This window comes from Mytilus galloprovincialis, chromosome 1 (genome assembly GCF_965363235.1).
Source record: "Mytilus galloprovincialis chromosome 1, xbMytGall1.hap1.1, whole genome shotgun sequence".
Taxonomy (NCBI): Eukaryota; Metazoa; Mollusca; class Bivalvia; order Mytilida; family Mytilidae; genus Mytilus; species Mytilus galloprovincialis.
The window spans coordinates 102,126,031-102,265,893 of NC_134838.1; the positions used below are offsets into that span (position 1 = coordinate 102,126,031).

The following is a 139,863-nucleotide window of genomic DNA, read 5'->3' on the forward strand; positions in this document are numbered from 1 at the left end:
TCGTTCAAGGTTTTTACGAATGATCGTAATTGATTTTACTATAAAAAGATGACTTAATTTAAAAACAACACTTTCAAATCATTTTTAGTGTTCTCTGGAATTCGCAAGGTAAAACGTACTCACTTGTATGACAGTCACATCAAATTTAATTGTATTGAGAACGATGTGTGAACAAAACAAACAGACATAATAGGAAACAAATGTCAAAAATAGGGGTACAGCAGTCAACATTATGTTTTAATCTTAATCACTATAAAATTAAACAAATATGTAACAAAGAAGCACAAAATGGCATATAGACCAAACATTTGCAATATTAAACACAAAAATATACAAATTTACCATAGAACAATAACACAATGACCTGATGTATAAGTACAGAGCCACGTCATATGTATAAAAAAAACTAGAGGTTCTAAAGAGCCTGTGTCGCTCACCTTTGTCTATGTACGGGGCGGCGAATGGGACTCTTGTGGTTTTGTACAAAATTCAATTCTGTCATAACAAAATCATTTTTGTCTTACAAAACTATTTGATACAGACTTGTTTTATGAGAACTTCAATTTTGTGATGACAAAATTCATTTTTGTGATGACAAAATTCATTTTTGTGATGACAAAATTCATTTTTGTAGATAAAATTCGTTTTTGTAGACAAAATTCGTTTTTGTCATGACAAAAGTCAATTTTGTCAAAAAGGTATGCAAATATAAACTTATTTGCATACAAAATTGACTTTTGTTAGTTGATATGGACATTAAAACACAAAAGTCAATTGTGTGAGACAAAATTTGTTTAGTTTGGATTCTGTGAACTAATTTGCATACAAAATCGATTTTGTGAGACAAAATTGACTTTTGCGAGACAAAAAGTCAATTTGGTCTCACAAAATCGATTTTGTATGCAATTCAATTTTTGTCAATTTTGTCTCACAAAAGTCAATTTTGTCTCACAAATGTCTCACAATTTGGTCTCACAAAATTGATTTTGTTTGCAATTCAATTTTTGTCAATTTTGTCTCACAAAAGTCAATTTTGTCTCACAAAAGTCAATTTTGTCTCACAAAAGTCAATTTTGTCTCACAAAAGTCAATTTTGTCTCACAAATGTCAATTTTGTCTCACAAAAGTCAATTTTGTCTCACAAAAGTCAATTTTGTATGCATATTAGTTCACAGAATCCAAACTAAACAAATTTGCATACAAAATTGACTTTTGTGAGACATAATTGACTTTTGTGAGACAAAACTCAATTTTGTGAGCGAAATTCAATTTTGTCAATTTTGTCTCACAAAAGTCAATTTTGTCTCACAAATGTCAATTTTTCTCACAAAAGTAAATTTTGTGTCATAAAAGTCAATATTGTGTCACAAAAGTCGATTTTGTATGCAAATTAGTTCACAGAATCCAAGCTAAACAAATTTGCATACAAAAGTGACTTTTGTCGCCCAATTTTCAAATTAGATAACAAAAGTAAAGTCTGTGTTACAAAAATGAATTTTGTCATGACAAAAGTAACTTTTGTCCACTGAAAGATAATTTTGTATGACAAAATTTTAAATTTGTAGTTTGCTACAAGTTTTGTTAAACTGAACTCATTTTTGTTGAACAAAACTCATTTTTGTTGAACAAAACTCACTTTTGTCCGTACAAAATTGAATTTCGAGTACGAAATCATAAGAGTCCTATTCGGCGCCCCGTACTATGTGCATATTAAACAAAGGACACAGATGGATTCATGACAAAATTGTGTTTTGGTGATGGTGATGTGTTTGTAGATCTTACTTTTACTGAACATTCTTACTACTTACAATTTTCTCTATCTATATAGACTTGACCCTTTAGATACAGTGGAAAATATTTTGTAAAAAATTACAAAAATTTACCAAATAAATGAAAATTGTTAAAAATTGACTGTAAAGGGCTATAACTCCTTAAGTGGTCAACTGACCATTGTGGTCATTTGACTTATTTGTAGATCTTACTTTGCTGAACATTATTGCTGTTTACATGTTGTCTCTATCTATAATAGTATTCAAGTTAATAACCAAAAACCGAAAATTTCTTTAAAAATTCCCAATTAGTGGACAGCAACCCAACAACCAGTTGTCATTTGAAAATTTCACAGCAGATAGATATTGATTTGACAAACAAATTAACCTTGTCAGATTTGCTCTAAATGCTACGGATGTCAAGTTGGTTCAATATTCAACATTCAACATTCAACATTCATTTTTTTTCATTTTTTTTTTCTTGTATCCATTTTCAACATTCAACATTCGATTTCAATATTCAACATTCGATTTCAACATTCAACAATCGATTTAACTATTCAACATTCAACTTTCGATTTTTTTTAATTTTTTTTTCTTGTATTTATTTTCAACATCCAACATTCGATTTCAACATTCAACATTCGTTTTCAATATTCAACATTCATTTTCAACATTCAACATTCGTTTTCAACATTTGATTTTCAACTTTCAACATTCGTTTTCAACATTCAACCTTCGTTTTCAACATTCAACATTCGTTTTCAACATTCAATATTCGTTTTAAACATTCGATTTTCAACTTTCAAAATTAGTTTTCAACAATATTCAACATTCGTTTTCAATATTCAATATTCGTTTTCAACATTCAACATTCGTTTTCCACATTCGATTTTCAACTTTTAACATTCGTTTTCAACATTCGATTTTCAACATTCCACTACACGAAATCCCGGATTTGAAGAGGTATGCAAATGTTATGTAAATGTATTCAGAGACCGGCATTTACATATGTTTACAAACCGCTGCATTTAGTTTATCTTGTCTTTACATGTAGTAAATATCAACATTTCTTGTGCTATACCCTCCTATGGGCGGTTATGAGAGACCGCGGTTTATAAAATATATTAACACCTAATGAAACCATTTTAAAGTTTAGAATTTGCATATATTTATAACCATCTCAAAACTTTCGCAAACTTATGTATTTGTATACCTCTGCAAATGGAAATCTTTGTCATGTATTTTTCTATGATGTAAATTTATCCGCAAATGTGTTTCTTTGTCTAGGTAGCAAAGCATCATCATTCAAATAATTTTATAGGGGTTATAAAGTGTAAGGTGCATCTACATTTGCCTGGTATGTAAACCAATTGAAAACGAGAACTTTATAGAGGGGTGTAAAGCATCATTTCCTTTAATCTGCAGAGACCTGTCAAATGTATTGTAAAGGAATATTTTTGTTAGTCTTTCTAGTCGGCTGAAATGTATGTCAAATCAGAACATATCAAAAGCCTTTGAGCATATTCCTAAATGTATGGTAAATACATAGATTTGCAGACAATTTGTTTAATTAAGAAATGTGGCCAAATGATAATATCAATGACATGTGTAAATATATTGGGCATATGTAACTTTGAATACATATGCAAAGAAATGATAAAGAAAGATATTTCAGACAGCTAGAAATGTATGTGTAAATATATTGGGCATATGAAACTTTGAATATGTATGCAAAGATATTATAAAGAAAGATATTTAAGACAGCTAGAAATGTATGGTAAATAGTTATATTTGCTTTTAGTTTGCTGATATATTTGAAAGGTGCAGATTATATGGACAAATATTGCCATAGCTTTCCTAAGCTATGATATGACAAATATAGCTGCTTTGGGATTGGTTTTGGCATATTGGTAATATCATTTATTATACATAAAATTATATTTTAATAATTTCGTTTTAATAAAAAAAAAAAAAATCGGGTCTACAAAATCGGTTCTTGATCTCTTGATGTACTGCGTGAAATTCTTTATCCATCAAAATCTTCTACTCTCGAGAAGTTATGATGGTTCATTCGCATAGCATAACACGATCGTTTCCTTTGAGTATCTCTTTGAAACTTCTGGAATTGCACGAGTCATAATTCACTCTGTTTATAAAACATAGAATTTACTTTTTTTAAAAGAGACATATACACTACAATATGTATTATATGTTACTGCAGAGACATATATACTATATATATATATATATGTCTCTTGTTACTGGTAGAAATAATACACATATACAAATTAAGCCAAAACAATACTAGATAGTAACAAATTTAAAATCGGTAGCATTCGGAAGGTTATCGAGCGATTTATCAAGTTTTTATAAAAAGTCCAAGTTTCTGAAATAGTCTAGAGATATTCCTTCATCTGTAGTAAAGTTGCCACATAATATTTGACACAAAACACATCTCGAGAGAATGCTTTTTTAAAAAAAAAGAATCGGCTAGTTTGCACACATAACTATATAAACGTTAAATCTATTGACGAATATTTTCCTTATCCGTTAACTCCTGTCACGAGATGTTGAACTCCGTGTGCTTCATGAAGCGTCCTCTGCAAAAACTTTCTTGTTAAAGTTAAAAATTACAAAGAACCAGTGAGTCACGTGTCATAATTGACACACAATTTACCAATGAAATCAAACAAAATCGATAGATAATATCATTCCATCAACGAGGTGTCGCCCTTCCTCCGATCAACGGGGTTTATCAGCAGTTAAGTGTGACAATTATCACCTTTTACAGAAAGATCTGGTCCGAAAAGATCAATAGAAGACAACCGCTAGTATCAATATCCATCAATATAATAAGGCACAAATAATTATCATTTCTTTATGATTTATAAATTGTCTTAAAACAATGCTCCCGTTATCATTTGATTGGGTTGTTTTAAATACGTAAAACTTAAAACAAGTTATCGAACTATCAGTCATTCGAAATCTCATTTACTGCCTATTTTATCCTAAGATTTTAGAGCGTTCATATGTACTTTGACAGGAATCGGTTTTTTTTTATACGCCCGTTTATGGGACGTATTATGGTATACCGTTGTCCGTCTGTCCGTCCGTCCGTCACTATAACTCAAAAACGCTAGACCCAATTCGCATGAAACTTTGGTGAATTGTTAATATCTATTGACGTGAGCTCCCTTTCGTTTTTTATAAATTTTAGATTTTAAGTTTCCGAGTTTTGGGGTTTTATTTGTGAAAAAAGGGGGGATTTTCCAGTGTTCGGACAATAACTCAAGAACACTTTCACCAATTTGCACGAAACTTTGGTGAATTTTTTATATCTATTGACATGAGCTCCCTTTCGATTTTTATAAATTTTAGATTTTATGACCCAATTCGCATGAAACTTTGGTGAATTGTTAATATCTTTTGATATGAGCTCCCTTTCGTTTTTTATAAATTTTAGATTTAAAGTTTCCGAGTTATGGGGTTTTATTTATGTAAAAAGGGGTGATTTTCCAGTTTTCGGACAATAACTCAAAAATGCTTTCAGCAGTTTTTATAAAACTTTGGTGAATTGTTTATATCTATTGACGTAAGCTCCCTTTTTAATTTTATAAATTTTAGATGTTAAGTTTCAGAGTTACTTGATTTTATTCATAAAAAAGGGAGGACTTTCGAGTTTTCGGACAATGCTTTGAGCAGTTATCATAAAACTTTGGTGACTGGTTTATATCTATTAAGATAACCTCCCTTTAGTTTTTCATGATTTTCTGATATGACATTGAGAAGTTATTGAACTTTATTCTTTGAAAAGGTGACGGGCGTATCATGCGCTCATGGCGCACCTGTTTATATTTTCTATCATGATCAAATAAGTTTTTTTTTGTTTTTTGTTGTTGCAATAATTGCATTTAACATAGTCTTTGCACACATTTCAATTGAAATAACATTGAAACAAGATAGAAGCTGTTAATATCAATTCCTTTGGTCCCTGGCGGATAAAAGTATTCGTCCCATTGGCTATCATACGACATCTTTTATTTTACATACAACTCCTCCGTTCACGATGTTGTAATACCTATGCAGGTTGAACTTCAATTTAAAGGTTTATCTATTGAAGTTTTAGTTCTTTGGGTACCAAACGTGACCTTTTTAAATAAATTAATTTGTAATTAATTAATTATGCAAAGTGCAAATCTGGCAGAATCTATCAATGCAAATGCCCATATATTCAAATAACTGTTCAAAATGTGAGGTTAGTTTATAAATTAATAGTCATTGTAAAAAATGCTTCAAAAATAAAAAAAATCACAGGTGGCTCAAATGTAAAAAGAAATGTTAAAACGAATTGCTTTTGGCAAGAGACGCACACTCATTTCATGATTGTATCTACTAATCAATGCACATAAGTTATGGACTAGTATATGCACCCGTATAGACTAGCATTGGGGGTCGCAGGTCATAGTCCAGTTACTAGCAACAGTGATTTTTTTTTATTGATTTTTTTGGGGGTTGGGGGTTGGGGGGGTATGTGAAATACTGCTTTCATATGATGCATCTACTTGTTATCTTTCGTAAACTTAGTAGGTTCTTGTTTGTTAGGACAACAGTTTTGCGCTGGAAAAAAAACTGCAGTTTCTATTTTGATTTACTAAGATAAAGATTGGGGTGCTCCTGACCACTCTTACAATTTTCTGTAAAGTTTTCAGTTTCGTGTTCCCCTCGAAGTGGGCAATTTTTCTTCATAATCCAAAACTATGTACTTGTATTTCAAGATAACACGACACCGAATGGCATATCTCCCGATTTAAATAAAAATTTTCACACTTGTTCTTTGAATCGAGTTACATTGGAATATGTATTAAAAAAAATGGCGGTCACCATTTTTGTTTTTTCGTAAATTTGATTAGAAAACGCAATTTTTACGACCAATTTACACAGGGAAAATGCCTTGTTTTAACTTTTTTTTTTTTTTTTAAAGATTTTTCAATAGACGGCTTTGTTCTTATATACGGAGAAAACTAAAAAGTAACATAATATCCCGGATTAATGCCTCTAAGATGCATGCTTTTTGTATTAGTTGTTATTAGCTTTCAACTAGCTGTCAGTAACTGCGAGTACTCTGTACTTAAAGTCTTTTGGTTGTTGGGATGTATAAGTACCCTTCCACGTCCACTCTGTTTTTTTAAGATGTATTCTATTTGTATCTGATGAGTTAAGCCTTTTTAAACTGATTTCTACAGATTATTCTCATGTTGTACTGTTACACCACTGTCCCAAGTTAAACTGGTCCGCAATTCCATCTTAAGCTTCGCACCGTTAGTGTAGCGATAAGGGAACACATTAGGGGTCCAGTTTATGTCCCGGGTTAGAGGGAGATCGGGTTGGCGCCTTCAAACGAGTTTAACCTGACCACATTCTATATGTTCCTGTCCCGAGTCAAGTAGTCTGTAATTTAGTTTGTTGCTATGTAACATATTTGTTTTTCGTTCATTATTTTGTACATAAATTAGGTCGTTTGTTTTCTCGTTTGAAGTGTTTTACATATGTCATTTCGGGGCCTTTTATAGCTGACTATGCGGTATGGCTTTGATCATTGTTGAAGGCAGTACAGTGACCTATAGATGTAAATGTCAGTGTCATTTGGTCTCTTGTGGATAGTTGTATCATCGGCAATCATACCACATACTCTTATTTTTGTTTATATATATAGAAACACATATGTCATCATCCTTGCAAACTGTATGCAAAATTTCACTCAAATACACCAAGTTCAACATTCTGTCGTTCGTGAAAAATTATTAAAGAAAAAATGATCCCGAGAATATATATGCACCTCAATATAGGTAAAAAAAATATATCGGCGCAATATATTTAAAAATGCCAAATTTAGCAACCTATCATAAAAAAAAGAAAACATTGACAAGATGCGAATCGTTAGTGTATGTACTAACACCAGGTAAATCATTTAAAAGTTTAAGCTTAAAAACTGTACATAATCCTACGAAATCAGCCGTATAATCTTATACTAGTATACCAAGTGCGGGACTGTCGAAAGGACACTGGTAAAACAATATGATCCCAGTATTTAGCCATGGGCACACAATTTATATTAGCATATATAATGATGTTTTATTTTATAAATTATTATAAATCATTTGGTGACAAAATATCTTTTTGTATAAGCAGTTCATAGTGGATGGTAATTGGGAGATAACAAATATAGCAAACTTACATGTACGTCATTTAATTTTGACTTTGATGAAAAGTTGTTTAATTGGCAATCATATCACATCTCCTTAAGTCATAATGGTTTGAGTTTTTTTCAAGACTAACAAATACGTACTAGGAGAATAAACTATGTTGCTGTTATAGCTTAAATCTTACTATTGTTGTGAACATGTGATGTTATAATTTGATAGATTTAATACTTGGTATACTAAATATACTTATTTCGGGGCCTTTTATAGCTGACTATGCGGTATGGGCTTTGCTCATCGTTGAAGGCCGTACGGTGACCTATAGTTGTTAATTTCTGTGTCATTTTGGTCTCTTGTGGAGAGTTGTCTCATTGGTAATCATACCATATCTTCTTTTTTATATAATTATTAACTTTCATATTCAAGAAACCAACAAATCTTTACTAAAACTACCGTAAGAGATTAGCAGTAGAAAAATACTTGTCCATTCTGCATTAGTCACGTGTTATCTATATGTCTTTGGTTTTGATTGTCGTTAATTGGCCGGTTGATGTGTTTATCCCACATTTCCATTTTTGCAAATAAATAAATAGCAACCCTTTTAATTTACATAAACACTTGTATACTTGTTAGAAAAACTCCTTATAAGACTGTGAATACTCTCGTACTTTTCCCGACGCCCATGTGACCAATATGCCCCCTACAAAAAGGCACCTTTGCTAATCGCATGTGAGTCGTTTTGTCTCCCCACTTTGTGAAAAGGTGCGTTTTTTACCAGCTGTACCAGGCCTGTATATCATATCTAATTCAAAACACCAAAAACACACCAATCTCCTAAGACCAAAGTGCAAATTAATATGAATCTAAATTAAAAATGATTTTAAGATTAGTCCCCCGCGTGACGCGTTGATGTGGACATTGAAATATCGGGCGTCCGTTCTTCCGTCCGGTCTTGTTAGCTCTCTAACGTGTACAATTCTTGCCAGATTTTTATAAAACTTATATATCAGGTATATATCAGCCTTGTTGCTGACAAGTTTCAAAAATCAGTGCCGACTAACTGCTTATTGCATTGAGTAAAAACAAAAAGCGACTCAAAGACAAACACCAGTTTACAAGTATACGACATAAACATGAGGATGTCAGAATGTGACAGTAAACCGGATTTATTTTACATTTATTGATGACTTGCTATTTTTATTACCGGATTTCCAGTCCCGTTATAATAATTGATTTATTGTTGTACTGCGGACGAGCAGGCGGACTGCTCCAGTCGTTTCCGTGCGATGACTTATGAACCTTTCATCCAAAGGTTTTCAAATTTTAATATGTTGTAACTGGTGAGAAAATGGAGGTAGAGTTCGATATTGACGATTAACTTTACATCATTCAGCAACAACATTATTTTGATTTGAAATGAAATGCTATTGCTAAGAAATATTTTAAAAATTTTGAGCCTTCGATTAGAACAAATACATGTACTGGGATTTTTTTTTTATATCATTATACCTTTAAATAGGATAAAGTCAAGATCGGGAAACCAAAGGGCACCAAGATATTTTATTAAAATTTTGAATTGATTGAATACTACCATATATATCTTCAGAATAAAACTGATACAGGAACAGGAAGGTTATTGAAATTGATGTAGTTTTTTTTTTCATTAATGCTGGTCATTTTTATTTTTGTTAAAACACGAAATACAGAGATTATACCTGATTCAAAAATTAAACTACCTGCTTTGTATCGAATCTATCATCGAATCTATTATATCTGCTACATGTATGAGAAGCGGGGAAACGAGAATGTTGTTTTTTTTTATTATATATATTATACAAAAGATAATTGTTTAAAAACAGTTTCACTGTATATAATTTCAACATATTTTTAGATACAATGTTACAGTAACTGTCTTTATTTCTCTTTTAATTTTCTAGCATATAAACTTTAAATTATCTGCGTTTTTCAAAGCATGGAAGTATTATATTGACAGGAACTACAACGATTTATTAACACTTATTTATAACCCGGGGAGCTCTGTAGAAAAGATATGGAAACTGACTAATTAGTATGTTATCGTTAATAGCCCTTTGTGACCATGTGCGATGCCGCCGTCCTAAACTGACCAGACATACTTCTTATCATCACGTGGTTTTTATTGCGAAAGGTTATCTCTAATACCTGTCGGAAAACCCCTTTGTTTATTTCAATCTCGTCTGTGGTCTTTCAGAATTATTCAATTTTTCAAAACAAATCGACTGATGTACAAAACAAGAAAATCGGACGAGAACTTTGAATATTACAACGTTTTGAAGTGGTGAGTGACAATATTTCATTAGTTTGTGGGTTAAGTTTAAATCGTAATTAAGGTGTGTTCCGGTTACCGCCGGTTAAAAATAAATATATTTGATAAAAATAAATACTGTGAAGTTTCGAGTAGTCTATATAGTTAAGGTACTGGATAATCCTGGAAAGTAGAAATTTCCAGTTTAAAATACGAAAATTAATCGAACAAGTACCAACATCAACAAAATACAGCAGAAGAAAACAGAGATCTCACTTCGTTGTGTAGCTATTTATATAATGTTGGTTAATATCTTTTTAATTGTGAATATAAAAACTTCATGTCTACCCGCAATTGAAAGACCTTTCCGATCATATAAAGCCATGGTCAGTATTTTATCATTTGAACATGTACGACTATGCCAATATATATACTAGCCAAGATTTAAAAAAAGTCTTATGACCCGAGTATTGTTTTCTCACAAGGACAAATCTTAAAGTTATCAACTTCTACTGTAAATCTTATACTTTATATATGCACTTAAAAAACAAGGTTTAATGTCTATATCAAAAACGTAAACTGAAACTGTTTTACAGTGCACTTAACATATACATGTCCATGAAATCAGAATTCAGTAATGTATATTTGGCAGTCAGGATATTTCATATATAATTATATACGTAAAGCCTTATTTAACATGGTGTTATACCAACCCTGGATTTGGAGTTAGTCTTATAATTGCTCTATAATCAAATTGTCTTTTTTTAAATCTTGATTAAATCGGCTCAATTTTCAATATGTACAGTCCCGAATATGAATGAAATACATGCCACTGGACGTAAGACAAACAACTTTCAATCACAACTTATGATGTGCTTTTTCTACCCTTCAACCCTTTAAAACAAATCCAATATAGTCTTTTTTGTCAACAGATATGGTAAATAATGGACCCAGACTATAACTGTCGTTTATGTGGAAGTACAGAAAAGAGAACTGCTCACCACCTACCATACGAAAAATCAAAATATGCAAGAGACATTAAACTCTCACTAAACATTGACATTCAAAATGATCAAAGTGATTTTCCAAAATTTGCAATCCAACACATTGTATGTGATAAAATTTTATTTTGCACTCTTTGCTTTTACATTCGATAAGATGTGACGAATCATCCGATTTACACGAACAATATATCTCACTTTCAAAATGTGAGGAAAAAAAAATCATCGCGTATATTATCTGTCTCAAACTCATCCATTGTCAAAGTGTTTGTTTGGAATTAATGATTGTATGTCTCGTTCACATTCATTCATACACGTGTGTATAAACTGTTTCCTTAGGATTTATGACAACATCCGCTTTCTTCGTGTATTTCCGTACCCCGGAAACAACCGACACATGACTTTATCGCAATGTGCCACACGCTGGTGTATTAATATAGTGCCATGTTTCAAGTTAATTGACATGTCATTAAATTGGGCGCGGCATCGCAGATGAACCGTTTGAAGTCGGGTCGTAGTAGTTCCTGTCAATATAATACTTCCATGTTCAAAGTATTAACACGTTTTCACGAATACAAACTGCATGTTTAATGATGTCTTTATCTTGCAACTCTTGACTTGCGTAATTGGTATAATCTGTTTACAACGTCTGGATTTTATTATACACAATTAGCGTTTCATTGTATTTGATCAATTTTGGTAATAAACACATTTTGGTAATTAACACATTTTAAAGTACCCTGTAGTGTTAAAAGATGAACCATTTCACAGTCAGGAAAATCCCTTCATTTACTTACAAGTGACACATTTACCACCTATTAAGGGATAGTTAATTCATGCTCTTTCTTCGCAGTATAGCCAGTCGAGGTCGTTAAAAACTCCCATCCTCGTCATCTCTTTCTTCATTGTATCATGGAAGTAATATTTAAAATATTACTTCCATGATTGTATTATTAGACATTTTCAATTGTAAACATAAACATTCTGACAACATTCTGATAAAATACATGTATGTGCATACTCGTGTATTTTCAATTTATAGGATCATGCAAAACACACGCCTTGGCTCAAGTTATATTGAAATAATTATGAACATTTTAAAGCAGTGTTTTGTTATGCAAGCAAGATCTTAAAAAAAAATAAAAAATCCCATTACTGATAAAAGAAAATTCCATGGTTCTGGAGTAAAGCTTTGGAGATTTCCTTATTTATTCAAATAGAAAAAAATATCATCGGTCCGACATATATAAAGCACCTTGCCATTTTTTAATATCATTAATTATATCTTTAAGCAGTTCTGTTTTGAATCGGGAAGAACAATATCTTAGACTACTTCAATTCAAATATTCGCTCGGTGTGACTCTCTGAAACCATCAATACGTGAACTTTTCTGCAAAAAGTACAATACAATATATGGATTTATTTTTTCCGTAAATGCGAAATTATCGACACATCTTACAGCATTTACTAGGGTCTGGATGGAGTCTTTCATATCTGTATTCTATGATAATTTAGATCATATTTCTCTATTTCTTTTAAATTTTATGCCCATTGTCATGATTATTTTCTATTCTGTATATATGTAAGCCTCAAATCTATGTCCTTTTTAATATTGCATCATAGACGTTCCAAATCTATGTCCTTTCTTGTCTCAAATCTATGTCCTGTATTGTCTCACATCTATGTCTTTTATTTACTCAAATCTATGGCCATTTTTGGCTCAAATCTATGTTCTTTCATCGACATAAAACATAACAAAACGTCATCAAGTAAACAATGAAAAGTTAACAATTACAGGTGTAAGTACGGCCTTCAACACGGAGCATTAACTCACACCGAACAAACATTGTACAAGTGGTTTATATGACAAAAGCAAGGTTAACATTTTATCTATTAATACACATGGTTTAAAATTGCTTTATGTTTTGTCTTTAAAACTGGAGGAAAATCTGTTATGAATAGCGGACTGATGGAATATTTTCAAAAACGTCAACTAGAGATTTATCCTCTTGAAATGTTTTCTGACAATTATCAGGATATCTTTACTCCTACTATTGTGGAATATTTACAACTCAAAACAAATCAAGCCGTGAACAAAGGGACTGCAGTGTTTACATCTGGTTTCTGGAGAGAAGGAATATGCCAAAACATAAAGAATGATTCTTCTCGGGGAATTATTTCGTTATTAAAGACATTATTACAAGTTTTACATTTGAAGACCAAACAATTGAAATATGTTCTTTTGTGATTCACAAATATTTCAATTAAAAATATAAAGAACGTTTTATTTTTAGCAATTTAGAATGATTTTTTGATACTAGAATTCAAGGAAAAACATAGATAAAGTGGTACAAATGTCAATGAAACAGCGATATGAACAAATTCAAAGACAAAACGAAGTAAGTTGAAGTTGCAAACAAATATTCATTCTTTACTGTCTTTTTTAGTAAAATAAATATGGTTTTGTGGTTTCATTCTTAAAGACGGCATACAATAATAACACACGCATGTAAAGATTTTAACCACACACATGAAAAAAACCTTAATAAAACAAAAAGCATATATATTAAGACCGTACTTTAAACAATATTATAAATACCAGCTAAATAATTTCGCCGGATTTTCTTAAACGTTTACTATACTTCAGCTCTTGCACATACATGGAGAACACATACCAACTTAATATTATTGGAAATTACTTAATAAAATAAAAAACCTATAAGGCTGAACTTATTAGACGGGCATACATTTGCGCATGGCGAAACAAATTGGAAAAAAAAATAAAACATACACAGATTTGAGATCTTATCTTTTTATAACGGACACAGATTTGCGATTGACGTCGCGATTGAAAATCGGACACAGATTTGAGGCCGAATCATTTTTTACGGACATAGATTAGCGATTGACGTCACGATGGGGCATAGATTTGAAAAACGGACACAGATTTGAGGTCGTACACAGATCTGAGGTTTACATATATTAGACCCTTTTTATCTATTTTTTTGGGAGTAAATTGTTTTCTTTTTTTCTTCTTTTAGCTCTAATCATGACCCTCATTTACGTTTGTTGTGCATGCGAGATATAAACTGCAGTCTCGCAAAGCTATACTTGTGTGAAGACAACTTAACAGTATCAATGTTTCATATACTAACTATGAAGTAAATAACATGCATTTCTTTACGTACATAAATACATCCGACAAATGTTTGCAAAAATAAGCAAATATTTGTCAGCATTTACTTTGGTTGTAAATGTTTTATAAACCGCGGTCTCTCAAAACTTTGCATACGTCTATAAAGATATGTTGCAAATATTAATATTTATCAAAATAACTATGATAGTGGAAAGTATTAGTAAATAAAATACATGTCTTTACATACATAAACTATATCGACAAATGTTTGCAAATATAACACAAACATTTGACAGCATTTACTTTGGCTGTAAATGTTTTATAAACCTCGGTCTCTCAAAACTTTGCATACGTCTGTAAAGATATGTTGCAAATATCGATATTTATCAAAATATTTATGATAATGGAAAGTATAAGTAAATAAAATGCACTCCTTTACATACATAAACGATATCGACAAACGTTTTCAAATATAACACAAACAGTTGATAGCATTTACATTGGTTGTAAATGTTTTATAAACCGCGGTCTCTCAAAACTTTGCATACGTCTGTAAAGATATGTTGCAAATATCGATATTTATCAAAATAACTATAATACTGGAAAGTATTAGTAAATAAAATACATTTCTTTACATGCATGAACGATATCGAAAAACGTTTGCAAATATAACATAAACATTTTACAGCATTTACATTGGTTGTAAATGTTTTATAAACCGCGGTCTCTCAAAACTGCCCACACCTCTGTAAAACATTTATGTAAATTTTAAACTTTGCATACATCTCCTATCCTGGAAAGTGCATGCAAAGATAAGGCCTATCTTTACATATCTTTAGAATATGAATAAAGATATGGAAATAAAATAATTATCTTTAGCATATCTTTGAGAATGTCCAAAATAATGCCAAAGAAATAATACATTTACATATACATTAGTAGGTCCGCAAATATATCTGGCAGAAAAGTAGTTACATTTGTCAAACATTTACATGATTGTCCAAATTGTTGTTAATCTGCCTTTTCGTGATTTTTTTTTACCGCTAAAAATCTTATCTGGAGATAGTCCTTTTATTTCTTCCGCATCATTGACGATCATTCCATTTCTGCTTTTCGAAATTGACAATTTTCATATTTCTAAAACTTACTCAATTTGTATCAAAATTAGGATCATTTAACATCAGATGCTTAATTTGTATTGATGAATGGACGTGTATTTTTTCTCTCTCGGAAAGTCCATATTCTTTATACATCAACTGTCATTGTTTTCATTGAAAAAAAATCATTGACTCTTAGGTTTGGAATAACATTATATATCATTTAACATACACCAGTCACCCCTTTCATTTTTGTTTGTGTGTTTCACATATGTAACATTTATTATGTAAGAGAATGCTTGTAATTAAGTATAAAGAAAGGGATTATCATTATTCTACATGTTGTAAAGTGCTCAGGGCTCAAAAGATCTCTTGATTGGTGGGTATTTAATTATGAAGTTCATTGTCAGTGCAATGTTGGAAATAATGCATGCCTCAATGATAAGGCATTTCATTTATAGTTTGTTTTAGTGATGTAAGCATTTTTGTTTATAATTTTGGAAAGTATAACAGATTATGTTTTATACATCAAATGACACAACATAGCAATGAAATGATAAAAATGTTTTATGGTTGTGGATATTAAGCCTTACATCAAAAACTACTTTAGTATTCCAGGAAATGATTAAATATAATCCCTATAAAAGCTTGAAATTCCTTACCTTTTTTCAGAATATTGGATATTTCTATTCTCACCTACCGCGGATGCAATAATCTGAGTTTGTGAAGAAAAAGTGTTAAAGATTAAGGTTTAAAAAAAATTTAAAACGTTATTTCTTTTTATTTGCATGGCTTTGATAATGCTATTTTTGATATTTTTTTTGTAATTCGAAGTTATTATTCTCTCATGATAAAATAGTACAGAAGACACCACATATAAAACTAACGACTAAGCAACACGAACCATACCAACAACTGGGGTGACCTCAGCCAACTTCATCTTATATTAACCAATTTGTGTGTTTCAAAATTTAACCTTTAGTCAGATTATATAACAATTTGTTTCAAACTGAAACATTTGATTTTGGGCATTAGTATCTCCTGATAGTTTATAGAAGCTCTTTGTTTTGAACAGTAAGTATGTCTAAACAATAGGCTAATCCCTTACTAAGAACATGAATCCATCTTTCTTCACAATTAAGAAACGCAAAATCGTACAATTTCAATGATCGTGGGCACTTTTTCTAACAACAACGTTTTCAATTTAAAAAATGTTTCTTTATATTCCCTTTCATCTTTTATCATTAAGGGGGCTCGCGATATAAATTTTTTTTTTAAATATAGGATTTCGCCATTTTTTTCTATAAATAAACTTTATCCTATACTTAATACAAAATAGAATATAAATAAGGGGTCACCGTTCATTTAAGCTCAGAATCTGCCTGCGAAAGTAGCATGCATTTTGTTAAGGTACTTTTTTCTGTTGAACTAATACGAGAAAAAAGGTAATATCGAAGTAGAAAAAAAAACCAAAAAGCAGAAATCGCTTAAATTTTACAATACATGTAGTTAAGTTCAAGTACAGCTTATTTGAAGAAAATAAATAATAAATATAGGTCACCGATGAGTTGAAAAAAGCTATTTCAATTTTAATTAACCAAAGGGAGATCATTTTGAGCTTTTTCAATGATATAAACATTTTCAAAGTTATCTGATTTTTGTATCATATCATAAGGTTACAACCAATATAGTAATGAAGAAAATTTGTAATGAAAAAAAATATGTTTAAATTTTTGCTGAATATTTTGTACCCTCATATGATTCTACACTTCATATAGTTATTATAAAAGAGTTCGCTTCCAGATATAATGCATGGAAAGCGATGTTCGATGAAAATGAGAAGGAAAACTATTTATGATTGGAGGAGAATGGGTAAGTACTTTCTTATCAAATGAATTAAGCCTATGAGCTCTTTGAAATAAATCCTCAGAATATAGCAAAGTCTCTCGACCAATGAAACTGTAGGATTTAGCTCTTCTTTATTGTGAAAATCGAATGTAAATCATGTTCTTAAAAATGAATTATCATACTGTTTATGCCTACTTACAGATCAAAACAAGAGTTTTATAAATGCGTTTCAAATGCCCCGAAACACATGTATCTGCTTAAAATCAATCGTGAATGAAACAAACTATCAGTTGAATTTTAAAACAAACAAAATCTTAACAAATTGAAGTTTATTGGTGCAGTAAAATCACTACCGTTAATGATATTATGATATTTGTTAAAACTAACAGTCAATTTATAATTATGACCATATTAATGATAATTCATGTCAAATCAGAAGTACTGACTACTGGGCTGATGATACCCTTGGAGAATTAAAACTCCTCCGGCAAATACGCTTTGTAATACCAAAACTCAGAATACTGGATTCGCTTTTGGTAAAAACAGTCACTTCCAATATTCTTATCAATTAAAGAAAACTGCAAGAACTTAATTAAATTTTTTAAATATTTAAAAAGTTTTTTATCTGAACCTTTAGTTTTAATAGTAGGATCGCCATTTACCCTTCAACCTTAAAAAGCTACAGAAGCTGTCATACTGTCAGAACAGCCAAACACTCCATACCAGCAACAACATCGCAGTTGGAACAATATAAAAGCGAAAGACGCAAATCCAAATCGGTAACATACGTACATTATTCCGCAGTATCTAAAAAAGTATAGCAAAACCCTAAAATTAATTATTAATCGTTTAGATTTTGTTAATTTCCTCAAATAATGAAGTAGGTTTTTTTTTATCTAAAAAGAGGGACTACAATATTGTCTTTAATATAAAGATTAGTGATTGTTGCAGTTCAGTGTTTCTGTTGTTCCGGTGTTTTCCTCTTATAGTTGATGTGTTTCCCTCTTTTTAAGTTTGTAACCCGGATTTTTTTCTCATTATCGATCTATAACTTTTGAACAACGGTAAACTTCTGTAGTCTTTATTTAATTGTAACTCAAATTCATAATTTATCGATAATAACTGTATTTAGACAAACAGATAATGTCTCGCTAAAATAAAAACATAATTAACATTCCCACTTACATCTAGGAAACTTATAACACTATTGTTAGTATATTGTTAACAGCAGATAGTGCAATTTGTTGTTGAATAAAAAAAGAGGAAACTTATACAATGCATGCCCTTTACATCGCACTGTTCATTGTGGCATATGATGTCTTAACACAATTTTCATTGTTTCCAAAAATATGATCAGATATGAGAAAGGCCTCACATCACCAAAACTAATCTACCAACCCAGGATAAAAGGGGTATGCGGTCATATGTTCCCGTTCGAACATTGGTCGATAAAAAGGGGATTTCTAGCACATGCAATCTTTTGCCAAATCCAACGCCTCAAAATGTCAGTCTTATAACCGTCAATATTGACAATTGCATACAAGGAGCATGATGTGTTATGATGATGTAATAAGAAGGCATAATACAGCCTACCTTGACATGCTGATTCATATGAGCACAAGGATTTAAGGGGAATATGCAAAACGGCAACTTTGACATTTTTGAAATCTAGTCACTTTCACAGTTTGAATAAAGATCAATGAAAATGTGATATTCCATGTAAACAAATATAGGGTTAGGCATCGGTTGTAAGTATTTATACACTTCGGGAAACGGCGTGTCTGGATAAGTAAGCCCTCCGTCCTGCGGCCATCGGTGTTTCTTAACCAGACATATCTTTCTCTCAGTGTATAACTATTACTTAATCATGAAGACGGGGATTATCATTATCTTGCATATACGAATTACATAACTAGTATTCGTGTATATGTCGTCAATCCATTAACGACTTGCATACTTAATTCTCATCAAACAAATGTTACTGAGAAAACATACATGTAAACAATATACCATGTTTAAGACTGCATTTGAGAATTACATATATAAGATCTAACCAGGTTACCTAAAACGACCTTTTCTTAGACATTCTTGATAAATTTACACATTTTTTTTTCTTATACGGTGATATGGTTTAAAGAAAATAGCTGTATAAACTTATAAATATTAACATTTTCATGCCAAATAGGGAGAATCTATTTTTTTCTAGCTATATTGATGTAGCTACATGACATAAAATACGATATGCGCCACCGATTTCCATCGATTCACAGAGAAGAACACTCTTTCACTTCTTGACAAATTGCCTATGTCCCAGATTAGAATGGGAATTCTTGACAACCACATCTTAATTTACAAAGGATATGTTGATAATTATCAGATTTATTTTTCAAAAAAGAAACGAATAACATATGACACAATACCTTAGAAGACTTGAACATTTCTGAATACCAAAATTTTCAGGAAATAAGCCTTAAGTTACTGTAATATTCAATTTGTAATCCATATTGAAGAAAAGACAGTTCGCTTTTGTCAAATATTTGCCGAAACGTAATCTAAAATTTCTCTATGAATTTTACAAATTAGATTCATAACCATAGGATGTGTAGTTAACATGTAGATTTTTTATAATAACTAGTAAAATTTTGTTTCATTTCCTCTAATCAGTTTACGTCCAAAATTTATCATACTTATCTTTATTTGTAGTGATAAAGAAAATATTCCTAGCTCACCATATACAATATAGTTGGGTGTTGATTGCATCAAATTCAATTTAATTTTACAAAATCGAAACTGTATAATTTCAAAAAAACATCATCAATTTTCTCACACATTGATATTTATGATAATAACATATCTATGCAGTTTCTTTTGTAAATACCAAGCCTAAGTAATTTTTGAAATTCTGGAATTGTACAAGCGTCGTTGTGTTCAATTTAAATTATCTAAATTTCTATATTGTTATTGCTAATTTAGAATAGGTTGCTATTATTCATTGTACATTATAATCACACTGATGAAGTCCATCTGTTCTCCGAAATATTTGTAGATAATTACATTTAATGTTCCCGTGTTTTTAATATTGGTGTTGATTTGTATACTTCTTGTGCATTTCTATATATTTTTTGTGTACATGTATCGTTACTCGTAACGATCCAGCGCCTTCGTGAGAAAGATCATTGACTAATATCTAGACATTATATATATGTGTATATATATACAAACATTTGTAATGAAGAAATTGAATATAATTGACACTTTAACATTTGGTGCGTCTAAAGCGCTTTATCGATTAATATTTATCAGGAATGATCAAACCCGAACATTTGAAAGTCTATGATGATTCAATATCTGAAAATCCCAGGAGTTTGTGCCTATTATTTCAGACAAGCAATTAAGGAATTTACGCTCTGAGATGTGTACCGTTCTTAAATGAAAAAGAAGATTATAACCAGTTTAGCATTTTAAACTCTCACTTACCTCGCCTTTAAAGTTAATATCAGTTCCTTGGAGGAGAGACGTCCTGACCTCTTCTAAATTGCCCCGACTAGCGGCATCCAGAAGTGCCTGATGGTAAATATATTTAGCATGAAATTATCCGAATATCAAATTCAAATCACTGAAATTATATTTAAGTTTAAACCGTAAACCATACATTTTGTTTTTCAGAGGTTATATGTCTATACTGTACGAAATTGATTATGTTCTTTGTACTGCTGGATTGCTTACTACTTCTTTAAGATTCTTATAGTAGTCGACACACTGGTCTTAGTGAACATTACCTTTTTATGTCTTGAGCGGCCCCTTAGACCATCTGCTGATTTGGGCTTCACCTTCAAAATTTGCCTACCTACGCCAATGCTCCCCTGAATTTTAACCGAAATTTGGATTTATCGATCACAACCCTTGATCAGAAACATTCAGTTCATTTAAGTGGAAAAGAAAATCGGCAGTAAAGGATCATTTAGAACGTCGTCCTTTTTCTAAACAAGAAAGTTAATCGGAAGGTACCAATACCTTGTTGATAGTATTCCGTAGCAACTTCAAAAATGATAGACGATGGTCATGAAGTTTGGATTCTTCGTACTGACGTGTTTTATCATCTTAAAAACGTGTTATTATATTCTTATATTTCTTTTGAATTCAACTTCAAGTCTGTTTTAGTGGTGTCAATTTGCAATGCCTCGGTTCTTATACAGCCCGTCATTGTGATAATTTTGTATTCTTGTCTTTCATGTTTGCTTATGTGCTTTGTGTATATTCATCTAAATAACGTGGTAGAGTATTCTTTTACTTTATTCATCTGTACTGTTTAGGCTGTTTTGGTGGTATCCAGTTGAAGTGACTTTTTGTTGTGGTATTGTTCTATGATAATTTTTGCATTTTTGTCTTTCAATTTTGCTTATATACTTTGTCTATATACCTTATTTTGTTTATTTATTAAGTATCACGTGAATCTTTACTTATACATCCCGTCATTATGCTATTGTTCTATGAAAATTTCTCTGTTCTTGTCTTTCATTTTTGCATATATGCATTTTTGAGTTTCTTTCTGACTTGTGACGTGGCTCTGTACTTATACATCCCGTCATTATGTTATGGTGCATGGTGAATATTTTTTTTTGTATTATAGTGATTGAGATCATAACACAATAATGACTGGTGTTCCCCTATTTGTGACATTTTTACCTTTTATATCTGTTTGCTTTGTTCTCACAGCCTTGTCAATTTAATTTAATTTTAGGTGACTGTCATACAAGTGAGACGTTTAGCTAAATATAAAACCTGGGTGATATTCAACATTTTCTACATCATAAAATGTCTGCTCCAAATCAGGAATATGACAGATTTTGTCAATTCATTTGATGTGTTTGAGCTTTTGACTTTGCCATTTGAACTTTCCGTTGTTAATATTCCTCGGGGTTCAGTATTTTTGTGATTTTTTATTTTTGTAATCAAGTTATCAATTCAATACAGTATACTTGGTTTGTGTTTTCTAGAAGGTCAAATTAATTTATCAACGACAGCGACACTCTGCTTTGTGTCTTTTTTGTTGTCATGCTGCTACTACCAGTCTGTGCTTTTGTTATATGTTTTTCTGCTTTGCGTCGATCTGATGAGTTAATCCCTTTCAACTAATTTTTATAGTTTATAAAAAAGAAGATGTGGTATGATTGCCAATGAGACAACTATCCACAAAAGACCAAAATAACACAGACATTTACAACTATAGGTCACCGTACGGCCTTCAACAATGAGCAAAGCCCATACCGCATAGTCAGCTATAAAAGGCCCCGATAAGACAATGTAAAACATTTCAAACGAGAAAACTAACGGCCTTATTTATGTAAAAAAAAATGAACGAAAAACAAATATGTAACACATACACAAACGACAACCACTGAATAACAGGCTCCTGACTTGGGACAAGCACATACATAAATAATGTGGCGGGGTTAAACATGTTTGCGGGATCCCAACCCTCCCCCTAACCTGGGACAGTGGTATAACAGTACAACATAAGAACGAACTATAAAAACCAGTTGAAAAAGGCTTAACTCATCAGATGGACAAAAATACAAGTGTTCTTTTGTTGTGCTGTAACATAATTGACCTAGGTTAGGAGAAGGGTTGACCGCTGACAACTCCACCATATTCTTTCAGTGCCTGTTCCAAGTCAGGAGACTAGTTTAGCGGTTGTCTTCTGTCAATATCTGCCATATTTGTTTCTTGTATATTGTTGGTTATATAAAAAAAAAATACTGCATGAACTCAGATGGCAAAAATCAAACGACAAAATACATCAAAAACGAATGGACAAGAACTGTCATATTCCTGACTTGGTACAGGCATTTTCAAATGTAGAAAATGGTTGATTAAACCTGGTTTTATAGCGCTAAATCTCTCACTTTGTTGACAGTCTCATAAAATTCCGTTATATTTGCAATGATGCGTAAACTAAACAGACATAATAAATAAAATAGTCAAAATATGGGTACTAAGCCGTTGGTTCCTTCAATTTAATAGGTTAATATTTTTCAAGTCGATGCCTTTTATAGACGACTATTTGGTATGGGTTTAATTCATTGTTTAAGGCCGTACGGTTGTCTATATTTGCTTACATCCACTTCATTTGAACTTTGGTGGATAGTTGTCTAATTAGTTATCATACCACATCTCCTTATTTATAAACTCTAAGGCAATGAACTCGATTAAATGTTGGGTATTGTCTTAACGTTAGCAGGTGTAACAAAAACGCCGAACTCCAGGCATATTCACACAGGAGAAGTTCATAAAATAGACAAAATCAAACTATATAGTGGCATGTTAATGTGTTAGGCATAGCATATCCCATTAACATGCCAATGGTGGTCGCTATTCTATGTACATATTGGTATTTCATTTTGGTGAGTATCCCAAACAGACATAATATAATAATGTGACAACCGTCGCAATGCAGCAGTCAAAGACTGTAAAAATGCATCCAAGTAATATATCACAACTGACTTACAATTCAAATGAACTTCAAAATAACCCTAAAATAGACGCCAGCAAAAAGGTGTAGTAGATAGTAAAATTTATTTTCAACAATGAAACAAAGAAAGTTTAAGTCGTTGATAGTAGATTTCGTATATAGTATATGAACGTTCGCAATAAAGTAAAAATGAAGTAAATATAAATACAGTGGTTAAAAAAAGAGAAATAACACTGTAAAAATCAATTATGTCATAATCGCCCCTCTTTACCCAGCTGCACCAGGAGTTAAAAAGTGATGAATAGATAATTTCAAATATCAAGTCATGTAAAAAGTCATACGACCAAATTCAGGTAGCACAATACAAAGATGTTTTTACTTCCAATCTTCAACCTTTAAAATGTGGTTACTTTCTTAAGACTGCATATAAATTAATAAAAAAAGTATATGTAGATAGATAAAAGATTAATCTTTTAAATGATTGCACAATTTTTGTTATGCAATCATTATGTAATCAATTATTATGCAATTAATGGCAAAGTCTTGGTTAGTTCACTTGAATGAATTTAGCTCTATCATATCTATAACTATACAGGAAATTTTAACGAATTCTTTATCAACACAGCAGGAGCTACAAAAGTGTGTCTCAAAATATCGCTACTGTATTCCATTCTCTCATCAATCTATAATTAGTGTAAATATTTTACCACATAAAAGTAGATAATGTTTGATTAGGTGTAAAATTTGATCTATAGATTCTATCCGAAATCTGAGACAACCTTTTGTAGATAATGGCTCTAGGAGCAACATATAATAAAATCAACCCTCTCGGGGTATTCATGAAGACGCTAATTTCAATTGAAAGTGGAAAATTCTTATAAAATTTTGTAGACACAGTTAACATTATAATTGATTACATAATTATTGTATAATATTAACATTAATTTGAAAGAGTAGTCTGTTAGCTATCCATGAATACCATTTTTATAAATTTTCAAACATCATAAAGAAAATTAAAGCATTTTAGAACTGGGGAATTGGAGGTATGAAATCGTTGTATTGTGCTACCTTAAAGAAACATAATAGCACGAGGGAAAATAAAGGGGAAAGCATAAAGTAAAATAAAAAGATGTATAACATCAGCACCTATAATCAATAGTTTTTTTTAATTTTTCTGAAGTAGACACTAAAAATTTATTGATTAGGTCTTTGTTCATTCCGATGAACGTTTTGCGAAAAAGGCATCAGGTGTTCTTTGACAAAATGTAACTGTAATGTATATAAATATAACTAAGAATTTCTTCTGATTTAGATATATTAGAGCTGTTTCAAGCTTGCAAATAGTGTTCATACTTGCTTCAACAAAGGATGTTTATACAACTCCTTGCTCTAACTATTCAGTTTTCGATTTCTGCGGACAAGTTAAGCTGCGCTCTGCGGATTTTTAATTTTTTTTAATTCTGTATGAAATAACTAGTCATCGATGGTAGTTTAATATTCAAGGTCAAAATAAAACAATCCTTACGAGTTTCCCTCGGTTTAAGTTTATGATCCAGATTTGTTTTTTTCTATCGATTTATGAGTTTTGAACATCGGTATACTACTGTTGCCTTTATTTTTTTACACTGATACAAAACAGTGCACTTCGGCAAAGTTTTAAAAAAATTACAGGATTTTAATAAAATAAAATTAAATTAAATTCATCTTTCACAATAATAAAAACATTCGGGAATTTTTTTTTAAGCTTGCGAGTTATTATAAATTTTAAAAACCCACTCACCTAAATTTCATTTAAATTTCTCTTTCATTTACACCGTTTAAATTACATAGTATAGTGAAAATATCTATTGTCAGTGTATACAATTTCACTACTTTTTTTAACAAAGGAACTTCCCTAACAGATATTTGTTTATTTTTGCACTATTTGTAAACGAAAAACAAATTTTGGAGCATAAAAAAAAATTTTCATTTTTTATAATCTTTAGCTATCCTATCACGTTTAAAACTTCCCAAGTGCACTCTTTGTGAATCTCTTCAGATGAACCATACTTAATTTACAATGTGTGATGGTTTTTGCAACGTTACACAAAGCAAAATTTAAAAACTTACCATCTAATTATATTGTTTTCTCATCTAGACATTATATATCTATGTATATGTCAAATGTAGTTGTCTAACTTCGGTTTGATAATGTACACATAACATTCACCCTTTTTGATAATCGTGAGACAAATCTTTTACATAATATGGAGGTAGTATAATGCATGATTTATGATTGGCTAAGACGGATAATAAGTTATTTTGACAAGAATTCAAACTCATAGATCGAAAATTAACTGACAACGCGCTCGATAAAAAAGTCAAACAGACATATAATTGTACACAAAACAAAACATAGACAAATAAAGACTAAGCAACACTCTTGGCATGAAAGCTGTTTGTGAGAAGCAACCCTTTATCAAGGAAATCATGATAGGAATTTGAGACTGATCTTTGTTAGTCTTATGTGTTTTTTCGATTTATGAGTTTGAATGTCCCTTTGGTATCTTTCGTCCCTCTTTCGTATCAATTGGGAGATATATGCTCAGTATGCAGGTGCTGCTGGAATGTTGCTACATATGTTTTGAAAGTTCACAATTGGGAAGCTGAAATTATCTGTTTTGTATTAAAGTTTGTTTTCAACCGACCCTCATTGTCAATTTCTACATTTAAGTCAAGATGTGAGACAGACTTATCTGTATCTGTTGTATCTTTTATCTCTAGTTCAATTGGATAGATGAGTTGAAAATACTGATCTTACCAACCACAGATCCAATAGTCAACAAATACAAATATAAATAAGCATTACCGAATCCTACAATTGGATTGGTCGAGAGCATTTTGATATATCAAAAAGGCAAGTTTAAAAAAGACAAATGGCTGTGTGCAATTTATTTATTAATCATTAGAGAGAAAATACTACCCCAGCCACATTGTACTGGAAATTTAAAATGTAACAAAGACACTGAAGAATTTGTTATCTGTTCTATATTATTTGGTATCGATTCAATGAGTCAAAAACACGCACGAACAAACGTAAAAACACAAACTCTCTCTATCTCAAAAAAGATTTTGTTCGACATTATTTAAGTATGTTATTTGACAATGGAACAAATAGCACGGATGGGCATACAAATCGTACACACATGCGACATTATGAGTATTTGTCACTTTTGTAAATCTTTCTAATGAATAACAAGGGCTGTGAGGCATAACAAGTGTGTAGTCTTCGTTTTTCATAACATAGTAAAAAAATAAAATCACGACAATACTGAACTCCGAGGAAAATTGACAACGGAAAATCCCCAACCAAATGGCAAAATCAAAGGTCAAACACATCAAGCGAACAGATAACAACTGTCATATTCCGGATTTGGTAATCCTTATTTATTCGACAGCGGAATACAATTCCATTATATAATTATTGACAACGATGTGTGAACAAAAGAGACATAATAGGTAAAAATATCAAAAATAGGGGTACAGCGGTCAACATATAATCTTAATCCCTATAAAAACAATCAAATATGTTTAACCCGGCCGCATTTTTGCGCCTGTCGCAAGTCAGGAGACTGATCTTTGTTAGTTTTATGTTGTTTTTTTTTAATTTTAGTTCATTGAGGTGTTTTGAAGTTAAGTATGACGTCTACTTTTTTAACTAGTACACATTTTTGTTAAGGGATTAGCTAAGGACCACTAGGGATGCGGGATTTTCTCGCTGCGCTGAAGACCTATTGGTGGCCTTCGGTCGGGTGTTAGGACTGACATTTTGGCAATATTTTACTTAAGTAAGTTTATTTAGTTATATAAGATAAGGGATATATAACTGATACCAGCAGAACTGTTTATAAAGTAAACAAACTTTACTGACTAATATGTCGGAATTATAGTTTTATACTTGGGCTTTCCAATAGCCATTGACAGAACTTTCCGGTGTTAGGAACTTATGATTACAAAAACAATTGAACTTTATAGTTGAAGGAATGTAATCCCTCCCCACCTAGGTGTTGCTGACTTATATATGCAGTGACAGAATACATTAATTCATGGAACTTTTGTTTATAGAAGACCAAATATTGTTCCGGTGAAGCTGTATATTCTGCAAAATAACCGATTACATTTCTTTTGTCATTTAAGTTGATATAAATTTAGTGACCAGTTTTCAGTTTCTCAGTTTATTGTAGATGCATTTACAAGTTTTGTTTTATATGTTAAACACGTGTACCACTGATTGAAATATAATTACAATTTGTCTGACTTGAATACAGTTTTGAATGATTTATGAATCCGAATCCAAAGTATTGAAGGACAATTTTGCGTGTAATAACGGGTTGTTGTCACTTTGACATATTCCACTTTTCCATCTTCAATTTATGTCACAGAGAAGCACAAAAGCACATAAACAAAGTATATAAGAAAAATTAAAAGACGAGGATATTTTTTTTACCATAAAACATAACTTTCTTTTCTTAATGATATCTAATAAGTCGTTTCTATTTATGTTGCATTTTTTTAAATAGTTGGACAAGATAACGGTTAAAAATAAAACGTGACAATATTGTTATACTCAGAGCTTACTCGAAAGACTCATTTAAATTAGAAATACAGCTGAATCAGTAAAGGTCTTTAAAGGAGTAGGTTCAGTAAGACCCCTTTTTGGCCCCAAAATATAGCAGTTTTACAAAATTGTGAAAATGTAATAATTTAGCTATTTATTGGAATGCTTCTGCTACACAAATATGGGCTGTTTTTTGACAATACAATGCACATATATCGGGTACTCACGTCATTTAGTCATGCTAACTTACTGAAATCTTCATAATTTTAGCATTTAAGTTAAATTTTCGACTGTTTCCGGCTTAGATGAAAGTGGTCGCATTCGTGTTCATTCATAATATTGAAATGTAAGTTGTATTAGATGATAATACATAACATATATAAAGGTTGAGGATGAACACTGGTGCGGCCACTTTCATTCTTGACAAAAACCATCTGAAAAGTTGCGATTTTTTGCATACTTGAGGTATTTTTCATATTTAAGCTTGAATTGGAGCGTTTTTAATGACTTAATCAGTTTAAATCTTTCACATAAACTAGTTGAATCAATTGAAATAGACAATCAAGTGTTTAAAAAGTGTCAAAAATATTTCGTTAGATGAACATGAAATTTGAGGCCAAAATCGGACCTTACCGGACCTACTCCTTTGAAATCATACAAGTTATTACATATTCTAAGATTGTCTTGCTTGTGCTCTTCGATGTATTAAAACCATTTAAGTAAATAAGCATGTTTTATCTTTTAATGTCATTTATTTGCATCATTTAACTTTTGTTTCAAATGTATGTGTACTTATAGTCAAAATAAAGAAATTTAGAAATTAATACACTAGCGAAAACAAATCACGACCAAGAACTATAATGGGGAGTTTGGGAAGGGGGTGATAATAAATCGAAACGAAAAATCCCAACAAGTTTGATAAATAAACAGAAACGAATTGAAAACATAAATCATTAAACATAGATCTAAGCAGGTGTGGTATGAGTTCAATAAAACTCTCCATCCAAGTCACAATTTGTAAAAGTAAACCAAAAAGTGTAAAATCATTCAAAAGGAAAACCAACGATTTAATCTATATTAAACAAAAACTCTTATAAACCACATCAACAAACGACAACTACTAAACATCAGATTTCTGACTAAGGACAGTTGCAAACTATTGCAGCGGGTTTACACGTTTAAATGGTACCAAACTCACCCTTATATGAAACAAAAGTGTAACATAACCACATAGACAGACTATAAAATATCAATTGCAATGGCTTAACTTTATCAAAAGACAACTATATTAACACAAGTGGACATACATTGAACGAAGAAATTTAATCTATGATACAATGTGAATACAAAATCAATGAAATAAGGGATGAATAATTAAAGTACCTTATATATCGCTGTGAAATGTGAAACAATTACAGAAAAAAAAACAAACAAAAGCTTGCACAAATCTGCCATTACAATAAAATAATATACAGGTAAATGAATGTTGTTGTTAGGTATACATGTACTGTTCACACGGAGAAAGGAAATATTTTTACAAAATAAATCGCTGTTTGTCTATCATCTCACTTATTTTTCAGGTGCTTCACCGCCATGCCAACTTCACGAAAATTCAAATCAAAACATAATTTAAATGAGCCTCTAACCTTTGTTTTCTGATTCTTATACTTTACATACTGAAATTACATTGTACCTGTTTCTAGAAGAATTCTCAAATATCTAATAGATCTAAATATAAATGCATCAACTATTTGGTTTATTCAAATATTTCGGATAAATCATGCAAGATATACATCATTTAAAGAGGAGTTTCTAGCAGGAAGTTTTTCTTTCACTTTGAACAATTTCGTTTAAATTCTATAACAGATTATGATAAAAATCGTAACGACAGGAAGTTTTTTATGTCTTTGGTTTACATTAAAATTATAATAAGGAAACTTTATAAACCAACAAAGAGCAGTAATATCTTAATAGCATAGACATGGATGTGATTTGATATTTCTCCAATCAAAACCGCTGAATTTTCAAATTGCTTGCCTAGCATTTTAAATATTTCAAATAGAACTGTCGAAAGTGGAGATTATAATTTTGCAATAATCTGCAATAAGTTGTGTTCTCTCTATGTGGCGCCAGCGTCAACGCAAACAAGCGTCTTTTTCTTCACGCAAAAAACTAAAAGAAAAAGTTAAAATAAAGAAGGATGTTCAGGTTACTAGTTATCATGCCTAATTATAATACATGTACGTGTATAAGCTTTACATAACGAGTAAGTGAAAACGTTCAAATATACATCTATTCAGTTCTTCGGCAACCACATACTGCAAGTGCATGGGTAAAAAGTGATGAGAGTAAAAGTAAACAAAAGTCGAAATCATTTGCGCGGTGTGGTTGCCGAAGTGTTAACGTGAAGTCTTGTGCTCAAGGAAGGTGTTTGACGAAGACATCTAGTCGAGACATCTACGGTAAACTCATCTTTTAAAAGAAACTTTATAGACCAACGGGAGCAGTAATATCTTTAGCATATATTGGAAATTGGACATATATGTGATTTGATATATCTGCACTCGAGACAGCTGAAATATTTAAATATTAGAAATTTACCTGGCAACAGCAATTTGATAATATTTGCTTTATATGCCTTTAGCCATTTAACATGTAAAGGCAGTAGTGTAATAAAGGAAATATTCTTACATGAAATCACATTATATTTAGATACAGCAAGAGTCGAATATTATTCCAATTGTTAATTTGATATTTTTAATGAGAATTAATAGCAAAAAAACTGAACCATGCCATATCTCGCATCTCTTTTTTTAATATTTAAGTGTTTGGAATGACTATACATTTTTACTTTTCTTATCGTACTGTGAACAACAAAACTATTTAGGTTGTATTAAATATTTCCGTTCTCCATTAAAATAATCCAAGACCTTACAACAACATAATTTGCATTTACCTATGTACATTATTCTATTTGGTGGCATTTTGTTTTAGGTTATGGTTGTTTTTCAGAAACTGTTTTACATCTTGCCCCTTATTTGATTGATTTTGTAGTTACATGTGTCATAGATCAAATTTATTCGTACAGTGTGTATATGCTTGTGTTAATATGTCTTTTAATTGAGTAAAGCCATTTTCACTTAATATTTTAAAGGGTGTCTTATTATGTTGTGATCATATACTTTTGTTTCAGATAAGGGTGAAGGTTGGTACCTATTAAAACGTTTGAACCCGCTGCATTTGTTTGAACCTGTCTAATTCATAATCCTTTTGCTCAGTAGTTGTCGTTTGTTGATGTGGTTCATAAGTCTTTCTCGTTTCCCGTTTTGATTACTAGTATAGATTAGATCGTTGGTTTTCCCGTTTGAACGGTTTTACACTTGTCATTTTGGGGCCCTCTATAGCTTTTGCTTAAAAAGAAAGGTGCTGTAAAATATATATTCAAGGGGAGTAAATATAGTTTCAGGGAAGACACATATGTTCTCTTTCAGAATTGTCGGTAACTTATGGCTTGCATCTAGCATCAAGCACAAGACATCGTTCAAGGTTTTTACGAATGATCGTAATTTATTTTACTATAAAAAGATGACTTAATTTGAAAACAACACTTTCAAATCATTTTTAGTGTTCTCTGGAATTCGCAAGGTAAAACGTACTCACTTGTATGACAGTCACATCAAATTTAATTGTATTGAGAACGATGTGTGAACAAAACAAAGACATAATAGGAAACAAATGTCAAAAATAGGGGTACAGCAGTCAACATTATGTTTTAATCTTAATCACTATAAAATTAAACAAATATGTAACAAAGAAGCACAAAATGGCATATAGACCAAACATTTGCAATATTAAACACAAAAATACACAAATTTACCATAGAACAATAACACAATGACCTGATGTATAAGTACAGAGCCACGTCATATGTATAAAAAAAACTAGAGGTTCTAAAGAGCCTGTGTCGCTCACCTTGGTCTATGTACGGGGCGGCGAATGGAACTCTTGTGTCAGATACAGATGATCCACCATAAATAGCGTACCCCGAATAGACAACGTTGAAAACGTATGAAAATCGTCCAGTGGACAAACTTGCAAGACATTTCATTTCTTTGAAAACGAAGTCGTTTTGACTACGCAAATTATTAAAAACTATGTAGCTGTTTTGCAAAGTTAAAGCACAATTACGAAAAAGCACTATGTAGTATGCAACTAATCTAATTTTTCAATGAATAGCGTCGCAAATGCCAATTTATTTGTAAAAAGCGGCAAAATCCGACAATGGACATCTTGCAAGACATTTGCCAGAAGCCGTTGCATTTTTATATGAATTGTGAGTGCTGCAAAAAATCGATTCTGATATGGTCTATGTATGTACTTTTGTGAGCATAACTTACACAAACGAAATATCATATAATCTTATATTTTAAAACCTATAATTTTTGATAACTTAACATTTTCCAAAATCTGACCATAATGTCCACTATTTGTTTTTACCAAAAAATAGCGTTGATCGTTACAGGAACACATATTAAGTAATATTGTAATACTTTATATATAAAGCATATCATTCATTCGAATTTTCGTGGATATAACACTTAGTCTTTTGTAGACGAAACGCGCGTCTGACGTATATACTAAATTTAGTCCTGGTATCTATGATTTTATTATTTTCAGTAGAAAAAAATCCAGGGTGTTGTTGTGCTTAGTTTTTTTCTTCTAAAGTAGGTCTCAAGTTGAGGTCGGATACTTAACCCAACCCTTACCGGATAGCTAATAAAAACAATTCTGCGGCAATACTTTTATCTGCACTAGGGGAAAACGTAAGCTAGAGATATAGGGCCTACTTGAACAAAAGTACAAGTTTTGGTATAGCTAGAATTACTTTTTTAAGCTAATAAATAATTTCCTTGCCCACCATACTTTGAAGACAAAAAATAAAACCTTTGGTCTAATATAATTAAGCGAAATCCACTAGTTTCGAGGTAGAATGTTTTGTAAAATCAGTTTTGTGTGGCAAAAAAAAGTTAAAGGTTGCACTTTGTAAATACAGCTGTTTCTCAAAACACGCCTCTTTTGGGGAGTAATTGAATATTCATAGAAAATAAATTTTGTTTACATACTGGTTCCCAGTTATGCTCTCTGTGTTCCATATCGCAGAGACTGAACTTGGGAATGTTACCAGTAAATAAACACGTGCATATTGTTTACATTGAAATCTGTGGTAACCTTTCATTCGAGGTAGGGGTAGTTAAGAAAATTAGTGTAAGTTTAAACTCTGAGAAGTTGAAGGCATATAAACGTTGAAAATATGCCGCACAGCCCTATATTTTGACCTTTGAAAAAAATTGTGGTGCATATGAACTTTCAATTCTAGGATAAGATTTTTTTCAAAACTTCATAGTAAAAGTGGTACAGTTTTAGCCGTAAAAGGAGTTCCTATGGGAAATTGCATTGTCAATATTTACAGAAATGCAACCTATATAGGGTGAAAAAGGGGAACATTCAGAATTTAACCAAATTTGCTTAATTTCACAGATTTTAAAGAAATTAACTCAAATAAAAAGTTTTATAAATATTTAATGAAGATTGATAGAATCCTGGGCCTTAAATATGATTACTCAGCATAAATTAACAGTTTACAGTATGCATAGTTTACTTAAAGTCCTGGATACAAAATTAAATCATAATATTTGCATATTTGTAAGTTAAATTGTTAAGAAGTGCCTATATTTACTCTTCGCAGTCATTGAAACTCATAGATCCTTCCGGAATATTATTTATTGGGTATTCGAGTCCTTTCGATAACCCAAAAGTAAGCCGCTACACCTAAATCTGCTTTTTTGTCACCACGGCATAATAAATACAAGCTAGAAAAACAAAAATTTCTCAAGAAAACTTACAATAGTGTGTTCTATCCTGAATATGTACTAAATATTCAAAATTGCTAGAAACAGCAGAATGATTTAGGAAATTTGAGGCCCCAGGGGCAAAAAACATAGAAAATTGCCTACCCCCTGGGTCATAAAACAAATAATTTAACTTGTAAATGCTATGATTTTATGATTTTAAAGTTCTTGATATAGAAAACAATAACTATGCTTAGAAGTTATGCAAAAATCAGATGTTAGCAGTCATCTCTACAACATTTTAAGTGAATTTATATCTCAGACTGGTATCTGCATACATACAACTATTGCAAATATGGCTTTGTTTGAACACTTCTAGTATATATAGTAGCTAAATTGTGTCATATATATGGTTACAGATGATACTGTTGTGACAAGAATTCTAAATTGACCATTTGAGGCAGAAAATGTGTTCTTTAATTGACAAATAGGCATACAGTAAGATGTGGACTGGAGATAGAGGCTGGATTGGATACTTTATATAATCTTGAATGTTGTAATGCTTGACTGCTAAACATTACATTTATGATATTCTGATATGCTTTCAATATGTTATCAAAACAGTTTTTAACAGGTTCTAGGCATTTTTTATCAGAAAATATGCAAATAGGGTAAGCTAGCAATAATTAAAGTCTTGTTTTCAAATTCTTTAAAAAATTGAACAGGGGAGGGGGTATAAAATGTATAGTAAAGAAAAAATTAGAGCATACACAGTGATTTCTTTAAGACTTTAATTCTGATAAATTGAGTATTGATGTGAGAAAAACTGATTTTAGAGAGTTTTCTATTTGAATAAATGTCTGTATATAGGGTGAAAAAGGGGAACATTCAGAATTTAACCAAATTTGCTTAATTTCACAGATTTTAAAGAAATTAACTCAAATAAAAAGTTTTATAAATATTTAATGAAGATTGATAGAATCCTGGGCCTTAAATATGATTACTCAGCATAAATTAACAGTTTACAGTATGCATACTTTACTTAAAGTCCTGGATACAAAATTAAATCATAATATTTGCATATTTGTAAGTTAAATTGTTAAGAAGTGCCTATATTTACTCTTCGCAGTCATTGAAACTCATAGATCCTTCCGGAATATTATTTATTGGGTATTCGAGTCCTTTCGATAACCCAAAAGTAAGCCGCAACACCTAAATCTGCTTTTTTGTCACCACGGCATAATAAATACAAGCTAGAAAAACAAAAATATCTCAAGAAAACTTACAATAGTGTGTTCTATCCTGAATATGTACTAAATATTCAAAATTGCTAGAAACAGCAGAATGATTTAGGAAATTTGAGGCCCCAGGGGCAAAAAACATAGAAAATTGCCTACCCCCTGGGTCATAAAACAAATAATTTAACTTGTAAATGCTATGATTTTATGATTTTAAAGTTCTTGATATAGAAAACAATAACTATGCTTAGAAGTTATGCAAAAATCAGATGTTAGCAGTCATCTCTACAACATTTTAAGTGAATTTATATCTCAGACTAGTATCTGCATACATACAACTATTGCAAATATGGCTTTGTTTGAACACTTCTAGTATATATAGTAGCTAAATTGTGTCATATATATGGTTACAGATGATACTGTTGTGACAAGAATTCTAAATTGACCATTTGAGGCAGAAAATGTGTTCTTTAATTGACAAATAGGCATACAGTAAGATGTGGACTGGAGATAGAGGCTGGATTGGATACTTTATATAATCTTGAATGTTGTAATGCTTGACTGCTAAACATTACATTTATGATATTCTGATATGCTTTCAATATGTTATCAAAACAGTTTTTAACAGGTTCTAGGCATTTTTTATCAGAAAATATGCAAATAGGGTAAGCTAGCAATAATTAAAGTCTTGTTTTCAAATTCTTTAAAAAATTGAAACAGGGGAGGGGGTATAAAATGTATAGTAAAGAAACAATTAGAGCATACACAGTGATTTCTTTAAGACTTTAATTCTGATAAATGAGTATGATGGTGACGTTCCCTTGTCACCATCTTATGGTGTTTATATATCTCAACTTGTACGATTCGCTCGTGTATGTAACAATGTATTAGATTTTAGCGAGAGAAATTTATGTATTACTGAAAAATTATTACACCAGGGTTTTCGATATCACAAACTGGTCAAAACATTTACTAAATTTTATCACCGGTATAAGGAAATAATTCGTAAATATAACTCAACATGCAGACATCTTATACGTTCAGGTATTTCACATCCAAAATTTTATGGAAATATTCTTTATAAAGCAGAAAAATGTCAGTATTCTCCTCAGAAACTAACAAAACCTTTAAATAGACTTATTAAAAGGGGATATAGTTACGATACTGTTGTCAGGTCATTAAAGATTGCATATTTTGGCTTTAACATTGATTCACTGATAGGGTCTTTGCATCGGAACTAAACACATTTATTTCTAAAAAAAACAGTTGTTGGCATGACACGGGTTATGTTCTTCTCATATATTTTATGATAGTATGATACTAAACCCCTAACGGGAGGGATTGTACCTGATATTCATATGATGAAGACATAATCTTTCAATCAGTTTAATTGAGGTCTGGAGCTGGCATGTCAGTTAACTGCTAGTAGTCTGTTGTTATTTATGTATTATTGTCATTTTGTTTATTTTCTTTTGTTACATCTTTTGACATCAGACCCGGACTTCTCTTGAACTGAATTTTAATGTGCGTATTGTTATTCTTTTACTTTTCTACATTGGCTAGAGGTATAGGGGGAGGGTTGAGATTTCATAAACATGTTTAACCCCGCCGCAATTTTGCGCCTGTCCCAAGTCAGGAGCCTCTGGCCTTTGTTAGTCTTGTATGATTTTAAATTTTAGTTTCTTGTGTATAATTCGGAGTTTAGTATGACGTCCATTATCACTGTACTATTATGCATATTTTAGGGGCCAGCTGAAGGACACCTACGGGTGCGGGAATTCTCGCTACATTGAAGACCCATTGGTTGCCTTCGGCTGTTGTTTGCTCTATGGTCGGGTGGTTGTCGCTTTGACATATTCACCATTTCCTTTCTCAATTTTATTGATGTGAGAAAAACTGATTTTAGAGAATTTTCTATTTGAATAAATGTCTGTATAGGTTGCACTTTGTAAATACAGCTGTTTCTCAAAACATGTCTCTTTTGGGGAGTAATTGAATATTCATAGAAAATAAATTTTGTTTACATACTGGTTCCCAGTTATGCTCTCTGTGTTCCATATCGCAGAGACAGAACTTGGGAATGTTACCAGTATGGGAGCTACCATTTGATTTTTATGGGGGGGCTAGGATGAAAAGTTTTGTCCTGCATTTTTTTTTAGCTGTAATCTCTGTCCTGCCTTTTTATTTTTCAGTCTGTTCGGTCCTGCATATTTTTTTTTAGTTTATCCTGACTTTTTTTTTACCTAAATTGTCGTCCTGACTTTTTTTTTTTGCAAGTGTCTCATCCTGCCTTTTTTTTTACTCAAAACTCCTGTCCTGCCTATTTTTTTCAAATTTCATCCTAGCCCCCCCCATAAAAATCAAATGGTAGATCCCTAAATAAACACGTGCATATTGTTTACATTGAAATCTGTGGTAACCTTTCATTCGAGGTAGGGGTAGTTAAGAAAATTAGTGTAAGTTTAAACTCTGAGAAGTTCAAGGCATATAAACGTTGAAAATATGCCGCACAGCCCTATATTTTGACCTTTGAAAAAAATTGTGGTGCATATGAACTTTCAATTCTAGGATAAGATTTTTTTCAAAACTTCATAGTAAAAGTGGTACAGTTTTAGCCGTAAAAGGAGTTCCTATGGGAAATTGCATTGTCAATATTTACAGAAATGCAACCTATATAGGGTGAAAAAGGGGAACATTCAGAATTTAACCAAATTTGCTTAATTTCACAGATTTTAAAGAAATTAACTCAAATAAAAAGTTTTATAAATATTTAATGAAGATTGATAGAATCCTGGGCCTTAAATATGATTACTCAGCATAAATTAACAGTTTACAGTATGCATAGTTTACTTAAAGTCCTGGATACAAAATTAAATCATAATATTTGCATATTTGTAAGTTAAATTGTTAAGAAGTGCCTATATTTACTCTTCGCAGTCATTGAAACTCATAGATCCTTCCGGAATATTATTTATTGGGTATTCGAGTCCTTTCGATAACCCAAAAGTAAGCCGCAACACCTAAATCTGCTTTTTTGTCACCACGGCATAATAAATACAAGCTAGAAAAACAAAAATATCTCAAGAAAACTTACAATAGTGTGTTCTATCCTGAATATGTACTAAATATTCAAAATTGCTAGAAACAGCAGAATGATTTAGGAAATTTGAGGCCCCAGGGGCAAAAAACATAGAAAATTGCCTACCCCTGGGTCATAAAACAAATAATTTAACTTGTAAATGCTATGATTTTATGATTTTAAAGTTCTTGATATAGAAAACAATAACTATGCTTAGAAGTTATGCAAAAATCAGATGTTAGCAGTCATCTCTACAACATTTTAAGTGAATTTATATCTCAGACTGGTATCTGCATACATACAACTATTGCAAATATGGCTTTGTTTGAACACTTCTAGTATATATAGTAGCTAAATTGTGTCATATATATGGTTACAGATGATACTGTTGTGACAAGAATTCTAAATTGACCATTTGAGGCAGAAAATGTGTTCTTTAATTGACAAATAGGCATACAGTAAGATGTGGACTGGAGATAGAGGCTGGATTGGATACTTTATATAATCTTGAATGTTGTAATGCTTGACTGCTAAACATTACATTTATGATATTCTGATATGCTTTCAATATGTTATCAAAACAGTTTTTAACAGGTTCTAGGCATTTTTTATCAGAAAATATGCAAATAGGGTAAGCTAGCAATAATTAAAGTCTTGTTTTCAAATTCTTTAAAAAATTGAACAGGGGAGGGGGTATAAAATGTATAGTAAAGAAAAAATTAGAGCATACACAGTGATTTCTTTAAGACTTTAATTCTGATAAATGAGTATTGATGTGAGAAAAACTGATTTTAGAGAGTTTTCTATTTGAATAAATGTCTGTATATAGGGTGAAAAAGGGGAACATTCAGAATTTAACCAAATTTGCTTAATTTCACAGATTTTAAAGAAATTAACTCAAATAAAAAGTTTTATAAATATTTAATGAAGATTGATAGAATCCTGGGCCTTAAATATGATTACTCAGCATAAATTAACAGTTTACAGTATGCATAGTTTACTTAAAGTCCTGGATACAAAATTAAATCATAATATTTGCATATTTGTAAGTTAAATTGTTAAGAAGTGCCTATATTTACTCTTCGCAGTCATTGAAACTCATAGATCCTTCCGGAATATTATTTATTGGGTATTCGAGTCCTTTCGATAACCCAAAAGTAAGCCGCAACACCTAAATCTGCTTTTTTGTCACCACGGCATAATAAATACAAGCTAGAAAAACAAAAATTTCTCAAGAAAACTTACAATAGTGTGTTCTATCCTGAATATGTACTAAATATTCAAAATTGCTAGAAACAGCAGAATGATTTAGGAAATTTGAGGCCCCAGGGGCAAAAAACATAGAAAATTGCCTACCCCCTGGGTCATAAAACAAATAATTTAACTTGTAAATGCTATGATTTTATGATTTTAAAGTTCTTGATATAGAAAACAATAACTATGCTTAGAAGTTATGCAAAAATCAGATGTTAGCAGTCATCTCTACAACATTTTAAGTGAATTTATATCTCAGACTGGTATCTGCATACATACAACTATTGCAAATATGGCTTTGTTTGAACACTTCTAGTATATATAGTAGCTAAATTGTGTCATATATATGGTTACAGATGATACTGTTGTGACAAGAATTCTAAATTGACCATTTGAGGCAGAAAATGTGTTCTTTAATTGACAAATAGGCATACAGTAAGATGTGGACTGGAGATAGAGGCTGGATTGGATACTTTATATAATCTTGAATGTTGTAATGCTTGACTGCTAAACATTACATTTATGATATTCTGATATGCTTTCAATATGTTATCAAAACAGTTTTTAACAGGTTCTAGGCATTTTTTATCAGAAAATATGCAAATAGGGTAAGCTAGCAATAATTAAAGTCTTGTTTTCAAATTCTTTAAAAAATTGAAACAGGGGAGGGGGTATAAAATGTATAGTAAAGAAAAAATTAGAGCATACACAGTGATTTCTTTAAGACTTTAATTCTGATAAATGAGTATTGATGTGAGAAAAACTGATTTTAGAGAGTTTTCTATTTGAATAAATGTCTGTATATAGGGTGAAAAAGGGGAACATTCAGAATTTAACCAAATTTGCTTAATTTCACAGATTTTAAAGAAATTAACTCAAATAAAAAGTTTTATAAATATTTAATGAAGATTGATAGAATCCTGGGCCTTAAATATGATTACTCAGCATAAATTAACAGTTTACAGTATGCATAGTTTACTTAAAGTCCTGGATACAAAATTAAATCATAATATTTGCATATTTGTAAGTTAAATTGTTAAGAAGTGCCTATATTTACTCTTCGCAGTCATTGAAACTCATAGATCCTTCCGGAATATTATTTATTGGGTATTCGAGTCCTTTCGATAACCCAAAAGTAAGCCGCAACACCTAAATCTGCTTTTTTGTCACCACAGCATAATAAATACAAGCTAGAAAAACAAAAATTTCTCAAGAAAACTTACAATAGTGTGTTCTATCCTGAATATGTACTAAATATTCAAAATTGCTAGAAACAGCAGAATGATTTAGGAAATTTGAGGCCCCAGGGGCAAAAAACATAGAAAATTGCCTACCCCCTGGGTCATAAAACAAATAATTTAACTTGTAAATGCTATGATTTTATGATTTTAAAGTTCTTGATATAGAAAACAATAACTATGCTTAGAAGTTATGCAAAAATCAGATGTTAGCAGTCATCTCTACAACATTTTAAGTGAATTTATATCTCAGACTGGTATCTGCATACATACAACTATTGCAAATATGGCTTTGTTTGAACACTTCTAGTATATATAGTAGCTAAATTGTGTCATATATATGGTTACAGATGATACTGTTGTGACAAGAATTCTAAATTGACCATTTGAGGCAGAAAATGTGTTCTTTAATTGACAAATAGGCATACAGTAAGATGTGGACTGGAGATAGAGGCTGGATTGGATACTTTATATAATCTTGAATGTTGTAATGCTTGACTGCTAAACATTACATTTATGATATTCTGATATGCTTTCAATATGTTATCAAAACAGTTTTTAACAGGTTCTAGGCATTTTTTATCAGAAAATATGCAAATAGGGTAAGCTAGCAATAATTAAAGTCTTGTTTTCAAATTCTTTAAAAAATTGAACAGGGGAGGGGGTATAAAATGTATAGTAAAGAAAAAATTAGAGCATACACAGTGATTTCTTTAAGACTTTAATTCTGATAAATGAGTATTGATGTGAGAAAAACTGATTTTAGAGAGTTTTCTATTTGAATAAATGTCTGTATATAGGGTGAAAAAGGGGAACATTCAGAATTTAACCAAATTTGCTTAATTTCACAGATTTTAAAGAAATTAACTCAAATAAAAAGTTTTATAAATATTTAATGAAGATTGATAGAATCCTGGGCCTTAAATATGATTACTCAGCATAAATTAACAGTTTACAGTATGCATAGTTTACTTAAAGTCCTGGATACAAAATTAAATCATAATATTTGCATATTTGTAAGTTAAATTGTTAAGAAGTGCCTATATTTACTCTTCGCAGTCATTGAAACTCATAGATCCTTCCGGAATATTATTTATTGGGTATTCGAGTCCTTTCGATAACCCAAAAGTAAGCCGCAACACCTAAATCTGCTTTTTTGTCACCACGGCATAATAAATACAAGCTAGAAAAACAAAAATTTCTCAAGAAAACTTACAATAGTGTGTTCTATCCTGAATATGTACTAAATATTCAAAATTGCTAGAAACAGCAGAATGATTTAGGAAATTTGAGGCCCCAGGGGCAAAAAACATAGAAAATTGCCTACCCCCTGGGTCATAAAACAAATAATTTAACTTGTAAATGCTATGATTTTATGATTTTAAAGTTCTTGATATAGAAAACAATAACTATGCTTAGAAGTTATGCAAAAATCAGATGTTAGCAGTCATCTCTACAACATTTTAAGTGAATTTATATCTCAGACTGGTATCTGCATACATACAACTATTGCAAATATGGCTTTGTTTGAACACTTCTAGTATATATAGTAGCTAAATTGTGTCATATATATGGTTACAGATGATACTGTTGTGACAAGAATTCTAAATTGACCATTTGAGGCAGAAAATGTGTTCTTTAATTGACAAATAGGCATACAGTAAGATGTGGACTGGAGATAGAGGCTGGATTGGATACTTTATATAATCTTGAATGTTGTAATGCTTGACTGCTAAACATTACATTTATGATATTCTGATATGCTTTCAATATGTTATCAAAACAGTTTTTAACAGGTTCTAGGCATTTTTTATCAGAAAATATGCAAATAGGGTAAGCTAGCAATAATTAAAGTCTTGTTTTCAAATTCTTTAAAAAATTGAAACAGGGGAGGGGGTATAAAATGTATAGTAAAGAAAAAATTAGAGCATACACAGTGATTTCTTTAAGACTTTAATTCTGATAAATGAGTATTGATGTGAGAAAAACTGATTTTAGAGAGTTTTCTATTTGAATAAATGTCTGTATATAGGGTGAAAAAGGGGAACATTCAGAATTTAACCAAATTTGCTTAATTTCACAGATTTTAAAGAAATTAACTCAAATAAAAAGTTTTATAAATATTTAATGAAGATTGATAGAATCCTGGGCCTTAAATATGATTACTCAGCATAAATTAACAGTTTACAGTATGCATAGTTTACTTAAAGTCCTGGTTACAAAATTAAATCATAATATTTGCATATTTGTAAGTTAAATTGTTAAGAAGTGCCTATATTTACTCTTCGCAGTCATTGAAACTCATAGATCCTTCCGGAATATTATTTATTGGGTATTCGAGTCCTTTCGATAACCCAAAAGTAAGCCGCAACACCTAAATCTGCTTTTTTGTCACCACGGCATAATAAATACAAGCTAGAAAAACAAAAATATCTCAAGAAAACTTACAATAGTGTGTTCTATCCTGAATATGTACTAAATATTCAAAATTGCTAGAAACAGCAGAATGATTTAGGAAATTTGAGGCCCCAGGGGCAAAAAACATAGAAAATTGCCTACCCCCTGGGTCATAAAACAAATAATTTAACTTGTAAATGCTATGATTTTATGATTTTAAAGTTCTTGATATAGAAAACAATAACTATGCTTAGAAGTTATGCAAAAATCAGATGTTAGCAGTCATCTCTACAACATTTTAAGTGAATTTATATCTCAGACTGGTATCTGCATACATACAACTATTGCAAATATGGCTTTGTTTGAACACTTCTAGTATATATAGTAGCTAAATTGTGTCATATATATGGTTACAGATTATACTGTTGTGACAAGAATTCTAAATTGACCATTTGAGGCAGAAAATGTGTTCTTTAATTGACAAATAGGCATACAGTAAGATGTGGACTGGAGATAGAGGCTGGATTGGATACTTTATATAATCTTGAATGTTGTAATGCTTGACTGCTAAACATTACATTTATGATATTCTGATATGCTTTCAATATGTTATCAAAACAGTTTTTAACAGGTTCTAGGCATTTTTTATCAGAAAATATGCAAATAGGGTAAGCTAGCAATAATTAAAGTCTTGTTTTCAAATTCTTTAAAAAATTGAAACAGGGGAGGGGGTATAAAATGTATAGTAAAGAAAAAATTAGAGCATACACAGTGATTTCTTTAAGACTTTAATTCTGATAAATGAGTATTGATCTGAGAAAAACTGATTTTAGAGAGTTTTCTATTTGAATAAATGTCTGTATATAGGGTGAAAAAGGGGAACATTCAGAATTTAACCAAATTTGCTTAATTTCACAGATTTTAAAGAAATTAACTCAAATAAAAAGTTTTATAAATATTTAATGAAGATTGATAGAATCCTGGGCCTTAAATATGATTACTCAGCATAAATTAACAGTTTACAGTATGCATAGTTTACTTAAAGTCCTGGATACAAAATTAAATCATAATATTTGCATATTTGTAAGTTAAATTGTTAAGAAGTGCCTATATTTACTCTTCGCAGTCATTGAAACTCATAGATCCTTCCGGAATATTATTTATTGGGTATTCGAGTCCTTTCGATAACCCAAAAGTAAGCCGCAACACCTAAATCTGCTTTTTTGTCACCACGGCATAATAAATACAAGCTAGAAAAACAAAAATATCTCAAGAAAACTTACAATAGTGTGTTCTATCCTGAATATGTACTAAATATTCAAAATTGCTAGAAACAGCAGAATGATTTAGGAAATTTGAGGCCCCAGGGGCAAAAAACATAGAAAATTGCCTACCCCCTGGGTCATAAAACAAATAATTTAACTTGTAAATGCTATGATTTTATGATTTTAAAGTTCTTGATATAGAAAACAATAACTATGCTTAGAAGTTATGCAAAAATCAGATGTTAGCAGTCATCTCTACAACATTTTAAGTGAATTTATATCTCAGACTGGTATCTGCATACATACAACTATTGCAAATATGGCTTTGTTTGAACACTTCTAGTATATATAGTAGCTAAATTGTGTCATATATATGGTTACAGATTATACTGTTGTGACAAGAATTCTAAATTGACCATTTGAGGCAGAAAATGTGTTCTTTAATTGACAAATAGGCATACAGTAAGATGTGGACTGGAGATAGAGGCTGGATTGGATACTTTATATAATCTTGAATGTTGTAATGCTTGACTGCTAAACATTACATTTATGATATTCTGATATGCTTTCAATATGTTATCAAAACAGTTTTTAACAGGTTCTAGGCATTTTTTATCAGAAAATATGCAAATAGGGTAAGCTAGCAATAATTAAAGTCTTGTTTTCAAATTCTTTAAAAAAATTTAACAGGGGAGGGGGTATAAAATGTATAGTAAAGAAACAATTAGAGCATACACAGTGATTTCTTTAAGACTTTAATTCTGATAAATGAGTATTGATGTGAGAAAAACTGATTTTAGAGAGTTTTCTATTTGAATAAATGTCTGTATATAGGGTGAAAAAGGGGAACATTCAGAATTTAACCAAATTTGCTTAATTTCACAGATTTTAAAGAAATTAACTCAAATAAAAAGTTTTATAAATATTTAATGAAGATTGATAGAATCCTGGGCCTTAAATATGATTACTCAGCATAAATTAACAGTTTACAGTATGCATAGTTTACTTAAAGTCCTGGATACAAAATTAAATCATAATATTTGCATATTTGTAAGTTAAATTGTTAAGAAGTGCCTATATTTACTCTTCGCAGTCATTGAAACTCATAGATCCTTCCGGAATATTATTTATTGGGTATTCGAGTCCTTTCGATAACCCAAAAGTAAGCCGCAACACCTAAATCTGCTTTTTTGTCACCACGGCATAATAAATACAAGCTAGAAAAACAAAAATATCTCAAGAAAACTTACAATAGTGTGTTCTATCCTGAATATGTACTAAATATTCAAAATTGCTAGAAACAGCAGAATGATTTAGGAAATTTGAGGCCCCAGGGGCAAAAAACATAGAAAATTGCCTACCCCCTGGGTCATAAAACAAATAATTTAACTTGTAAATGCTATGATTTTATGATTTTAAAGTTCTTGATATAGAAAACAATAACTATGCTTAGAAGTTATGCAAAAATCAGATGTTAGCAGTCATCTCTACAACATTTTAAGTGAATTTATATCTCAGACTGGTATCTGCATACATACAACTATTGCAAATATGGCTTTGTTTGAACACTTCTAGTATATATAGTAGCTAAATTGTGTCATATATATGGTTACAGATTATACTGTTGTGACAAGAATTCTAAATTGACCATTTGAGGCAGAAAATGTGTTCTTTAATTGACAAATAGGCATACAGTAAGATGTGGACTGGAGATAGAGGCTGGATTGGATACTTTATATAATCTTGAATGTTGTAATGCTTGACTGCTAAACATTACATTTATGATATTCTGATATGCTTTCAATATGTTATCAAAACAGTTTTTAACAGGTTCTAGGCATTTTTTATCAGAAAATATGCAAATAGGGTAAGCTAGCAATAATTAAAGTCTTGTTTTCAAATTCTTTAAAAAAATTTAACAGGGGAGGGGGTATAAAATGTATAGTAAAGAAACAATTAGAGCATACACAGTGATTTCTTTAAGACTTTAATTCTGATAAATGAGTATTGATGTGAGAAAAACTGATTTTAGAGAATTTTCTATTTGAATAAATGTCTGTATAGGTTGCACTTTGTAAATACAGCTGTTTCTCAAAACATGTCTCTTTTGGGGAGTAATTGAATATTCATAGAAAATAAATTTTGTTTACATACTGGTTCCCAGTTATGCTCTCTGTGTTCCATATCGCAGAGACAGAACTTGGGAATGTTACCAGTAAATAAACACGTGCATATTGTTTACATTGAAATCTGTGGTAACCTTTCATTCGAGGTAGGGGTAGTTAAGAAAATTAGTGTAAGTTTAAACTCTGAGAAGTTCAAGGCATATAAACGTTGAAAATATGCCGCACAGCCCTATATTTTGACCTTTGAAAAAAATTGTGGTGCATATGAACTTTCAATTCTAGGATAAGATTTTTTTCAAAACTTCATAGTAAATGTAACAATTTATTCTTTATCAAAGATATAAACAATGTAACTTGAAAGTCTTTGATTACTTTATCACCGTAGTTCAAAACAAATGTTGAAAGTTAAAATCGAGCGTTGAATGTTGAAAACAAATTATTAAAGTCTAAAATCCAATGTTGAAAACGAATATTGAATATTGAGAACAAATTTTGAATGTTCAAAACGAATGTTGAAAGTTGAAAACCAATGTTGAATATTAAAAACCAATGTTGAATATTGAAAACGAAAGTTAAATGTTGAAAATCGAATGTTCAAAACAGATGTTAGATGATGAAAACGAATGTTGAATGTTGAAAACGAATGTTGAATGTTGAAAAGGAATGTTAAATATTGAAATCGAATGTTGAAAACGAATGTTGAATGTTGAAAACGAATGTTGAAAATTGAAAATCGAATGTAGAAAACGAGCTTTGAATGTTGAAAACGAATGTTGAATGTTGAAAACGAATGTTAAAAGTTGAAAATCGAATGTTGAAAACGAATGCTGAATGTTGAAAACGAATGTTGAATGTTGAAAACGAATGTTGAATTTTGAAAATCGAATGTTGAAAACGAATGTTGAAAACAAATGTTGAAAGTTGAAAACGAATGTTGAATGTTGAAAACGAATGTTGAAATTTGTAAAATCGAATGTTGAAAACGAATGTTGAATTTTGAAAACGTGTTGAATGTTGAAAACGAATGTTGAAAATTGAAAATCGAATGTTGACTACGAAAGTTGAATGTTGAAAACGAATGTTTAATGTTGAAAACGAATGTTGAATGTTGAAAACAAATGTTGAAAATTGAAAATTGAATGTTGAAAACGAATGTTCAAAACAGATGTTGGATGATGAAAACGAATGTTGAATGTTGAAAACGAATGTTGAATGTTGAAAATGAATGTTGAATATTGAAATCGAATGTTGAAAACGAATGTTGAAGGTGGCAAACGAATGTTGAATGTTGAAAACGAATGTTGAATGTTGAAAACGAATGTTGAAAATTGAAAATCGAATGTAGAAAACGAGCTTTGAATGTTGAAAACGAATGTTGATTGTTGAAAACGAATGTTGAAAGTTGAAAATCGAATGTTGAAAACGAATGCTAAATGTTGAAAACGAATGTTGAATGTTGAAAATCGAATGTTGAAAACGAATGTTGAAAACGAATGTTGAAAACAAATGTTGAAAGTTGAAAACGAATGTTGAATGTTGAAAACGAATGTTGAAAGTTGAAAAATTGAATGTTGAAAACGAATGTTCAATGTTCAAAACGAATGTTGAAAGTTGAAAACCAATGTTGAATATTGAAAACGAATGTTGAAAACGAATGTTGAATTTTGAAAATCGAATGTTGAAAACGAATGTTGAAAACGAATGTTAAAAACAAATGTTGAAAGTTGAAAACGAATGTTGAATGTTGAAAACGAATGTTGAAAGTTGAAAAATCGAATGTTGAAAACGAATGTTGAATGTTGAAAACGAATGTTGAATGTTAAAAACGTGTTGAATATTGAAAACGAATGTTGAAAATTGAAAATCGAATGTTGAAAACGAAAGTTGAATGTTGAAAACGAATGTTTAATGTTGAAAACGAATGTTGAATGTTGAAAACAAATGTTGAAAATTGAAAATCGAATGTTGAAAACGAATGTTGAATGTTGAAAACGAATGTTGAAAACGAATGTTGAAAATTGAAAACCGAATGTTGAAAACGAGTGTTGAATGTTTGAAACGAATGTTGAAAACGAGTGTTGAATGTTTGAAACGAATGTTGAAAACGAATGTAGAATGTTGAAAACGAATGTTGAATGTTGAAAACGAATGTTGAAAATTGAAAACCGAATGTTGAAAACGAATGTTGAATGTTGAAAACGAATGTTGAATGTTGAAAACGAATGTTGAATGTTGAAAACGAATGTTTAAAGTTGAAAATCGAATGTTGAAAACGTATGTTGAATGTTGAAAACGAATGTTGAAAGTTGAAAATCGAATGTTGAAAACGAATGTTGAATGTTGAAAACGTGTTGAATGTTGAAAACGAATATTGAAAACGAATGTTGAAAGTTGAAAATCGAATGTTGAAAACGAATGTTAAATGTTGAAAACGAATGTTGAATGTTGAAAACGAATGTTGAAAGTTGAAAATCGAATGTTAAGAACGAATGTTGAATGTTGAAATCGAATGTTGAATGCTGATAATGGATACAAGAAAAAAAATTTAAAAAATTGAATGTTGAATGTTGAATATTGAAATCAAAGGTTAAATGTTGAAATCGAATGCTGAATGTTGAAAATGGATACAAAAAAAAAAAAATTAAAAAAAAATGAATGTTGAATGTTGAATATTGAAATCGAATGTTGAATATTAAAATCGAATGTTAAATGTTGAAAATTGACACAAGAAAAAAAAAAATAAATAAAGAAAAAAAAAATTGAATGTTGAATATTGAACCAACTTGACATCCGTCCAAATGCTTTGGTTTCAGAGTTATAAGCCAAAATCTACATTTTACCCCTATGTTCTATTTTTAGCTATGGTGGCCATCTTGATTGGTTGGCTGGGTCACCGCACACATTTTTTAAACAAGATACCCTAATAATGATTGTGGATAAATTTGGTTAAATTTGACCCAGTAGTTTCAGAGGAGAAGATTTTTGTACAAAATTACAAAAGTTTACGAAAAATTGTTAAAAAATTACTATAAAGGGCAATAACTCCTTAAGGGGTCAACTGACTATTTTGGTCATGTTGACTTATTTGTAGATCTTACTTTGCTGAACATTATTGCTGTTTACAGTTTATCTCTTTCTATAATAATATTCAAGATAATAACCAAAAACGGCAAAATTTCCTTAAAATTACCAATTCAGGGGCAGCAACCAAACAACTGGTTGTCTGATTCATCTGAAAATTTCAGGGCAGATAGATCGTTATCTGATAAGCAATTTTACCATGTCAAATTTGGTCTAAATGCTTTGGTTTCAGAGTTATAAGCCAAAATCTACATTTTACCCCTATGTTCTATTTTTATCCATGGCGGCCATCTTGGTTGGTTGGCAATGTCACCGGACACATGTTGTAAACCAGATACGCCAATGATGATTGTGGCCAAGTTTGGTTAAATTTGGCCCAGTAGTTTCAGAGGAGAAGATTTTTGTAAATGTTAACGACGACGACTACGGACGACGAAGGCCGGACTCCGGGCGCCAAGTGATGAGAAAAGCTCACTTGGCCCTAAAAAACGAAAAAGGCATATAGACAAAGCACATCAGCTAAATGAAAGACTGGAATACCAGAACTATCAAATCATAATATAGACGATGACTGTTCTCTCATTAAATAATTAAAATTTCATAACTTTGTCGGATGCATTTAAACAATGAAACTTGAGTCTTCCTCATATCTTCACTTACATCTTGAAATTGACAATCACGATCGGTTGAAAACAAAACTTTACGACAAAAGATATGATTTCAGCTTCCCAATTGTGAAATTATCATTTCTACGAAGTGACAGTCCAGCAGCACCTGTTCCCGGGATTGTATTTTTGATCATGACTTCTTTAATATAGGGTTGCTGCTAACAAAGGAATCTATCAAACCAAGAGTTCCAAAAGGTAAAGTTGAAATCATCCCTTTGTAAAATTGGCGGACGCCATCACAAGTTGGTTCACTGTTATGGAATATCCATTTTACAGATGATATCGGATATGTTCCTCATTTTGTAGCTTCATTCTCGTTCCCTTTGCCCGAATGTAAATTAATGAATTAGACTTGTTACCTTGTTTTTACTAACATCACCAAAACGGCGGGTGCACATGTGGAGCAGAATCTGTTACCCTTTGCAGTCCATTACATTTTCTTTTGTGAATTTACTACCGACAGATAAATTAAATCTGTTTTGAGAATAAGAATCAAACTGCAATTTGGTTAAATATTTATTGTCATTGGTATTATGAAAGGATAAAGCCATTAGGACACACGAATACTGACCTCTTTTGATGAAATGTAAACAGTTTTCCCGTTTATGTTATACATTAAAGCATACACAACATCATTTTCGCTGGATTGAATATGAACAAAGAAAGATAGTCATCCAGCAAGTGAACTAAGGAAATTATTCTTTTAGTGTTATATTACAAAAAAGACAAGTGCATGATTTTTTAAAGATGTCGATTCCTGTATAAACATTAACTGTTGTAACCATTGTAAAAAGTTAAATTTCCAGTTTCTAGACTAAAATATTAAAGATGTAGTACATTAGAAAACGTGATGATTTCTTGTCACTTATAATTGAAAAATGTATCATATATTAGTAAAAATTGTAGTCTTGTTATTAAGGCATTTAGTTCTTGCCATTTTTTCACAAACCCTTTATTAATTTTATATATTTGTAATAATATGTGTCAATAAATTATGGCTTAGTAACACATTATTTGACATGACGGCAACATTTTAATCAGTTAAATCTAAATTCTTCACTTGTTGAAACTCAGCAGCCGATGATGTTGATATTTTATCTTCTCTTCAATTTCATCAAACGTGGGCCGATCTTGTGGCCTATAAAACATATGAAGATTGCATTTACAATTCAGCTTGGAAGAAGTTAAAGAACGCATATAACTTTGGCACAAAATTTTGAAGTAAAATGTTTAATATAGTAATTTAATTAAATGGCTTTTAAGGGTGGGGGGAATGTTTTCCACTCCTTCAACATTGTACACACTGAAATGTCTTGCATGCTTTCCTAATTATAATACTATTATGCTGAAATTCATTATAATAAACTTTAATGATTAACTACGGTTATTACATAGATTTGTTTTATTTTGATATGAGCGTCACTGATGAGTCTTGTGTAGACGAAACGCGCGTCCGGCGAAATAAATTAAAATCCTGGTACCTTTGATAACTATTAACGTTTTCAATGATCAATGAAAATAAGGTCACATTAAGATGAAACCTGATAAAACAGACATATGCACATTAAGATAATTCCATACATGAACTATAATAGTTTACCTATTGATTATCATGTCCGAGGAACGTACCAAACAACACAATATAACTCGATCATGAAGTAGAGGTCAATGTCCAAAATACATTGTTAAATGCACGTGCACATTATATTATCATTTCATACACCAAATTTAGTTGAAATTGCCTATAGTATTTGACAAATAGATGACGACAACTGAACCAATAATGAAAGCGAATTCAAAGGAAATGATGAACCGTTCTAGACGAAAGTGTATACTTTATCACCATTGCATACACCAAATGCAGATGATTTATTGCTTATGGTATCTGAGGAAAGGAACTAACCACACAAAGTTCCTACCTGCCAGAAAGACATGTAGAACTAACAATCATTCCATATACCAAATACAGTTAAGTATTCCTTAAGCGGACTTGTATATATATTTGTTTGGGACCAGCTGAAGTACGCCTCCGGGTGCGGGAATTTCTCGCTGCATTGAAGACCTGTTGGTAACCTTCTGCTGTTGTCTGCTCTATGGTCGGATTGTTGTCTCTTTGACACATTCTCCATTTCCATTCTCAATTTTATTGATAAGTTAACATTGATCAGTAACATGTGAGAAGTTTGGCTAGCTATAAAACCAGATGTTATACACCATTTTCTAAATAGGAAAATATCTGTACCAAGTCACTAATATAACAGTTATTATCCAGTCGATTGATGTGTTTGATCCTGAGCTTTTGATTTTGCCTTTTGATTTTTGAATTTTCCTTTGAATTTTCGTATTTTAGTTATTTCACTTTTTTATGTCAAGGTCAAGTGTAGTCTGTCTACAGGACATTAATATCAGTTAAGAAAATCAACGGATAAAAATGTCAAACTGTTTTTAAGCAGTAGTTTGATCATGAAAATGAGTCATGGGCAACGGACAAATGCCAGACTGAAACTCAATAAGATATGACAAATGACAGAAGGAAACTCCGTAGGAAATGACAAATGCCAGACAGAAAATACGGTCTAAAAATAAAGCTTTTTACACAAAGATTTTAACGCTAATTAGCTTCCTATGTCTCACAGCCGAAACAATTCAACAAACAATCTCTTTATCTAGTAAACTAATTTTATTGACTTTTAAAACAGCAAATAAGAAGATTTCATATGATTGCTCATGAGGCAACTCTACAACAGACACCAAATGACGTTGTGGTTAACAAACAATAGGTAGAAACATTATTCTTTTATAGAACTTTACGTACTTTGATTTACGTTCGTTGAGTTACGTTCCTTTGATATCAGTCTGATATGAATTATGTAAACCCCATATATTATTTTGTATCACTTTTGTCATTCTTATTATCGCCATACGGCCCCAGAGAATATTACATAGGTCACCATACGTCCTTCAATAGTTAGCAACTTGAACACACCCGCTAAATCGCGGGCATTCAGAGCAAAGTATGTAAACTTTTAAAGGATGAATGTTTGTTAAAATTATTATGACTTGAGAGTCCCCCTTTTTTTTCTATTTATTTCAATTATTTCGATTTTTTCTGTATACTATGAAGTTCTATGAACCGACATATAGGATATTCACAATAAAATATATGACCGCCTTTGATAGTACACTTGAAATCGATATTAAATAGCAAATACACTTTCAGATTCTTTATACATATGTAGTACATGTATATAATATTCATAGTATACAGAAAAAGTGAAAATACTTGTCCTGTCCCTAAGTACCTTGAAAATCTATGTCTAATTTTAAACAATCCTAAACGAAAGTCTTGTCTCTGACTTCAAAGTCCGTCCGATTCAACGGAAACAATATCCGGACGCCATTTTTTTCGTTTTGCTCCAAAAATAACCCAAACGCAATAATCATAAGCAAGGATGACAAATGCCACTATACATGGTACTTATAGAACACAAAGTCATGATGATTAATATATAGTCGGGTGAAGAGAAGCGACACATAAAATGAGGTCTTCTCATTTAATAGTATAGGTAGATAGAAACCCATGCTGCATAGATAGATAGAAACCCATGATGAAAAGTAAGCTATAAAAGGCCCCGAAATAATAACGAGAATATTTACGGGCTTGTTTATGTACAAAAACAATAAACAAATCAAAGCGCTGTAAGCGCTGAAGGCAGTTAACCAAAAACCCAAAACCAAGGCAAACGTAATTATGAAAACTGTGGCAATGTTGCTTCAACATTAAACATTCATATATAGTACATTTATGTTTATCTAATGAAATAAATTATTATGGCAAATAATTTATATGTTATCATGGTTTCAAAAGCAATGCATATATATCAATGTATATTTTTTATGGTACAAATTTGCAATGATTGCAGTTGTTCTACTTGGTAGTTAACGTTGGTTTTAGTTGACTGCTAGTAGTACACGTTGACTTGGTACGAACATGTAATAGTATGAATGGACTGGTTTCCCTGGAAAGAAAACTGATTTTGTGTTCCATAGTACAAAAGCTATGAGACACGAATCAGACAAATGTTCACTACTACAGGGATTAAAGGTGAGGTCTGACTGACCTGCCGAAAGTAAATGTAAATGATTTGTTATTTTGTCCTATACATGAATATATATGGTTAAGGTGTGGGGATCTCGATGGTTTTCAAGTTCTCAAATAGGAAGGGGTAGGGTGACCCTAGGGACTTCCCCTACATTTCATTTGATTTGTAATATTGTCCCATACATGAATGTATATCACACCTGGTAAACCATCTAATCTCAACCAAATGGTTGAGACGGAAAAAAGTATTCTGGCACTTCCTGTTGAGCTTTTCTGGTTCAAAATATTCAAAATAAACACAGGGTATGTCCACTTTTCGTCAATTTACTGAAAATCAATGATTTTTTTGTAAATAAGAAAATGTCATGCCATAGATAAATAATAAATGTAACTAATATGTCTCTCCTTGGTTCAAAATATCTGATATTGAAGTCACAATAACTTTTCTCCTACGGATTATCATGTTTACTTTCTTTGAATCCGATAGAACTGCTATAATATTTTAAAAGTAACATACATTTAGACACTTGTCAAAAACAAGACGATCAAAGAAGCAAGATTATTTAATTTCACTTTCAGATATATTGATGATGTTTTTTCCATTAACAATCCGAACTTTTCTGATTGGGTTCCATAAATATATCCCCCAGAACTAGAAAATAAAAGAAACAACAGACACGGCTTCCTTTGTCTCATTTTTTGAGACGATTTCAATTTCGAAATTATCAATTTCCCCCACCTTAGTAGCAATATACTAACTTCACCTGCATATGGGATATACATTTCCCAGCTTATTCGATATTCAAGAGCTAGCAGCTCCTATACAGACTTTATAAAACGTCAGTAGTGTCTGAGCAGAAAGTAGATGAACCAGGAGAATGCCAAAGAACGTTTCGTCCTTTTTCTAAAAAAAAGTTCATCGGAAGGTACAAAGACCTTATTGATTAATATTCTTTATCAACTTCACAAATAAATGTCTTCGAGTTTATTAAAAGTTCGGAAAGATTTTAAATTGTCTAGATAGCAAACCATGATCGCACACACATCATCTAAGTAAAATTATTCCCCCTTTTTTGTCCTTTTTATTTTTCGTTATTTTTAATTTTTAATTTAATTTTTTGTTTGTTTTCTAAATATTCATTTATTTTTCTTTATTTTTTTCTTCTGTATTATTATTATTTTCTTTTTTCTTCAATTTCCGTCTTTTGGTCCATATTTATACATATATATACTAAATAGATATACCATTCTATACATGCATGCTAATACATATATTTTTGTATTATATTGCTATAAATGTAAAATGGAGAAGACTTCATAAGTCTGTTTGACTTGTGTCGTATCCAATTTGTATTTGAACAAATAAAATATGTTTAAATTCTACATTTGAAAATGCCTGTACCAAGTCACGATGACAGTTTTTATCCATTTGTTTGATGTGTTTTATCATGTGATTTTGCCATTTGATTAGGGACTTTCCGTTTTGAATTTTCCTCAGAGTGCAGTATTTTTGCACTAATAATATGTGATGGCCTTGGTGTATAAATTTTGCGTACTGACGTTGTTTATCATCTTAGCAACGTGTTATATTGTTCTTTCATTTGTCTTAGTTCTAATTTTACTTTTACTGTTTGGTCTGTTTTCTCCATTTGACGTGGCGCGGTACTTAAACATCCCGTCAATGTGTTTATATTATCTTTCATTTGTGCTCGTGTGTGTTTGTATGTTCGATTTTTTGTGTTTCTCTGGTCCATATGACGAAAAATCTGTACTTTTGAAGATCCCCGCCAATGTGTTATTGTTCTAGTATATGTCATTATGTTATTGTTCTATTATATTTCATGATTTTATTGTTCTATTAAATGTCATTATGTTATTGTTCTATTAAATGTCATTATGTTATTATTCTGTTATAAAGTTAAAATATTCTGAACGACAATTTTTTTTTTACTCGTGTAGGGGTATTACCACATGTGGATTCTTCTAAATTCTAAAGAACTTCTGGATAATTTTAAATCTCGATCTGTTTCTAAATTAGATCTAATATACTTTTGATTATTTAACCTGTATACAACCATTACCCATATGAGATTATTTTTTTGGGGGAAAAAATTGAACGGCAAAATTACTTCATATTTCTACATGTGACGTTTACATTTTATAACGTCAAACACGCGAAGCAATGCATGTGTTTTTAAAATTTGATAGATGTTTTTTGTGCTTTTTCGTTAAATATTTGTTTGTTTTGAGATTGTTACACAGTGATGACTGCTGTACCCATAATTTGACTATTTACCTATTATGTCTGTTTTGTTCACGCATCGTTGTAAATATAATGTAATTTGATGCGACTGTCATACAAGTGAGAGGATTAGCATTATAAAACAAGGATCAAGCCACCATTTTCTACATTTGAAAATGCCTGTACCAAGTCACGATGACAGTTTTTATCCATTTGTTTGATGTGTTTTATCATGTGATTTTGCCATTTGATTTGGGACTTTCCGTTTTGAATTTTCCTCAGAGTGCAGTATTTTTGTGATTTTACTTTTTTTAATACATGTTACTCAGTAATGCAAAAATAACTCCTTGTACTAATAAACATCCTGATAAAGTAAACATGTTCATTATAGTTTGCTCTGTGAAATTGGCCTAAATATGAACGACAGTACAGTCCTGAAAATGGTATATCACATTTTACACATGATATTAACGCTGGAAAAAGACCCATTGGAATGCATCACCATGCGACAACTAATTTAATTTACTGACTGTATTTAATTTTGATATCGTCCATTGAACATTATCAACATTTAATGTCAGGATTGTCTACAATGTGGAATTGATATAATACAGATACTGTTCCCAGATGGACTTCAATCTTAATTATTTATTTTCAATATTGAAAATAAGTTGATTAATCCTTTGGAAAAGTTGTTTCAAATATAATGAATCCTCAGTCCCCTTTAAAAAATGCTACATTTTTTTCTTCTTTTTTAGAACAGCGAACAAAGGGATATTCCTCATTTGAGGGGGTGGTGTTCCGTATAACACATGACGTTTATGCGTGAAAGTCCTCCATTGGAATGTATCACCATTGGGACAACTAATTTGTTTCTGCATTGTAATTCAATTTTAATTAGATCTCCTACCATAGCACATTATCAACATTTGATGTCGGGTCTGTCTACAATTCGGAATCGACATAATACAGATATACTGGTCTCAGATGGACTTAATTATCTTAATAATTTATTGTCAATATTGAAAATAATCCTTTTGAAAAGTTGTTTCGAACATAATGAATCCCTGTTCCAATCCCCCTAAAAGTTTAAAAGGCTACATTTTCTTGTTTCCTTTTTTAGAACAGCAGAAAAGGATATTCCTCATTGGTGTGTGAGGAGGGGGAATTTTAAACCTGTTGTTTAAATTAGTTGTAAATCCGGCCATTATTTTTTTCATCTGAATTGTTGAATTGTTGCATACTTTTCATGTAGGTACTATTTACAACTAACAAGGGTTTTCCTCATTTTTAAAGGCTGAATTTGCTTTGTCATTTGATCTTCTGTGGATAGTTGTCTGATTAGTAATCATACCAAATATTCTGATTTTTATATTTATTGCAGACCAGAAAAAATTGTACAAAGACAAAGTAACATATACTGCAAACTTCTAACAACCTACTACAGCTGATTTATCATACAACTGTTGAGCAGAACTATTTATATTTGATCTCATTCGTGTCCTTTATACCACAACCAAAAGATCTAATGCAAATAATTATGATGTCTTGAAAGGTTTTTCAATAAATTTTATCAATATAAACATGTTGGGCTCTTTTACAGCCAACTATACCGTATGGGTTTTTCTCATTTTTTAAGGCCTAATGGTTGCCTGAACTTTGGCGAATATTTTATTATATGAATAAATCCCTCGTCAAAATTACATGTACAACAATCAGACACCAACCCAAAGCCAAATGAAATTGAAAGACGTTTAGAGGTCAATGTGCAGTCGAAAAATAGACAAAATTACGAAAAAAGAGCGAATTATTGAAAATAATTGTCAAATAAGAGAAGTCAATATTTTTGGGCATTGATTTGAAAAAAATCAAACAGCTGTCCATTAGCAAGATTAGATGGCAATTTAACTGGTCGTAGATTTGGAATCTTATTTTATTTGGATATTAGTGAGCGGACGACAATCTGAGTCTTATATATACAAGTCTATATAAACAAATCTAAAAGGGTACACCATCACCATAAAATAACAATCAAATGAACAAATGTTAAATATTTCGGATAATAGATATCCTTCGTCAGTATGAGCAGGATGTAAAATGAATCAGATCAATATATTGTGATTATTAAACTATAGTAATCTTGAATCTATACAATAGAAAAAAGTGAAACAGTTTCTCATTAACATTATATATATAGGGACGCTAGTACAATGCTAGTTCCAAAAAACGACTCAAAGACTCACAGACATGCCTAAAATAAAAATAGATAATTAGAGATATAAACTGGCAAAATGACATCAGTTAAATTGTTACAACAACTGCGCGTAAATACATTCCCAATAAACAGCACTGATCGATTTAAGCTGGTAAAATATGTCAAAAAGAGGCTGCGTATATATCATCCCAGATAAATAGCAGTTTGATAATGATAAGAAAAAACAATAAATGTTAAATAATTAAACGTGGATACATCCACATCAAATGAAAAGAACCCTGGTATTTAAACTAGTAAAATTCAATAAATTCCTTAAAACTCTAACAGCCAAGTAAGGAAGCCGGAGCTACTGGAAATAAGTCATGTCAGGAAAATGAGTGATGGTAGGGAAAATGAGTTACTTTCGGCCCTTGACAACAAACGCATGAATGGAAATCGAAGTGATTACACCTGCAAACCCTACAATCATAAGTCGTCATTTGACATCACCTGGGCACCCCCAATTTCATCTCAAAAACCTTACAATCACAATCATAGAGCACAACGAGGGTTGGTCAAGGGTCGAAAGACTTGCTTGGGAAAGACTTTGGATAAAAAAGCTAAGGACAGTTTCCCCAGAGGGCACAAATGAAAAAACTTAGAATGAGTCATCCAATTTCCTGACATCACTTGTTTCCAGTAACTACGGCTTCCTTACTTGACTCTTACAGTTTGAAGGAATTTTTGGAAAGGATGTTTAAATGCGCAGCCTGTTTTAATTACTCTACCGTTTTCAAATTAGAAATATTATACCAGCTAAAATTGGTCAGTGCTATTTATTGGGAATGTATTTCTACGCAAATGTTCATACATCTGCACTGGTCTGCCTACTGATGACGCAGTCCTGAGTGTAAATGTAATTCAGTATTGTAAAAAAAAATGGACCAAATTCATGAGGCATATCTGCCCTAATTGATTTCTAAAATTATATGTCATTGTTCATCATCTATCATTCATTTGTCATTTTGTGTGAATTACCAGTGAATATGAATTCAACACTTTCATGCCACTACAAAGCTAGCTTAAAACCTTACTGGCATCACTTATATTTGTTTTCATATTACAAAATGTTCTTGGAACAAGAACATATTTGCCATTTTTTTTTATTTTGAATTCTATAACTTTTTAGATAGATAGAGCATATTAGGACCATTAAATATCTTCTAATCAGATAAACAAATTTGACATTTGAACGAAATCTTTTCCTGATGGTACTGGGAAGATCCACCACTAAGTAACATAGATATAACCGTACAAACGGTACATGCATACATGTTCTCGATTACCATATCCCATATAATAAATCACATCATCAAGAAATGAACCTTATATGTTCCTCTCCTAGCTACAAATGTATCCAAAATCAAAGGTGTAGAACATATTTAATCATAAAACAAAGTATTAAATAAATAATACTGCTAATGTTTGGCCTCAGGTTAGCTGTCATTGTGCAACAGTTTAATATATGGACACCTATGTCAGCAAATACTGTCAAACATCCAAACATACTAACCACACTGATCTGTGTTCACACTTGTAGAAATTGAAATCAAAATAACAGTTGCAAATAAATTGACTTATTTTCATACTAGTCATTTATGAACAAAATTAGCATTTTTAAAGAATTGAAGATGATTGCTTCATATACCTCCCCCTGTATCATGAAAATACTTGGGAATTATACTGGAAGTTACTTACTTATATTGCCAGCACTCCAACATAATTTCATAAACTTGTTCATCACACAATACTGGTTTGGATAACCTCTTCCCATCTTCCAGAAATTCGCTGACTTCGTTATATCTCACTTTCTGCAAAAAAATAAACCCTTAAGAACTAATAAAGAATTTAAAATGTGTTTCCCGCTATTAAAAGTAGTGTAACCTTTATTTAAGTCAGGGGCAACACATCAGTTCAATTCGTATTTTAACATCTTTGACGACGCATTCGGTCTCACTTCTCGTGCGATTCCTCTAAATTTTTGTTTGTAACCTTGATTTGTGTCTTTGCAAATAAACTCATCATAGATACCAGGACTTAATTTAGTATATACGCCGACGCGCGTTTCGTCTTCAAAAGACTCATCAGTGACGCTCGAATCGATAAACGAGTTTTGCAGGTGGGTCCTGAGGAGCGATTCGGACAAAATATTACATTTTCTTCATTTTTGTTTATGTTTGTATTTAAATTTTACTTTAATAAGTTATATTTTATCAAGGTGTTTGCTAAATACGGTATGTACTGTGAACTACAAAATTATTTTTGTTCTGATCTTTTATTCATCTAGCTATCAACTACAAAAAAAAACAATTTTGTTGAAGTCTTTGTCAAATTTACTATCGGCTACCACACAATTTTTGTTTGCCTCTTTGTTAAAACTATTTGTATATTTGTAAAAATTTGATGTATGTCTTCACAAGTTTTACCGCTGGATCCCAAAAACTGTCACTTTGTCTTTATATGCATGTTCAGGTTGCTCAACCAATGTTGTCAATAAAACGGAATTATAAACAAGTGCCAAACAAATGGGAAGTTTATATAGCTTTAAATCCAGGTTTAAACCACCATTTTCTTCTGAAAATATCTGTATATAGTTAGGAATCTGACAAAACTACTGGCTCTTATGTTTTTCTATTTAGACTGCCGCTTGTGAGTACATACTGATACAATCCAGAACATAATCTTAAAAGTAGTTCAACAATACATGTAATTGTTAGATCCAGCTTTTTGTTTTCAACTAAAAAAACTCGCCTGAACATAAAATAGTCAAGTCCGGCTTTCTCTTTCGATCAAACTATTGCCCAATTTTTGGATTTTGTCATCGGGGGCAAAAAAGCAAATACATCCTTTTGAAAGATCAATTTATCATCTTTCTTTGTATATTTTTTGCGGAATTTATGATTATGCACAAAACCGATCATCACGTATTTTTACCTACCACAATCAACTGTTTTGTGAAAATTTACGTATAATTTAAAAGTTTACAAATATTTCGAAGCTCCATACCATAATTTAAGTTAAACAGATATATGAGATGCATAACATTCAAATTTATGCGTATTCATTAAACTTTTTAATCCCATAGAACCAGGTATAAACAAATCAAATTAAGTCAGAGATCGCCTCAGAGTATTTGTTTTATTCATTCAAATATGACGTCATTTTTCATTTTTGATGTTCAAAAAAGGAAAAAGGAGCACGTGTAAGACATGTGATATGTTAATCACGACTCCTGATTTCACCAGTAACTTAACAGGAAAAACGTATTATACTAAATCTTTCGAACCTCTGGACTGTTCCACGGACAATGTAGTGTATGGAATCGAATGTACTTTATGTGGACTACTTTATGTTGGTGAAACTCGACAAACTTTACGTAAAAGGATGAATCAAAACCGGTCTGATAATAAAGATCCGCAATTCAGGGTTCTTTATAACCACTTTAATCAACCGGACCATGATCCTTCGTTATCTATGAAAGTACGCATCATCGAGAAAATTTATCACCACACAAATAGTCCAGTACTTAGTACTCCTTTCCGAAAAGATAGAGAAAATTTCTGGATAAGGGAACTAGGTACTGCAATGCCATATGGTTGCAATGATAATGTCAAAGGAGTAGGAAATTTGTCAAGTCCAGCCTGCAGTGATGTTAATGTAATGAGTTTGTTTAATACTACCTTACGAAACCAACGTAGTCATGGACAAAAACGTTACCATCGGCCTAATGTAAAAAAGTCTTCCAAATCGAGATCGGCCTCTGGAAGCTTTGATGACCTTCTTTCTCATCTGCATCATCCGTTAGGGTTACATTACATTAGAACTATTCTTTTTTCACTGCCGGTTAATTTTCTAAAATGTTTGAGAGATTATGCACTTGACAAAGGAGGTACTAATACATTTTCTCCAATATACACACTTGTCAGTATAATTTGTGATGTAGCTCTTTTCCGTCTCTTTAAACCAGTAAGATCGGAACCTTTACATGAGGAAAAGAGGAAATTCCTTCCTGTTCACTTTAACAATAGAGGAATTGATGCAATCAACATCAGCAACGTTCTACATCACAAGGAGGTAACATCTAAAATTCCTATTTATTTTCAAAATCAGTCTGTTCCTATTGTATCCTACAGTTACACCAAAACCATTGCACCCAAAATATTTAACTATAAACAAGCATTACAGGACCTTGATTTAGAAGAATACCTAAATAAACCTCTGACATGTGACTGTTCCAACTCGCCTTACAATTACAGCCCCTCTGGCCATGTTATTACTGGGGATCTAAACATAATTCAACATGAAAATCTCCGAAAGGTGATTTATCGTGGTCCTAAGTTTAGAGAACCCCAACACATCAATTGGAACCATAACTTCAAAATAATTATGGATTCCATTGAGAACTACGCCAGAGCATGGGCTAAGCGAGAAGAAGTGCAACTGGACACTTTGTCAGAATGGGTCAAAACAATCAGGTCTCTGATAAAACGTCGCATTCATAAGTTGAAAAACTGTGTGAATGATCGACCTAAGTCCATTTTCAGTGACAAAGAGGCTGTGAAATGTCTATCATCTCTTCAAGATAAGTATGTTGTTGTTCCTGCGGACAAAGCTTCAAATAATATTGTCTTTGTATGTAAATCGTATTACTACGAGTGTCTTATAAAAGAATTAGGAATAAATGAACACTCAGGTAATCCCACATACAAAAACATATCATTTGACAAGGATGAGATTTTGGCGAATCATAAGTCCTTCATGGCTTCTATGAACATTGCATTGAACAACAAATAGGAGGACTTACCTTGTTTGTATTGGATACCTAAACTTCACAAAATTCCGTACAAACAACGGTACATTGCCGGCTCATCTGCTTGTTCTACTAAAGAATTGTCCATTAGATTGACTAAAATTCTGTCCGCAGTTAAAGAGGGTCTTCAGATATACTGTGAAACTGTTTACTCACGTAGTGGTATTAACCATATGTGGATTCTGAAAAAAACTCTAAAGAACTTCTGGATAATTTTAAATCTCGGTCTTTTTCTGAAATTAGTTCTATTAAAACTTTTGATTTTTCAACCTTGTATACAACCATTCCCCATGTGAAATTGAAAACCCGTCTAAAAGAAATAATTCACAATGCTTTTCATCATAAAAATGGTAGCATACGCTATAAATTTATCACTTTGGGATACCATAAGGCATATTTTGTTAATAAGGAACAAAAGGGTAAAACATACTACACAGAGGAACAAGTGATCAGTATGCTGGAGTTTCTTATTGACAACATATTTGTTGAATTTGGAGGTAGACTTTTTCAACAAATTGTCGGCATTCCTATGGGAACGAACTGTGCGCCTCTCCTTGCCGACCTCTTCTTATTTTCATATGAATCGGAGTTCCTTCAGACACTTGTCAAAAACAAGAAGATCAAAGAAGCCAGGTTATTTAATTTCACTTTCAGATATATTGATGATGTTCTTTCCATTAACAATCCGAACTTTTCTGATTGGATTCCATTAATATACCCACCAGAACTAGAAATTAAAGAGACCACAGACACGGCTTCCTCTGCCTCATTTTTAGACTTATGCCTCGAATTTGACATACACAGTCATCTCAGTACCAGAATCTATGACAAACGAGACGATTTTAATTTTGAAATTATCAATTTCCCCCACCTTAGTAGTAATATACCAACTTCACCTGCATATGGAATATACATTTCCCAACTTATTAGGTATTCAAGAGCTTGCAGCTCCTATTCAGACTTTGTAAAACGTCACCAGTGTCTGAGCAGAAAATTGATGAACCAGGGGTATGTCAAAGAACGTCTCGTCCTTTTTCTAAAAAAGTTCATCGGAAGATACCCAGAACTTGTTGATAAATATTCCGTATCAACTTCACAAATAATACAAGATGGTCTTGAAGTATAGATTTTGCGTACTGACGTTTGTTATCATCTTAATTACGTATTATAGTATTCTTTTATATGTCTTTTTTAGATATTCATTTGAAGTGACTCTGTGGTTACGTAAAACCACATACTTTGAACGGCAAAATTATTTCATTTATTGATATTACTTTTACTTAAGGATCTTGACATACTATGAATGACTAAACTATTTTATTCAATAAGACTACTTTTTCTGTTTAGTCTGTTTTTTATGATATACATTTGACGTGAAACTGTACTTATGTATCCCGTCATACTTTGAACCACAGCATTATTTTATTTATTATTATTACTTTTACTGTTAAATCTGGTTTTTGTTATATCTACTTTAGGTGAGTCTGCATTTATGTATGCCGTCATACGACAAAATTATTTTTATGTCTACCTGTGCGAATTTCAAACGCGCAATTTTACACCAGTAATGAAAACCTTCTATCATTAATGGGTAGACTTTACATAGATAAATTCAGCCGTATTTGACGTGAAACTGTACTTATGTGTCCCGTCATACTTTGAACCACACCATTATTTTATTTATTATTTTTACTGTAAGTCTGTTTTTTGTTATATCTACTTTACGTGAGTCTGCATTTATGTATGCCGTCATACGACAAAATTATTTTTATGTCTACCTGTGCGAATTTCAAACGCGCAATTTTACACCAGTAATGAAAACCTTCTTTCATTTATGTGTAGACTTTACATAGATAAATTCAGCCGTATAAGAAAAGCAAAATGAGAATGTTAAATTTGATGTATGCCTTTTTGTGCTACTTTGTTACATTTGTTGTTTATGTAGTGATATTAAGATGATTACACAATATTGACTGTTGTACCCCTATTTTTGACATTTTTACTCTTTGAGTATGTTTGTTTTGTTCATGCATCGTTGACAATGTAATGGAGTTTGATGCGACTGTCATACAAGTGAGAGGTTTAGCTAGCTATAAAACCAGGTTCAATCCACCATTTTCTACATTAGAAAATGCCTGTACCAAGTCAGGAATATGACAGTTGTTATCCATTCGTTTGATGTGTTTGGACTTTTGATTTTGCCTTTTGATTTTTGATTTTCCTTTTTGAATTTTCCTCGGAGTTCAGTATTTTTGTGTTTTTACTTTTTACAACTTCAAATGTGACATCATTTTTTTTGTCATTTTTTACAATTTGAAATGTGACGTCACTTTGCGTTGAGGCCTTGACTAATTCGGGTGTGTCTATTTTTTGTGTTGGATAGTGTTGGATTTTGTCGGGTTATGTAATGTATCCGGTTGTTTCCTGCAATTAGTTAATACTTCAGTTTTATCATGTATATATTTTATATAGACATTACTTTGGGCGTTGCATTGAGTATGGCTAACAGGGCTGTGATTTTGTAATGTATTCGTTTTTTATTCTATAGCTAGTCACCACTTCAGTTTAATCATGTATATCTATTATAAACTAGTCATATTATGTTTGCAAAACTATGTATTATTCTTGATAATAATGATGTTTTTGTCCCAGGCGGATGACCCTGGCCTCACAACTTTTTGGAACTTTTGGTCCTCGGCGATCTTCAACTTGGTAGTTGTTGTGGCTTTCAAACTTTTTACATCTGAGCATAGTTTTGTGCGCATCTGGTGTATAAAAATATGTTTTAACCTGTTACCTTTTGATGGCTATTATTCGTTTGTTTCTCTATCCTATATTTTCTCCCATTTATCTGTTTATTTATTGTAACCCTGTCGTGTAATGTTGTCATTCTATTGTTATAATTAACACTGCCATTAAAGCGGGAGGTTTGGCATGCCACAAAACCAGGTTCAACTCACCAATTTTTCATAAAATGCCCTGTACCAAGTCAGGAAAATGGCCATTGTTACATCTGTTGTGTCGTAGTTCTCTTATATTTGATACGTTTTCCTCAGTTTTAGTTTGTAATCCGGATTTGTTTTTTTCTCTATCGATTTATGAATTTTGAACAGCGGTATACTAATGCTGCCTTCATTTATATAGTCATTTTATAAAATTTACTGTTTGCAAAAGTATAAATTATTCTAAATAATAGGGATGTTCTGGTACCTAACAGAAAAACCCTGGCCTTTTTGGTCCTCGATGCTGTTCAACTTTGTACTTGTTTTGGCTTTCAAACTTTTGTATCTGGGCGTCACTAGTAAGTCTTGTGTGGACAAAATGCACTTCTGGCGTATTAAATTTTTAGCCTGTTGCCTTTTGTTAGCTATTATTCGTGTGTTTCTTTGTCAATTGTGTTCTCCTATTTATTTGTATTGTAGTCCTGTAATGTTGTGTTGTCATTTTAATGTTATATTTAACATGGCCATAAAAGACGTCATACTAAACTCCAAATTATACACAAGAAACTAAAATTAAAAATCATACAAGACTAACAAAGGCCAGAGGCTCCTGACTTGGGACAGGCGCAAAATTGCGGCGGGGTTAAACATGTTTATGAGATCTCAACCCTCCCCCTATACCTCTAGGGGTTTAGTATCATACTATCATAAAATATATGAGAAGAACATAACCCGTGTCATGCCAATAACTGTTTTTTTTAAATAAATGTGTTTAGTTCCGATGCAAAAACCCTATAAGTGAATCAATATTAAAGCCAAAATATGCAATCTTTAATGACCTGACAACAGTATCGTAACTATATCCATTCTTAATTACTCTGTTTGAAGGTTTTGTAAGCTTTTGAGGTGAATACTGACATGTTTGTGCTTTGTAAAGAATAGTACCATAAAAGACTGGATGTGAAATACCTGAACGTATAAGATGTCTGCATGTTAAGTTATATTTACGAATTATTTCATTATACCGGTGATAAAATTTAGTAAATGTTTTGACCAGTTTGTGATATTGAAAACCCTGGTGTAATAATTTTTCAGTAATACATAAATTTCTCTCACTAAAATCTAATACGTTGTTACATACACGAGCGAATCGTACAAGTTGAGATATATAAACACCATAAGATGGTGACAAGGGAACGTCACCATCTAAAAATGGATAATTATCGATAGGAAATGAAAATCATTTCTTTTATCATAAATTTTTGTATTAAGCTTCCCGTAAATGATATAGATATCAAGATCGAGGAAAGGGCAGTGGTCATTGTTAGAATTAGCTTTATTCAAAGTAAGTTCAACAGGATAAATTTCTTAAGTATACATACTGAAGTCGTCATTATTGAGAGCCAATATATCATTCAAATATCTAAAAGTATTGTTAAATTTTTGTAGCAAATGTTGTTTCGATGGGTCTTTGCTAATTTAGTCATAAATCGTAACTCATAACAATACAAAAACAGGTCCGCAATAAGTGGTGCACAGTTAGTCACCATAGGAATTCCAATAACTTGACGATATACAGAATCTCCAAAGCGAACAAAAATGTTATCAAGTAAAAATTCAAGCGCATATATAGTATCAAAGTATGTCTAATTGACACAGTTCTTTTGTTTATTGCTAATAAAAAATGACCTAAAAGAGTTTGAACATATGTACTCGCATTCTGACTTTTTAAATGCTTAGTTAATTAGGGATGTGATTTTTTTCTTAATAAGAATATGAGGCAAAGTGGTATATAGGGTAGAAAAATCAAAACTTTGAACAGATTCAAAATCACCAATATATGCATGCAATTTATCAAGTACTTCCAACGAGTTTTTGACACTCCAAAAGTAATTAATTCCACTATTTTCAAAGGCCTTATTTGAACAATTTATTATCAGGTTTTTTATTGTACCAAGTGTACTAGTAAGTAAAACAGACAATTTAGTAGTGGAACAATGGCTTGAAGATGAAATAAATCTATATTTGTAAGGTTTTTTGTGTAGCTTCGGAAGCCAGTACATAGTTGGGACTTTCATTGTATTTGGTTCTGCTTGTAAAGAAATAGCTAAAAGTTTGTGTTTGTTTCAGATGTCGTTTTCTGAAAATTAAGTCAGTTGGAATGTTGGTGAATTCGTGATTTCCTTTTGCAGAACCTTTATATAATTGGAGTAGGTTCAGTAAGACACCTTTTTGGCCCCAAAATATAACAGTTTTACAAAATTGTTTAGATATACACCTTTAGTTATTTTTGGAAGGTATAATGCCTCTGCTACATAAGTAGGGGCTGTTTTTTGGCATTACTATGCACATATATCGGGTACTTGCATCATTAAGTCATGCTTAATTACTGAAATCTTCACAATTTCAGCATTTTAGTTGAATTTTAGACGGTTTCCGTCTTAAATGAAAGTGGCCGCATTCGTGTTCATTCTTGATATTGAAATGTAAGTTGTGTTTAATGACAATACATAATATATATAAAGGTCAAGGATGAACACGGATGCGGTCACTTTCATTTTTGACAAAAAACATATGAAAAGTGACAGGTTTTGTCATATTTGATAGATTTTTCATATTTAAGCTTGTAGCGGAGCGTTTTTATGAGTGAAAAAGTTAAAGTCTTTCACAAACAATAATTGAATCAATTGAAATAGACATTTAAGTGTTTAAAAAGTGTCCAAAATCTTTCGTCAGATGAACTTGAAATTTGAGGCCAAAACCGACCCTTACCGGACCTACTCCTTTACGTCAATAATAATGATATTATTAGCAGGTTTATCAGTCGGGACAAAAACAAATTCCTTGGCTAGTTCTTTTAGTTTATGTTTGATACATGAAATAGAGTTTTTATGGTTATTGTTAAGAGTAAAATGTTCTTTAAAATGTTGTATTCGAATATCAACTATCTTTGGTACTAAATTAAAAAAAGAGTCCAAAGATTTTTTGTCAGCTTTTTCCCGTTTTACCCATTTCAAACAGTAGGTATGGAGTGAGTCATGGATGATATTACGACATTCATTCCAATTAATAATTGACGGGGGATGATATTTAGGTCCTTTACTGAGGAATGATTTTAACTCTCGGTCGCGAACGCTGTTAAGGTCTCCTGTTATGACATAGGAAATGGGGCCATATGTGTATTCGGAATTTCTGCAATTACACGACATAGGTGTATTTTCAATGATATTTATATCTTTACACAATTGGCTATAATTAAACACATATTTCCGGGTAGACTTCTTGTAAATATAACAAATAAGAGGGAGTTCAGTATTATCAAAATATCCAGGAATTTGGTCTTTAACAGAATGGTCGTTAAAAATGCCGGCAATATTTACAAAATCAAAACCTTTATTGACATGCTTTATTTTAATAAAATGTTTTTTATGATCTTCAGGGTGATCAATTTTTGGAAACAGTTTAGAATAACAATATGCCATTATAATTTAAACAATTTCATACTTAGAACTGTAATATGAAATTGTGTTGCAGTCCTCTAAAATTTTATTTAATTTATTTATAGGTAAAGAACAAAGCTTGGTTAACAGATAATGTCTGCCGTTGTTTTTTGAAATATAAATTAGGTCCGAAATATTTGTATGGTTGGTCCGAAATTTTTTTTGATTGCGATTTTTTCTGCGTCCATGAGAACGATTTTTACGAACAGTTTTAGAAACTATATCCAAAATGTTAACAGAATCCAATATTTACCAACTGGTATTTGTATCAACACAGTCGGAAACCCGGTTGAAATAGAACAAAAGAATCGAAGCTCTTTGTTAGAGAAGGCGATAAATGTGTACTGTATTGTTTAGTACTATAGTGACAAAAATTTTAAAAGTTAATAGAAAGAAACAAAAAAAACAATTTTCTTCTCAATTACGAAGTGTTTTATTTTAAAAACACCATTTGCATAAGTTTTCAATTTATCTAGTACATAGTTAAGCAGAACCATTAGATTTCAAGTCGACGACATGGGTATCTTTCAAGTTGGATGAAGAAAATGCATAACCTCCGATTTTTTTGAAAAAATTACCTCGGACGGAAAACATATCAATCTATTAGTTCAAAAATTTTCGTGTCTGCCCTTCCATTATGTGACTCAAGAAAAAATTCCAAAAAATGGGTAACAATTATATCGAAAAGAGAAAATCGAGTGCACCTTTTTATGTTAGGGCGTGTTTGAGTTGAATATTTTGTCTTGATATCGGACAAAGTAAGATTATTTCATACATCGTCTCGCTTCAGATTCTATTATTTTTATATATCAAAGCTACAGATTGACTTTATAACACAAAAAAATAACAGTACTAAAAGATGAAATATATGGGTCAAGTGAAATACCTATCTAATGAGTCACAAAAACAGAGAAGATGTGTTCGAATAGCTATTTTTTCACTAAAAGTACTTGACGACAGTCTTTCAAGTTGGATGATGAAAATGCATATCTTTGAAAAAATAGAATTTTTTGTGTGTGAAAACTAGGATTTATAGTCTTTATACACTAAAAAAATCTAGTCTGCCCTTCAACGAAATTTTTAATTAGAATTTTTTTAAATGTTTATCAATTTTCGAAAAAACACCTGACAACCGATCAGACAATAGTTTTAAGTTGAATCAATGCAGACAAGATCATTAACTGATGCTCATTAGCTAGTTGATACATTTGTATTTTAAAATACAACTGACATATAAGGATCGTAATGGTGCAATGAGGATAAATTTATCGGTTTCAATGAGCAAAATTGGTAGCGCGTCATCCCTACAATGGCTTCCATTTCTACGATTGTGAAAATGAACTGGCGTAATGGGGAGATAATTCTGACGAAGTAGAGTCCTGACTGCAACATGAATACAAATATTAAGGATTTATTTATTTTATATTCATTTAAGTTGTTAAATTCTTCTGCATAATATAAAAACACACAATAAAGTACAACTGCATTGATTAATAAATTTTAAGTTAACCATTTGTCTTGACCATTAGCTCTATATTCCGGACACTGTATTAGACGAATTTTGAGTAAATAGAGAATACTAGCCCTTCTTCAACAAATATTGTCACGACCCCAAAAGGGTCTCAGTCTAGTGATACCCAAAATAGCACAAGACCGTGACAGGGGGAGTCCCCTTGTTCATCGAACGCAAATGTTCAACCAACTACTACACATAACAAGCTGATACGAAAATTTGTATTTCCTTAAGATATTAGTTGTGACGTTGATGTGCTAACTATTCGTTGGAGTTCCTTTCAATATTGTATTTTCATATATATGTGATTATCAATTTCAGACAAACTTAGAAGTTTTACAGTTATATTGTCAACGTATTAATCTGTTCATTAGAAAAAAATACTAAATATTACAATATTTAATCTTTTAACATTACCACTTACTCTGTAAGGGGTGTCACCATATGAGGTTGCCTCCCACAGTGTTATGCCATAACTCCATACATCAGATTTTATGCTAAACTTAGATTTTAGTATAGTTTCAGGTGGATTCCACTTCACTTGCCCTTTAAACTCAGCCGGGTCCTATTTTAAGAATGAATATCAGTAAAGACTAAATAGTAAATAAAAAAAAACAGGATATAACAAATTCGGAGAAATACCACAAAATGCACAAGACAATATTTTTTTTTAACCTAGATAATACAAGGTAACATGAATAACTTCAATCCCACCAGGTTTTTTTTTCAATGATTAAACAGTTAAAAGAAAAAGTCAACTTTAGCTGCAAGATGAAACAAGCTAAACGGAGGGTCATTACAACTTTTCTGTGATTGAATACATTGATATTTTCAATAAATTACCTGATTACCTTTGCGAATGGTAAAAATGTAACAGAAATAATTAAAAATGTTAGATTAAACCGAAGTCACAGAAACGAGCAATATCTATCGGTGTACACCCGTATAGGCTGTGTGATTATGTTGTTTGCTTAATAATAAAATAAGTGAAGATATAAATATCATAAATTGTAGATAAGAATTATTTGACATTGGTTGTAGCGATAATATTTTTTCATAAATGTACAAGTCATTTTATTCTTGGTCACTCAGTATCCAATATATGAACTAATACATACATTTCACTATGTAAATGAAGAAAGGTATGGTGTTGATTCGATACTTTTTGGCTGATCGATTTTACGCTCCTAAACAAACACTTCCATTCCAATTTATTAGAAATCTGGTTCTTATATTTTATTTTAAACCAATTTTAATCATACAATTTGTAAATGATCAGTAGTTTAATATAAAATATTCATCATGTGATCATGACCACTTACCAGTTTCTTCGTTGTAAATATAAAATCAAATGTATATGTCTACATGTAAATAAGTATCTGAGAACAGACTGTATTGCATTTGCCCAACTCCTATCAATCTAGGCCAAGACTTACACATTTTCTTCATCGCTATTTAAATGTAAGTGTCCATAACTATATTCCTAAAGAAACTGGAACACCTAAAACTCGAAACTCTGAATGCTCTACAGTCTTTAAAAAGAATAGAGAGTCTTAGAGAGCACCAGTGTTATCAGTGGTCATGATCACATGATAACCAGTTTGATCAGAAGAAACACCCACAAAGCTAGACAATACAATTAATTATCTAATTACTACTACAATTAAATATTAATTAGTATTATAACTTTCACTGTTATTAATATTAGTTAGATAAGTCATACAAATCTTATCTTGAATTTCATCCAAGTTCTCTTAATTTTCGTAACACCTTTTAGAAATTTAAATGTGACGTCACTTTTGGCGTTGCATTGACTATGACTAACATGGCTGTGATTTTGTAATGTATTCGTTTTTATTCTATATCTTGTCACCACTTCAGTTTAATCATGTAAATCTATTATATAGTAATTTTATAAAATTAACTGTTCGCAAAACTATGTATTATTCTTGATAATAGTGATGTTTTTGTCCCAGGCGGATAACCCTAGCCTCACAACTTTTTGGAACTTTTGGTCCTCGGCAATCTTCAACTTTGTAGTTCTTATGGCTTTCAAACTTTTTACATCTGAGCATAGTTTTGTGTGGACGTAGCGCGCGTCTGGCGTATAAAAATATTTTTTAACCTGTTACCTTTTGATGGCTATTATTCGTTTGTTTCTCTCTCCTATATTTTCTCCCATTTATTTGTTGTAACCCTGTCGTGTAAGGTTGTCATTTAAATGTTATAATTAACACTGCCATTAAAGCGGGAGGTTTGGCATGCCACAAAACCAGGTTCAACTCACCATTTTTTCATAAATGCACTTTACCAAGTCAGGAAAATGGCAATTGTTACATTATAGTTCGTTTCTGTGTGTGTGTTACGTTTCGGTGGTGTGTCTCTGTTGTGTCGTAGTTCTCTTATATTTGATACGTTTCCCTCAGTTTTAGTGTGTAACCCGGATTTGTTTTTTCTATATCGATTTATGAATTTTGAACAGCGGTATACTACTGTTGCCTTTATTCAGGCGGAAACCAAGTTGAAATAGAACAAAAGAATCGAAGCTCTTTGTTAGAGAAGGCGATAAATGCTTACTGTAATGTTTACTATAGTAACAAATTTTTTAAAAGTTAATAGAAACAAATAAAACGACAATTTTCTTCTCAATTACGAAGTCTTTAATTTTAAAAACACCATTTACATAAGTTTTCAATTTATCTATTACATAGTTAAGAACAATTAGATATCAAGTCGACGACATGGGTATCTATCAAGTTGGATGTAGAAAATGCATACCCTCCGATTTTTAATAAACAAATTACCACGGACGGAGAACATATCAATCTATTAGTTCAGTAATTTTCGTGTCTGCCCTTCAATTATGTGACTCAAGAAAAAATTCCAAAAAATGGGTAAAAATTGTATCGAAAAGAGATAATCGAGTGCACCTATTTATGTTAGTGCGTGTTTAAGGTGTATATTTTGTCTTTAAAACGACCAAAACAAGAGTATTTGATATGTCATCTTGCTTCAGATTCTATCATTTTTATATATATCAAAGCTACAGGTTGCCTTTGTAACACAAAAAAAAACACAGTACGAAAAGATGAAAAATATGGGTCAAGTGAAATACCTATCTAATGAATCACAAAAACAGAGTTGGTGTGTTCGAATAGCTATTTTTTACTGAAAGTACTTGACCGTCTTTTAAGTTGGATGATGAAAATGCATATCTTCGATTCTTTTCTGTGTGTGATAACTAAGGTTTAAAATCTTCAACTACTGAACATTTTTAGTCTGCCCTTCCTCGAAATATTTAATTAGAATTTTTTTAAATGTTTAAGAATTTCGAAAATTCCACCTGACAACCGATCAGACAATAGTTTTAAGTTGAATCAATGCAGACAAGATCATTAACTGATGCTCATTAGCTAGTAGATAAATTTGTCTTTTAAAAGACAACTGACATATAAGGATCGTAATGGTGCTATGTGGATAAATTTATCGGTTTTCAAAATGAACTGGCGTAATGGGGAGATAATTTTGACAAAGTAGAATCCTGACTGTATTTACCCTAAGTAAATGTGATTTTTTAACTCAAGGAAGCAAAACACATTTTTTTATGAGATTAACTAACGGGGTCCACCTATGTGTCCTTTTTTATGAAACATTATAATTGATATATTATACCAAATTGTCAATACCTTAAAGATACAAGGACTTTTTCAAAACATAATCCTTTAATTAATTTCGTTATGATTAAATAATTCTTAACTTGTAAATGTCTTCTCTATTTAGGCTTAACAATTTAAAGCCACCAATTTTAGCAGAAGTTTCCGACAGCAAAAACACATTTCTGGCAGATAATTGTCCATGAATATAGTTTTTATAACTTATGTAAGACATTCCCTGTGCTACCTGCCACATAAGCTGAAGAACTGTTGACTGTTTCAGTTTTCTGTAATGTTAATTATTGAAATCAGACTTCAAAGTAATACAGCTTTTAGAATTAAAAAAAAAAACATTAATGTATATAATTTATGATTTCTTAGTTATTATTTCATATCGGTTAAGAATAAGCTTATCTTATTGGATAAAAAGAGGCCACATGACATTCTTTATTCTTCAGTAATAAGTTCCATCGGTCGTTAACAGAACAAAACGGACCGGAAAACCGGTCGTTAACAGACTTTTACATGATAATGACCGGTGGGGCGTGGTTTGTCTGTTTGAGTGACGTTCCGTAATAAAACGCAACGCGATTCAGAATGGAAGACACGTCTGCTACTGCAGACAACTCTAATAACCGTTTTGCTACTGATGCAATTATAGTAAACTTTATTTTGTATTTCAAATATTGAAGTGATATTTAAATAGATATCTAAAACTATGACCGCTCTTCACTCTTTCCTTAAGAAATGTTATCGTACATTATCTCGAGGTTACTTTAAACAATTTGAATTTATAAATTCTTTTTAAAACATAGTTTCTCAATGAAATAAACATAATACTTATTTTCCGTAGGACAGTGGTATTGACTGCGACATCTATAATGACCTCGCCTTCGGCTCAGTCATTATTACTATCTTAGTCAATACCACTTTCCTGTGGCCAGTCCATATATCACGATAATGACCAGTTTTTCAAGAACTATTATGTTTATTTCATTGAGAAACCTTCTTTTGGAAAATTCTCATAAACTCAAAATGCCCAAAGCGAACTCGAGTAGTTGTACGATTTCTATGGTAAAGAGTGAAGACCAGTCGTAGTAATACTGCCATTCATTTTAGTGCAATTTTTCTCAGTATATAAATACTTAATCAAGTTATCTTTAATTTTATAATTAACGAAAACATATAATAAACAATTCAATAACTTAAATATAATATTAAAAACAGGAACATGTTTTATAAAAGGTACATCTCTCTAAACAGAGAAACCACGCCCCACCGGTCATTAACAGAGAAATCACGCCCCAACGGTCATTATCAGACGGAAACCACGCCCCACCGGTCATTATCATGTAAAAGTTCGTTAACGACCGGTTTTCTGGTCCTTTTTTTTTGTCAATGACCGATCGAATTTATTACTGAAGAATAATGAGTGTCATGTGACCCCTTTTTATCCAATAAGAGAATCGTATTCTCAACCGATATGAAATAATATGTAATTCACGTTTCTTAAAAAATTCATATGTACCAAATTAAACTAGATATTAACATTATTTAATTTGATTAGTTTCAATTAATCTAAAATAATGTCATCATCTCTACATTGTGGTTCTGTACTCCCTTTTTTACGCACATTTATGTATATGAATACATTAAACTCTCTTCGACTTTACTTACTTGTGATTAGCTAAATAGGAATTTAAAGGTCCACAGGGGCAAAATTCTAACACTATCATTATACGATTAGCTCTGCAAATACCTAAAATAGTTTATATATCTAGTTTAAAAAATACACATTTCTTTATTGTGATCCTACAAATGATAGTATGTTGAATATTATATCAATAAAAATTTTAATATTATGAAATCCGAAACTATTTATTCAAATGCATGCAACATAAAAGAGATACCAAAGGACATTCATAATTCTTAATGAATACGTCCTGGATAAAAAAGAAAAAAAGACCAAAACACAACATTTCACAAAACACAATATAGAAAACGAAAGACCGAGAAACACGAACAAAACCACCAAAAACTAGGGGCGATCGCAGGTTGCTACGGAACGGTAAACATAAGCAAAAATTAAAAAAAAAGGTAAAGACTTTGTTGATAAATATTTCGTATCAACTTCACAAATAATACATATTGGTCTTGAAAAAAAAGATGCTATGTATTGACATTGTATAAAATCTCAATTTTATGTTATAGTGTTAAGAATTGAATGCTTCTTTTTGTAAATTTATTGGGGTGCAAAAGCGTTGACCGAAGTACATTTTGTATGAAGCGCGCAAGCGCTTCATTCTAAAAATGTACGCACGGTCAACGCTTTTACAACCCTATAAAGTTACAAAAAGAAGCATTCAATACTTATAATTACATTTTTTAGCTATGATCATGAAAACACGAATTTTATATATTTTATTATTTAATTCACCTGTGCACTTTATTGTTGGAGCACGTGTTATCATGAGTGAAAAGTTGTATTGAGCAATGCAACTGCTTACGGAAGAACACGTGATGTGCAGTTAGCCAATCAGAATAAAATATTATAATGAAACATACATCTAATGTAATTATTTCTTCATATTTGTCTCTAAATGTGTTTATTATTTACAGATTTATTCATTTTTATAAACACCTTTGACGTTGGCTCTGTATTTATATAATCCAGCATAGTGATATTCTGCTATGGTCGTTATTGTATTCTTGTCTTTCATTTTTGCTTTTGTACTTCATCTACAGTTGTTTGTTTTATAGTGATAAAGATGTTAAGATTGCTGTACCCTAATTGTACATTTTTGCCAATTTGTTTTGTTCACACATTGGTGTTAATATTATGTAATACGATTGAAGGTTTATCTAGACATAAAATCATGTTTAATCCACCATTTGATACATAAGAAAGTGCATGTAAGTCATGACTGTAACAGTTGTTTTTCATTCGATCGAAGTGTTTGAGTTTTTCATTTTGCCTAGAATCATGTTGATAAAGGACTTTCCATTTTGAATTTCCCTTTGAGTTCTGTCTTTTTTTGGTTATTTTACTTGATCTAAGATTGTTCGATAATGAAATAAGAAATTATTAAGAAACTTAACTACCTCAGTCAAATTTGGAATTGGTTATTATGTTCTATCTGATTTGCTTATGTCTTCGAATGTTTCGGTTCATCCTAAGCTTTCAAATATTCGGCTTCGAGCTACCAAATACTGAGCTCATAAAAGCCATCAAAACAAGCAATAAACAACCAGGGAAAACAATTGAACAATTTGAGCTTCCTGTAAGATGTGTTAGGTATAATAAATTGATCTACACCAGACAGTATATTCTACCTGCCTGAATGATAATAGTATGGGACAGAGGAATACTATAAACTTTTATTGATACCATGCATATTGTTGACATAAGACAACGTAATTATATATTTCATGATGAACGTATCAGACGTAGTTAATGAATGCACAAGCTATCTGATTTTACTCTTATTTATATTTAAGAATAATAGAAGACATCAATCAGTATGCCAACATGGTAAAATACTCACTAGTTTTCTATAATGATATCTAAGAGTTGATATTAGTTGAATTTCTATATGACTATAAAGGACCTAAACTATAATATGGTTTGCTACTGACCACCTACGGATCCATGGATGGTAAGTAAAATTCATACGGGATGAGGCCGTAGGCTGAGTCTCCTATGGATTTTACTAACCCTCTATGGATTCATAGTGGGTCAGTAGTGAGCCGTATATCAAATTTATTGCAAGTAGGACTTTTCCTGCTGCGTTTTGTAGAAAATGAACAACGAAATACTGGAGTTTAGATATGATCATTATTGCCACTATATATAAGTAAAAGGGGCATCTGTGGTCGATAAGTCTAAGTAGTCGAACAACTGCATCACTAGCTTTTCAACATTGAGGTAAAACTTTGGAATCCCACACGCGCCATTTGCGCTTGACCCCAATCTTAATTGACTAGGATTGTCAGTTTTTTAACAAAAGCACGAGAGGTCTAACCAGGAACTCATGACCTCTTTATTAAAAATAAACAGCTGAGCCACGAGCTCATGATACGCCAGTCGTCTTGTGTGTAAAGTTTTATGCAATTATCATAAATAGTTTCAGAGATACGACGCAACATGTAAAAACCTCCCTTTTTAACAATAAAACTCAATAATCAAAAATTCATTTTGAATCATCACCAAAAAGAATACAGATTTTTAGATAAATATAACTAAGAAGTGTGTAAAGTTTTAAGCAATTGTCATTACTAGTAATCGTTTTTGAGATACGGCGCGACATGTGAAAAAAAATCACCCATGTTTTAGTTACAAAGTCCTGTAACTCAAAACGTTTAAATCTTATTTTCAACAAAAAGTATAAAGATAATTTGATCATCATAAGAAACAACTATTTTCATGAAATTTGATTAGCATTTCTCAAGTTACGGTGGGACATGTTTACGCCGGACAAACAGACGGACAAACGGATGCCAGACATTTGTATACCATAATACGTCCAGTCAAAATTTTACCGTCACAACATACTACAATTGTTCTGAAAGTATCGTTAAAACCGATTAATCAATGTTAATAAGCATAAATATTGTGCCCCACCGGAAATAGATTGAAAATAGTTTCGTGATGTTACTGAAGTTAAAACTATTCATCTATATACATTACTCATACCATTCTTTTGCACGATTTTTCTTAGTTCATTGAATGTTTACGTTTCTTCAGCTCCACGAAATAAGCAGCATTCGAGCACAATGCTGGGACCATTGTTTAACATCATTAAGATCAAAAGTAACGATTGAAACGCTAGTATCGACTGGGTCGGAAAAAAACCAGAGGTTATAACTATTATTTTATTACTTACCTATCACGTGTACAATTCTTTGATGAGATAAATTTCTCATTGTTTCAGCTTCTTCTAAAAACTGAAATATTACATCAAGTATTATTGAAGTCCTGAGAGAAAAAAAAAAAACTATTACAATATTAATTCCAAACATTTGAACAAGATGCTTATACATCTGTTTTTTTTATTTTGAAGATCAATATGTATGTTTATTCTCTATTTATTTTCTTTTACAGCAAGTCTGCCCTTGAATAATTTCTTCAAATTTTTTTTATGTATATTCAAATCGTTTATATCTAATATGTTATTTAACAGTTTTGACCGTGTTACCTGATTGTCTTAAGGAAGATATTTTTTCCTACTTCACTTCGGTGTTCACTCTTCCCTTTTTATATTGTAAAATGGTCATGCGATGCAGGTGTTTATACTGAATATTAAATGTGGTTTTTCTTTTCATCAATAATTTATTATTTTAATATTTACCTCATCTTCTTCAACCACATTGCCGTTCCTGAATTTCTTTACAACTACGGAAACTCTCCCTTCTTCCCTTAATGTACAAAACCCCTTATGTACTGTTGTAAACTGTCCTTGTCCTGTTTACACATAAGATACAAATATTAATGCTTTTTGGATCTCATACAAATTAGAGGCAACATAAGTTTACAGAATTTATAATTCTGATCGGATATCGGTATCAATGTCTTATCGTCTATAGTTGTTATTCTACCCCCTTTTTTATTTCCTATTCGTATGAGAAAAGATAATTAATCACCCAGTTCATTTCTAAGATTTATATTTAAAGCAAGTATGTGTAAACTATTATTTGTTTTACAATTTGATTTAGAAAATAGCGACATAGCTAGATAGAATTTCTTATTACTAACACAATTCTATATTCTATATTTATATTCTTGTAATTGTTATAAAATACATCAAATGAGATAGTTACAAACCTGATCTTGAACTGTTTTACGTGTTCAATTGTATTCTGTGGTTAGCGTGTCGAAATTAACTATTGAAATGTTTATTTGAGTATTTCTCTGTCCTGAATATTCTTGCAATTATTTGTACTGTATTCTTGTCATGTAATGGTGTCAATTTAGTGTTATATTTAACGTTGCCATAAAAGTAAGAGGTTTTGCTAGCCATAAAACCAGGTTTTACCCACCATTCTTTTCTTAAAATATCCTGTACTAAGTCAGGAAAATGGCAGTTGTTATCATATAGTTCGTATTTGTGTGTGTTGCACTGTTGTTTGTTTTTTGTTCACTTCACAGTGTTTCTGTTGTTTCGTTGTTTTCAACTTATAGTTTATTTGATTTCCTCGGTTTCAGTTTGTAACCAGGATTTGTATTTGTCTCAATCGATTTATGACTTTCGAACAGCAGTATACTAAAAAGTAAAATCACAAAAATATTGAACTCAGAGGAAAATTCCTAACGGAAAGTCTCTAATCAAATTGCAAAATCAAATGATAAAACACATCAAACGAACGGACGGCCTTTAGTTGTTAATCTCTGTGTCATTTTGGTTTCTTGTGGAGAGTTGTCTCATTAGCAATCATATCACATCTTCTTTTTACATAACAACTGTCATATTCCTGACTTGGTACAGGCATTTTCAAATGTAGAAAATGGTAGATTGAGCCTGGTTTTATAGCGCTAAACCCTCTCACTTGCATGACAGTCGCATCAAATTCCATTATTAGTTTTCAACGATTCGTGAACATAACAGACATAACAGGTAAAATAGTCGAAATAGTTGTACAGCAGTCATCCCTGCGTCACAATGTTGCCATTATTTATCGATGACAAAGTCTCATAAATCAATTGTTAAGATAAAAATAAAAGATAGGTAAAAATGAGAAAAAAAAACAAAAAAAAAAAAAACAGAGGGAATAGGAACTCCAAACGAGGCGAAAGCGGTTGCGTCGTCAAAAGACAGAATAAGCGTCTCCTGCTATGCATGAATCGTCTGCTATTCGTATCCACAAAATATTGCAATCGTGAATATGGCATTTTATTATCAAGGCTTTTAGGACATCGAAAACACGTTAGGTCTCAAGTTTAAAACATTTTCACCCCTTCTTGTCCAGTGAAAAGTCAGTTTTTTCCCTTCTTATTTTCACAGTACTTGACTTTTAATGCACTATAAAATAATTTACATAAATGACCTTTCATTGTAGATTAACCATGAAAGGGAACTCTTTGAATTAACTACACTAACGAAATGTATATTCCCCTAAAGCATTTGCCTTGGGAAAACAACCTACTGAATTAAGAGAATAGAGTTCCAAAAAAAAAAACCATTTTGAATTTGCATATGTTTATAATGGTACACATATATATAGCAAACAAAAAAACTAACTGGTGACAAAGATGTAGGTAAAATGAAACTGAGTTTATATTTAATGCGTTTCCCTCAGTTTTAGTTTGTTATCCCGATTTTGTTTTTTGTCCATGGATTTATGAGTTTTGAACAGCGGTATACTACTGTTGCCTTTATTTACAGTTCATTTATATGTTTTGGCGTTCATTTTCACTGAACTAGTACCCATTTTTATTTAGAAGTCAGCACAGAATATTAGCAGTCTGAGTTTGTTTTCTTGTTCTTAATAGAAAAACAAAAATAATTGACTCGAATGTCTGGTATCAAAATTGAATAAAAGATTTAATTAATGAAATTAAAAATGGAAATTGGGAATATGTCAAAGAGACAACAACCCGACCAAAGAACAGATAACAGCCGAAGAACACCAATAGGTCTTCAACACAGCGAGAAAATCGCGCACCCTGAGGTGGGCCTCAGCTGCCTTCAAAATAAAAATGGGTACTAGTTCAGTGAAAATGGACGCCAAAACATATAAATGAACTAAAATTAAAAACATACAAGACTAACTAAGTTAATAGACCCCTGATCTCAACCCTCCCCTTAAACATCAAGCCCATGTATAATAAAGAAACTTAACAGCAATAAGCACAGAAATTGACAATGAGGGTCGGTTGAAAACAAAAAAATTCGACAAAAGAGATGATTTCAGCTTTCCAATTGTGAACTTTCCATTTCTAAGTAGCAACATTCAAGCAGCACCTTCATACGGGGTATATATCTCTCAATTGATACGATATTCCCGTGCTTGCATTTCCTATCATGATTTTCTTGATAGAGGGTTGCTGCTCAAAAGGAAGCTATTAAAATAAGAGTTCCAAATGGTGAAGTTGAAATCATCCCTTCGTAAATTTTACGGACGCCATCACGAGTTGGTTGACCGTTATGGAATAACCGTTTCACAAGTGATATCGGATATGTTCCTTACGTCGTAACTACAATCCCCTTCCCTTTCATGAATGTAACCTACCGAATTAGACTATTTACCGGATTTGTTATCACATAAGCAACACGACGGGTGCCACATGTGGAGCAGGATCTGCTTACCCTTCCGGAGCACCTGAGATCACCCCTAGTTTTTGGTGGGGTTTGTGTTGTTTATTCTTAAGTTTTCTATGTTGTGTCATGTGTACTATTGTTTGTCTGTTTGTCTTTTTCATTTTTAGCCATGGCGTTGTCAGTTTGTTTTAGATTTATGAGTTTGACTGTCCCTTTGGTATCTTTCGTCCCTCTCCTATATTAAGCAAAGGATTTTTTTCGCGAAAAAATAACACAATTAAATTCATTCATCAATAAAAAGTAAGCATCTGATGTTGAATAGCTGTAATTCAAATATGTATAAAGTGTCCTTTACAATTATCAAAATAAATACAATATTTCAAAAAGCTATTTTATATAGCATTGTGTGCTTTTGAAAAAAGAACAATTTTATGGTATAAAAGTGAATTCTTTTCAAGGTCTGAATATAACAATTTTGTAAGGTAACTCGAAAGTTGGAATATGTTCTCAATTGGTCAGACAATACTTGGTCTTGTTAAATTTATTTCTGATGAGCCTGTGGTTAGAAAGCTTCATAAAACATGACCAAGTATTGTCTAAACTTCACGTAGTTAATCGGATCACTCCTCATCACAGTCATCTGTTATGGATCATTATCCAATGGAAGTATTATAAATATAAAAAAGAAGATATGGTATGGTTGCCAATGAGACAACTCTCCACAAGAGACCAAAATGGCACAACAATGATCAAAAGCCATTGCATAGTCTGCTATAAAAGGCCCGGAAATGACAATGTAAAACAATTCAAACGAGAAAACTAACGGCCTTATTTATAAACAAAACATGAGCGAAAAACAAATATGTAACACATAATCAAACGACAACCACTAAATTACATGCTCCTGACTTGGGACAGGCACATACATACATATTGAGGCGGTCAGTTTTAGGATTTGAGACATGTTTCCTCTTTTTTTTCAATCACAATTATTTTTTTGTTAATTTTCAAGCAAATGTACATTTATTCATCATATAGAGTAAACATCATTATTGAAAGGTTGTAGATAAAGTTTGTAGAATTCAGGGATTGCAGTCAAATAAATTGGAACAAAGTATTTTCCGAAGAAAATGGTGGTTAAAATGGTGTTTTTTTTTTATCAAGCTAAATCTCCAATTTGTATGACAGTTGTTTAAAGTTTGCCAACCATAAATTATGTCTTAATATGAAAAATATTGCATTCCAGCAGTCCAAAACTGTGGTAAACAAACATCACTAACAAAAAACACAACTGACTTAATCATTCGAACAAACATACAAATAAGTAAAAAAAATATATGTCTATAGTGATAGTAAATTTGACAAAGATGCAAAAAAAAAGCTGATCGTAGATATCCATGCTTTTTCGATGAAATAAAAATTAAGAAAAGTATAAAATGCTAAACAAAAAACAAAACTGTAGAGACCTCTTGCCACAATTACATATGGACCAAATTACACGATAGCTGGATGCATAGATATCGATTCATGTGAAGCGTCATATGACTAAGAAAACAGAAAAGCACACAGACAAAACAGAAAGATGCACAACTTCAGCACCTTGTATGTATAAATCAAAACCATTTTGTATTATTTCTGATGTAGACCTTAATATTTATATATATATATATATATATAAGGTCTTAGTTCTTTCCGATGACTTTTTTTTTAAGAAAAAGGACGAGACGCTCTTGGCTCATCAATCTTTTGCTCAGACATTGATGAAGTTCTACAAAGTCTGAGTAGCAACTGAAGCTCTTGAATATCGTTTAAGTTAAGATATCATCAACCAGTTATGCTATATATAAGATATCCCTACCAGTAATGCTATGTGACACGGGTGCAGTTGGTATATTGCCTCTAATGTGGAGAAAATATATAATTTTAAAATTTAAATCGTATCCCTTGTTATTGGTGTTAGTACTGAGATGATTGATGATGTCAATTGCCAAGTATTTGTTTGGTAATGGGGCAGAATAAGCTTTAAATGGGGTTTCGTTAATCTTTAGTCGAAAGAGGAAAATGTTTACCGATCATTTCTTCCAGTTCAAGCTGTGATTCTCTGATCATATATTGGTCATTAGAACTGACTATTTCTTCCAGTCCAAGCTGAGATTCTCTTATCATATATTTGTCATTCATACTGATAATTTCTTCCAGTCCAAGCTGTGAGTCATTAGTGCATGGGAGATTTTCATAAATCCTTTCTTCCTGAGAATTATCCATTTTAATTTTAATTCTACAAAACATAATTGTAATATATTATCAATAAATCTCTTATTATATCAAAAATCGGTTAATTGATTGATATATTGGTTGAATCTTGGTTTGTAAGTAAAGATTGCATGAAATGTAATCAAAACCTTATGGGACTAACTTGATATATAAATGTTCCAAGGCGTATGACTACCTTTTTTGATACATAAAATATAGTGCATAAATCATAACATTATATACATCCTCCCCATGAACATTTGTAAAATTTGCTCAGATATTCAAGGCACAAAATGATATTACACTTGTCAGGAAAATTACATAACTTTTGCAAAGTGCAGGTCTCTATAATATCTGTTCTCAAAATAGAATGATGTCATTGTTAACATCATCTTTATAAAAAAAATGGAGTTATTTTCCTTTATTTAGAACTGCTGTTAAATCAACTACAACCAATGCAATAATTAATTTTACTTCACACAGATAAATCGAAGCAAACTTTACCGGTCAGTGCTTACAAGCACTTTGATCAACTTCACTTTCAATGCTTGTAAAAGCTAGAGTGCACGCGAAAATATCGACCTTCTGCATGGAAACTAGTAATCCTAGTCGAATAAGATCGAAGTGTATGCACCTTTCCACGATGAGGGCTCAAATTCAGTCAATAAGGTCCTAACCGAATAAAGAGATAATGGCAACTGATATGTTCGTTACAATTCGTGAACGCATGAGGAATGATTCAATGCGTTATATTTGTGACAAATATGTCAATTTACACTTCATATCACAAGTTTATGTATAAAGGTTCGACTACCAAATAGGGATTATGGCCCTACCTAAAAAGATATTATATTTTACAATTACATTCACAAAATAAAATAAAAGAACTTGTAGCAAAATATCTTTCTTATCAAACTGGTTATACGATCTCAAAAGTGACCCGAGCTATTCGAATGATTCTAGAACTTGTTATGGATTTAATAAAACCATGTAGGTGTCATAACACCAAATCATAGTACGTCATATACGAAAAAGGTGAGAAAAAAAAGTCCCTTGAATTTGACATTTTAAGAAAATAAATCCTACTTATCATGCAGTTAAACATTTCCGAGTCAAATACTTATATCTTGGGGTTTTCAAAGCACAAATATTTTTTTATTTGGTGTTTCTATACAATATTTTGGAAACTTTAAATTACATAATAGAAAACAAAGGATATGGAGTATCCATACATGACTCAAAATCAGTACATGCACAACAAAAAAGCACACAAAAAGCAAATAAACAGCTGTTTTGATGCTGTTCTTCATCTACAAATCACAGTGAGGCCTCAACACGGAGAAAGAAAAATCTTATCTCACATGCATGTTTACTTAATCTTGTTCACAGGGCAAAAATGGTGAATATCTTATTGGTTGACTTCCTGTGGTGGTTATTTTCTTATAATCAATGAAATGTTTTGTAAATTTTTGTATCTAGTACTGGAGAGGATAAAACTTTACTCATGCCAAGTATTTCAATATTTAAAACAAAGATGAATTCAGCACAATTTTTTGAAAAGTGAAAAATTAACAAAGACTAACATAGGAAAATTAAAAACCAATTGTTCAGAGAACAATTGAAGGTCTTTCCACCAATAAGGATCTATTTTGATATGAAAATATTAAAATTCAGTTGAAAATGTCAGTTCCTATGGCTTAATGATGTATAAATATGAATTTTGAGCAAAGGTCAAAATCTAGAACGTCAAATTTACTGATGACCTTGACCTATATTTCAAGGTCATAAACCAGGGACCCCAAATAAAAAGACCCTAGGTCTGTAATATGTATAGTTAATGAGTTATATCACTTTACGTTTAATTCTTAATATAGGAGGGGCAAAAACTCCCATTTTATGTCTACACACCCTTTTAACCAAAATATATAAGTTACGACATGTCGCAACTAACAATTTAGTAAAAATAATTTGTCGGTATCTTATAAGGTTAATGAAAATTAGTGAAAATAGGCCAAAATCAAAATTTAGAATATGACCTTGACCTTTGACCTTTACCTAATTTTCATTTTTTTGGACCAATGATCTCAAAACAAAAGACCCTAGGTCTCTATCACTTATGGTTTTCCAGTTTAAAATACATTTCAAAATTTTAAATACAAAAGGGGAACTAACTCTCATATGGAGTCTCTATACGGCTTCGGTCAAAATAAAACAGAACATCCTGAGGATGTAACGAGCAATTTGGTAAAATAAATTTGTCGTAATCTTTTATGGTTGCGAAGGAGTAGTGGCCACAAGAAAAACAGTGTTTGGGGAGATAACTCTTACAACGTAAAGTATTTGGTTATGCAGTGGTTAGTTTTAAAAGTGCATACGCTTTACAATATCATATTCCAAATATCTAAGCGACATCTTTTGAAACATCAATACTACGCAAGAAAAGAATTAGGCGGAAGAATAAAAAAAATAATAATAATTAAAAACCAATTGTTCAGAGAACAATTGAAGGTCTTTCCACAAGTCAAGATCTATTTTTTTTTCAAAATATTAAAAATCAATCTAAAATGTCAGTTCCTATGACTTTATAATGTATAAATATGAATTTAAAGCAAAGGTCAAAATCTAGAACGTCCTATTAACCTTTGACCTTGACCTCAATTTCAAGGTCACCAACCAAGGACCTCAAATAAAAAGATCCTAGGTCTGTAATATGTATGGTTTATGAGTTATATATTTAGGCATGATTTTAAATATAAGATGGGCGAAAACTCTCATTTATTGTTTACGCATCCTTCCAACCAAAATTTATAAGTTACAACATGTCGCAACTCACAATTTAGTAAAAAGAATTTGTCAATATCTTTCACGGTTGTTGAAAATAAGAGAAAATAAGCCAAAATCAAAATTTGGAATATGACCTTGACCTTTGACCTTGACCTAATTTTCATTTTTTTGGACCAAGGACCTCAAATCTAAAGACCCTAGGCCTATATCACTGATGGTTTACCAGTAAGAAACACATATCCCTTATATCAAATGCATAAGGGGAAATAACTCTCATATGGAGTCTCCGGATAGCTTCGGTCCAAATGAATATTCTAATCCTGAAGACGTAACGATCAATTAGGTAAAATAAATTTGTCGTAATCTTTAAGGGTTGCGAAGGAGTAGTGGCCACAAAAATAACAGTGTTTGGGGAGATAACTCTTACAACGTAAAGTATTTTGTTACGCAGTTGTAAATTTTTAAAGCGTATAAACTATACAACATCATATTCCAAATATGTAAGCGACATCTTTTGAAACATCAATACTACGCAAGAAAAAAATTTAGGCGGAAGAAAAAAAAAAATAATAATAATAATCAGAACAAATTCAATAGGTCTTTCCACGGAAAGGTGGAAAGACCTAATAATAATTAAAAACCAATTGTTCAGAGAACAATTGAAAGTCTTTCCACACCAAAGAAATTTTCATAAGATAGTTTCTTCATACTGATGCGATAAATAATGGTTTAATTATATTAATGAGTGATGTAAGGGAGATAATAAGCTACTTCCGGTGAAATGAATATCACTTCCGGTCTCATATGATAGCTTCTTTGACACTGATTCCAAAAATATATAGTTTCTATATACTTTTTTATGTAGAATGGCAGATAATTGGCCACTTCCGGTTTGTTGGAAGTCATTTTTAGTCTTCAGTAATCAGGTTATGTATCTATATGACAAAATATATGGATTCTGAGTACTTTTATATGAAAAAATTGCAAAAAAAGGCTACTTCCGGTTTTCTCAAGGTCACTTCCGGTAGTCATTTTTCAAGGTCATTTGTCACCTTACCTTTTGTACAAGGTCAAATGCCTTTATAAAGAACTTAGTTGAAGTTATAATCAAATAACTTCATATCAAGACATATTAGGGGCACCAACTCCTATAAGATGCCATCAAATTGTATCAAACTTAATGTATCATATCTTCATAACAACAAAGCAGACATTTTGCAATTGTTTTTCTTTATGTATCTTTCAAAGCATCAGAGAAAATGCAAAAACAAGCAAAAGTCACAAATTAGAACTTGACCTTGACCTTTGACCTTGACCTCATTTTCTAAGTTAGGACATAGGGGACTCAAATAAAAACATTCCAGGGTTATACGGTTAACTGTTATTGAGTTAAAAAAACATAACGACAAATTTATTTTGTAAAGGTAAATAACTCCTATAAGATTTCAGCGAATCGCTTCGACCCAAATGAGCCAAAAATTCCTGAGGATGTAACGAACAATTTGTAAAAAGAATTTTGTCGATATCTTTTTTTGTTACAAAGAAGATGCACACAGATGATAAACAGTGAATAGGGAGATAACTCTTACAAAGAAAATGGTTCGGCTTAGTAGGGTGAAATTTAAAAGCGCATAAACTATACGATACCATATGAGAAATATCTAAGCGACATATTGCGAAACAAACATTTATCGCAAGAACAAAATTTGGCGGAAAAAAAAAAAAATAATAATAATTAAAAACCAATTGTTCAGAGAACAATTGAAAGTCTTTCCACATCAAAGAAATTTTTATAAGAAGATAGTTTCTTCATACTGATACAATAAATAATGGTTTAATCATATTTTTGAGTGATAAAAGGGAGATAATATGCTACTTCCGGTGAAATGAATGTCACTTCCAGTCTCATATGATAGCTTCTTTCACACTGATTCCAAAAATATATAGTTTCTATATACTTTTGTATGTAGAATGGGAGATAATTGGCTACTTCCTGTTTGTTGGAAGTCATTTTTAGACTTTAGTAATCAGTTTATGTATCTATATAACAAAATATATTGATTCTGAGTACTTTTATATGAAAAATTTGCAAAAAAGGCTACTTCCGGTTTTCTCAAGGTCACTTCCGGTAGTCATTTTTCAAGGTCATTTGTCACCTAACCTTTTGTACAAGGTCAAATGCCTTTACAATGAACTTAGTTGAAGTTATAATCAAATAACCTCATATCAAGACATATTAGGGGCACCTACTCCTATAAGATGCCATTAAAATGTATCAGACTTAATGTAGCATATCTTCATTACAATAAAGCAGACATTTTGCACTTGTTCTTTTATATGTTTCTTTCAAAGTGTCAGAGAAAATGCAAAAACAAGCAAAAGTCACAATTGAGAATTTGACCTCATTTTCTAAGTTAGGACCTAGGGGCCTCAAATAAAAACATTCCAGGGTCATACGGTTAACTGTTTACGAGTTAAAAAAACATACCGACAAATTTATTTTGTAAAGGTAGATAACTCCTATAAAATGTCATCTAATCGCTTCACTCCAAATGAGCCAAAAATTCCTGAGGATGTAACGAACAATTTGTATAAAGAATTTTGTCGCTATCTTTTTTTGTTACGAAGGAGATGCACACAGATGATAAACAGTGAATAGGGAGATAACTCTTACAAAGAAAATTGTTCGTCTTAGCAGGGTGAGATTTAAAACCGTATAAACTATACGATACAATATACAAAATATCTAAGCGACATATTGCGAAACAAAAATTTCAGAATGTGGCGGAAAAAAAAAAAAAATAATTAAAAACCAATTGTTCAGAGAACAATTGAAAGTCTTTCCACAGCAAAGAAATTTGGATAAGAAGGTAGTTTCTTCATACTGATGCGATGTACAATGGTTTAATTATATTAATGAGTGATATAAGGGAGATAACATGCTACTTCCGGTGAAATGAATGTCACTTCCGGTCTCATATGACAGCTTCTTTCACACTGATTCCGAAAATATATAGTTTCTATATACTTTTGTATGTAGAATGGGAGATAATTGACCACTTCCGGTTTGTTGGAAGTCATTTTTAGTCTTCAGTAATCAGTTTCTGTATCCATATGACAAAATATATGGATTCTGAGTTCTTTTATGTGAAAAAATTGCAAAAAAAAACTACTTCCGGTTTTCTCAAGGTCACTTCCGGTAGCCATTTTTCAAGGTCATTTGTCACTTAACCTTTTGTATAAGGTCAATGTCTTTATAATGAACTTAATTGAAGTTATAATCAAATAACCTCATATCAAGACATTTCAGGGGCACCAACTCCTTTAAGATGCCATTTAATTGTATAAGACTAAATGTAGCATATCTTCATTACAATTAAGCAGACATTTTGAACTTGTTCTTTTATATGTATCTCTCACAGTGTTGGAAAAAATGCAAAATCAAGCAAAAGTCACAATTGAGAACTTGACCTTGACCTTTGACCTTGACCTCATTTTCTTAGTTAGGACCTAGGGGCCTCAAATAAAAACATTCCAGGGTTATACGGTTAACTGTTTATGAGTTAAAAAAACATACCGACAAATTTATTTTGTAAAGGTAGATAACTCCTATAAAATTTCATCGAATCGCTTCGATCCAAATGAGCCAAAAATTCCTGAGGATGTAACGAACAATTTATGAAAGGACTTTTGTCGCTAACTTTTTTTGTTACGAAGGAGATGCACACAGATCATAAACAGTGAATAGGGAGATAACTCTTACAAAGAAAATGGTTCGACTTAGCAGGGTGAAATTTAAAAGCGCATAAACTATACGATACCATATGAGAAATATCTAAGCGACACATTGCGAAACAAACATTTATCGCAAGAACAAAATTTGGCGGAAAAAAAAAAATAATAATTAAAAACCAATTGTTCAGAGAACAATTGAAAGTCTTTCCACACCAAAGAAATTTGGATAAGAAGATAGTTTCTTCATACTGATGCGATTAATAATGGTTTAATTATTCTTTTGAGTGATATAAGGGAAATAATATGCTACTTCCGGTGAAATTAATGTCACTTCCGGTCTCATATGATAGCTTCTTTCACACTGATTCCAAAAATATATAGTTTCTATATACTTTTGTATGTAGAATGGGAGATAATTAGTCACTTCCGGTTTGTTGGAAGTCGTTTTTAGTCGTCAGTAATCAGTTTATGTATCTATATGACAAAATATATGGATTCTGAGTACTTTTAAATGTAAAAATTGCAAAAAAGGCTACTTCCGGTTTTCTCAAGGTCACTTCCGGTAGTCATTTTTCAAGGTCATTTGTCACCTAACCTTTTGTAAAAGGTCAAATGCCTTTATAATGAACTTAGTTGAAGTTATAATCAAATAACCTCATATCATGACATTTCAGGGGCACCAACTCCTATAATATGCCATTAAATTGTATAAGACTAAATGTAGCATATCTTCATTTCAATAAAGCAGACATTTTGCACTTGTTCTTTTATATGTATCTTTCAAAGTGTCGGAGAAAATGCAAAAACAAGCAAAAGTCACAATTGAGAACTTGACCTTGACCTTTGACCTTGACCTCATTTTCTAAGTTAGGACCTAGGGGCCCCAAATAAAAACATTCCAGGGTTATACGGTTAACTGTTCATGAGTTAAAAAAACATACCGACAAATTTATTTTGTAAAGGTAGATAACTCCTATAAAATGTCATCGAATCGCTTCGATCCAAATTAGCCAAAAATTCCTGAGGATGTAACGAACAATTTGTAAAAGGAATTTTGTCGCAATCTTTTTCTGTTACAAAGGAGATGCACACAGATGATAAACAGTGAATAGGGAGATAACTCTTACAAAGAAAATTGTTCGTCTTAGCAGGGTGAGATTTAAAACCGTATAAACTATACGATACAATATACAAAATATCTAAGCGACATATTGCGAAACAAAAATTTCAGAATGTGGCGGAAAAAAAAAAATAATAATAATCAGAAGAAAAACAATAAGTCTTTTCACAAAAAAGTGAAAAGACTTAATAATAATCAGAAGAAAAACAATAAGTCTTTCCACAGAAAAGTGGAAAGACTTAATAATAATTAAAAACCAATTGTTCAGAGAACAATTGAAAGTCTTTCCACACCAAAGAAATTTTGAAAAGAAGATAGTTTTTTCATACTGATGCGATAAATAATGGTTTAATTATATTTTTGAATGAAATAAGGGAGATAATAATCTATTTCCAGTTTCATATGATAGCTACTTTCACACTGATTCCAAAAATATATAGTTTCTATATACTTTTTTTATGAAGATGGGGAAATATTGGCCACTTCCGGTTTGTTGGAAGTCATGTTTAGTCTTCAGTAATCAGTTTATGTATCTATATGACAAAATAAATGGATTTTGAGTACTTTTAGATGAAAAAATTGCAAAAAAGGCTACTTCCGGTTTTCTCAAAGCCACTTCCGGTAGTAAATTTTCAAGGTCATTTGTCACCAAACTTTTTGTACAAGGTCAAATGCCTTTATAATGACTTTAGTTGAAGTCATAATGAAATAACCTCCTATCAAGACATTTTAGGGGCAAAAACTCCTCTAAGATGCCATTTAACAGTATAAGACTACATGTAGCATATATTCAGTACAAGTAAGCTGACATTTTGCACTTGTTTTTTAATAATTTTTCAAAGTGTCGGAGAAAATGCAAAAAAATGCAAAATTCACAATTAAGAATTTGACCTTGACCTTTGACCTTGACCTCATTTTCTAAGTTAGGACCTAGGGGACTCAAATAAAAACATTCCAGGGTTATACGGTTAACTGTTTATGAGTTAAATAAACATACCAACAAATTTATTCTGTAAAGGTAGATAACTCCTATAAAATTTCATCGAATCGCTTCGCTTCGAATACGCCAAATATTCCTGAGGATCTAACGAACAATTTGTAAAAAGAATTTTGTCGCTATCTTTTTTTGTTACGAAGGAGATATGCTCTGATGATAAACAGTGAATAGGGAGATAACTCTTACAAAGAAATTGGTTTGGCTTAGCAGGGTGAAATTTAAAAGCGCATAAACTATACGATTCAATATGAGAAATATCTAAGCGACATATTGCGAAACAAACATTTATCGCAAGAACAAAATTTGGCGGAAAAAAAAAAAAAATAATTAAAAACCAATTGTTCAGAGAACAATTGAAAGTCTTTCCACACCACAGAAATTTGGATAAGAAGGTAGTTTCTTCATACTGATGCGATAAATAATGGTTTAATTATCTTTTTGAGTGATATAAGGGAGATAATATGCTACTTCCGGTGAAATGAATGTCACATCTGGTCTCATATGATAGCTTCTTTCACACTGATTGCAAAAATATATAGTTTCTATATACTTTTGTATGTAGAATGGGAGATAATTGGCCACTTCCGGTTTGTTGGAAGTCATTTTTAGTCTTCAGTAATTTGTTCATGTATCTATATGAAAAAATATATGGATTCTGAGTACTTTTATGTGAAAAATTTGCAAAAAAAGCTACTTCCGGTTTTCTCAAGGTCACTTCCGGTAGCCATTTTTCAAGGTCATTTGTCACTTAACCTTTTGTATCAGGTCAAATTTCTTTATAATGAACTTACTTGAAGTTATAATCAAATAACCTCATATCAAGACATTTCAGGGGCGACAACTCCTATAAGATGACATCTAATTGTATAAGACTAAATGTAGCATATCTTCATAACAATTAAGCAGACATTTTGCACTTGTTCTTTTATATGTATCTCTCAAAGTGAGTGAGAAAATGCAAAAACAAGCAAAAGTCACAATTGAGAACTTGACCTTGACCTTTGACTTTGACCTCATTTTCTAAGTTAGGACCTAGGGGACTCAAATAAAAACATCCCAGGGTTATACGTTTATCTGTTAATGAGCTAAATAAACATACCGACAAATTTATTTTGTAAAGGGAGATAACTCCTATAAAATTTCATCGAATCGCTTCGATCCAAATACGCCAAAAATTACTGAGGATGTAACGAACAATTTGTAAAAAGAATTTTGTCGCTATCTTTTTTTGTTACGAAGGAGATACGCTTTGATGATAAACAGTAAAAAGGGAGATAACTCTTACAAAGAAAATGGTTCGGCTTAGCAGGGTGAAATTTAAAAGCGCATAAACTATACGATACAATATGAGAAATATCTAAGCGACATATTGCGAAACAAACATTTATCGCAAGAACAAAAGTTGGCGGAAAAAAAAAAAAATAATAATAATAATAATAATAATAATTAAAAACCAATTGTTCAGAGAACAATTGAAAGTCTTTCCACACCATAGAAATTTTTATAAGAAGGTAGTTTCTTCATACTGATGCGATAAATGATGGTTTAATTATCTTTTTGAGTGATATAAGGGAGATAATATGCTACTTCCGGTCAAATGAATGTCACATCCGGTCTCATATGATAGCTTCTTTCACACTGATTTCAAAAAAATATAGTTTCTATATACTTTTGTATGTAGAATGGAAGATAATTGGCCACTTCCGGTTTGATGGAAGTTATTTTTAATCTTCAGTAATCTGTTCATGTATCTATATGACAAAATTTATGGATTCTGAGTACTTTTATGTGAAAAAATTGCAAAAAAAGCTACTTCCGGTTTTCTAAAGGTCACTTCCGGTAGCCATTTTTCAGGGTCATTTCTCAATTAACCTTTTGTATAAGGTCAAATGTCTTTATAATGAACTTAATTGAAGTTATAATCAAATAACCTCATATCAAGACATTTCAGGGGCACCAACTCCTATAAGATGCCATTTAATTGTATAAGACTAAATGTAGCATATCTTCATTACAATTAAGCTGACATTTTGCACTTGTTCTTTTATATGTATCTCTCAATGTGTCGGAGAAAATGCAAAAACAAGCAAAAGTCACAATTGAGAACTTGACCTTGACCTTTGACCTTGACCTCATTTTCTAAGTTAGGACCTAGGGGACTCAAATAAAAACATTCCAGGGTTATACGGTTAATAGTTTATGAGTTAAATAAACATACCGACAAATTTATTTTGTAAAGGTAGATAACTCCTATAAAATTTCATCGAATCGCTTCGATCAAAACACGCCAAAAATTCCTGAGGATGTAACGAACAATGTGAAAAAGAAATTTTGTCGATATCTTTTTTTGTTACAGAGGAGATGCACTCTGATTACAAACAGTGAATAGGGAGATAACTCTTACAAAGAAAAAAGTTAGGATTAGCAGGGTGAAATTTAAAAGCGCATAAACTATACGATACAATATGAGAAATATCTAAGCGACATATTGCGAAACAAACATTTATCGCAAGAACAAAAGTTGGCGGAAAAAAAAAAATAATAATAATAATAATAATCAGAACAAATACAATAAGTCTTTCCACAGAAAAGTGGAAAGACTTAATAATCAGAACAAATACAATAAGTCTTTCCACAGAAAAGTGGAAAGACTTAATAATAATAATAATTAAAAACCAATTGTTCAGAGAACAATTGAAAGTCTTTCCACACCAAAGAACTTTTTATAAGAAGATACTTTCTTCATACTAATAAGATAAATGATGGTTTAATTATATTTTTGAGTGTTATAAGGGAGATAATATGCTTCCGGTCTCATATGATAGCTTTTTTCACACTGATTCCAAAAATATATAGTTTCTATATACTTTTGTATATAGAAGGGGAAATAATTGGCCACTTCCTGTCTGATGGAAGTCATATTTAGGCTTCAGTAATCAGTTTATGTATCTATATGACAAAATATATGGATTCTGAGTACTTTTAGATGAAAAAAATGCAAAAAAGTCTACTTCCGGTTTTCTCAAGGTCACTTCCGGTAGCAATTTTTCAAGGTCATTTGTCACTCAACCTTTTGTATCAAGTCAAATGTCTTTATAATGAACGTTATTGAAGTTATTATCAAATAACCTCATATCAAGACATTTCAGGGGCAACAACTCCTATAAGATACCATTTAATTGTATAAGACTAAATGTAGCATATCTTCATTACAATAAAGCAGACATTTTGCACTTGTTCTTTTATATGTATCTCTCACAGTGTCAGAGAAAATGCAAAAACAAGCAAAAGTCACAATTGAGAACTTGACCTTGACCTTTGACCTTGACCTAATTTTCTAAGTTAGGACCCAGGGAACTCAAATAAAAACATTCCAGGGTTATATGGTTAATGGTTTATGAGATAAAAAAACATACGAACAAATTTATTCTGTAAAGGTAGATAACTCCTTTAAAATTTCATCGAATCGCTTCGATCCAAATACGCCAAAAATTACTGAGGATGTAACGAACAATTTGTAAAAAGAATTTTGTCGCTATCTTTTTTTGTTACGAAGGAGATACGCTCTGATGATAAACAGTGAATAGGGAGATAACTCTTACAAAGAAAATGGTTCGGCTTAGCAGGGTGAAATTTAAAAGCGCATAAACTATACGATACAATATGAGAAATATCTAAGCGACATATTGCGAAACAAACATTTATCGCAAGAACAAAAGTTGGCGGAAAAAGAAAAAAAAATAATAATAAATATAAAGCAATTGTTTTGAAAACAATTGTTAGGCAGTCTTTCCCATCTGATGAATGGATAATTGATTTTTTTTTTATTGATTGATTTGGAAAAAGGGGGGGGGGGGGTATTTGTTTATTTGTTTGTTTGTTTGCTTTGGTATGGGGTCTATATTATTATGTTACCGGAGAAGTGTCATGTTTAGTTTGGAAAGTTTTTCTTTTATTTTAGATACAGCGCGCGCGCAAGATTGAGGAGACATCACGTGACGCGGGTTTATATTAAGAAAAACTTAATTTCTTTTTAGGTCGGGACCTTGAACAGACAACAAGTCTAGAGATGGAATGTACACAATGTAATTTCTTTTGTCATTGTAGGAAATTGAAATTTTGATCACAGTTCACCAGCAGTGCATGTTTTGGATTTAATCGATCCGGTGTAACTTTAAAACACATTTAATGATTATTTTTTGATAATGTCCATTTTTCAGCACCTGTTTGTAACACAGATTAGTATTTCAATCTCGGAGCGGACATTTTATTGTAGGTTTTTACTGAGATTGACGGACCTAGCAAGCGATTTTTACGGCATTGCCATTTCTTTTTTCTAGGAAAAGTCTTGAGAGATATCTGCAAAAATTTTTTTTATGAACCTTCAGTACATGTATGCCCTGCTGACTGCAAATTTTCAGGTCGATTGGACTTGTAGTTTCAGAGAATATGTGGATTTTTTTTCAGAAGAGACGTAAGAACAATAATAGAATAAAAATTTTCTTGAATAATTGAGAGTTTGTTCCTTCAATAAACTGTCATAAATAAACAGTCATACATATTGATTGACTGATTAGTTGGTTGATTGATTGGTTGGTTGGTTGGTTGGTTGGTTGGTTTGTTGGTTGGTTGGTTGATTAAACACGTTTGATAGGGTCACTTAGAACAAGGGGAAAAAGACCTCAAGAGACCTTGCATCCCGTATTAAACGCATGACACGGAAACATACATTAAGTGATTGATTGGTTGGTTGGTTGGTTGGTTGGTTAAACACGTTGGTTAAACATGTTGGTTTAACACGTTGGTTAAACACGTTGGCTGGTTAAACACGTTTGATAGGCTCAATTTAAACAAGCGAAAAAAAAACATCTTGGATCCCGTATTTAACACATGAAACGGAAACTTGCATTGATTTATTTATTGGTTGGTTGGTTGGTTGGTTAAACACTTTGGTTAAACATGTCGGTTAAACACGTAGTTTAAACACGTTGGCTGGTTAAACACGTTAGATAGGCTCAATTTAAACAAGCGAAAAAAACCATCTTGGATCCCGTATTTAACACATGAAACGCAAACATGCATTGATTGATTGATTGGTTGGTTGGTTGGTTGGTTGGTAAGTTGGTTAAACACGTTGGTTAAACATGTTGGTTAAACACGTTGGCTGGTTAACACGTTAGATAGGCTCAATTTAAACGAGCGAAAAAAAAACATCTTGGATCCCGTATTTAACACATGAAACGGAAACTTGCATTGATTTATTTATTGGTTGGTTGGTTGGTTAAACACTTTGGTTAAACATGTCGGTTAAACACGTAGTTTAAACACGTTGGCTGGTTAAACACGTTAGATAGGCTCAATTTAAACAAGCGAAAAAAACCATCTTGGATCCCGTATTTAACACATGAAACGCAAACATGCTTTGATTGATTGATTGGTTGGTTGGTTGGTTGGTAAGTTGGTTAAACACGTTGGTTAAACATGTTGGTTAAACACGTTGGCTGGTTAACACGTTAGATAGGCTCAATTTAAACGAGCGAAAAAAAAACATCTTGGATCCCGTATTTAACACATGAAACGGAAACTTGCATTGATTTATTTATTGGTTGGTTGGTTGGTTAAACACTTTGGTTAAACATGTCGGTTAAACACGTAGTTTAAACACGTTGGCTGGTTAAACACGTTAGATAGGCTCAATTTAAACAAGCGAAAAAAACCATCTTGGATCCCGTATTTAACACATGAAACGCAAACATGCATTGATTGATTGATTGGTTGGTTGGTTGGTTGGTTGGTTGGTTGGTTGGTTGGTAAGTTGGTTAAACACGTTGGTAAACATGTTGGTTAAACACGTTGGCTGGTTAACACGTTAGATAGGCTCAATTTAAACGAGCGAAAAAAACCATCTTGGATCCCGTATTTAACACATGAAACGGAAACATGCATTAATTGATTGATTGATTGGTTGGGTGGTTGGTTGGTTGGTTGGTTGGTTGGTTGGTTGGTTGGTTGGTTGGTTGGTTGGTTAAACATGTAGGTTAAACACGTTGGTTAAACACGTTGGCTGGTTAAACACGTTAGATAGGCTCAATTTAAACGAGCGAAAAAAAAAACATCTTGGATCCCGTATTTAACACATGAAACGGAAACATGCATTGATTGATTGATTTATTGGTTGGTTGGTTGGTTAAACACGTTGGTTAAACACGTTAGTTAAACATATTTGTTAAACATGTTGGTTAAACACGTTTGATAGGCTCAATTAAAACAAGCGAAAAAAAAGAAACCTTGAATCCCGTATCAAACACATGAAACGGAAACATTGATTGATTGATTGATTGATTGGTTGGTTGGTTGGTTGGTTGGTTGATTGGTTGGTTGGTTGGTTGGTTGGTTGGTTGGTTGGTTGGTTGAAATTCAAACACACATAAAACTGTTTAAATAGTGCCAAAACCACATAATTTGATGACCTTGACCTTTGACCTTGTGACCTTCGTCAAGGTCATTGCTCCACAAGGTCATTGCAAAAGACCCTATGGGTCAAGGACCTTTGTTTAAGAGTTTTGCCTAAATATGGCTTTTTAAAAACCATCGATGGGAGTTATGTCCCTTACATGATGGTAAAATCAATATAGTCATAATGTAAAAAAATTGCCCCTTGAAGTACTTAACATTTTTCACTGCTTAAATTTTCTGTATCTATAACCATTCAAGAATTATAGGGAAATCAAAGACATATGAAAATCTAAAATATGACCTTGACCTTTGACCTTGACCTAATTTTCTAAGTTAGGAATCAGGGGACTCAAATAAAAACATTCCAGGGTTATACGGTTAACGGTTTATGAGTTAAAAAAACATACCGACAAATTTATTCCGTAAAGATAGATAACTCCTATAAAATTTCATCGAATCGCTTCGATCCAAATTAGCCAAAATTTTCTGAGGATGTAACGAACAATTTGTAAAAAGAATTTTGTCGCTATCTTTTTTTGTTACGAAGGAGATGCACACACATGATAAACAGTGAATAGGGAGATAACTCTTACAGAGAAAATTGTTCGTCTTAGCAGGGTGAAATTTAAAAGCGCATAAACTATACGATACAATATGAGAAATATCTAAGCGACATATTGCGAATCAAACATTTATCGCAAGTACAAAATTTGGCGGAAAAAAAAAAATAATAATAATAATAATAATAATAATTAAAAACCAATTGTTCAGAGAACAATTGAAAGTCTTTCCACATCAAAGAAATTTGGATAAGAAGATAGTTTCTTCATACTGATTCGATAAATAATGGTTAAATTATATTTTTGAGTGATATAAGGGAGATAATATAATGCTTCCGGTGAAATTAATGATACTTCCGGTCTCATATGATAGCTTCTTTCACACTGATTCCAAAAATATATAGTTTCTATCTACTTTTGTATGTAGAATGGGAGTTAATTGACCACTTCCGGTTTGTTGGAAGTCATTTTTAGTCTTCAGTTATCAGTTTATGTATCTTTATGACAAAATATATGGATTCTGAGTACTTTTATGTGAAAAAATTGCAAAAAAAGCTACTTCCGGTTTTCTCAAGGTCACTTCCGGTAGCCATTTTTCAAGGTCATTTGTCACTCAACCTTTTGTATCAGGTCAAATGTCTTTATAATGAACTTACTTGAAGTTATAATCAAATAACCTCATATCAAGACATTTCAGGGGCGACAACTCCTATAAGATGCCATCTAATTGTATAAGACTAAATGTAGCATATCTTCATAACAATTAAGCAGACATTTTGCACTTGTTCTTTTATATGTATCTCTCAAAGTGAGTGAGAAAATGCAAAAACAAGCAAAAGTCACAATTGAGAACTTGACCTTGACCTTTGACCTTGACCTCATTTTCTAAGTTAGGACCTAGGGGACTCAAATAAAAACATCCCAGGGTTATACGGTTATCTGTTAATGAGTTAAATAAACATACCGACAAATTTATTTTGTAAAGGTAGATAACTCCTATAAAATTTCATGGAATCGGTTCGATCCAAATACGCCAAAAATTACTGAGGATGTAACGAACAATTTGTAAAAAGAATTTTGTCGCTATCTTTTTTTGTTACGAAGGAGATACGCTTTGATGATAAACAGTGAAAAGGGAGATAACTCTTACAAAGAAAATGGTTCGGCTTAGCAGGGTGAAATTTAAAAGCGCATAAACTATACGATACAATATGAGAAATATCTAAGCGACATATTGCGAAACAAACATTTATCGCAAGAACAAAAGTTGGCGGAAAAAAAAAAAAAATAATAATAATAATAATAATAATCAGAACAAAAACAATAAGTCTTTCCACAGAAAAGTGGAAAGACTTAATTAAAAACCAATTGTTCAGAGAACAATTGAAAGTCTTTCCACATGAAAGAAATTTTGATAAGAAGATAGTTTCTTCATACTGATGCAATAAATTATTGTGAACATTATATTTTTGAGTGATATAAGGGAGATAATATAATGCTTCCGGTGAAAAATTATGTCACTGTCGGTCTCATATGATAGCTTCTTTGACACTGATTCCAAAAATATATAGTTTCTATATACTTTTGTATGTAGAATGGGAGATAATTGGCCACTTCCGGTTTGTTGGAAGTCATTTTTAGTCTTCAGTTATCAGTTTATGTATCTATATGACAAAATATAAGGATTCTGAGTACTTTTAAATGAAAAAATTGCAAAAAATGCTACTTCCGGTTTTCTCAAGGTCACTTCCGGTAGTCATTTTTCAAGGTCATTAGTCGCCTTACCTTTTGTTTAAGGTCAAATGCCTTTATAATGAACTTAGTTTAAGTTATAATCAAATAACCTCATATCAAGACATTTCAGGGGCACCAACTCCTATAAGATGCCATTAAATTGTATAATACTAAATGTAGCATATCTTCATTACAATAAAGCAGACATTTTGCACTTGTTCTTTTATGTGTATCTTTTAAGGTGTTGGAGAAAATGCAAAAAGAAGGAAAAGTCACAATTGAGAACTTGACCTTGACCTTTGACCTTGACCTAATTTTCTAATTTAGGACCTAGGGGCCTCAAATAAAAACATTCCAGGGTTATACGGTTAACTGTTTATGAGTTAAAATAACATACCGACAAATTTATTCCGTAAAGGTAGATAACTCCTATAAAATTTCATCGAATCGCTTCAATCCAAATGGGCCAAAAATAACTGAGGATGTAACGAACAATTTGTAAAAGGAATTTTGTCGCTATCTTTTTTTGTTACGGAGGAGATGCACACAGATGATAAACAGTGAATAGGGAGATAACTCTTACAAAGAAAATAGTTCGCCTTAGCAGGGTGAAATTTAAAAGCGCATAAACTATACGATACATATGAGAAATATCTAAGCGACATATTGCGAAACAAACATTTATCGCAAGAACAAAATTTGGCGGAAGAAAAAAATAATAATAATAATCAGAAGAAATACAATAAGTCTTTTCACAAAAAAGTGAAAAGACTTAATAATAATAATCAGAACAAAAACAATAAGTCTTTCCACAGAAAAGTGGAAAGACTTAATAATAATAATAATCAGAACAAATACAATAAGTCTTTCCACAGAAAAGTGGAAAGACTTAATAATAATCAGAACAAAAACAATAAGTCTTTCCACAGAAAAGTGGAAAGACTTAATAATCAGAAGAAATCCAATAGGTCTTTCCACGGAAAGGTGGAAAGACCTAATCAATGGTTGTATTACACCTGTTCACATCTATGACGATTTTGTCCATAACACATATTCTGGCATTAAGTATGACAGAATCTGTTTCTCTAATGATTAAAAAATAAATTTTCATTGTTTGTTAAAGGAAAATTCCCTTCGAGTGCCTTCTACATTTCACAAAGTTGTCAATTTTCACCTGTTAGCATATTTGAATCATTCTGTTAAAAAAAAATCAATAAAATCTTTTATAATAAATAGTTAGCTGATTAAAGTTATGACCCCTAAGCTCATCCAATTATCTTCTGAGATCACCGACAACCACATATTTATTAGGTGTTTTTTTATACCATAAGTGCAGAAAGGTATAAATTGTCGAAGAATTAGATAAATATGTATAAGAATGATATTTAGTTGAGTTTTAATGTATTGATAACACCATACGTATTTACACCGATAAAACAATATTCAAACACCTAATTATGTTTTTATAAAGGGTTCGTTAACAAATGTTACCGTAAAAAAATCAGATTTCCCGTTTGAAATAGGTTTTCTATCGGTACAGAAACTTTTCCAAAATAAAGCTTTGGACCTTTTGCAGAATTTAGTAGAGGTTTTTGTGGTTACAAAATCCTTGACTCATATGAACCAGTTATGCATAAATTGCATTCATGTTAATATAATAACATAAGATGTATGTTTCATTATAATACTTTATTCTGATTGGCTAACTGCACATCACGTGTTATTCCGTAAGCAGTTGCATTGCTCAATACAACTTTTCATTCATGATAACACGTGGTCCAACAATAAAGTGCACAGGTGAATTCAATAAAAAATATATAAAAAAATCGTGTTTTCATGATCATAGCTAAAACATGTAATTATAAGTATTGAATGCATCTTTTTGTAACTTTATAGGGTTGTAAAAGCGTTGACCGTGCGCACATTTTTAGAATGAAGCGCTTCCGCGCTTCATACAAAATGTACTTCGGTCAACGCTTTTACACCCCAATAAATTTACAAATGATTGTTACTTTGTTACATTTGTTGTTTATGTAGTGATATTAAGATGATAACACAATATTGACTGTTGTACCCCTATTTTTGACATTTTTACTCTTTGAGTATGTTTGTTTTGTTCATGCATCGTTGACAATGTAATGGAATTTGATGCGACTGTCATACAAGTGAGAGGTTTAGCTAGCTATAAAACCAGGTTCAATCCACCATTTTCTACATTAGAAAATGCCTGTACCAAGTCAGGAATATGACAGTTGTTATCCATTCGTTTGATATGCTTGGACTTTTGATTTTGCCTTTTGATTTTTGATTTTCCTTTTTGAATTTTCCTCGGAGTTCAGTATTTTTGTGTTTTTACTTTTTTTTTTGGTTGCTTAACGTCCAGTGGCAAATATTTCATGCATATTCAGGACGAGAACAAGTTAACAATAAATACAATAGGTAGGTCTCGTCTTAATAGAGGCCGTTCGGGATGATGGTCGGGGAAATTTGGACTGCCACTGGAAAATGAGGGTATATTGGATAGGGACAGAAATTTTGCCTTGCAACAGGTCACCTACGGACCCCTCAAAGAGTTGTTGCAAGGGTTCTTAACGTGCAAAGAGCGTGGCACTCCCTTTACACAAGGCATTGGATTTAACGTCCCCAACCTAAGGTAATCTATGTCTGGGAACAGAAAATCTTAGTTTTTTGAAAAAAATACCATATAATTGATATTCATTTCAACACCGAAGTGTTGACTTCTGGGCTGGTGATACCCTCATTCATTTCTTTTTTTTAGATTGAAAATATTTCTACTAGAGAGTCGGATGCATTTCATAACATTTTTTCTTTGGTCTTGTAGATTGCAACTTCGTTTACCTCAAATCATTAGAGAAAATATAGCAAATAATAATGAAACAAAAAATCTCGATCGAATAATTTTTCACTTTATATGCAATGACAATAAATCTTAAAGGCTTTCATCAAAGATTATCTCCCTTTACATCATACCGATTCCTTGAATAAAAACGTATGATAAATAACTAAAATATAGATAAACTTAGATAATTTGGTTTTATTTAAATGACACTCTTTAAACATTTCTTAATTGACATATTTCAAACATCATTTAAATGACAATACAGTAAATTTCCATCATCTTATCATTGTTTTTATATTCGATTAGCCTTTATCTGAATTAAAATTTAACAAAAAAAACACCACTATAGGATCCTAAGTACGGAAGTACGGAAGCCGTAAGGGGACACAAAAAAAATTAGAAAATATTTTTTTTAATTCGAGATCACGATAAAACATTACCGTTTTACCGAGAAACGAAATTGTTTTATCGAGATCTCGGATAATTATCTCGTTATCTCGATTTATTATATCGAGATCTCGGATTATTATATCGTTATCTCGATTTATTATATCGTTATCTCGATTTATTATATCGTTATCTCGAAAAAACGAAAATGTTATATCGAGATCTCGGATTATTATATCGTTATCTCGATTTATTAAAACGAGATCTCGGATTATGAAATCGTTATCTCGGTTAAATATATCGAGATCTCGATAAAAATATATCGTTATCACGATAAAACGAATCTGTATTTCTGAATTTGTCATTTTGATGTTATCTTACAAATATTCAAATTAATATCAGAAACAAAAATTCAAAGCACTACGGCTTCCGTAAGGTACGGAAGCCGTAAGGGGACACAAAAAAAATTATATAATGTTAAAATTTAGTTTATTCTCCGAAACTAAATAAATGAAAGAATTAAGTTAAAAAAAAATTAAAAGTGCTTTACATTTTTTTTCTGATATTCATTTGAATATTTGATAGATAACATCAGAAGTATGAATTCAGAAATACAGTTTCGTTTTATCGAGATAACGATATATTTTTATCGAGATATCGATATATTTAACCGAGATAATGATTTAATAATCCGAGATCTCGTTTTAATAAATCGAGAATACGATATAATAATCCGAGATCTCGATATAACAATTTCGTTTTATCGAGATAACGATATATTAAATCGAAATAACGATATAATATATCAAGATCTCCGTATAACAGTTTCGTTTTATCGAGATAACGATATAATAAATCGAGATAACGATATAATAATCCGAGATCTCGATATGATAATCTGAGATAACGAAAAAATAATCCGAGATCTCGATATAACAATTTCGTTTTATCGAGATAACGATATATTTTTTATCGAGATCTCTGTAAAACGGTAATGTTTTATCGTGATCTCGAATTAAAAAAATATTTTCTATTTTTTTTGTGTGTCCCCTTACGGCTTCCTACATAAGAAACCCGAATTTTACTCTCTTTTCTTAGAAGCTTCTGGTTTATATAACATTGACCTCACTTATAAACCAACAAAAACCTTTAGTACGATTTAATATGTATAAGCGGCTAACCTTAATAAAATCATGATATAATCGGTAATGCAGAAGGATACCTTTCGATATTTTGTTGATTTGCTGAAGTTTTGAATATTTCACGGTGCACAAAAAACGCAAGTTATAGTTATATTTTTTGCCTTCAGTTTTACCTGTGAAATTTTATAAAAGATACAATTTTTCTGCTAATAAATCAAGGAAAATATGCAAAAATATTTTATATTTGATATAGTTTTTAGATGGAAAATTAATTGATTTTGACAAATATAAAAAAAAAAAAAAAGACGAACATGTTTATCATTTTTTTTTTTTTCATTTTATCAACAATCGTTTTAGATGTTGGTACAATCTGTAAAAAAAGTAAAAAAATAAGTCAATGAAACAAAAGATTTGAATTGATTATCTTAAATTTCTTTTTATCTATTCAACTTTTTTAAGAAATACACTGAAATTTAATATGAAAAATATCCAAATAATTCTAACAAATGGAATAGAGATGCAATTGGAATAAATGTCGTCTTGAGTAACAAAAAATAAAGGGAACTTCGTCATATCTTTGTCCAAAAACGAAACTATTTGATCGAGGTGTATAAAGATCAAAACGTCAAAATTTGCATTAAATGCAAGAGGAATTAATGAATTCGCAAGGAAACCCGAAGGAATTTTGGCGGACAATTGGCAGGATCGGAGTAGGGAGTGAGCGTCAAAATACTATTCCAATTAAGATCAATTTAAATGATGGATCAATATGTGATGATAAAGATATACTTATTATCAAATGGAAATGTTATTTTGAAGAAATGTTAAATAAAAATATCGATACTAGTATTAATAATGAAATAGAAAATTTTAATAGTGATATAATTTGTGATGAAATTTTAGATGGTGAAATTACCAGTAGCGAAGTGTATAATGTAGTGAAAATATCAAAATGTAAATGTGGCAATTCTCCTGACGTTGATGATATTCCAGTTGAATTATATAAAAATCCTACAGCATTGAATGTGCTTATCCGTGTTTTCAATATATGTTACAATTATGGTAAAGTGCCAGCTATGTGGAATAAATGTATCATTACACCAATCCCCAAGTCATCCACGGCAGATCCCAGAGATCCAATGTCCTATAGAGGAATAAGTATAGCACCAGTTGCGTATAAACTATACTGTGGCATCCTAAATGCTCGTCAGACTAGGAAACTTTCCGATCTTGAAGTGATCAACGACGAACAGAATGGTTTCAGAAAGAGTCGCAGAACCATAGACCATCTATCAACTTTTTAAAACAACTATCATTGAAACAAGAAAACTTTCTAAACTTTCAACATTCTGTGCATTTATAGATTTTAAAAAAGCATATGACTGGGTTTATCGTAATTTGTTGTTTAGTAAATTAGAATCCTTAGGTTTAAGTACCAAAATGTTAAATGCTATACATTCTTTATATGATAATGTTCAATCTTGTGTCAAGATAAATGGCAATTTGACTGATCGGTTTGGATTAAATTCTGGCCTAAAACAAGGCTGCATATTATCGCCGTTATTATTTTATATTTTCATAAATAACTTAGTTTATGACATAAACAGATTAGATATTGGTATAAATGTAAATGGTGAAAAGATTTGTATATTATTATATGCAGATGATGTAGTATTATTAGCCGAAAATGAAAATGACCTTCAAAGAATATTAGATGTTTTAAGTATATGGTGTTATGTAAATGACTTAATTGTAAATATGGACAAGTCAAACATTGTTCATCTTAGAACACAATTTGTGACACAAACAAATTTTGAATTTATGTTGAACGGAACCAAGTTAGATATTGTATCAAAATAAATGTATCTTGGTTTAATATTAAATGAGTTTGTGGATTATACGAAAATTTACTAATGGCTAAATGCAAAGCTAATGGTGGTTTTGAATATTCTACTTTTACTAAGCCTTTTGACACTCTTGTTATGTCTGTAATTGAATATGGTTCTGCAGTATGGGGAAGTAAAGAATAATGTAGCTAGATATGGTGATATGGGTTGGATGCCATGTATTGTAAAACAATGGGCATGTATTTTTAGAACTTATAGTAGATTTACGAAAATGTGTAATAATAGAATAAACAAAAAAGTTTTTATATGGGCAAATAATATATGCAATAATAGACTGAAAAATTGGTATTTCAGAGTATACACAAAGTTTAAAGAAGTTGATATGGAACATTTTTGTAATACTAATTTGATTATTGATAAACATGTTATAAAAAATATTGAAATATCTGTTTCAATAGAAGAGCAATGGTATATTGATTTAATGTAAATCGAGCGTAGTAAACTACGTACTTACAGACTGTTCAAAAATGAATTTGGTGAAGAGAATTATTTATTAAAAAATATGCTGGTAAATATAGGTGTGCCTATGCCAAATTTAGAAAAGAGGGGCGAAAGATACCAAAGGGACAGTCAAACTCATAAATCTAAAATAAACTGACAACGCCATGACTTAAAATGAAAAAGACAAACAGACAAACAATAGTACACATGACACAACATAGAAAACTAAAGAATAAACAACACGAACCCCACCAAAAACTAGGGGTGATCTCAGGTGCTTCGGAAGGGTAAGCAGATCCTGCTCCACATGAAGCACCCGTCGTGTTGCTTATGTGATAGAAGTGGTACTGCTCCTTTAAAAATTGAGACTGGAAGGTATGAAGGTCTTTAAGTTGAAAATAGAATTTGTTATAACAGTATTTGTAATGAAAATCTTTTAATTGAAGATGAAAAACATGTAGAATGAAATTCAAAACAGTGTGGCTGTGGCCATTGATTGACACATTAAAATCATCCATTGACTGGGACAATTTAGGTGAACGTTTGTATGTAACGACCCCTGCTCACTATGTACTTTTTAAAGACACTTAAACTATGGGGTCACCAAAGGTTCTCAACACCTTAATAAAGTAATTCGAAAAATTAATCAGAAATAACACGGTGTTTTGATTTATATCAATTATATAAATCAAAACATAAAGGTTATTCCTGATTAATTTTTCGAATTATTTTATAATTAAAGGCGTTAAGAAACCTTTGGTGACCCCACAGTTTAAATGTTTATCGTAGGTACGTCGTGAACAGTGGTCGTTACAGACAAACGTTCACGTAAATTGTCCCAGTCAATGGATGAATTGAATGTGTTAATCAATGACCACAGCCACACTGTTTTGAATTTCATTCTATTAATGAATTATCCTGTGTATGAAGATTTGCGTTGTTATCTTTTTTACCAAGCATCTCTATTTACTGTTCATTTTATGCAATCGTCTGATGACGATAAATTCATATTTTTATTCAGATAAAAATATGTACTTTTATACTGCCAAAATCTGCAATGACATTTTATTGAAAAGAAAATGTATTTTATATAACTAATGTTAGTGTAAATAATGCATATACATTTTAGATAGTCTCTCATAACTCTTTTTAGAGTGGGTCTTGTATGTTTTATGATGTTGTTTTATTAACTATTTGTATGTTTTATATAATGAAGAGGTAAGACTTAAATAAAATATTGTCTTGCCTTGCAAGGTTTACAAATGACACAATTTGAACAGGAATCAGCATCCAAGCTAGCAGTGTTACAATTTGTTCGACTTATTAGTGTGATAGACTACTCTGACACTGCATCTTTTTCATTTCAGCTGAACAACTTATTGAAATATTGTAATGTGTGAATTTGTGAGTATAATGTTTAGGGACTTGTCAAATATATATAAAAGATGTATTTCCCATTTTAACACATATAGGGCCTCGTATTACTTAATTTACCATAGTGCTATGTTTATTTCCTAAAGTAATGTATTTATAAACGTGATTCGTATATTATATTGTTTATAGATATAGGAAGATGTGGTGTGAGTGCCAATAAGACAACTCTCCATCAAAATAACAATTCAAAAAAGTAAACCATTATAGGTCAATGTACGGCCTTCAACACGGTGCCTTGGCTCACACCGAACAACAAGCTATAAAGGGCCCCAAAATAACTAGTGTAAAACCATTCAAACGGGAAAACCAACGGTCCAATCTATATAAAATCGATAAACAGGAAACACGTATAAATTACATAAACAAAAGACAACTACTGTACATGTTTACAATAAAACATAACTTGAATTTGAGTTTTATATCATGTAAATCATTCAGAAACTAATGAATTATTAATACACTCTTTTAACTGAATGTCATTGTTTTGTCATTGGTTGTACATTATTGAGAAAGATGTTTTTTATAAATAAAATTATACAAATGAAAATAGAACTACAAAATAAAAGCTACCGGAATATATAAATTATATAGAAAACACTGATAAACTATATACCTAAGTTGGAAATTAACAGACTATACAATTATATGCTTTTCGTGCTTTTTTGTTAAACATTTGTTTGTTTTAAGATTGTGACAAAGTGAGGACTGTTGTACCCATATTGTGACTGTTTTATCTATTGTGTCTGTTTTGTTCACGCATCGTTGTAAATATCACGGAATTTGATGCGACTGTCATACAAGTGAGAGGTTGAGAGCTATAAAACAAGGTTCATTCCACAATTTTCTACATTTGAAAATGCCTGTACCAAGTCAGGAATATGACAGTTGTTGTCCATTCGTTTGATGTGTTTTATTATTTGATTTTGCCATTTGATTAGCTAGGACTTTCCGTTTTGAATTTTCCTCAAAGTTCAGTATTTTTCTGATTTTACTTTTTATGTTCATTAAGCTTTTTGTTTTGTTTTGTTATCTCTACTAATAGATAATTGGTAAAATTTAAAGTGGGCAAACCAGGAGTAAACCATGCTGGACTTTTGTCAATGTTTTCTAGACGAAAATACATCTTTAATCGTTTTTTAACTTGTAATTGACAAAACATGTATCTTCATCAATATAAATTTATCTTTAAATTTTAGACATAATGTATCTTAGTACACGGCATCTAATTTATCATCGAGATAATTATCTTAATGTGATCCAATAGGAACATAAATGTTAATAGAAATACAAGCATGTGCGATAAAAGTATAATCTCAATTTTCTAGGTCTATTTGAATTCAAGTCAAAGTTTTGAAACGAATAAATGAATAACCGGTTTGACTGAACAGAAATGGGTTTTTGGTCAAACTGATATTTCTTCCTGGTTTATCCCTAGTTCCTGCTTTCAATTTTCTGTCTCTTTGTAATAGCTTAAAATGCAGAGCACATGTACAAGTCATCTCCATCTAATTGTCGAATGAAAGGTTGCATTCATAAGGACCCAAATGTGGTCGAATTATTGTCTATTATGACATTGATGTATCAGCGATATGTTTTTTTTTTTATATTATTTGTACAATATCGAACCAAAGCAATCACCTTTTTGTTTTTTAATGCTGGAAACAAATAAATCTTCACATTTTTATCTAAATCTTAGTAAATAGCATTTTAAGATTCAAAACTTCAAACTTTTATGGTTTTGGCGACTTTGTGGGCATATATCTATGTTTAGCTAATTGATTACATATATAAAAGAGAAGATATGACCAATTGACAAGTAGTTTATAAATTATTTTGATCAAGGTTGTGATTAACATGAACATTGGGTGGTGCTTTAAATAAAAACAGTACCATTTAGGTGAGTTCGAAAATATTCTCGATGTATTCAAACGTTATTACATTAAATTTTAAGGATTAATTTTGTGTTAATGTCCATGATAACTTATCGAATATTATTTCACAGATTTTTTGGGAAACTACATCATATCTACATTCCAGCAGCATCTGCATAAAGTATTTATATGTTGTATTCCAAGTTCATGCAATATTCCAGGGCGTCGTTTCTGTTCATGATATCATTGATATAGTGTTGCAGGATGCTATCAGATAAATCCAATTCATGAAAAAGTTGAAATTGTGATGTTATTGGCCATTATGGAATATTTGTGTCACATAAACCAACATTTATGTCTGATTTGTCGTATATATAAACATTCCTATCGTCTCATTTTAGATTTGACTAAACAGCGAATGGTCATTTCCAATAAACAAAACGACGGATACCACTAGTTCAACATGAAATCCCAAGCCTGATGGCGCACCTGATTTCATCGCTAGTTAAGTTTCATCATAAAAAATGGACAAATATGGCCGTATTTTCACCTCAAAAACTACTCTGTATACAAACTACCCTGTGCAGTTGGGAATGTTTTAAGGCCTGGCATCCATTAGATATATATAAAAGTTAAAGATGTTTTGCATATCAGAAGGATAAAATATCTTTTGATTTTAATGGACATTTTTGTTGTTCGTGCAGGTGTAAAAATAAACTGTGTTGGGATACAACTTTGAGATGCTCCCTCTCAGGTAACAACTTGTTTCTTTTGAATTGATTGTTCTTGATTGGCATGGACAATAGATATCTACATTTCTATAGGTGAATTAAAGGTGGTCATTGAGTGAACATTATCAAATGCAATTCAGGTGTTTGTTTATTTTTACACTTTCTACAGGAAGGAAGAAAAAAATGCCAATCCAATTCCAAAAACGATTACATTGTCTTTCTAAAACACAAAATGCATTCAACTTTTATATATCTAGTGGATGCCAGGCCTTACAGGGAAAACGGTACTATTTATTTTGCCATAGGTGACAATACTCACATTTTCTAATTTTCCCACTTTTTATAACAAAAACCTGGATAAAACAGTTATGTGTGGTGTTAGTACTTTATTACTCTATTTTAAAAATTGAAGCCAAATAGTATCATGACCAATTTCCAACGGAGCTTGTTTATGTTATCCATGCCCACCGTCATTTTGCAGCAAATTTATAAAATTTTGAAAGCCTTTTCGAATAATTCTCTAGAAAATATTTCAATAGGTTTTAAAATTTATATTGTAAATATAAACACTGCAGTTATTCAGTGATAAATAAAAAAATATATTGTACCCTTACATCCAATCACGGCGCTCCTAAGTTGACTTCCTTCACCTGTCTTGGGTACACAAAAGGAAACCTAATGCTAGGAAAATGTAATACTACCGTTTTCCCTACAACTTTCCAAACTGCAAAGGTACGTCTGTACACAGAGTAGTTTTTAAGTGAAAATACGGCCAAATTTGCTCATTTGTTATGAGGCCACAGACCACAATCAATTCCTCTATTGGTTCTTTATAACTTTTTGTCACATTTAAAAAATTGCACCGAATCTTTTTGTCAATTTTTTTGTGTATGTAATGTATAGTACTACAAAAATATATATTCAAAATTCAGAAAGATTGCTTTCACACATCTTACAAATTTAGCCAATACACATCTATACCCCAATGGACAAGTCAAGAGATGTTCCGAAAACTGTAAATATCACCTTTTTGCAATTGACATCAACACTCTTTCCTTATTAAAATCAGTTAAAATACAATCAACAAAAAAATTATTTCACCTCTCATTTCCACCACCTAAAAACTAAGAAATGAATGAAAAAGGCAAAGAAAAAAAATAACTTAAATTATAGGGAACTATATTCGTGTTCAACGAAAAGTGGGGTAATTTTTACAAACAGTTTACCAAGTTTCAAAGCCATATGATACCAAATAAAAAAATGTGGCATTTTTTATATCTGAACTTTGGATGCTGAATTGTGGCGTTGAATTAGAACAATTTCAACTATCAAATTTGAGCTTCTAAAAACCATAAGATACCAAAACTTACACTTTTTAATGTCTCTATGTATTAGTGATCAGCTATTAAAAGCAACAGATAGCATACTTCATGTATCAGACTTATAAAAAATGGCCAGAAGTTAATTTTATATGAGCCAGTGCCAAAAAATAGAGGTTTTCAAATGAAGTGAGGCCTTATATGAAATGTAATATTTTTCACTTACCGCAATTTTTTGAAGTTGTCAAGTTATCAAAACAACTTTAACATGTTGTAAGTGAATTTTTAATGGAAACATAAGTTTCAAATAGCATAACACATGTGGATAAAATGGTCTTCAGCAATGTCAAGCTAAAAAAAACTGGTTGTCAATTTAGGCCGTTCCACACATTTGCATATTAAAAAGCATATAAATGATATGAGAGATGGAGATATGCTCTTTTTGTTCAAACCTTTGCCTAGATATGATAAAACATTGATCCTGAATGTAACAAGACTGTCACTTTCAACTATATATGTAGACAGTTTGGTCTGATGCAAAGTTGTGTACTAAATTATAATCCTGGTACCTTTGATAACTATTATTAACTTTACTGTTTAAAACCTGAATAAAATTTCAGCCTCAAAAGGCCAATATTTTAACCACTAGCTATCCAACAGAAGAAAATAAAGGTAGTCGGTGAAACAGAAAAGGTTAAACAACCAGTAATAAGTGTTTTTGATATTGATTCAGTGCAATCTGTTGAAAGGAATACAACTTTTAAAGTGCATAGAACTTCACATTTCACCTCGTGCGTACTGACCGTTAGACTGAGACTATTAAAACAGCACATTTTGCACTCTTTTTATGTTTTTATCTACTTTTTTTGTGTTCAGAGTTCACAAATGAGTAAAATAACTGAAATAAATACCATAAACACAAATAGATATCAGAAAAAAACTATCAGAGAGAAAGTAAGCATGCTGCTTTTATAAAAATATTGAAAAAAGTGAAAAAGCTACATTTTGGGCATATAAGCTGAAAAGTGACTTTTTTACAAAATTTCTGTCAAATAAAAGTGAAAATAATTTCTTCTTAGGTAGTTTTACAAATTAATACCAATATATCATTCAGAGAATTTGTCAAAGTTAAGACAAATAAATACCAATATATCATTCAGAGAATTTGTCAAAGTAAAAATTAAAAATTGCCGAATTTTTTTGTCAAATTTCTTGTGTGTGTAATGTATAGTTCTAGTCCAAAAATATATATCCAAAATTCAGAAAGATTGCTTTCAAATATCTTACAAATTTAGCCAATACACATCTATACCCCAATGGACAAGTCAAGAGATGTTCCGAAAACTGTAAATATCACCTTTTTGCACTTGGCCTAATCACTCTTGCATTTACTTTTACGATTTTCCTGTGCGTAACTGCTCACAATGAAGATATTAAATAAAGGCAACTGTAGTATACCACTATTCAATAGTCATCAATCGATTTACAAGTACCTGAAACAAATCCAGATCACAAACCAAAACCAACGAAAATGCATCAACTTTAAGAGGCTCACAATGAAGATATTAAATAAAGGCAATTCAAACAAATTTGAACAGCGGTATACTACTGTTGCCTTTATTTTCCATATTAAAATCAGTTAAAATACATTCAACAAAAATTTATTTCACCTCTCTTCTTTCATTTCCACCCCCTAAAAACTAAGAAATGAATGAAAAAGGCAAAGAAAAAAAAGAAAGAAAAAATACACTTTAATTATAGGTAACTATATTCGTCATTAATTGTGGTCTTGGGCCTTGATGAATCTTAGAGGCGAGTGACTCAATTCAAAAAGACGCTCGGTTAACGACTTTGATGCACCCACCAAACAGACGGCTGTATTATATATCATTCAATAGCTAATAATCTGTACTTTCTGTTTTCCCCGGTAGTAAAAAATCGTACGGTGCATGTTCTGTTAAATCAAGGTCAACGGTCATGAATAAACAAATAAACATTCCAATTTTTGCGATTACTAAACCAAAGGCCATTTCCTTATCCTTGTACCATAAAATTTTCCAAAAGATCATATTAACTTTATGGAACATGATATATTCTTTCCTAATCAAACAAAAAATAAGAGGTTAGATGCGCAATATTTCCCGAAAAATTGAAATTTATCACAAATTCTAAAAAAAATGAAAAATTGTTCCAAAAAAAGATATATCTTGGGGAATCGATATTTGTATGCTAAAAAATAGATAAATGTATATGTTTTTGGTCAAGCAATATTTGTTTTGTAATTTTAAGATGCAATTGAAGTGTTTGCAGTTGCCAAAAAATCTGCGATCATTTTGTTATTCTATGTTAAGATAGCACATCGCTTATTGTCATTATCAGGGAGGAGAATGATTTTCCATAATAAAAGAAGGGCTATTTAAAGTTCGAAAAAAATATATACGAGCTAATTGTGTTTTTTTACGAAGTCAAACTTATTTACTTTTTGTAATCATGTTTAAATGCAAACATGACTTTGCGACTAAATCGTAGGCAACATTGAAATAAGTAACCTTGTAAAGAAGCACTTGGTTGTCTAAAGCGGGATGTAAACGAACTAAATAGAATGCTGTTGCTTCTTAGCATGACACATTCAGCTACAATGATCTACAATTTTAAAACCGTTTACTACTTGAATAGTGACAAAATATATCAAAGGGACATCAAACTCATAATTGAAAACGAACTGACAAAGCCTGGCAAAAACCGACAAGACAAGCAACAGTATAAAAACACAACATATAAAACTATAGATTGAGTAACACAAACCCCTCAAACATATTTTGGGTAAACTCACGGGCTCCCAAAGTGTAAGCATATCATGTTCCAAATGTGACATCCGTCTTGTGGCTATGTAATTCCCAACTCGGTGCGACTGCCAAACCTTATTCGGCAGGTGACAATCAAGGCAGAGATGACGTTATTTAGTTAAGACGATTGGAACTTATCAGTCGTCATCTGGCGAAACAGATATCTCATAATTGTCAACCAACTCGTAGTGTTGTCCATAAAATTATCAAAGGGATAGTTTCAATTTTGCATTTGAACTCTGGTTTAAAATCATGTTCAAACCACCATTTTTTTCCTTGTACCAAGTCAGGCATTATGGCAGTTGGTATCCATTAATCTGTTTCTTCGTATGTTGGCGTTTGTTTTTGTAGCAGTTCAGTGTTTCTGTTATATCGTTGTAGTCCTCTTAAAGTTGATGCATTTTCGTTGGTTTTGGTTTGTGATCCGAAATTGTTTCAGTTACTTGTAAATCGATTGATGACTATTGAATAGTGGTATATTGTAGTTGCCTTTATTTAATATCTTCATTGTAAGCAGTTACGCACCGGAAAATCGTGAAAGTAAATGCAAGCTCTGAAATATTGTATCAACTTAGAGATAAATTCTCCACAAGAAGATTCCTCGCGTTACAATTGGGCAAGTGTTTAAATAAAAAGGTTTATTTAATTTCGCGGTCAGTATATCGAATGAGCATGCAAAGACATATTAAGGAAATAAAAAACCCTACATTTATTCGTCATATCATAAATATTTCGGATATGTTATTGTTTCAGAGGAGTTGAGGCTCAATGAAATCGGTCTCCTCCTTTTGTAGTATAGATATGCAGGCGTTGTTATAATATTGTTACATAGAAATCAAAACTTTATAATTTGGAAGTAATGAGTATTTCTATGGGTTGATTTATGGTCATCTATTTTGTCGTAAAACTTGTTCTCAACCAACCCTCATCGTTGATTTCAAGATACGTGATAGAGTAAACTATATCTGTTAAGTCTTTTATTTTCAATTTCAATGGAAAATACGATTCCAACATTGTCACAAATGTGGCACTATTCAGTGATATGACATCATCTATATAGTGGAAAGTGAAGTTTCAAGATAATTGTAGCTTCTTATCAGTCGTCATCAGAAACTCTTGCATGAAGTTATCCTCGTATGAAAAATGAACTAGTCATTCAAGCTATTCAGGAAGTCTAGTTGTAACTAGAATCGTTGCGTAATAATAGATTTTTTTCTTCAAAATTATTCTTATTTGATAAATTAATGCATTTTAACAATGAACAACGCAATTAAAGCAATCAAGAAGTCAAGTTTTATAATGTTTTTACTGTTTTTTTTAAATCTTTGAAATTTCAACTTTTATCAATTTATTTTCTATTTATTTTTGTCTAAATTTTTAATCTCTTAAATAAATAAAAGGTCTTTTCACTACTTCAATATTTATAATAATAATAAATATTATAATAAATAAGTTATAAATCAAAATAATAGAAAAGTCGAAAGATATTTATTTCAGTCCGGAAGTTACAATGCAGATTGCAATCTCATAGTTTCGCCCCTTTATTTCAAGCAATAGTATGATTTGAGCACATATGTTTTTACTTTAAATTTTTCAGATTCTTAAGAATTTGATTAATAAATCTTATATTGACCACATAAAATTGAGAATGGAAATGGGGAATGTGTCAAACAATGTTTAAATAGGAAGAAATGCTTAAAAGCTGTTTTTTCGCAGATGGCAGTTTTTTGGGCAACTGTATGAGTTGTTATGATTTGCTGTTTGAATAGAAATAAGCATAATTTTAGGAAATTTATGATGTCAAAAACTTTTTTGAAAGTCATTACAGGGTTTTCCTTAGTTTTAAGTGATAAGCAGTTGCATCAGAAAGAAAAATTTGGGTTTTCACACATTTTGTTAACTTTTACTCAAATTTCAGGAAACATGTTCTGTCTATCAAAAACACGCTTTAAATATTTAAAAATGCATTTGATAAATGACTGTTAATATCTCTGCTAAAAGTTTAAATTGTTTGCGTCTATGAATTTAGTGTATAAAAGTCATAGTATGCAATCAAGCTGAAATCTGAGAAAATATGCACTTATTCGTCCTTGGCCTTTGATCTTGATATGACGGAATTTGCACCGTACGATATTTTTACGACCGGGCAAAACAGATAGTACAGATGTGTAGCTTTCCAATGATATATAATTTAGCCGTGTGTTAGGTAGGTGCATTAAAAATTTAATTTTATGGTTAAAGTCACTCGCCTATTAAGTATCAAAGGGTTATTTTGCTTTATTTTTGAAAGGTTAATTTGGCCTTATTTCTTTTCAATGTTTAAATGTTTTAAAACTTATATTCAATTCATTGTCTTAATCTCTTATAATATAAATATAAACAATGTTGAAGAATATAATAAATCATCATTGATAATTGATTTAACCGAATGGTTTACGGAAAATTTCTAGTGACTTTACACGCCACATTGACTTTCGCATAACTTCCTTGAGACCTTAACTTCCTTTTTGACAAATGAATTATTCGTAATCTTAATATATAACCACCCTGTTATTGTCCTTGCTATTCATCAACATTGCTTGCATTTATTTATATAGCAAGATTTACATTTGAGCCATAAAGGTACACAATAATGATTCATTCAGTAAGCGGACTGAAAATTCCTACCATCTCTATCATTATGTCATGAATAAAGAATAGAAAATGTTCATGTATCGGTGGTAAACAAATAAAGTTGTATGTTATTGTGTATCTTTATGTGAAATGAGTGCCAAGGAGACAACTTTCCATCCAAGTCACAATTTGTAAAAGTAAATCATTATAGATAAAAGTGCCTACATGTTCATAGCTGAACTGATGTGTCAGTCCTAATTGAAAGTTTTGGATGTAATATGGCCATATTTGGTACCTCTTCCTAACGAACTTTGTTTGTAGGTAAATAAACAAAGCACGTACTGATCTGTTTAGAAAGTACAAACAAATATATTTTGCGTCTAACTTACCTGTTAATACTGCAACATTATTTAAATCTATCACGGTTAGCAAATTTCATAAAAATACCTTATCCAGGATGGTGTTTCTGATAGTTATAACGCACCAGTGATAACGGAAATACCCGAAATATCCGGAAACAATATTTTTTCCTCCATAACTACAAGCTATTACGGGACAACCCACCGTTAAGCTTGACCGATTTAAACAAATATAAAAAAAGTGCTTAAATAATTTGTATCTGCTTGAGATATGCATGATACATATTTAATATTAATCAACCATCTTATCCTGTATACGTGTCTCAATTCGTAAAGAAGACATATAGCGACTGCTTACACAGCATGTGAATTTTGTGTTTCAACTTGGTACACATACCTATCAAACTAAAATGAAGGGTTTCAAATGCTGTGCTTGTCGAAAAGTAATCATGTGTTGTCGGCTATTTTTGAACGTAGATAATTTTCTTATTTAAAATAAATTGATAGAAAGGAAAACAATTGTACATACTAGTACTTAATGTAAAAAAAATAGTAAAGAAGATGAAAATCCGCACAAAAACAAAAACAACAAATACAAATACAAATATTTTATTGGCACAAACTCAATTACAATAATTGGCAACGGCCCATACAACTAGTATACTAATAGTAATGATGCAGCAATTAAACAATACTACATAGCATATCATTGGACACATTTCGAACAATGAAATGTGCAGTTATAAATATCAATATATATAGGTTAATTTGTAAGAATAGACTACTGACATAAGTATATTGTATGTTATAGCTTCAAATTGTTCATATTACTCATTTATAAGGACATTTTTCCTTAATTCAAATAATTGATTAATAAAAGATGATATTAATCTAAGTGTTTTTCTACACTTGTTATTAAGTAATAGTTTGATATATTCATCCTCAGTTTTAGATTGTTTGTCATAATTTTTAATAGGACAATTTTGTTATAAGAACATTTCTTTGTGATTCATACTTTGTGCAGTGCAAGATAAAACGTTTTTAGTCTTCTATATTTTTATTATGACATACTTTGCACAACCTTTCTTCTCTGTTTTATAAATGTGTTTTACAACACTTTATAAATTTCATGCGTCCGGTTTGCTTTTCCGGATTTCACTAAGAACGGTCAAAGACAAATATTTCAAAGTCAAGGATATGTAAGAACCGAAACAGTTGAGCATATATATTTATGATCAAACTACTAAATAGAAAATTAATGACAGGACAAATAAACCCTATAAAAACCTAAGGGTAAAGTAGAGCATGCCCCACTTGTATTACCCGTCGTGTTTCTTAGAGAAAATCCAATTTCATAATAAATCTCATTCGATGTCACAATTGACAAAAAGAGGACGTGATTGTGGTTACCAAAATCATAAATACCCTGGTCATCTGTGGCATAGATATTTCATAACGGTCAACCAGCTTGTAAAACTTTTGATGAAATGATACTAAAACCTTTGATTTAATTACTTCCTTGTCAGCAGCAACATTATATCCGAGACATAAAATACATATGTCTCTGAGTAAATAAAAAAAAGCCAACTCTGGGATAAAGTATCAACTGGGGGGCATGTACTCTATATGCAGGCGCTGCTGTAATGTTTCTACATAGACATGGAAAATTTAATGCACAATTGGGAAGATAAAATTAACCCTTTGGTTATTCAGAACATGTTGACAATTTTCAGAGGACATTTGGTTTATAGAAATTCTGATTGTCTATTGTAAAACACATTTTAAAAGTTAACAAATATGCGGTCAATAAAAGAGCAGTAATCTTGATGGTGTAAGATTCGGAGAATTTTTGTTTGAAACTATATGGTTTTTCACAGGGTTTGATTTATCAGTTCTTTCAACTTGATCTTTAATATCTACGTTTAATTGTTTTCACGAAACTTTTTGACTCTTTTTTAATCTGTTTACAGTGAGGAATACAACATTGTATCTACTCTAGAATCATATCAAGTTCAAAACAGTGTAGCTGTTGCCATTGATTGACGACCTTAAATTATCCCATTGACTGGAACAGATTAGGTGAACGTGTGTTTGTAACGACAACTGCTCACTACTTACTTATTATAGAACTTAAACTGTGGGGTCACCAATTGTTCTTAACGCCTTTAATATTAAAATAATTCGAAGAATTATTCAGGAATAACTTTAAGTTTTGATTTATATCTTTGATATAAATCAAAACATCGTGTTATTCCTGATTAGTTTTTCTAATTCTTTATTTAGGTGTTGAGAACCTTTTGTGACCCACAGTTTAAGTGTCTCTTTAACAAGTACATTATGAGTGAGCAGCGCTCGTTACAGACAAACGTTCACATAATCTGCCCCAGTCAATGGGAAAATGTAAGGTCGTCAATCAATGGCCACAGCTACACTGTTTTGAATATGAATCTATTTTCTATAGCATATTTTTCATATTTTTTCAGCGCAATTTGGTCTCTGAAGATAGGTTATTGTTGGTTTCTTTTTTAAATATATGCTAATGATTTGGAAGGAGTTTTTGTTGGTCATTTTTCAATGTTTTTATGACCCAGTAAAATATTGTAGTTTGTAGGTATCGTTTGGGTTTCCACAACAAATGACAATAAAACGCTTCATCTAGAGAAACGTGGAATACATCTATGACTGTTCAGCATTCTCTCTTTGGTAAGTGTCGCTATACTATATGTTGTTTTTACCTGTATTTTCTTATCTAATTCCTTTATCAATCTTTCTTTAATAGGTTTCACGGAGACAACAACATATTTAGCATAGGGTAGAAAAGGTGTTGACAAAGACATTTTAGCACGTCTGTTCATAAACCAATTTAGAATTTTCATTAAATTAAGCAAACAACTCTCAATCTACAATTATTTAGATATATATATATAACTTGTTCTGTTTAACTCACAATTAAATTCCTTGTAGAAATGTTGTGTTTTTATTCATGGATTTTAATTATAATATATATATATAAAACAGACAACACCATGGCTACAAAAGAAAAAGACAAACAGATAAACGATAGTACACAAAACACAACATAAATAAATAATAAAGACTAAGTACACGAACACAACCAAAAACTAGGTTATTACAAACCCGGTAAATAGTCAAATTTGGTAGGTCACATTCATAAAAAGGGAACAGGATTGTAGTTACGAAATTAGGCACATGTCCGATATATATATATATATCCTCTACGAAACGGATATTCCATAACGGTCAACTAACTCGTATGGCGACTGTTTAATAAAAGAATGGATGATTTTAACTTCATCAATTGTAACTCTTGGTTCAATAGTTTCCTTGTGAGCAGCAACTCTCTATCGAGGAAATCATGATAGTAAATACAAGCCTGGGAATAATGTATCAATTGGGAGATATATACTCCGTATGTAGGCGCTGTTGGAATGTTGCTACATAGAAATGGAAAGTTCACAATTGAGAATCTGAAATCATCTCTTTTGTCGGAAAGTTTTGTTTACAATCGACTCTCAATTTCAATTTCTATATGTTAGTCAAGAAATGAGGCAAACTTAAATGTATCTGTTGTTTCCTTGATCTCTGTTCTATGTATACCATTATCTGGCGTTGGAATAAAGGAGTATATAAAAGGAACAACTGAAATTCAAAAAGCCCTTACTATAAGAGTTTGAGAGATACCTCTAATTTGAAAGGAAAGTTTTTAAAAACATTTCCAAATTATACTTCAGTATCAATTCTAAAAATTAACTTGACAAAAAGGGCTAGTCAATATTGTGAAAATGAAGTTGGTTTTGGAGAAAAAAAAATATTATAGCGGGTTCAGGTTTTCTGAATTTACTGGACTATTTATGTATATCTTTGTTTAAAGTTTTACAAGTGAGAGTTTAGCTAGCTTTAAAACCAGGTTTAATCCACAATTTTACACAAGAAAATACCTGTACCAAGTCAGGAATATCACAGTTGTTTAAATTTATACAAGTTAGAGGTTTAGTTATGCTTTAAAACCAGTTTTAATTCACCATTTCAACACAAGATAATGCCTTACCAAGTCATGAGTATGATAGTTGTTGTCCATTTGTTTGATATGATTGAGCTTTTGATTTTGCCATTTGATTAGGTACTTTCCATTTTGAATTTTCCTCGGAGTTCAGTATTATTGTGATTTTACTTTTCATAACATCAGTATTTAAATTGTTTCTCAGAATGTAATTTTCGAAAACTTATTTGATAATATAACTTGAAAGAGTTATAAGAGAATATGATAGCATAAAGACTCATCAAAGATACATATTTCAGAGTAAGCACACTTTTTAACTTTCGATAAAGTTATTATTGTATTACAAATAATAACTTGGATGAAGTTTATAACGTATTGTTTTCATTTTTAACGGCATTTGGTCGATACCACTCTCATCTCCTGCCAACGAATATCAGTCCTCGAGGGTATCATCAGCTTAGTATAGTCCGTTCGCCGATATTGACAGGATTTATAACGTTTCTGAGGTGTCTATTTATTAATTTTGAATTACAAAGAAATACACTTTATTTAGTCCAACTGTATTCCAGTACATGTATGTCTTTCTTTTTTATGTGTTTTGATTACAATCAATAACTGTGTGTATATTATCCAAAAAATTATTTCCAAAGACAGTTTTATTGTTTTATGGACAAGGATTTTACTTATACAAATGTAATTTTTGTTCATCAGCAGTAAAAATATTTACAAATATAGACAGATCAAGAAACAGCTTTTTAGGCAAAATTGATAAATCAATAGAGAACACATTGTAGATTTCAAGTTTTATACCGAGGGGTATTATCAGCTCAGTAGTCTCTACCAACTTTTGGTCTCTTTTAGTTATAAAGCACTCAACTGTTTCGGTTTTAATGTTCCTTGGCGTTTAAATATTCCGCTTTGAGCTTTCGGACACATACACTTTATAATGTCTTGTTTTCATTTCGTATCAATTCTATGTTAATCGTTGGTATAATCTTACTTTCCATATAACAAATGTGGATACTATTTGACCATTTATGCCGCTACTACCTGTACTTGTAACTAAAATGATGTGTATGAGCTTTTGATTTTGCTATTTGAATAGGGACTTTCCGTTTAGAATTTTTTACTCGGAGTTCAGTATTTTTGTGAATTTACTATTTACAGGACCAATTTTATCTACTATACATTAACTACAATGTAGCACCCACTTTTAACTGTACATGAATATGAAATCTTCGATTATTGTTATAAAAGGTGTGCATGCATTTTTTATTTTATTCAAAACATTTATGTTTTACAACCCCAAGCAAAAATGACCTTTCTGTAATAGGCACAATTTTCAATGATTCAAAATATCTCACTAAATTTTGCTTTCCAAAGGTTTTTATTTGAGCGCTTCAAGTTATTCTTATGCAGGAGAAAACGCCTTCTAGCGTACGAAAATATAAACAAAACCCTCATAGATATTTTTCTGAAGTTTTTTTAATCGGATTTTGTTTAATTATACAAATGCATTGATGAATCTGATCAGAGACATATATTCACATGTGTCTCTGATCTGATAGTGCTAGTTTGGTTATCGATTGAATTTGTTTTTATTTAATGTTTTTAAAGATGGATTGGAGATAATCTTCTTTATTTCATAAAGGTATCTTTTGCGATGACGCAAGCTTTCTTTGTTATCTTTGAAATATTAAGTAAGGGTACGAATCAACTTGCATAACCTTCTTTGACATACACAGCAAGACATTGGGGCACACTATTTCAAACCATTTTTGGGATACGATTGCTTTCAAGCAATCTGTAGACTTATACCATTGGCTCAGGCTCATGCCCTCACGTCAACCGTTTTATTCTAAACATTAAGGAATTTCTTAGATTCTTATGATTTTCTTGCTTTAAAAGGTAAAAACAAACAAAGGGATTGAACTTAAACAACTTTCCTATAATGTTCTTTTCATAATCTTCATGTTTGATATTTACCTTGACTTATATGCGTGTTCTTAACAACACGGAAAATCAGAATTAAGCAGTATTTATATTTAGTGTTTTAATAACTGAAATGCGAGAGTTCTCTGAATTCCGATAAATCTATTTCTGTCATATTAGAACTGAAGTGGAGTTTTTCTTATATGTCACCGTTATGAAACTGATATTTGATACTGTACGTCCATAAAGAAATAGAGAACCATCTAGGTCGTATTATTAGCATTTAATATACGTTCTTGTTCCAGGGTTTGTTTAGGTAATTATGCGCATGCGTATAGTTTTCTTGACTTCAATGGGTATTAGATTGAATGGTTGCTCTGGATTCCCTTCTGAAATGATTAATTTAAAACTCATGGGATCCTTTCTATGTATGTCTGCTATTGAGGGTTAGTGTTGTTGCATAATTTTAAATCATATGCATCATTTAAAATAAATGTAGTCCACATCTTAAAGTTGAATCTACAACACCCCTTCAGGCGAAATGGAGTCTTCCATATTATCGTTTCGAGTTGTCTCCCTTCCAGAAGTAATTTCCGTGAATTCTGAATCAAAATACTCTACAACACTACGAGAAAAATTAACTCGTTATGTCGATAAACGTCGTATTATATTAAAAACGATCGCAATTTAAACCGAGGAATGTGTTCGGAAAGGAGTCATGATCACTGACCCAAAGGGAAATAAATATTTAAAGTGTTAGGAATATTTAAAATGGATAGAAGATTTTCTCACATCCCGCACACAAACAGTCATTATTGATGGTGTTCAGTCAGACAAAATAAACGTAACATCTGGTGTTCCCCAAGGTACAGTTTTGGGTCCGATCCTGTTCCTTGTATATATTAATGACTTTAAGGTTCATGTGGACCCTTTTCTAATGGTCGTTTTTTAGCTCAAAATTTACTCTGAGTACAGACAAATCTGTGCATTTGGAAAAGTTTTAAGGCATAGGATCCCTAGATAAATAGATTTTAAATGAATTGTATGATTTAGAAAATTCATATTAACTTAACTGGATTTTGCTGTGCACTTTTTTTCGTCCCTGTAGAAGATGATAAAATTAACAAACAGTTGAGTTTTCCTTGATATGGTTCACTCAGGTACACAGTTTAAATCACCAATTATTGTCCTCTATCTATTGTCCATCTATTGTCGATGTCAATAAATACAGCTCACTTCAATTATTACCTGTGGGGAAGTTCTAAAACCTGTTTCACAACTTAGTTTATTTTGGCACCTTCTTGAGGAATGAAAAAAAGTGAACTGCAAAATCCTGGTAAGTTTTCATTTTTCTAAAACATAAAACATATTTGAAATTTACTTATCTAGGGCATGTTATGCCTTAAAATTTTTACAGATGCGCAGGTTTGTCTGTACTCAAGAGTAAATTTTGAGGTGAAAATACGACCATTTTAACCAAAGGGTCCACATGAACCTTAACGAATACATCAAACACAGTACCCTCAGATTATTTGCAGATGATAGCATAATTTATAAAACAATACGAAACAAAGATGACACACAAAAACTGCAAGAAGACCTCACATCAGCAGCAAAATGGGAGAAGGACATGCTCATGTCATTCCATCCAGACAAGTGTTCAGTCCTTCAGATAACAACCAAGAAAACCCCATTGAAATTTGACTATACTCTCCACCAACATGTACTACAAAAAGAAACATCCACAAAATATCTAGGAATAACTATACAAACTGATCTAAAATGGAACAAACATGTAAACAATATCACAGCTGCAGCCACACAAAAGCTGAACTTTATTAAAAGAAATCTAATTTAGAAGGTTAATTCAAAAACAGTTAAAGAAAAAGCATACATTGCACTAGTAAGACCAAAGCTAGAATACAGCAGCTGCGTCTGGGACCCACATACCAAATCACAAACACACCAACTTGAGATGGTCCAGCGCAGAGCAGCAAGGTACACATGCAGCAGATACCATAACACCAGCTCAGTCACTGAAAGGCTACAAACACTAAATTGGGCAACACTTGAGATAAGGCGAATTAGAACCCGCATCATTTTCCTCTACAAAATTATACATCATCTTGTAGCCATATATCCGACAGAGTGAGACCTACTTACACAATCTTATACAAGAACACGACAATATTCTCATATTTATTCTTTAAGACCCATACAAACCACTAAAGACTCATACAAGTACTCATTCTACCCAAGAACAATCTTAAAATGGAACCTTCTCCCAGTAGCTGCAGTTCAATGTACTACTCTTGAAAACTTCCGAAAAAGATTCCAATATCTGTTCTCAATAAAATCTAAACATCTAAATAATTCTACAATGTATATAGTTTTAACCAAAATGTATAGTACAAAAACAGAAGAAAAAGAAATTATGTTGAAATTTTTATTTTTATTTTTTGTATATTATTCACTGTAAATAAAAATTAGATGCCATTCACGCGCGGCATAGTAAAATCAGTGCCCGGCACGTTATCATCAGTATGTTCTGTCTGTCTGTATCTGTAGTGGTACGTGTAGAATCCTGTTTAGGCTTTTATGCACGGTGGAGAAGAGCGCCGTTGTTATGGGCGGTGTTCTTGTAGAGCGGTCTTAAATGCCTCTACAGAACCTGCATGCACAACTTTATCTGGTAGTTGGTTCCAGTGAACAGTTGTTTCCACAAAAAATGAATGTTTGTACTGTGGTTTGTTGTTATTTGGTACTTTAAGTCCTCTGGTGTTATTGATAACTTGACGTTCGATGATATTGTCAGTTTCACAGTTTGAATAAGTTTTGGCTTTTATTGTTCGTTTAGGTCTTGCTGGTATGACAAAATTGTCGGCTGGTAGAGCCGGCACCAGACCCTCAACCACCTTGTAAATCAGGATAAGACGGAGGCTGTGTCTTCTTTCCTCTAGCGTCTCCATTTCAAGCTGGCGTCTCATATTAGTTATGGACCCTGTTTCTCGACTCCTGTAGTTTTTCTTGATGCATCGTAATCCTCTGTTTTGGATACGTTCTAGTTTGTCAATATCCCCTTTCATATATGGGTTCCAGATTGTTGCGCCATATTCCATTGTTGATCTTACTAGGGATACATATGCTACTTTCCTACATGCTTCTGGTACGTTCCTCAAGTTCCTCCGAAGAAAGCCCAAGGTGGCGTTGGCTTTCTTGCTGATGTTATTTATGTGGAAGCTCCATTTCAGATCGTTTGAGATTTGGAGTCCTAAGTAGGGGTTCACTTGTACTTCTTGTAGGATGTGTTTATTAAGCGTGTAGAATTTGTCTGCTTTTTTGTTTATGGATAGTACATAGCACTTTTTGGCGTTGAAACGCATTCCCCATTTGTCGGCCCAGATTTCTAGTTGTTCCAAATCTGTTTGTAGCTTTTGTTGGTCTTGGCTATTTTTAATTGTTCTGTATAGTAGGCAGTCGTCAGCAAATAGTCTTACTGATGATGTTACACTGTCTGGTAGGTCATTGATGTGGCACAGGAATAGGATTGGTCCTATCCTAAGACTGTGCCCTGGGGGACCCTAGAGTCAACTGTTGTTTCGCCAGATGATTCGCCTTCCACGATGGTTCTCATTGATCTTGCAGTTAGGAAGTTCTTAAGCCATTTGTGTGTATTTCCTTTAATTCCATACTGATCTAATTTATGTAATAATTTGTTGTGTGGTACTGTGTCGAAAGCTTTTGAAAAATCTAATATGCCTACGTCGATTTGATGTCCCTTGTCATGTTCTTGTAGGAAGTCGTTGATGGTAGTTATGAGTTGGGTTTCACATGAGTATCCTGACCTGAAGCCGTGGTTTAAGTTGGTTAGGATTTTGTTTTTTTCCAGGTGTTTTAGGATATGCCTGCATACGATATGTTCTAGAATTTTGCTGATGACAGATGTTAGGGATACAGGTCTGTAGTTTTCTGCCAGGTGTTTGTCTCCTTTTTTGAAGATACTGGATATGTTTGCGTCTCTCCAGTCTTTTGGTAGTTCACCTGTGTCTAGCGAGCATTGCATTATGATTTGTAGAATGGGTGCGAGTTGTTCAGCACATTCCTTGAGTATGCGGTTTGGGATGTTGTCTGGTCCAGAGGCTTTATTTGGGTTGGTGTTTTTAAGTAGTTTTTCCAGTCCCTTTTGGTCGATCGTTAATGGTGTTATATTGATTTTAGCTCGTATTCTTGTTGTTGGTAGGTTAGTGTCTGATGTTATTGTGAATACGGACTTGAATTGTTCTAATAGGAGTTCGGCTTTCCCTTTACTGTCACTGACAAGATTAGTCCCCCTTTTTAATGGTGCTATTCCTCCTGAGTCCTGGCGTTTGGATTTAATGTATTTCCAAAACGGCTTTGTGTCATTGTTGTTTAGGCCCTCAAAGATGTTTTGGTTGACATATTCATATTCTGCTTTCCTCGGTTGTTTCTTGCATTCCTTTTGAAAAGACCTATAATTTGACCATTTGTTTGTTTTTCTGGCTTGTTTGTATAGCCTCTGTTTTTTCTTTAGCATTTTCCTCTGTTTGTGTTTGATCCATGGGATGTTATTTCTGATCTTATTTCTTTGTTCGGAATATTTGTATTCATGGTTTTTTGAAGCTGACTTTTGAAGGTGTTCCAAAGTTGATGTACCTCAGCTCCTTGATGATGTTTTTCTTTGACCTCTTCTAGGGTGTGTTTAAGGTCTGTGGTGATTTGGTCCCATTTTGCCTTCTTGTAGATGTAACATTTTCTTGATGGAGTTCTGAATTATAAAGAAGAAGAATGGGGTTCCTCCTAGAAAGAACGTAGGAAAATAGGTGATAAGATACGAAATGAAACTACCTTCTCTCACTCTGAGTCTCAGTGACTGCCGTGGAAAGTAAACTTGGAATTGATAGTACAAAAATAAAACACGATAGGCCTAAGTACATAGTTCATACACTTTTATCCGGGATTGGCTATTTTGTAACTATTCAGATTACGTAAATTACATTTTACATATGCAGTTGAATTAGTTTTGAAAATAATATTATCCAGCTACATGTATACATGTGTCAATGAAAACAATGGCAATCGTATCCCTCAGAGCAATCTGCTCTTTGATTACACCTAAAGTGCGTGATAGTGCTATTTAGTACTATTGTGTATTTTGTTCTTCAATACAAATGCATTTTTAAAACAAATTCATTGCCGCTTAATAGTGTATGGTATCGCCAGCCCAGTAGTCAGCACTTCTATGTTGACAAGAATTCTACCCAAGGAATAGATCAGTCTTTTTAGACGAAAAAATACTGAACTCCAAGTAAAATTTCTAACGGAAAGTCCATTATCAAATGGCAAAATCAAAAGCTCAAACACATCAAAAGATGAAAAAAATACTTTGTCTTATTCCTGATTTGGTACTAGTAAAAGATGATTGTTAAGGCAATGTGTATTACAACAACTGTTCAGCCATTACATTTAATATACAAGTGCGTTTTTCCACCCAAGGCGACGTCAATGACAATACGACGTCGACCATGGACAGGTACAATAGTTTGGACGTTCTTTGGCATAACCCTAGTTCATCAACTTTCTGCATACTTCCCAGTCTGTAATATGAGGGTTATATGTTTTATAGTTCGTGCATTAAAGTTTGATTAAAGGTGTCACATATAAAAATAAGGAGATGTGGTATGTTAAAGAGACAACTATCCATCACAGTTCAAATGAAGTTGATACAAGTAAGGTCACAGTATAACATTTTAGAAATTAAACCAAATAAGCTTAAGGGTTTTGTACAAAGTTTGAGCAGAAAATTATACGAAAGTTATTAAAAAATTCTAAAAACTTTAACCTCAGATAGAATAATTAGTGAACTCTACTGCTGACAATGAGGGAATGTTGGATCGCTATGTCTGGCTTTAGCAACAGAAGTTGCAGGCTCGACAAAAATGAAGGAATTAATTTGGTGCTGTGACAAAGTTTTTCACATTGAATAAATACAATAGCTATTGTTCTCTGTGTGGTTTATTGCCTGGGACCTTTCAATATCTTCTAAAGAGAAATCTGTCACTAATTGATTAATTTACTGGAATAATTTTTTTTTCTCCAGAAATCAACTTTTTTATGATTTAAGCAGTGTTTATATTAAACAGATTGAAAATATATCATTGATAATGAATAAATACAACATAACATGCAGTGTTTAGATTTGTGACATATATTTTTATCTATTTAGAAGATATTTTTTTAATCAGGTAAATAAATCAATGAGTAATAGATTTCTCTTTGAAGAAATTTAAAGGTCCAAGTGAATAAACTACACAAAGAACAATAGCTTTTATATTTATTCAATGGGAAAGTAGAACTGACAAAAGTTTAAATAGATTAACCAAAAGGAGATGAAACTGTGGACAACTTTCATTTGGTTCGCAATAATTAGTTTTGGATTTCAAATATTCAAGCCTCAAGTACTGAAGAGACATTAATTGTCTAAATATGCATCTGATTAAAAAAAAAACTGGTACCATCAGCCCATCAATGATGTTATTGTAACTGCCTCAGGTCTGTGAGATCATTGATTAAACCCCTGAGTTGTGTCAAAAACGTAGAAGTTATTGATGGTATTTGCTTCTTCCCCACTAAGCATCCCCCTTTAAAAATTAAGACTAAAATTGGTCATCTACGAATCAGGATGTGTTTAGCTGGGTCAAAATATTTTTGGAACTGCTAACTTTACATAGTGAACTAGCAGGTTAAAATTTGACCCAGTGAGACAGTATTGTACTTTAGCAACATTTATTCTTATGGCATTAATATTTGTTACAGGTATGTTATAAATGCAGCTGAATGTGAAAAATCCATAATCAATCAAACAATCAATATGTTCCAAATAAGACTAGGCATTGTAAGTGAAGTAAGTAGGTGGTTTTATATGAATTAAAGAAGAATGTACAATCAAATGGCTTAAGCAATGGCTATAGCTCAAACTCACAAAAAAGTCCATGTGAACAAATTATCATACCAATGTGTTTTTTCTCTAATGAGTTAAAACGAGTAAACAATTGTAGTTAGAAATTCATTTATTATGAGTAAAATACACATTAACATCAAAACTCTGAAAAACATAACAAAAATAATTTGTGTTTGGTAACTTGTTAATACATAAAAAAATGCATTGCTCTTTTGTCAAAAATACTAGCTATTCAACAACACAGGGTTTGTGTATGAACTATGAAATTAATAATGCTCCTGTATATTGACAAATCTGATTTGGAAGTTATGTTTCCTGTCTTCCCTATTTATAGGCTTTGAAAGATGTAGTTCAAGTTATTTACCTTGGTTTTCATTTTGAAGTTATACATCGTTGATTTTATAATTTGACTAACCAAATTAAAACATTCAATACAAGTTTGAAAAGAGATCCTTACTAGATTAAATTTATGAACCAAGCAAAGCAAAAATAAATTAAAATTGTTCAGAAAAAAACGTTTTCTGAAATCTAGCAGTCAATATAACAGTTGACTTTTGCAGATTTATGAAGCAATTTTAAAAAAGCACATTAACATGGCAACAAAAGGGAAGTAACTCTTGCTCAAGTTTTGTCAATTGAAACATATCAATAATAATATTGATCTTTAATTCATCCTGTTTACAAATTTGAAGCCCAAATAAATTACTATGAACTGTCATCAGGGTAATGATATACATGTAAAATTAATTAAGGAAATATAGCAATTAAACTAAATGTTACCTACAGAATTCTGGTTTTATATATAATAATGTTTTTATAAATTAAAAGTTAGTGTAATATTCTATTTACAAATGAAGACTTTATTCTCATTGAGAACTGTATTAGTAATGATTAGAACTCTCAACATTTGTTCGTATAGAATTTTTCCAAGATATACACATATAAATATTTACAGGAAACAAAACTGACTATAAAATATAAATAAGTAAATTGTTCACAAATGTTTTGGTTAGACAAGTAAAAAATACCAGTAACAATAGATTAATAGATCATTTATCAAATTCAAAGCCATTATACCCATGTCTGATTTTAGTCATTTTTTAACTGCTCTTTTAGACTTGGTTTCCTTCTGATGCCTACAGCTATTTGACAAAATAATGGCAGTCTCAAAATAAAGTAATTAATCATAATAGAAATCGCATTTACATAATATCAGTAAAATATTCTAACTGTCAGGAGGAAACTTCTAAATCATTACCTCCTACTTACAAAATAATTAACATAAAAACTGGAGGATGCATGGAAGTATGTTTTCTGACAATGGTAGCTAATTTTCACACATTACAAAGGTGCTTCCATAAGAGGGAGGTAGGGGTGAGGCCCTCGTCCCACCTTTCGTGGGGAAAATTTGGTTGATTATATCAGGAATCAGTGAAGCATGACTGTAACAGGCTCCCTCTGATGGCAGTCAGTGGGCTCCCGATATAAAAAGTTATGGATCTGTCACTAAATTATTTTCTTGGTTCATTCAAAATGAAAAAATGTTCTATTAAAAATCTTAATGTGTATTGATGTACATTGGAAGTTTTAAAAAAAAATCAAGAAGAGTTGTTTACTGTTTTTCAAATTTAATCTATTGTAACAGTATGCGGAATGTTTATTCATATCACAATTTATGAATTAAAACATAATTAGTCAATAAAATAAGTCTGTAAATAAATTCAATAAACTGTTATCACAGAGATATGTCTCGCGTCATGAACCATGACTGAGTCATGAACCATGACTGAAGGTACATGGCTAAACAATTTCCATGAAATGAGATGTGCCAATGCTAAAACAACTGCATACCAAAAAACATTGACTTATCATAAGTAGTTCCCTTTAAACAAACCTAAACACAAACCAATACATGTAAACTAAGCAAAATTTCAAAGTCAATAAATCAAAACTGGGGCGGGGTCAAAACAATCTCCATGGTAATGAGATGTGGCAATGCTAATACAACAGCATACCAAATATCATCGACCTACCACTAGTGGTTCCCCATAAATAGACCTAATCACAAACTAATACATGAAAACTAAGCAAAAGTTTCAAAGTCAATAGACCATGACTAAGGGGGCGGGGTCAAATAATTTCTATGGAAATGAGATATGCCAATGCTTATACAACTGCATACCAATTATCATTAACTTACCAATTGTGGTTCCCCATAAACTGACCTATTTAAATCACAAACTAAAACATGAAAACTAAGCAAAAATTTAAAAGTCAATAGACCATGACTGAGGAGGCAGGGCCAATTAATCTCTGGGGGAAATGAGATATGCCAATGCTTATACAAATGCATACCAATTATCAATAACTAACCAATAGTGGTTACCCATACACTGACCTAATCACAAACTAATACATGAAAACTAAACAAAAGTTTCAAAGTCAATAGACCATAACTGAGGGGGCGGGGCCAAAAAATCTCCATGGTAATGAGATGTGCCAATACTAATACAACTGCATACCAAATATCCATGACTTACCACTAGTGGTTCACCATAATCAAGACCTAATCACAAACTTATACATTGTTGACGCCGCCGTCACCGCTGCCACTGGAAACATCATACATATGTCTCCCTTTTTGACTCCGTCAAGCGAGACAATAAAATGGAATGTAAAAAACATCAAAAAAATTATTTTGTAGCAAAGTTTTGTACTCACTTATAAATTAATAAGCAAATGTGATTTCTTGAATAATAGATACTCTGGCAAAATTCTCAATCAAGCTAGGATCCCAAAATTATTTAAATAAGCCCCATTGCATGTGTAAAATGATATGAAGCCTTTAATAGCAGCAAATTAAATCTATGATTCTTTATTATCCTATCGTGAATTTTTTTCACAACTATTGTTCCCATGTCTTTTTCTAAACATTTGATCAAGAATGAACATTTCAACTAATATAATTCAACTTATGAATAACTATATATGATTTAATGATTGAAGAAAAAATATGTTTGATGCAAAATAAAAAGTTGTTCGAAACTCATTTTTCACAAATATAAAATATAGTGAATTTCATTATGAAAATAACTATCATACAAAATTCTCAGTTACAGTTTGTATCATATAAAAAGTTCTTTAAAATTGTTATTTTGAAGAAAATAAAACCTTACCTCATTAACTGTTGATGTTTACCGGACTGTAAATTTTGGAAAATTGAATTATGTGTTTTAAAGCAGAATTAATCAATGAACGATTGGTTTTTAAAGGAGAAATATAAAGTTAAATGAACACCACAGAAAACAAAACCTATTGTATTTATTCAATGGGACGCTTTACTTAAATGGCCAGGAAAAAAACCAGCTGATTCTGATGACAGGTTTTTTTCCCTTTACATTAACACTTGAAACATATGAACCATTCATATATTATTATGCACAACGATTCTTTTTTTGTAGAATGAAATATAATATCCACAAGCTAACATGTAAATGAAATATGAATATGTCATGAAATGACTGCTTTTGTAGCACCAGGAATGAGGACACAATAAGATATCTTAAGAAAAAGTATAACTACACACATAAACTAGAGGCTCTAAAGAGCCTGTGTCGCTCACCTTGGTCTTGTGCATATTAAAAAATGGACACGGATAAATTCATGACATAATTGTGTTTTGGTGATAGTGATGTGTTTGTAGATCTTACTTTACTGAACATTCTTGTTGCTACAATTATCTCTATCTATAATGAACTTGACCCAGTAATTACAGTGGAAAATATTTTCTAAAAATTTACAAAAATTTATGAAAAATGTTAAAAATTAACTATAAAGGGCAATAACTCCTTAAGGGGTCAATTGACTATTTTGGTCACGTAAACTTATTTGTAGATCTTATTTTGCTGAACGTTATTGCTGTATACAGTTTATCTCTATCTATAATAATATTCAAGATAATAACAAAAACAACAAAATTTCCTTAAAATTACCAATTCAGGACAGTAACCTAACAACGGGTTGTCCGATCCATGTGAAAACATCAGGGGAGATAGATCTTGACCTGATAAACAATTAAACCCTGTCAGATTTTCTCTTAATGCTTCGGTTTTTGAGTTATAAGCCAAAAACTGCATTTTACCCCTATGTTCTATTATTGGCCGTGGCAGCCATTTTGGTTGATTGGCCAGGTCACGCCACACATTTTTTAAACAAGTTACCCAAATGATGATTGTGGCCAAGTTTAGTTTAATTTGGCCCAGTAGTTTCAGATAAGAAGATTTTTGTAAAAGATTACTAAGATTTACGAAAAAATGGTTAAAAATTGACTATAAAGGTCAATAACTCCTAAAGGGGTCAACTGACCATTTTGGTCATTATGACTTATTTGTAAATCTTACTTTGCTGAACATTATTGCTGTTTACAGTTTATCTCTATCTATAATAATATTCAAGATAATAACCAAAAACAGCAAAATTTCTTTAAAATTACCAATTCAGGGGCAGCAACCCAACAACAGGTTGTCAGATTCATCTGAAAATTTCAGGACAGATAGATCTTGACCTGATAAACACTTTTACCGCGGTCAGATTTGCTCTAAATGCTTTGGTTTTTGAGTTATAAGCCAAAAACTGCATTTTACCCCTATGTTCTATTTTTAGCCATGGTGGCCATCTTGGTTGGTTGGCCGGGTCACGCCACACTTTTTTTAAACTAGATATCCCAAAGATGATTGTGGTCAAGTTTGGATTAATTTGGCCCAGTAGTTTCAGAGGAGAAGATTTTTGTAAAAGATTACTAAGATTTACGAAAAATGGTTAAAAATTGACTATAAAGGTCAATAACTCCTAAAGGGGTCAACTGACCATTTTGGTCATGTTGACTTATTTGTAAATCTTACTTTGCTGAACATTATTGCTGTTTACAGTTTATCTCTATCTATAATAATATTCAAGATAATAGCCAAAAACAGCAAAAATTCCCTAAAATTACCAGTTCAGGGGCAGCAACCCAATAACGGGTTGTCGGATTCATCTGAAAATTTGAGGGCAGATAGATCTTGACCTGATAAACAATTTTACCCCATGTCAGATTTGCTCTAAATGCTTTGGTTTTTGAGTTATAAGCCAAAAACTGCATTTTACCCCTATGTTCTATTTTTAGCCAAGGCGGCCATCTTGGTTGGTTGGCCGGGTCACGCCACACATTTTTTAAACTAGATACCCCAATGATGATTGTGGACAAGTTTGGTTTAATTTGGCCCAGTAGTTTCAGAGGAGAAGATTTTTGTAAAAGTTAACGACGGACGACGACGGACGACGCCGGACGCCGGACGCCGGACGCCGGACGCCGGACGCCAAGTGATGGGAAAAGCTCTCTTGGCCCTTCGGGCCAGGTGAGCTAAAAAACAAAAGTGTCCTAATTATACACTAAAACAGTTCAAATGGCTGTTTGTTTTTCAAATGTAATCACTGTCTGCAATTTGCCGTATTACATTCCAACATGCAC

At 31.6% G+C, this 139,863-nt stretch overlaps 1 protein-coding gene and 1 long non-coding RNA gene across 2 annotated transcripts; one reads left to right on the forward strand and one right to left on the reverse strand.

Annotated features, from left to right (window-relative positions):
• The first annotated feature begins 9,963 nt into the window (after window positions 1-9,963).
• Window positions 9,964-11,391, forward strand: LOC143047707 (uncharacterized). The gene is made up of 2 exons (XR_012969640.1): window positions 9,964-10,289; window positions 11,189-11,391. It is a non-coding gene; the product is annotated as an uncharacterized LOC143047707 (long non-coding RNA).
• A 39,738-nt stretch (window positions 11,392-51,129) lies between these two features.
• Window positions 51,130-121,543, reverse strand: LOC143047710 (tyrosine-protein kinase SYK-like). The gene is made up of 8 exons (XM_076220925.1): window positions 121,453-121,543; window positions 85,943-86,151; window positions 80,967-81,079; window positions 80,502-80,562; window positions 77,296-77,377; window positions 72,390-75,905; window positions 60,899-61,011; window positions 51,130-51,740 (listed from the first exon to the last, which is right to left on the reverse strand). The coding sequence occupies exons 2-6, from the start codon at window positions 86,136-86,138 to the stop codon at window positions 75,707-75,709; spliced, it is 651 nt and encodes a 216-aa protein (XP_076077040.1). The 5' UTR covers window positions 86,139-86,151; window positions 121,453-121,543; the 3' UTR covers window positions 51,130-51,740; window positions 60,899-61,011; window positions 72,390-75,706.
• Between the last annotated feature and the right edge of the window lie 18,320 nt (window positions 121,544-139,863).

Coding starts and splice junctions, on each gene's coding strand:
- LOC143047710 (XM_076220925.1), bottom strand. CDS start 86,138: ATGGATAATTCTCAGGAAGAAAGGATTTATGAAAATCTCCCATGCACT. Junction 81,080..85,942: donor TGAACTGGAAGAAATGATCG/GTAAACATTTTC, acceptor ATGTGTAAACAG/GACAAGGACAGTTTACAACA. Junction 75,906..77,295: donor TCCTATTTAGCTAATCACAA/GTAAGTAAAGTC, acceptor TTAACATTACAG/AAAACTGAAACAGTCAACAG.